This window comes from Equus caballus, chromosome X (assembly GCF_041296265.1).
Source record: "Equus caballus isolate H_3958 breed thoroughbred chromosome X, TB-T2T, whole genome shotgun sequence".
Classification (NCBI taxonomy): domain Eukaryota; kingdom Metazoa; phylum Chordata; class Mammalia; order Perissodactyla; family Equidae; genus Equus; species Equus caballus.
In genome coordinates, this window is record NC_091715.1 from 136,115,482 (window position 1) to 136,259,660 (window position 144,179).

A 144,179-nucleotide genomic window follows, 5' to 3' on the forward strand; every position below is an offset into this window, starting at 1 on the left:
GACATGGAAACACATCATTGCAATGGAGACGAGAGTGGAGTCAAGCAGAGCAACTAGGAGACTCTTCTAATTGTTCAGGCAAGAAACAATGAGGGTCAGATGTTTAAGAGGAAAAATCTATAGCACTTGTGAGATGAGAGAAAGGATGAGCGTAGGATGTCACCTGATTTTTGGATGAAAGAGAGTGATAACAGTGACAAAGGGAAGAAAAGGGCCATTGAGGAATATTTTAGTAGCAGAACTATAAGGCTTGGCAACCAATACGGTTTTGAAGAACAAGCAGAAATAAAATGATGACTGAGCTTTTTAAGCCTGGGTGATTGCAAGCATGGTAATACTATTAACCAAAGTAAAGATTCTAAGAGAAGGAAAGAGGAAAAGAATTTAAAAAAATAGATATTCACTTTTATTTTTCACAACCTTCTCCTTAAACTTAAAATCTGTTTTTTTTTTTTTTTATGCAGTGCACAGGAAGTACAGGTTTTTTTTTTTTTTTTTTTTGAGGAAGACTGGCCCTGAGCTAACATCCATGCCCATCTTCCTCTACTTTATATGTGGGACACCTACCACAGCATGGCTTGCCAAGCGGTGCCATGTTCACACCCGGGATCTGAACGGGTGAACCCTGGGCCGCCAAAACGGAATGTGCACATTTAACCGCTGTACCACCGGGCCAGCCCCAGAAGTACAGTTTTAAGTCTTGTTCAACATAGAAAATATTGAAGTTTCAACTTGAGAACAGCAATTTTCTAAATAAGCAGTTTCATCAATAGTGTGATAAGGATAGACGGCACTGTAAATAACAAACACTGAACCAGAGGTAGCAGCCTCAGCCCACCCCACATTTGTATGGCTTCATCACCAGTTACATCTTAGTCTGCCATACCCAAAGACTGGTAAATATTTTTAAAGGCACAGGTTTGACGTAGGGAGAAATATACTTAAAGATAACCAAAATTAAAGTATATAATTGTACCCATAAGAAAAGGTTAGAAATTTTTGTGAGCTTTGGGCAGAGGGAACACTCACTGAAGTTCTGAAAAATGAATTCCTGGGCTAGATAGGATTATAAGTGATAAAATAGCCTTCCAGAGCCAGAATAAAAATTTCAAATATTATTTTAAAAGAGGTAGAAACCAATATGGATCTCTGATGGTTAAGTTGGCTTGAAGTTTCTGCAAACCTCACTTTGAGCCAAACTTCTACCCTCTGAACCTTTCTGCTGGCTATGATTTATGTCCATGAATGGTGTTCATGTACACATGCCCAATTTTCTATGGCTACTTGGAAAAATTTGGCCTCAGAATATGGTCTACGTAGTGGCTGCCCAGAACTTAATTAAAATTCCCAACTGACTAAGCTGACTTCAAATGGTGCCATAACTAAACTTACTAAGGCTCTTCTGCAGAAAAATATGACATTAATCCTGAGTCCAGCCACTATCAATCTTATTTGAACACTCTAAGCACCATAACTCATATTGAAGCTGTCTCTACACTTGCAAGTGTTTTCCAAATAAAATTTATGTTTAGGCAAATGAGCAATTCATTTGGAACAGTCTTAACAGATCAAATATATTTGTATTGGTAGAAAGTGATTTTCCAAAGAGTCACTGAGGCAAAACAAAGTAAGTAAACCTGACTTGGTTCAAACACCTAGCCAAAGTTTTCAAAAAGTAGTTTCCATTTACCTAATCACCTGTGGAATTTCACCTTGTGACTAGTGACATTGCTGGGGAGAAACTATAGTATGCAACAGTTTAACAGCATAATAGGGAAGTAGTATGTCTTAGAGGGAAAAAAATGGATTTTGGAAACAGATAGACCTAGACTCAAATATTAGTTCTGCCACTTATTTACTGTATAATTTTTGGCATGTAAGGTAACCTCTTTTTGCCTCGGTTTCCTATGTTTTCAAAAGAGATTATACCACTGAGGCCCTATCAGTGTTGCAAGAATCAAATGAGATAATTTACAGAAAGTAACTAGTACAGTGCCTGACAAGGTACAGAGTAGACAGATTTTAAGTAATTTTTTCCTTTATTTGCTGTTAAGAAACAGCTATGCAGATGTTGAAAAATGCCTATTTCTCAATAGGCATTTGCCTGCACAATACAATACAGTTCTAGGTCACAGCCTTAGGGAACGCCAGGAGGCTTTCATTTGTCATCCTTTCTTTTCTTCTGTTCATATTCAAGTTAACTTATCCTTCTATCCTCAAATCTACTTTATTGTAGCCCCTTTTATCTTCCAAGATAGAACTTTATTTTTGCTCCAGAAAGTCTTCCCCACATCATGAGAAACCACTTATTGACCCAGTTCATCTCATTGCTATATTAATCTGGCCTACCTCCCCCACAGATGCTCAACTTTTTGAAGGTGGAGGCAGCCTCTACCTGAATTGTCCTCCTAGTGTGCTAAGTTAATATCAGCTGATGATGCCAGTTGGTATGAACCTGGTGTATTAGGTTTATAGTAGAGGGGACAGTAGTATGGGCTCATGAAGAAAGTACCGGATTGCTAGTTGCATGCCACTTATTTGTTCTATGTCAACATATAAGTCACTTCATCTTAAAAATTTCCTTATCTAAAAAAGAGACAAAAGATATCCACCTGTGAGGATCAATTTAGAGATTATGCAGACTATACGTTCTACATAGTAGGTGAAGAGCTCAACTGTTCAGTGGGAAGACCTTCGGGGAGCATATTTTAAATGATATGTAGAAATGTATTGGTCTGCCATCTAACAACTGGCTATATTAAGATATTGGCAAATACTTAAATGATCAGGTGCTTTTCAAAAAAACACATTTTTCAGATGGCAAATGTCAAATAAGCTAGGATCTTTTCATCTTTATAAGGCGGTTGTTGAGATGTTTCATTCAGCAGAATATGAAAAGTGTATCATCTTGGAATTATACATGAGCTACCAATCCCATTGTAGAACACATACGTTCTACTTTGTTGGTCCAATAATATCATTCTTTATTTCTCATTTGTTTGACTATATCACTAAATCAATACTGGAGATTTAAAAAAAAACAAACAAAGATACACCAAAATACAACCATATTGCAGTTTTTCATTGGCTTTTTATATTATGAAAAAGAACAATCAATTCCATTGAAAAACCCTATATTTTCCAAAAACAGGAATACATACAGAAATTCACACTTAAACTTATGAGCTGGTATAGCCTACCAGGATTTATCTGATTTGAGCATCAAATCTGCATGAGATAGACAAGGCGAGAATTATTCACTTATTTTTCAGACGAGGAAACAAATTTAGAAAACTTGAATGACTTCTTGAAGGTCATACATCTTGCAGAGCCCAGACAAGAACTCAAATCCCTTAACCGCTGCTGCTAATCTGTCAAACAAGTTCTTCTTTTAATAATTATAATTAATTAATTTCTTAGGAAAACTACAAATATGCCAATGAAATCATCAAATTACCAAAGAAACACCCCAATTAAAATGTAATAATCTCCAACATGGATATTTGCATGTTAAATGAAATTATCCTGGAAAATTATTTCATTCAACATCTATTAAATACCTAATTAAATACCTATCATGTTCCAGAAGCTGTTCTTAGCAAAAGTGTACAATTGCGAAAAGAGAAGTTCCCTGCCTTCATGGGGTTTCCATTACAGTGATGTGACAGGCAATACAGCAAGGAGCAAATTCATGCTAGAATATTAGGCATAGTCTTGCCCTTACTTTTCTGAAAACTAACATACGAAAATGCATTCAAAATTATACATTACCCTGAAATACTCTATTCACTTGAAAGCTCTGAAGACAAATAAAACAGGGTAAGGAGCAGAGAAAGACAGGAGCTGATAATCAGACAAGGCTTTTCTGAGAAGTGATATTTGATCAGGAAGCGGTACAAAATTTGAGAAAAAGTATGGAAGAGCATTCCACATGGAGAAAGCTGCAAATTCAAAGACCCTGGAGGGAGAGGGTACTTGACTTGTCCAAGGGACAGAATGGAAGCCAGTATGGCTGCAGCAGAGTAAACAATGAGAAGCATAGGTCAGAGAAATTGACATAAGTTTGACCATGTAAGTTTAGATTTTATTCTAATTATAATGGGAAGATAGTACAGGGATGGCAAATCTGACTTCTATTTTACAAAAGCCACTCTTATCAAGCAGAGAAACCAATATTAAAAGAGTAGAAGAAAGGAGACCAGTCACAAGGCCATTGCAGTAGTCCAGGAGGGAGATAACAATGGTTTGGACCAGGGTGGTAGAGGCGGGAATAGCTATGTAGGAAGTGGACCTCGCTGAGATAGAGTCAATGCAGTTTGCTGATGGATTGTATACAGGGGTGAGAGAGAGACAGGAGTCAGGAATGATTCCAAGGTTTGTGGCCTGGGCAATTGGATGAATGCTGCCATCCCACCAACTGCTGAGATAGGGAACATCCTGAGTGTCTCTTCCTCCTGTGCAGAAATTGTGTTTTATTCATTTTCATATTCCCAGTGATTAGTGCAGTGCCTGAAAACAAGTAGCACCTGATAAATGTAAGTTGAAGAAGTGATCTGCTAGATTTCATATAACAAAAATCATCTATAACATTTAAAATGCTTTCTGTGATTCTTTGTACTTTAACTGATCTGAAGCACAGATCCAGTTTTCACTACAACCTGGAAAGAATGTGGGTTTTCTTTTCTGTGGGAATAAAAACTCTAGATGTCTGATAAGTCTTGGGAATGTTCTAGGAGGCCAAACAGGGCTCTCTCTTCATTCACGCATATCTATGCGATGCATCACACTACTGTAGTGACATACCTACCTAGGACCTAGGAAGTTGTGGATAATGATACATTACTCCAAGTGATGGTCTGGGGCTGCCAGAATGAGATGCTTATAATATGGGATTAGTCAAGGAGTGTAAGCTTATTGAGGACAAAGCCTGTGAGTGACTTACTTATGTCCATACACAGAAAAGTACCTTGCACATATTAGGCACTAGCTGAATGTCTGTGGAATCGAATGGTAGAAATAATGCTATATAATTTTCATACATCTAGTTTATATAGAAAAATAAATGTGTATAAAGGGGGTGAAATTACTATGATAAATTGGACACCGTAAAGAAGTCTTACCTACAAAGAAATTTAAGAGTAAATTATGGTGTCTTCTAGTGCCATCTACTGCTTAATTCTTGAGATACAAAATGAGTCTAATTGCTATCTTTCACCATTTTAATGGTATGCATCCTTAAGCTTAAAATGCAAATAACGTTTCCAGTACAGCCATTATTTTGGCACCCACTCAAGGTAATAAAATCCCTAGACCACTAGGTAGAGGGCAGGGTCCTCAACCTCAGTACTATTGTCATTTTGGGTTGGGTGATTCTTTGTTGTGAGAAGCTGCCCTGTGCATTGCAGCATGTTTAGCAGCATCCTTGGTCTCTACCAACTAGATCCCAGTAGCAACCCCATCCCAGTTATGACATCCAAAAATGTCTCCAGATATTGCCAAATGTTACTTGGGGGGCAAAATCATCCTAACTGAGAACCACTAGTATAGGGAAAAGGAATTAATATTCATACATTCATTCATCCATTCTATAAATTATTTGAATCCCTGCCAAGCATTAAGCTAGCCTCTGAGAATACACTGGTGAAGTTCAAATTACAATAAGTTCTATGAAAGAAAAGAAAAGACAGACGTGGATAGGGTGGTCAGGGATAGCTTCTCTGGAGAGGTGGCATTTAAACTGAGAACTGAAGAATGAGAAAGACCCAACCAGGGAAGACTGGTGGTGGGGGGGGTGAGTTTGAGTCAGAGAGTACAGCATGTGTGAAGGCCTTGCCATGAGCCAGGCAGTGTGCTAGTCCCAGCCCATGCATTGTTTCATTTAGGGAGGGTGTCATGTCCCGGCTGCCCACAGCATTCTCATTTGCACTTGTTGCCCTCTGTGGTTATTTGGATGATGAATTATATTGCCACCCTATATTTAAATATTACAACATTTGAAGAAGATTTGGTTCCCTTCTCTATGTTACATATAAAAAAAAACTGAGTCCCAACTTGGCTAACTAGTTTGTACATATTCACAAAGTTCATAAGTGACAGAATCAGGTTACAAAACGTGTGTCCTATCTGACTCCAAAGTCAATGCTTTTGACTACTCTGCTTTGATGTCTCCCATAAGAAGAAGAAGGACGAAATAAGATAGAAGTACTAAGTAGATATGAGGTAGTAATAAAAGTGATAAGGCAAAATAGAATAAATATTTGAAGAAATGATGTGCTATGCAAAGAGATCAAAGTTGGAATTGGGTTCATTTGAGCCTGACGGCATGAGTGTTCCATCAGGACCTGCGCTCAAGTGTTCACAGAAGATCAGAAGCAACTTCCTCACCAAAGTGGTTCCAGACGGCTTATTCACAAGGCACCTGGTTGATGGTGGCAGCAGAGTACAATGAAAGGAGCCCTGAAGAGAAGTCAGTGATGAAGGTTCAATTTCCGGCTAAGATACCTCTTAGACATGGGACCAAAAGTGAGTTCCAACCATTGAGATTATTTCCTCATCTGCACAGTAGAGATAAGGGCACAAATTCTACCTAAATCAAGGTTTGTCAAGAGGCTCAAAGAAGGTAATGCCTGTAAGTGTGCTGTGTAAACTAGGAAGTATAATTTACCATCCTGTTAAAAGCAGCCTTTTTGAGCTGTTAGCATTTCTGCTGCTGTACTCAGTCAACTTCTATATCCTTTCCATACCTTGAATTCTTCAGAAGAGCTGAAGAAATGCGAGTTCCCTTAGGGACAAATATTGATGTGACATTTTTGAATGCCTTGGTTGAATGGTCTGATCAAAGACACTAGTCTGGATCACCAGCAGCTTGATGGACCTGTATGTCATTACATCACTGTTTCCCATTCCACTGTGGCCCTCACAGGCTCATCCATAACAGAACCTACTGTATGGCTCTCACAGTTGTTTATAGTTGGGGAAAAGACTAAACAAAAGAAAGAGAAAAATAGAAATCACTCTATTCTAGAGAGAAATTTCCAAATATTGAGTTGGCATTGCGATGGCACTTTTTCATATCCATTTGTGCTGGTCTGCTTGTACAATCAACACTTATTGTCCGGGATTTCAAGCAGTTTAAAAAATATTTCTAGAAATACAGTGCCCCTTTGACCTTTAATCAACCTTTCAACGTCACTTGCTAAAACAGGAAAATGATGGAAAATGCCTATCATTTTACTTAGTTTTTTTCACAATGAGTCATAGATTGGCTTTTTATTTCTGCCTTATTTCCCCAAACCCCCCCTGTACACAGTTGTATATCTTAGTTGCAGGTCCTTCTAGGTGTGGGATTGGCTTTATTTTTTTTAAAGAGCAGAATGGAAATAAAATTTCTGAACTTATTTGGAAGGTGGTTTTAAGTGACTATCTCAAATAACTTCCATGCTGTCATTTTTGAAACTAGTATTTTTTAACAACTTTATTAAGATATAATTTGCATACCATAAAATTAACTCTTTTAAAGTGTACAGTTCAGTTGTTTTTAATATTCACAAAATTATGCAACCATCACCAGTATCTAATGTTATAACTTTTTAATCACCCCAAAAAGAAATGTCACACCAATTATCAGTCACTGTCCATTCCCGAGACCCTCTCCTCCCTCCACCACAGGCAACCACTAATCCACTTTCTCTCTGTATAGATTTGCCTCTTTGGGACATTTCATATAAATAGAATCATATAATATGTGACCTTTGTGTCTGGCTTCTTTCACTTAGCACAACGTTTTCAAGGTTCATCAACATTGTAGCATATATCGGTACTCCATTTCTTTTTATTGTCATAATATTCCACTGTGGACATACCATCTTTGCTTATCCACTCATCAGTTCATGGAAATTTGGGTTGTTTCTACTTCCTGGCTCTTATGAATAACGCTTGTATGAACCTTCATGTACAGGTTTCTGTGTGGCCATCTGATTCCATTTCTCTTAGCTATATACCTAGGAGTGGAATTGCTGGTTTTTCGTTTTTTACCCCAAAGTTTTAACAATGGCAATTTGAAACAATTATTGTAGAGATGGATTATTATGATAAAGTAATTGGAATTCTTCTTATAAAACTACTGCAGGCAGACAAGAATTGGTATTAGAAATATTTAATTTAAAGGTTAAGAAGATTGAAAGATTATTTCTCAGATTTAATAGCTTGCAATTAAGCTATTATCAACTTTAACAATTCAAAAAGCTATTTTCTTATTGTAACTGGTCATTATAAAAGTTAAATTTTTTCTGCCTATTTTAGCACTGCTATTCCTATTTATGAATTTCATTACTGTCAAATTATAAATTATACTAAGAAGGATTACGATGTCAGATCATAACTCTTAGACCATTTATATGTTTAATTTACAGGGTTTAAAATAGCTGTATTGTTATATTTGTGAATCATTAAATGAGCTAATACTGTGACAGAAAATATAAATACAGATGAACATAAAATGCGCACACAATTTCATTCATACACTAGGAATAAGGCATACAGTTTTGCTACAAAAAAAATCACAACATTCTTTGCTGGCTTTAGTTTGAAAATGCAAGCACTAGTTTTAAAAGGATTTTCTTAAGTGTAACATTAGGTACATTTAATTGAGGTAATTCATGCTCTAAAATCACTGCACTCTCGGCCTTGCCTGGGGTAGTAGGAAAAATGAGGAGAAGCTGAAATTTTAGGACTAAAAGCAGAGTGCTGTGGGGAGGGGGGTGGGTCACTCCTCCACTCCAGCCCATTTCAATCAGCAATCTCCTCAAAATGTTCCCAGTGTGTTCTTAGGAGGTAATTAGGCCTCCAGCTACATTATCTAAAATATAGACTCTCTCTAGTCAATTGTAGGCATGGGGAATTTCAGAACAGACCTTGTGATGAGACAGACATCTGAGAACGTTTTAGTGTTATAATTAGCTTATAGATTTAGCTACATTCCATTAACATATCTAAAAGGCCCTGTTGCTATAGATGAAATATCCTTGCCCCTCTCTAAGGCCAGTACCTGCACTTGTGCCCCAGATCTCCTCCCTTCCTACCTACTAAAAGACAGCACTCCAGCAATTCCCCCTCTTACTCGTGCAGTTTTCCCTTTCTACCCGACTATCCCCATCAACACAGAAATGAGCATACTATCATTTCTCTGGCTACAAAACAAACAACACAAACTTCTTTTGACCCTAATTCCCCTGCCAGCTATCTCATTTCTCTGCTTCCAATTGCAGCAAAATTCTTGGAAACAGTTCTCTACACATCCTCCCTTGAATTCATCTCCTGATTTTCCCTCTTAAATCCACTATTAATCAGGCTTTCAGCCCCACCTCAAATTGATCCACCCCAACCAAAATTGATCTTGTCCTGCTGAAAAGTGACCTTCACGTTATAAATCCCCTGGTAAATTTTCAATCCTCATCTTTGTTGACCTATAGACAGCACTGAATATAACAGACACCGCTTCCTTTTTCTTATCACACTTCTTCACTTAGCTTCCAGGAAGGAGACACTCTGGGTTTTTATCCCGACTGGTTGCACCTTCAAAGCTTTCTTTGCTGGCTGCTGTCTTCTCCTTGTGCTTTTAACACCGTTGTGCTCCAGGGCTCAGTGCTTAGATCTGGTCTCTTTTCTATCTATACTCTCCCCTTTGCTTTAGGTACCATGTGCATGTTGATAACTCCTAAATTTCTATTGCCAGCCCTCACTTCTGTTCTTAACTCCATACTAGTATATTTTACTTCCTATTCAACATCTCCAACTGGTTGTCTAATTTACATCCCAAAATAAGCACGTTCACAACTTAACAGCCACACTTCACTCTCCAAAGGGTCCTATCTAGGAAGGTAAATTATATGGTCACATTATCATTAGCTCAGGTATATTCCTTAAGGTTCATTTACAGCAGGATCTGGCAAAATGCTGCCTCTGGTTTTCCTTTTACCTCACTGATCCCATCATGTAGTCAGCCAGATGTCATCTGATGCACATCTGATTCAAATGGAAAAACTACAAAGTCCATTTTCATATTTTTAAAATGATTTCTCACGTGCTTTCTTAATGTGAAAAGATGGAGCATATGAGCAAGAGGTCTCAGAAGAAAAGACCAATCCAAGTAACTATGTGCCACACATCTTTGGACAACTTCAGCAAGTATGGAAAATAAAAAGCATGCTCCTCATGAGAAAGGAACATCCCTGGTCCAGTACTCTAGTACATGACGTCTAGAAGGGGACTGGACAAAGCATTCATTTTTAATACAGATTTCTTAAAGCAGATATAACAATGATTATTTCTTTTATCAGATAAGAAGAGCTCCAAAGGAAAACTTATTAACAAAATATGTGACAAATGACAATGTTGGACAACTTTGAAATAATCTATAGTGATATAATTTTAAATAATAAGCATATTAGCTTGGCTATTAAATAAGGAGACTTGTTTTTGCACAACAGAATAAGGAATGAAGTTACTGAGACACAAGGTGGCATAATGAAAGGAACACATCATAAGAGTCAGACAGATCTAGGTTTAAATTTCAGTTCTGCCACTTACTACCTGGGTGGACTCTGAGCCTCTGTTTCCTCATCTATAATGAAACAACAGCACCTATCAAATAGGGTTGCTGAGAAGAATAAACGAGATTATATTTATGAAGAGTCTAGCACATAGAAAGTATTCAATGAATACCTATTTATATTGATTTTCAAAAATACAAAGTATTGTACAGATGTATATCTACATAGTTAAACCAAAGTTTAAAAAGTCTTACCAATTGTTTTTAATATAGCAACTCACACTATCTTCAATAGGCCCCTAGGTGTTCTGGTGGGATAGAAGACAATGACAATAGAATAATTAAGCTCATTGTAATTTTTAGTTTCATTTCACAACAGGACAACCACCCAGTAAAAGAGTAACTTGGAACAATGATGTGTTGACTAGATAGTATCCTTTAGGATGCTAAGGAACTAGGTATGCTTTCTCTTTTTCTCTCCAATAAATTCACTGAATCAGTTTTTTGGATAGTTGTGATCACGGCCTATGTTTATTATATGAAACAGCCAGGTTTGGAAATATTTCATTGAATTGCCACAAATGTACTGATTTTGGGGCTGAAGTTAATAGATTTTCTAAAATCATGTTGATTCCATCAGCATCAAAGTACGCTTGGACTAAAGTATTGTATTGATTGTAGGCTTATATTCATAATATATCTATCATGAAATTTACCCAAAGAGTAAAAGAAGATTATAATACAAATGTTGATGATTTTGGCATAAATATTAGTACTAAAGTGTTCTCTATTACTTCCAACACTGGAGTACCTGTTACATACCAAGTCATGACGTTAAGAACTATGAAGTAGTCTCTTTTCTTAACAGCAAAGACTCTCATTCCTTTTTTCATCTGGTGTAGGGTTACACCTCATCGTGGTTTTGATAAGATTTAGCAAGTACCTGGCACATATAGGAGTTCAATAAATGGTAGCTATACTATTAAAATAATAATTTGTTTACATAGCTTATGATTACCATTTGATGACAAAATAAAACAGATACCTCCACAACATGTGCATACACACACACAAACACACTTGTGTATATCTTCTAGCCCAATGATTAATCCTGGATGCACATCGGAATCATCCAGATGGATTTCAAAGAATATATGGTTAAAAGATGCCCCAATTCTTCCTTCCTCCCCCCCGCCTTCCCCCTGCCCCCGACAATTCTAACTACCAAGCAGTTCTACTGTGGCCATGGTTGAGAAGCACTCATTTGATGGTGGGCTCATTTTTTCTAGATGGGAAAGTGAGGCCTAGGAAATGACTGATTTGGCAAAGGTCTCTACTCACTTTAGAACCTTACAACTCTAGCAACTTCCTCTTGGCAATGAGAGCATAAGATGATTCCGAGGCTAAAGTGAGGAGCCTTATTCATGTCGTTGGGAGAGAACTACTATGTTGAATTGCTTTTGATCCATCCCCTTTAAAGATTAGTAGACTCCCTATGAGTTTGGTTTCTCCAATTTGTAGACTGTCTGAAGCCTTGGGAGGTTCCAAGAGCAAGTACCACTTTTTGAAGCACCAATGGTGTGTAGAGCCCAACAAATTTTCTTGCTACTTTCAGTACTGCTGGGCTGTGAGAATAACAGAATAACAGAACATGTTCTTCCTGTCATCAGTGCTATACTCAACCCTTTAATTGCTTATAGTCTAGGGGTGTAGCAGGGGAAAGAACTATCAATTGAAAGCACACAAGCAACACTGTCAATGAGAGGGTAGCCAACATGAATAATATGTAATGTCAGAATCACTGGCACTGGCCTACAGTGCTAGGCTGCCAGTGCCCAAACAGCAATGGCTATACCCTGTGCACTTACTGTAGGCCAGCATACTCACATTTATTTTGCCACATCACCCTTGCCTAGAAGGACACATTCAAGGTTTAAAATGTTGATTTATGAATTTAAAACAGGAAGAGCAAAAGGATTTGGAAAAATAAATCACCTTATTTCACCTTTATAGTCCAGCCATATCAATGAGTCTTCTATTTATCTGCATGTTATCTGTACATGTATATTCAAGGTGCATACAGAATAAATTTTACAGTTATCATCACTGTATATGCAATTCAGGGTTTTGCTTTCCTTTCATTATAAGTATCTTCTAAGTCAGGGATTTGTAAATTCTTCTGTAAAGCTCCGTATAGTAAATATTTTAGGCTTTATGGCCATACAGTTTCTCACAGCTCCTCACCTCTGCTATTGTAGCACAAAATCAGCCACAGAAGATACATAAAGGAATGGCATCAGTGTGTTCCAATAAAAATTTATTTACAAAAATTGGCAGTGGGATGGATTTGGTCCAAAGTGACAATAGTTTGCTGTCTCTGTAGTAAAATGGGCTCCATATTCACCATTTTTAATGGCCACACAATCTTCTATGTAGTGGAGACTAATTTACTTGAGTATTACTCTATCACTGAGCATTTACTTTTTTTTCTTCCTGTGGATGGGTGTTAAAATAATGTGCCATTATAAACAGCATTTTAGTGAGAGAGAATTTTTCTCAGTTTGGATTAGTTTTCTTAACGTAAATTTAAATGTGAAGAAACATAGTGACTAGGCCAAAAGGTGCACTATTTATACTCTGCCAATTTCCTCTAAATGGGTCAATTTTAACACTATTGATAATATATACCTATTTCTACACAGCCTCACCAACATCATATTTTAGTTCTACTAGTTTAACTGAAGCAAGCAATTGAGAGAACTATTCCAAAACCCACCTTTTATAGGTGAATCATCTATGGCTGCAGGACACTGAGTGGCTTGCATTAAGTCAAACATCCAAATAATGAGAGAGCTGAGATTTGGACTATGGCCTTTGAGCACCATTCTCCACTTCAACATGCTTCCTCATAGGAGCCACTGCCATCAATGAACTATCATAAGAAGACATTTCAGACCGTTTTTCCTTCTTTGTCTTAAAACTGTGTCATATTAGTCATTTGTTTTGCTGTGGCTCATTTAGAAATATGACACACCCTAAGATGTAGAGAAAGACTGTGGGGACATGAAGTGGTCAAATATTTTAGTAAGGCCAGTTTTATTCCCAATATCCATAAGTAAGGTAAGACTTTACCACTGCAATATGCACGTGATAGGCTGCATTCCCAGAATGTAAAGGCAGGTACTGGAATATAATAAACCATAAAATTTAAGAGCCATTGTTAAGGATAGTGAAGTGGAAATGTTACATTTTATTATCTTACTCAATGGATGTAAATAAAGTAGTACTTGAGAAAGGAGCTCAACTCTTGATATGGGAATAATATTCCAAGTGAGTTACTTTTACAATATCCAGCCTTTACTTCTGCTGGTATTTGCCGATACTATCGTCGACATCACTCCCTCCACTTTGCATGTTATGCCTTGCAAAAACAAGTCACCCCATACCTTTCATATGTCATCTGAGCCCAAGAACAATAGATACAACTATTCTGGTATAGAGACAACAGGGAGGGCTAAGAAAGTAGCTGGCTTTTTGTAGATCGGAAGGGCACCACTACTTTGATCTGGAAGATAATGTGTGTGGGGGTGGGCGGGAGGAGAAGCATTCACTTAGTGAAAGTAAAACATCCAGATGGAAGGAGACTTAGCAACAGGAACTTGGCAACAGGGCAGTCCAAGAAGAGGTAAGCAGAGTTTTCTTGGAGCTATGTGGAACACAATTTTGAAAAACAAAAACAAAAATCAACTAGAAAGACAGATACTAACAGAGAGGCCCCTTAAAGCTGTAGGAACAGGGCATGAGGGTCAGGGCTAGGGCTGAAATGCAGAGACAGGTCTCAAGCCCTATGTGTCTGTTTCTAAGTATGTGTATGGGGTGTGTGTGCAAGGATTTAGTGACCAAAATATTTCTTAGGAGACATTCTCTGGGTTCAAATTCCAGCTCTAACATTTACTAGTTGCATAACCTTGGGCAAGTTCCATAACCCCTCTGTGCCTGTTTCCTCATCTGTAAAATGGAAAATAAAAGTATTTATCTCATAGAGCTTTAAGTGAGGATCAAATTAGTGTATACACACACACACATACTCACTTGACATACAGTGCTATATAAGGATTTGCTGTTATATATGAGTTCCTCAATATCTGAGCAAGGACAGACTAAGACAGAATCTGTAAATAGAGGTCAGCTGGATCCAGGGTTCCTTCCTCTATCAATCCAGCCTGCCTCCCTCCCGGTTCCCTGCCCAAGGTTTACATGATGAATGCCTACAAGTGACTGGCTTTTGTTTGTGTGTTACTTTATGCTATCTTCTTTCATGGTATGTCCCGTCTTCTCGAACAGACTGCACTCTTGAGAAGGTGTCTTTGGTACCTCTTGATGGAAATTGCTTTCGACTTATAGGAAGTGGAAAGGGCTCAATCTTCTTCATTAACTAAGAGCTCAGTGAACAGAATGTTTATAATGGAAAATCAACAAAGATATTGACACAGTTGTCCTGCTTCTGTGGGTTTTCCTGAAGCCAATGGTAGGGTAAATTTACATCTCAGAAATTGGCCCAGAGTGTATGGGGAAGTGACTAAACAGTGAGGTCAAGCAGCCTTAAAATACAAACAGGCCACGGGTGAGTCACAGTGAAAATAATCTATGCCAAACTGAATCCAGTGTAATTCTCATGAAGAATTTACCTGAATGCTGAAAACAACAATTCTGTTCCTTTAGGACTTTCTCTCTGGTTTCTCTGAGGCACGTTACAAACCACAAACAGAGGAAGCTCAGGAGTACTTACTGGTGGGGTCTGAAGGCATCATGGAGCCACATGCAAACTTTTTAGTCTGTTGTGTTTGTTGACTATTTTGTTACGAGATGTTAATAGAAGGATAAAACAGTAAAAACAATTTTATGTGGCCCTTATTTGACACATTAATTTTATATATTTGTATGTGTGTGTGATAAATCACCATTGTTTCGCTATGTGAAGAAGCAAAAGCATGTAAGTATGCAGATATAATTTATATGAGAAAACATAACCTATGTTTCATTAATTAAATCCACTGATCTCTTCTAGCTACTGGACTTTAGACTTTCAATGTAATACTATTGTAAACCCACCAGTAATATATAACTTTGTTTTTAAAGGACATAAAATCTAAGAATTTATTAGTCAATGAGCTATTTTATTGAGCAGTTACTAAGTCCAGCATAGTATCTTTTTTCTCAACACAGAAATAACTGCCAATAGCTTCAAAATATTGTCTCAGGCCTTGTTTCATGGAACACTGCAGCATTTATTCGTTCCTGCCTCTCAAACAAAATTTAGCGAAACTGTATTCCTAATGTGAAACTCTGGAAAATCATTTAGTTCTAAATACCACTAAATTCACATCAGGCAGATGGATGAACACTTGTAGCCTGTAAATTTTGTTTAAATTTCATGTCCCCAAGAAGCTGTCATCAAGACAGGGTGCCTAATGTTTTAGAAAAACCAAAGTCAAACAAAGCCTCATTTTTACTGAAATTGGTGCAAATACATAGTCATATTATACTTGAGACATCTCTATATTAATATTCCTTAGGCTTGTATGATTCTACCATCTAAATTCTGCATCTTCAAAGAAAATTTTGCACTCTTCCTTAACCTGTCTCATTTTCCCTCTGCTTGAGATGTCTCAGCACATGCCCCCCAAATCCTTCTCACTTATTTTTCTAGGTTCATTCCAATCGCCAAGTCCTATGAACATTTACTCAGATGCCAAGGGAGAATAAACACCCAAACACCTACCCCAATATACAGGGAGCATTCTAAGAGCAAGAGACATCTTGTTCATCTGTTTTATCTGACTCAGAGTCTAGCAGTTACTTAGAAAACGAGATGATGTTTATTAAAACCAAGGCACTTGCTATAAGCTGAATTGTGTCTTCTCCCCAAATCCGTATGTTGAAGTCCTAACCCCTACTATCTCAGAACATGACTGGATTTGGAGACAGGATCTTTATGGAAGTAATTAAGTTAAAATGAGGTCATTAGGGTGAGTGCTAACCGAATATGCCTAGTGTCCTTATAAGAAGAGAAGATTAGAACACAGACAACTTCAGAAGGGAGATCACATGAAGACAGAGAGAGAGGATGATCATCTACAAGCCAAGGAGAAAGGCTTGGCACATATCCTTCCCTCATGGCTCTCAGAAAAAAACAACTCTGCAGACAGCTTGATTGCAGACTTCTAGCTTCCAGACCTGTGAGAGAATACATTTCTGTTGTTTAAGCCATCCAGTTGGTGGTACTTTATTATGGCAGTCCTAACAAACTCATACAGCACTTCCTGTGGATGGTGGTGTTTCCTGTTCCCTCAAGTTCAGTGGGCTTCCTCCAAACTTTGGCCTAATCTTCTAACATAAGCCTTACCTTGCCCTTCCTCCCATCAAAACTCCCCAGTTGCTGTTTGCATGGACTTTAGAAATCCCACGTTAATTTTGCCCTCTGGTATTTATCCACTCCCACTCCCCCACCAATATTATTGTCTATTTGGCCCCTGACTCACCGCTTCTCACAACTTCCTGTTCTTGAAATACCCAGTTTTAAGGCCCTAAGAAATCAGACCCATTCCCACCCTTGGGAAGGAGAAAGGTAACTACTATTTATGGAGCACAACTCCTACTGCCAGGCATTCTGTCAGGACTACCTTGCTCCCCTCATCTACTTGTTCTCTAAAGCCAGTGTGATACCCTCAGCCATTCTGGATCATCTTGTAACCTCCACATGTTCAGCTCTCTCCTTTTGCCATTACTGCTTCATTGGAATGTGGGTTTCTGTGGGTCAACACAGTGCTTTAATTCAGGTATTTGAATATAAAATGTTCAGCAAAGCTTTGATAATTGAGCTAAAAGAAATTGATCTCATTCAGAGATTGATTTGTATAATTCAATACTTTACATTAATATGCACAATTAAGATTGGAAAACTGAGTTTACCATAAGTAGGATGTTTCTGTCCTTGGTTTATGTACATGTTCTATGCCATGCACTGACCCAAGGTGCCAAATACTCACTTCTCTGGTCTTAGGCTCCAACCTATGATCAACTTTCCTTTCTATATTCTAAGTCTATGGAAAAAAGGAAGCTCTGAGCTACTTCACGAAATCAGATATTTCACCTAACCAAAATTAATACATTCTTTATGGTTTCCTTTAAATTCTATTATAACTGTTCCTATTGTCAGTATCCCTCCCTTTAATATGCTTTCTCTATTCTAAGTATATTAAATATACTCCTACCCTTAAGAATGACAGTAAAAATATAGTACCATAATTGTGATAAAGAAATATTTCTTTTCTATAACTCACAAAGGCCATAGGATTCATTGATAAATTGTCATTACAACCACATTTTCATGGAAGTTGTGTTGAGTTTAAGAAGTTCAAGAAACATCTTTTCCTCCTTAAATCAACAGATGTTTTTAAATATGTCACTGAGAAGTTAATGTGTGAACAATTTGTGGTAAGAAAAAATTTTCTGGCCCCTGTTAAGCAACATACAATGAGAAGACAAAATCTCACACAGCAGGGGCCAGCCCAGTGGCACAGTGGTTAAGTTTGCACGTTCCACTTTGGCAGCCTAGGGTTCGTCAGTTCGGGTCCCGGGTGTGGACATGGCACCGCTTGTCCAGCCATGCTATGGCAGCATCCCACATATAAAGTAGAGGAAAATTGGTACAGATGTTAGCTCAGGGCCAGTCTTCCCCAGCAAAATGAGGAGGATTGGCAGCAGATGTTAGCTCAAGTCTAATCTTCCTCACAAAAAAAAAAAAAAAAAACTCACATAGCAACTTGGACCTGGAAGGAGTGTAATTTTTCCGTAAATTCAGAGATGCAGACATCAGTGGGTTATGAAGACTTTTTGAAGTAATACACAGACATGTGACTAAAAGTGGTAAATTCTAATGTAGTATGTAGATGAGTAGAACAGAATGTTTATACAAATTTGCGGCCACAATATTTGCTCACAAGTTGTAATTGTTATTAAAGTGTTGAGACTGTGGGATGGTAATACAACCTCCTCCTTATTGCCAAAGTTAAGTGTTTAAATATTTCATAAGTGCTAATTCCAAACCAAGTCACTATACATAAACTTCAGGTGTTAAAAAATGTGTTGAAGTTCATAAACCCACAAGATGTAGAAGCATTAATATTAAACGTTGAATAAACTTACAAATTTTCATCATTAAACTACGTTTTGAATCTTTCCTTTTTCATACACACTTATGCTACAAACTAAGCATGAAATATCGAAATAGAAACTGCATAAATGGTTGTAGCGAACAGGAGAGTTTTTCCAAAGAATGACTGTTTAGTCCACTTCATCAGTACTAGACCCAGGCTCCTCTGAGCTGGGGGAGCCGTAGTGCCCAGATCCTGCATCGCACTCAGAATGAAGACTCTTTCAAACTCTCTCTGCTTATCTCTTTCTTTTCAAACTCACGCTCATCTCTTCCAGCAATTTGGGTACACTCGAGGCAGCTTAACACTTCCTGGCACTTTTCAAGAACCTTCCTTCTCTACTGATCTTGAGTTTCAGAGTATTATTTTCAATGGTTCGCATGCCATTGAGGGTGTAGGATTCTATAGTATTTCTGGCTGCTACCCTCTCTCTGTTAACTTCATCTTCTAATCTATATTTGTCTGCAACTTCTCCGATCACATCAATATCATCTTTACTGAGACGGCCTTTGTCATTAGTAATGTTGATTTTGTTCTTCCTGCCAGTACTTTTGTCTGCAGCAGTTACATTGAAAATGATATTGGTGTCTATGTCCAAGGTTGCCTACATTTTAGGACTGTCACAGTAAGCTAGAGGATCCCAGAAACCATGAACTTGCCAAGCAGTTTATTTTTTTTAGTTAAAGCCCTTTCTCTCTCATTCACTTTCACTAAGACAGGAGTCTGCTTGTCAAAGTAAGTTGTGAACATCTGGGTTTGCTTTGTAGGAATGGTGATGTTTCTCTTGATAAAGGATGTCATATCCTCCCTGCTGTTTCATTGCCCAGAGAGAAAGGGGTAACATCGAGGAATAGGAGATCTTGCACATTCTCTGATTTGTCACCCACGAGAATAGCTGCTTGTGCAACTGCACCATATGCCACTGCCTCATCAGAGTTGATGGGCCTGTTGAGCTCCTTTCCATTCAAGAAAACTTTCAGCAATTTCTGGAACTTTGGAATACAAGTAGAACCACACACTACCACAATTTCATTAATCTGGCTCTTGCCAAGTTTGGCATCCTTCAGAGATTGCCCTACACGCTTCAGGGTACTAGGAAAGAGATAAGCATTGAGCTACTCAAAGTGGGATCAGGAAACCGAAGAGTAGAAATCTACACCCTTCTAGAATGAATCAGTTTCAATCCTGACATGAGCAAAGAAACTCAAGACATTTTGACTTATCACAGGTAGTCTGGATGTGGCACACTGCCTGCTTGTTGGAGGCTATATCCTTCTTGTGTTTACCTTTGAAGTCTTCAATCAGGCGATTCACCATACAGTTACCAAAATTTTCCCCATCCAGATGGGTGTTACCAACTGTGGATTTCACTTCCGAGTTGTCATCCTGGAAGTTTAGGATAGATACATCAAAGGGGCCACTACCCAAGCCAAAAAGGAGCACGTTTCTATTTTTTAAACCTTCATTTTTTTTTATCCAGGTCATAGACTATGGCTGCTGCAGTCAGCTCATTAATGAATCTCAGGACATTAAGATCAGTGACAGACCCTGAATCCTTGGTGGCCTAACACTGTGAACCATTTAAGTAAGCTGGAACAGTTATTACTGCATTTTCTATTTTGTCCCCCTAAATAGGTTTTAGCAAATTCTTTCATCTTGCTTAGAACCATGGAAGAAATCTCCTTTGGGGAAAAATATTATTTCCTTTATATTCTACAATTACTCGTGGCCTTCCCCTTTTAGAAAGCACTTGGAAAGCCCAGTGCTTCATTCTGATTGAACTGTGGCATCATCAAACTTGCAACCAATCAGCCTCTTGGCATCAAAGATGGTATTGGCGAAGTTCATTTCCTCTAGGTTTTTAGCAACTGCATCAATGAGATGTTTGGTTTGTGAAAGGTAGATAACTTGGGCTGGTACAGCTGCCTTGGTAATTAGCAATAAACTCTACTTTTCCATGCTGGAAGGACCTCAAACACTAATAAATAGTACCCAGTTAAATACCAATTGGCAGACAACTTGATTAAAGAAAGAAAGGGGAAAAAATGAGACAGAAACTAGTTTAAAATAAATCAGTGTCAACAATAGCCTCTTGCAATTAATCTCTACATGGCACCTAAATCTTCTATTTTCTCCACCACCTTCTTTTCACTCTATTCAGTCCTTATGTGGTTTAAACTCAATTATAAACAGATTCGGTTTTACAATTCATTCAGACGGTAGTGTGTCCCGTTTGTTTTCTATTGTTTGCTGACCTCAATTGCACTTGGTAATAAATGCCTGACTACAAGACAACCGCTAGAATTTTGAGAATGGCATCAAACCATCATGGCAACCAACAACACTTCAAAAGCTTTAGGGTCAATTTTTACTTCTCTCATGCCCACATCTAATTTTTTTCCAGATCCAGTCAATTTTTCCTCTTTGCATATGTCCTTTCCCACTTCAATCACTCTAGTTCAAAGTTTTATTACTTCATATCCAGATTATCACAGTAACGTTATCACTAGTATTTCTCCTTTCTGTGATTTTATGACTTATTCATCACCATCATTCACTTATCTATCCATCCATCCATCCATTCATTTAATAAACTTCAATTGTGTTTCTATCATTTGCTAAATACTGTTAGATGTTGAAAGTAAAGAGATGAATTAAACACCGCTGCTATCCTCTAGGAACACCATCATGCTAACCTTTTTAAATTATGCCTTTTATTACACTAACCCTTGCTCAAAAACTTGTTCCCCACTACCTACCAAATAAAATAAATAAAATAAAACAGATCCAATTTACCCTTCCAGCCGGTATGGCTTATGGAATCAGACAGACACAGATTCAAGTCTTAACTCTGTTATTTGTAGCTGTGTTAGTTTATTAATGATTAGGCATGCTTAACCTCTCTGGTCTTCTGTTTTCTTACCTTTAAAGTATACCTACCATTTTAGTGCATCATAGGTGCTCATTAAAAGTTCTATTGTCAGCCAGCCCGGTGGCGCAGCGGTTAAGTGCGCATGTTCCGCTTCTGTGGCCTGGGGTTAGCCAGTTTGGATCCCGGGTGCGGACATGGCACCACTTGTCAAGCCATGCTGTGGGCGGCATCACACATATAAAGTAGAGGAAGATGGCCATGGATGTTAGCTCAGGGCTAGTCTTCGTCAGCAAAAAGGGGAGGATTGGCAGCAGATGTTAGCTCAGGGTTAATCTTCCTCAAAAAAAAAGAGTTCTTCTGTCTTTCCTTGTCTTTAAATAATTGACATCCCCAAACATAGATTCATATAGCATAAGAATATAATGGATTCTAGATATCATCAAATAAACCTCCCTAGTTTGACAGCTGTGGAAACTGAGGCGCAATTTTGGAAGAGAGTGGCCCTCAGTGACAAAGGGATTTAGAAGATTTGGTAGCTTGTCCTCCTGGCTTCCCATCAAAGCAGTACATGGAAGCATCCAGGAAATGCTTATGGGGAAAATTCGAGGGCAGGAAGGCAAGGGCCATTCTCAAGCAGAAGTGTGTTTAAACTTAATGATTCAGATTTCAAATATGTAGCAATGGTCTCTGTTTACAGGGGAGGGCTGTTTTTATTCTTCTCCAAATGTCAATGTAGAAGTTATTGATGAATCTGAAAAATTAAAAGCACAACAAGTACTTAGCTGTATGACATTAAGGTAACTTATATAGTAGCATATCTAGCAGAGGTAAAGATGGAACTGAAGATAGTGGGCAGAATGAGAGAGGAGGGAGTCATCAAACTATAGAAGGTTAATCCCAGGCTGGTCTTCAGAAAACAGTGGGTCTAAGCCATTCAGATGACAGATAAGAAAACCAGTGAGATCAATGGATGGCCTAAGATTATACAGATATTTATAGATAAAGCTGGGACACCTGACTTTTTAAAACCTTGCAATTATTCCATTTGACTACACTGGCTGATAAAACATAAATGTTTTCATCATGTAGCAGTTGTTGAATACTTCCTATGTGCAGATGTCTGGGCAGAGCACCACAATAAAGATAAATTGACAAGTTAAACCTGAGCCGAAGGCAGGTAGAGAGAAGGGGGAAGAAGAGCTGTTCAGTCGTCCCATGTGTGCATGCAGCTCCAGTGGCACAGGCAGGATATATAAATGTCTGTAGTCACAGCCAGCCTAAGCAGGGTGATTCCAAAAGTGGTTATTACACTTTCATTTAAAATTAAAATTTAATAAGTTATATTCAACACGAGTTGAAAACATTCATAAATTTAATGAATCATCTAATTAAATATTATATATGCAACAGTATAGAGCAGACTGAGAGAAAAACATTGAGTTCTTTTTATGCTTAAATGCAATTAGTAAGTAATGTTTTAAAAACAAAACCCTCTTGAATTTCATAAAGGTTTTTTTCTAAAGCAGAAAATGTTTATTCCATAAAACATCCCTTGTTTTCAGGAATTACATGTTTACTTTTGCTTTCTGCTAAGTAGTCAGCTGAACTACAATTTAAACCAGCCACTGTGTTGTCAGTCTAGATTTAGCCAAGCCCCATTGCATCCAGAATGGTTATACGGCAATATTGTCAAGTATTTTGTTGTGTTATGATGCCAAAATAATTCCATGTTAGCAGGTTCTATCACATTTTCTTAACCATGATATGACACCTGGATTCATTTGTAATCTTTTCTTAATATGCTTTCTTTAGCCTATATTGTGAGTAAAGTTGCCCTTTACTCTCTTTGGGCAGCTATTAACAAAATATCTTTTAAGTTACTATGTCAGCTAGCTTTAAGTCCAATATTCAATGTAAAGTGGAAACCTCAATTTGAAATCTGACAAATAATTTGCTAGACACGTCCTTGGAGCGAAAGTTTGGAAGTGTTTAAGCCATAGCGGCCTGGGTTTGAGATATCCCACGCCTTCTCCTAGAGAGCCTTCTACTTACTTTGGAACTCTGGTAATCTGTAAAACGCTAACCACCATCTTTCCAAACAGCACGCTAACAGTGGTATTAATCTTCTATTTCATAGCCCCAACCACCTGAGAGAGTTACTTTAGTCCAGATGAAAGATTTTCAGACTTCCAACGGGCAGAAATGGTGGGTTAAAGTCTTGCACTGTAATCGATGTTTTATTATTTCAGCTGGGTGATGTGTACACAGGTAATCACTATATTATTCCTTTCACAAGTTTGGTATTTCTTAACTAACAGATCCATCTCTTTGAGGTTCATGGATATAGTCAGTTATTTAAAAAATAACAATTACTATAAGCATTGCATTTGGTAATGTAGGAAATCCATGCAACAAAAACAGACTATTTGTAGGCCTTTATCCAGGATCTGTCACTACCCTCCACCACATTCTGAAGAGTGAATTTTATATTGCTCTATTGCTCAGGATTTTGCTAATAAATAAGGTTGGATCCCTCTCTCCCTATGCTAGTCTGGGGCTACCACCCTATTCCATTCATTTCCTTACATTACTTAGCAGATAGCAGCTGGTCAAAGGTAAACTTTACTTTCCTTCCAATTTGACTATTCTTTGGTCCTTTATACATTCCTCTGGCAGCTGTATTATCCCTAATATAAAAAATGATGATTTAGCCTTAGGGATAAAAAATCAGGTTAAAGATGATAAATTGCTTTGTAAGATGAGAATAATGGTGTGAAATATATTACAGAAAATTATTGCACCCATTCTGAGTCTGAGGAAGAAAATTAGTTGACTTTTCTTTCTCTTTTCCAGAGCAAAATGTGCCTCTGGAAAAGCTAAGGAACGAAACAGAGGGAGATAATTCATCCAGCTCTCTCTAACCAGAAAATGGGAAAGAAACCATAGGAGAAAATCTGACTTATGAGAACTGTCAACAGAATGTCAAGAAGTTCCAAGAAACCTGCAGGTGTTGCTCTTAGTCAAATATATGTCAACATTTTATATCTAATTATATGTGATGAATTAAAATGTATTTATGCATATAGATGGTACATTTGATTACAACTCAAAAGTGGAATATACCCCATTGCTTCACATTAATGCCTATTCAGAAATGAGAATTCTGAAGCATTATTCTCTAGCAGATGCACAGTTGTTAGGACAGGGGATTATCTAAAGCGATTACCCTAACCAGGCTCACACATGCATATCTATTCGACTTTCAGAGACCTTGAAGATCCAGAGGACTAAGGCACGTGTCAATTAATAAAAGTAAAATGTGATAAAATATTTCAAAGTACTTTGTAAATGTTAATTGCTATAGAAATGCAATATATTATTAATCATAATTAAGGTTACAGTAAATCAACTTGTGAAACATCAAGCATACATTTCTATACAAATATGTATACATGCACATTCATACATATATATGGACACATATATATGCAATTATTCTTAGACACAAAATAAACTGCTAATATTTGAAAAGAGTACTCATTTAACAATACGTACACCCTAAAAACGCAGCATTGCCTGTAAGGGCAGAGAAGAAGACTGTGGGATCAGGGAGGGCTTATCAAAGGCTTAAACTGTAGAGTAATATTCTACCTCTTCAGCCAGGTGATGGGTACACAGGTCATCACTGTATTATTTCCTTCACCAGTTTGGTATTCTTAACTAATTGATAATATTATTCTAAAGATAAAGAATGCTCTATTCTAAATGTTTGTGAGTATTTGTGAAAGGGAAACAAAAAATAAAAAGGAAAATATCTAACTGCTGTTCAGCTACAGAACAAAATGCAAACTCAAGTTTTCACACAAGCACACCCACATACACATGCATACACACATTAACACACGATGTAATGAGATCAGAAAACTTGGAAATCTGTTTTTGGCTCCACCACATCTGAGAGGATTAACCTTATACAAGTCATTTAACTTTGCTGAGGCCCAGTTGAGTTGCCTAAAGATGAAACTTTTAATACCTAGACAGGGCCATTGTGAAAATTATTAGTATAATACAGAAAAAAGCCTGGTATGGAGTGAAAAACCACTATATCAGAATAAGGTGTTGACTAAGCAGGAAGGGTAGTATGTGTTGAAGTGATGAAGAAGGACCTTTTTGCCTATCCAGTCATTGCATTGAACACTTACCTGGAGCCTGAAATCAAATCAGAAGTTGCCTATGTACATAGAAAAGGAAAAAGATATTTCATATTTGACATAAGCTTATCTTTGGAGATGGTGCTTTCTTAGAGTGTCAGTGGGAAGGTGGATGCATCAATTGCAAATGGTGCTTGGGAATGAGGTATGAGCATATAGTCTCCCTAAATCAGAGGCTGATGTCAGACTGGAGGAAGTCAGGAGTCAATCTATAGATCGTCTATTTTACTGGCCTTAATCATATTCTGGAAATATATTTTCAAATATTTTATACATATTTCTAATCTTTAAGGTCTGCAAACATTTCATATTGCACATTTTAGAGATGCAGAGGCAAGTTCAGAGAAAACAAGTATGTCAAGGTGATAAGCAAGATCCACAGCCACCCTGGTCCAGGCCACCAACATTTCTGGCTCAGGATAGTGTGACAGCCTTCCCGCTGCTCTCCCTGCTTCTGCCTTTGCCCTTATTGTGTTTTCTACACAGTGGCCAGACAGGTCCTTCAAAGGCAGTATTGCACAGAGTGTGCTCCTGATGGGGTTTGGGACAGGCCACCCCAAATATGCCACTTTGGCACATTGATTATTTTGAATTAAAGTTACTTAAGAAACAAGCAGTGCAAGAAGGATGCTCTGACCCTCCTTTGTGCTCCTGAAAGCAGGAAATAAATCTCCCATGTGAAAGGTGCCCTCCGTGTACCAAGAGAAAGAGAGAGGGATTTCAGGGCTGAGAAGGCTGTATGAACAAACTTGTTACTTCGCCAATTTACTACCCCACACCCAAACTTCTTTGTCTTGTCAATTCTTCACAAATTTACTGTTTGTCTAAGAGGTATGAAAGCTGCCTGTTTCGGTCACTTCTTTGAATCTCCTATTTCTATGAGCTCCGATATACATGAAACTAATTTTACTTTTCTCTTGTTAATCTGTTTCATGTCAATTTAATTATTAGGCCAGCCAAAGAACTTAGAAGGAGAAGAAAGGAAAAGCTGTCCTCCCCTGCATGCCTCACCCAGAGTCACCTGACAAACCTTATTAGATAATGCAGATTCTCAGGCACCACCCCAGAGCTTTCAGAGGTCTGGGGCAGGACTAAAGAATCCACAATTGGGCAACACTCAGGTAATCCCCACACTACTGACATTTGAAAACCACTGAAATACAAGGTATATTACAATGTGATTCCTCTGTTCAAAATCCCTCCAACTAGCTCCCTCTATTACTCTTTAAAGGACAAAGGAGGCACCATGACCCACAAGGCTCTTCATGACGCAGGGGATCTCATCTTCTACCATACCACACTCTTTCTTGCTTACTACCCTCAGCCAGTATGGACTCTTTGCTTTTCTTAAGCTGTTCTTGCCACAGGGACTTTGCACTTACTGTTCCTTCTGCCTGAAATGCTCAAATGCTCCTATTTCACACAGCTCATCCCCTTACTTGCTTCAGGTCCCAACTCAGAGATTACTTCATCTCAGAGATGCCTTCCTTGACTATCCCATAGTGACTAAAACACTCTTATCTGGCTTTATTTTTACTCATATAATTTATCATTACCTGACATATACTTGTCTGTTTCACCTCACTTCAACTGAGGCTCTATGACAGAAGGAACACAGCCTGTTTGTTACCCACAATGCCTAGAACAGTGTTTAGCATCTAGTGGGTCACTAGTAAGTACTTATAATAGTAATTTAAAAATCGGAGGTTTCACTTGAAATATTTTGATTTTTAAATCAAAGCAGACCTTCAGTCTCCCCAGGGAAAAAAAAAAGGAGACCCAGTTCCCTGAGCCTGCCTTTCTACACAGGGATAATTGGATGGAACAGCAGACCAGTAGCGCCTTGAGTGGAGCACGTGTTCTGCAGCTCACCATAAGCCCCCACACTCCCTACAAGAGGATTACAGCAGGGCTGCTTTACTCTTTCAGGGCAGTTGCCTGATCCTTGTAAACCCTCCCCTGCAGTCTCCTTCCTTTCTTCTAGCAAGCTCCCTCCTCCTGTTCTCTCTCTCTACACTCTCACTCTCATTTCTTCCCTCCCTCCAACATTCTCCATTTCTCCTGTACTCTCCCTGTTTCCTTCTTGCAATTTCTCTCCTCCTGTGCACTTGCTCTATTCTGCAATCCTCCTTCCTACTAGTATTCTCTCTCTAATCCAACATTTCTCAACCTAGGTGTTTTTGCCTCCCACACTTCAGGGAAAAGTTCAATGTCTAGAGACATTTTCAGTTGTCACGACTACGCAGAGTAGTGCTACTGAAATCTGTTCCACCAAAGCTAAGGATGCTACTAAACATGCAACAATAACCTACAATACATTAGGACAGTCCCCCACAACAAAGAATAATCTGGAGCAAAATGTCAGTAGTGCTACCTTTGAGAAACCCTCTTCTAGAGATTACCACCCCATACCAAAATTTTCTGACTCCATACATTTCTAACAATCTTCAGCAGAAAAAGGAAACAACTTTCTTTCCTTCTCGATGGACTCACTGACAACCAATAACATATAGAAGCAAAGTTTTTAGTTTTAGTATAAGTATCACAAAACATTTCAAATGAATAATCCTTGGTTTCAACACCGAGGTTACAGATCTCAGTTATGTTTCATAATATTCAGACATTTATTTATTTATTTATTTTTTAAAGATCAGTACCTGAGCTAACATCTGTTGTCAAACCTACTTTTGTTCCCTTCTTCCTCTCCGCAAAGCCCCCAAGTACATAGTTGTATATTCTAGTTGTGGTCCTTCTGCTTGTGCTATGCGGGACACCGCCTCAGCATGGCCTGATGAGCGGTGCTGCGTCCGCACCCAGGATCCAAAGCAGTGAAACCCTGGGCCACCAAAGCAGAGCATGTGAATTTAACCACTCAGCCACTGGATATTTAAATTTTTCTATTAGATTTTCATAAACATTGAAGAACCCTCATAGTGGAAAGAATGGAAGGAAATATAACAAAATGTTAACCATGGTTAACTCTGAACTACAGTACATATTGTAGGGGAGGAAAATAATTTTCCCTCTACCCTTCTAGGTTCTTGGTTGAGAACTTCCTGTAATAAAAGATTAACAGGAAGAAAACAAACAAGTTTCATAACATGTATTCCTCCTGTATACAAGGGAGAGACCCAGGAAAATTGAGTAACTCACTGAAATGGCCCAAGCCACCACCTTAAATACCAGCTCCACCTAAAAACAAAGGAAGATGTTGGGGTGGGGGAAGTCAGTTATGGGAGGTGACCAGGAGAAGCACAGTAAACAAGGGTAAGGTTGATATGCAGATTTAAGTCACTGTGTTCTGCATGGATAAGAGTTTCTAGAGACCTAGAGTCACCCTCTTCTTCCTGGTACAGAGAGAGAGACATCTTTACAAATGGAGATTTCCCTATAAATGTAAATGGCCCTTAAAAAAGGGTAACTTCTACTAGGTTCTCAGAGCTTTTCTTATGTCTACTGTTTCTTAAAAAATAATCAGCTCAAAATAATCTTTATGCCAAAGAGGCATACTTTGGGGTGGCCGATTCTGCTCCCCTTCAATATGATTTTTATCATTTTTGCTTATGTAGGGAAGGAAGACAAATCTTCTACCCTCCGGGTCCTTTCGGCTGGGCTATGAATTAAATTGACATGAGACATAATAACAGAAGAAAAATCAAATAAAGCTTTATAAGATGTATACATGGGAGAAACTCAGGAAAACTGAGCCACTTGCCAAAATGGTGGAGGCTGTTACCTTAAATACCAACTTCAGCTAAAGACAAGGGAGGACGTTGGGAGTGGGGGCAGTCAGTTATGGGAGACAACCAGAAAAGACAGTAGACAAGAGTAAGGTTATTATGAGATTTAATTCCTTGCCTTCCCCATTGATAGGAGTTTCTAGAGATATGGTCATGAGCCTCTTCCTGATACAGAGAGGGAGACACCTTTACAGATGGAGATTTCCCTTACAAGTGGAAAGGTCTCTTACAAAGGGTACCTTCTACTCATTTTCAGAGCTTCTCTCGTGTCTGCAATTTCTTAAAAGTAACCAGCCTGAAATAATCTTCATGCCAAAGAGATACATTTTGGGATGGCCAATCCTGATCTCCCACACTTGCTTCATACATTTCTGTTTTCCAAATTTTCTACCATGAATATACATTACTACTAAAATCATAAAAATTAAATATCACTTAAAATATCGACAAAAAATGCTACTACTAGCAAAATCCTCTAAAATCAGAAATCACATATTATTAGTATGAAAAAGACATCTTAAAATTAGTCACATAAAACGTACAAAATAAGAAAGACTTTTGATATGCCAACATTGGCTTTATTTTGAGCCAACCAGTGCTTTGTTTTTTTTAGCTAAAAAGAAGCCTAAAAATATTAACTGAAAAGTTCATTTCTAAAACTCTGAAAGCTGTGAAAAATTTGAGCATGCTGTCATCATAGATTCCCAAGGCTCTCTCAATTTGCAAGCAATATCAAAAAGAGCATCTTAAAATCTGTCTTCGTAAAACTTAAAAAAAATAAACACTTACTTTTGATATGTCAACTTTAGCTTTTATCCTGAACCAGTCAATGTTGTCAAAATCCTAAAGTTAGAGCAAGAATTGCTGAAATGGAGCACTATGGTAGGTTTTGATATACTTAGGAGTTGTTAAAATTATGCAATCTGTGAGAAATTTGGGCATGTTAACTTCACAGTTTTCCAAGGTTAGCCCAATTTGCAATTTCATTACCAAGTATTCTCACAACTAGACATGAACTCACTAAAGAAATACATTAGGGAAATCTCTAATTACAGATCACGAATAAACAAACAAACTTTAAGGTCAACAAGCCTATGTCTTCTACTGAAGGTGTTACAAAGTGGCATTCTCTCTCATCTACATTCTCTCTCATCTTCTTGATTTTGATCTCTTTTAGAACCTCAGAAAGGTTTCAACATTTATGAGGAAGCTGAGGTTTACAAGATAGTAAGAAATTCTCATCATTTCATACAAAATAAATGTCAAGTTGGATAAGGACCCATCTTGTTGGTTTACACCGTTTATCGTAATCAATTTAATATCACTTCCAGCAGTGTGGCACAGCACTGCATAAACAATATGATAATTGGAATTCCTCTGCTCCTTGAATTAGTAAGCAAGTTACAGTGCATATCAATCATGCATAATGAGTCTGAAGCATGGCTTGATTACACTTTATTTGCATAAGAATTTTCTATAATTTTTTTAAACTGATCATTTTTAATTCAGAATAGATTTAAATGCCACACAACTGCTGCTCCTCTCCTGAAATGCTAAGCAATGTTCTTACATAATACAAAAATGCTAATCAATTTTTTTAATTCACATCCCAGCTTGTTAATGAGTTTTCACCTTTCTACATGCTGTCAAATCTCATTACACTGTCACCTTTCTAGGGTTCACAATTGGAGGACACATTTATATGGTTCAATTCTAATTGCCACATTATTTCTTTACATTGACAAGGGGAACATCTTTTAAATAATCCTTGGAGTGTCCAATTCGAAGGATAATTTTCTCTCTTTGCATTCTACAGTCTGTAAAACTGCTACTGTTAATTTATAGAAATGCTGATTCAAATGTTCTCTGATAACTCAAAAGTCTAAAGAGTAAAAATGAATCAAACAGAAATCAAAAAGCAACCAAATGTAGATCTAAAAGTTAAACTACAATAAGATAAAATGTAGAAATAAAAATAGCTTATTAAATATAATAATTTAGAAACATAATCTATTTGGGCATTACAACATTTAAATAAATATTTATTAGATAATCATAGAATAGCCCTTTTCTTGGATTTCATACATTTATTTTTTACAGTAGTCAAAGATCTTTGAAAGATGTCCATATGAAACACGTTGCAATCGTTAATAGAACATTTCCAGGAGTAGACCTTAACAAACAAGACAAGGGACGAGATAAGTGACTCCTTTTTAAAACACACCAGGTACTGACAATGACTTTTTAAAAAACGCTTAATATGAAAAAAAAACAAACAAAGAATGGGTTATTTGGAAGAAGCAAGCACTTGTGGGAAAAAAATGAATTTAACTTGCTAAGTAAACTCTTAGATTCAAGTCTCAGCAAAGCCAAATACCAGCCCACTGGCTAGAAGTTATGGTTCCTGATAGATCTCATTACTACACATTGAATTTTCTATTCTTTGCAAGGAAAAAATACATATACTCCATCAGGGTAATTTTTTCTTCTCTAAAGAAACTGAAATTTCCACAGAGAAAAATCTGCATGGTAAAAGGATTTACTGAATTATCCTGAGGCATTTTTTCCATCTGTAAATTTCTAGTTTAGATGGTACCGTGAATACACATTTTTTTAGGGAAAAAAATTCTCTTTTGTTCTCTTGTTCAAGTGCACGTCTAATTTCTGAAACCTACTGATTCACTTTCATTCATTCATCATATAAAGCTTCTAAAAACAGAACATGTAATATTCTTTGAAAAGTGGCTTATACAAAATTTTAATAAGCTGTTTCACATTTCAAAAATCACAAGATTACTGACATTTCCTGGAAGATTTATCCTTAGGACAAGATGCAAGATCACCTGTTTGATTTAGTAGAGCAAAGACAAACCAGCTCTGTTCCCTTCCCTTAAAGCAGTATTGCTTGTCATTAAAATAGAATCTAAATAAATGACCATTGAGGCATTCGTTTGATAGTGGGGTTATAGATGATCAACAACAAACCTGTTGAAAATCTGTAAAACAAACAAAAAAGGAATTTTTAAAAAGCAATGACAAGCAAAGACTTGACCAAAAGGTAAAATAGTGCAAAACAGAGACAGCAGTCAGCTAATTCTGAGTTTCCAGAGCCCGCATGCGCCGAAGGGAAGGGCCCTCCATGAGCTACAGGAGACCCGGGCTGTCCAAAGTAACCCTGTCTGCGTCACAACAGTGCTTCCCACTTCAGTACAGCAAGTGATGACGCCAGATGGGCGTTACGAAGTAGAAGCCTCTTTTTCTCCAGATTAGCTAAAATACAGCAAACAAAATCCAACCTCAAGGGAAAGGTAAAGAAATGATAATGGACTCAAAGCTCAAACCGTGTGACTCTAGAGGTTAGCCAAGTTATAGCAAATTCAAACTTCAGAAGGAAATAGTTACACACTCCCCTCACTCACAAAGCTAAAATCACCAGACTCCGGGGAGGTGGCAAATTTCACCAGGCCCTGCCTCGCTTCGCCTCGCCCACTCCCTTCAGAGTGTTCTGGAGCCTCTGCAGCGCCCTGCCTTCTGACCTGACTCCAGAAACCGTGACATCTGGCCCAGCAGCCACCCCAACCCGGGCAGCCACAAGGTGGGCGCGCAGGAGCCACCAGGAGACACTCCTGCTGCGCCCATGCTAGGATCTGCGCCTGCGCCTCCGCTCTTTCCCAAATCCATGGCAATCTGGCACGCCACCTCCCTTCGTTCTCCCATGTGGCCCCTTCGCTCACTTTTTGGCAAACTCCAAAAAATGTTCTCCTTTATCTATTTTCTAATTCTCGTTTTTCATCTGTCTTTTCTTTTAAGTTGCTCATTCTTTTATTTTTGTCCCATTTCTCTTTCATTCTAGTTTCTCATTCTTGCTCCCATTTTATTATCTGGCACTCTTATTTTCTCATTAGAAAAGCCTCTTATCTTCTACTAATTTCCTCACTTTTTCCCCATCAATGTTCTTGTACTTTATTTTACGGTATTGTCACGTTTAATCTCATATATTCAGCATATTCTGTTTCACATTTTATGATTCTAAATTTTCATTTTAGTGTTTCATTCCTTCCACCTTAAACTTTCATATTCTCTTATTTTCACATTCTCTTTTCCCCCTCTCATGTTTATATATTTCTATTTTCTGTCTCTGTGTTTTTCTTACTCTTACTTTCCACAGTATCACAGATTATACTTTATTCTTTTATTTTATTTTCTATTTTCTCATTCCTTGTATTATGCTCCTTTACTAACTTTCACTCTCTCCCTATTTTTACTCATATTCTGTCCCATATTATTTTCTCCCACATTTCTCTCACATACAATTTCACACTTTCTCCGCAGTATTTTTCCCTCTCATGTTTTACAGTAATTGTTAGGTCTAACAGAGTTATGTAAGAAAAGGTTTACTAGTGATCAGATGCCTGCTGGTCAATGAACTGACTGGTTAGCGGCCAGTGCAAGTGAATGGTGAAGCCAACGCTGTGCAAGCCCAGATGAAATGAGGGTGAAAACAAGCCTACCCAGAGATGATAACTGTGTTTTACAATGGAGTGTGGCCTAGCAAGAGCCCCCTATTAGATGTCAACAATCCTACCCCTCAGTTACAGAAATTTCTGGAAACACCAAGGGACTGAGGAAGTCTCAATTCGAAGTTCTCAACCAATCCCACTTTAGGCAAATTGTTTCCTCACAGGATCATCTCACTGAGGTCTCTCAGTGTCCTACAGACCCCAACTATGTCACAAAGAAGCCCAACCCTTTCCCTATATGTCCAGTTAAACTCATTTTCTATATGTCCAGTGAAAAAGTCCAGACAGATGGGAAAATAGAAATAAATGCACTGCTTGGGGATGGGAAATGTATCATTGCAAGTATCCTTAAACCATGGGAGTAACTGAAGAAAAAATGTAATGGTTATAAAAGAAAAGTTTAAGACAAAGCCCTTAGATATGTATATTCAAGTTACAAAAACCAGATGAGGGGAAAAGAATGAGCAAACAGATCCTGAAAAAAAACCAAACAATTTAAAGGATCATGTGAGAAGAATGTTTTAGAAGTGTCACAGTTTTAGGGATACTGAATAGAAAATATGGTCTAGACTCAATTCTATATTTGACCACAAGGAAGACTAAATATTCAAAGCAGAGTTTCAGTGAAGTCAGAGGATGGAGGCCTCAACAGAAAAATTCCAGTAGAGGAACAGAACCAGCATAGCTTCATCTTTATGCTTAATTGTATGAATCAGGCAAAGTGTAACTGTGAACAGTCTGCAGGCCCGTTGTCAAATAAAAACAAACGTGGACTTAGGTAAGGAGAAACTATTCGAAAGGACTATGACAATAAGGAGAACACTCCAAACTCAGGAGCTGCAAGAGTCTCAAAATCAAACAGAGCAAAGATTTTCTTATACAGGGAGGAAGAAGTAGGGCTACTAGGAACTTTGTGGGGGGAGGGACAAGAGTGGCGGGGGTGAGCAAGTTTGTAAAATCAGGGTGCTTCAACAGGAAATATTTCTGTTTATGGTTAACCAATTCTCAGTTCTCGGAATGAGCTGTTAATGAGGTGTATTCTGGACCTTGGTGCTTGCTTAAGCTTCCGGTGAGTCAAATCTCAGGGGCCTGTTGCGGGGACAGAAGCCTGACTAAAGTTCAGTCAAGCCAAGTCAGAGGGCAAATAATGGACAATCGTGAGCACTGGGTCACCACTAAGTTAACAGTACCACACCTGCTCTACCTGGAAGCCCCCAATGGCAAACCATTGGAGCAGAGGACGTTGAGCAGAGTACATAGGCTTACCGTGCTGTTTTCAATATTTATTTATATTTCATTACAAAATATTTTTGCAACCTACACTAGCTCAAAGCTGGGTCTTATTTGTTTTTCTGTTCCAGTTTACCTATGGAAATTGCGATTAAGCTACAAAATAAAATGCACAAATGGAAACAGCATCAGTGTTTAGGAAAGCCAAGTTCCTTACATTGCAGATGACAAAAAGGAGGCCTAGAACCATGAAGTGACCTGCCCACAGCTACACAACTACCTAGCAGCAGAAGCAGGACTGAACACTAATCTTTAACCTTTAAATACATGTGCGCACACACACACATTTGATTATACTTCTGTAAAACTATCATGGTCGCTGGGAAAGGATATCCTTTTGTTTAAGAAGAACATTTTGGCTTGGCTATGTAGTTATATTTAATTTAACCTTGATCATACATTTTATTTCAATTCTTTCTGAAAATGTAAAGTCAGTCTATCTGTCATTTCTATCTTGGAATATATATACCCACAAGAAAAAAAATGTGTCTCTTTTTTCCAGTATAGAAAGTTACGTTAGAGAAAATGGTCATAAGTCCAGGGAAATAGAAGGAGAATATTAGATCATGCTGAGGTCAGACTTATGTTTTTTATTTTAATTAGTCATAATATAATACAAAGAATAATTTGTTGTTACTGTCATCTTAACAAGATAGTTTTTAGTGATGAATACAATTCAATATAACCTAAGGTGACTGTGCTCAGAAGAATTTGTTTTGTTATTAATATTTAGCACACGATACCGTAGAATTCACGCTTTCTACATCTGCAGCATGAAGCGAACAGAAAGCAGTCACGGGCAAGATAAGATGAAATAGGTAGAAAATAAGCAAATCTGAAAGGAGACATTAACTGTGCTTAGAAATATTGTTTGCTATGTCTATTGTAGTGAAAAACAAGAATTCAAGAAATTATAACATGTCTTTTCATAACATGAAATACGGGAAAAGGTATGATAAAAGTAATATGCCCTTGAAATCTTCCACTAGTATGGTCTCTTGCCTGTTTATCTTTTATTTGTTTTATATTTTCATATTCTTTGAATCTATTTATTTCTAGAGCTTCTAATGATATTACACTACATTATACATACCGTGATCTAGATGTCAAGATTGAATAAATATAAAATAGCTATTCCAAAGATATATGAATATGGCAAAAAGCAACCTCATCTCCTTAAAGCAAAGAACAATTGCCTAGAGATGAGATAATAACGTTTTGCTAACTACAGACAATAAATAATGAAATAGAAATCACAATGGAATAATAAAATGCACTATTTTAACCATCAAACATATATTATCCCCAATGTGTGCCATATGTTGCAGATTTAAAGCCATGCTTTTTATAACTACATTTTTAAAATAAGGAGATGTGTTTCAGAATGGCAAAAGAGATGGCATGCTATATTTCCACTCTAATGCCCCCTCCTACCAACACTACTATAACTTAAGGTTAAACCAGAAAGCTGTAGACATTTTCTTTGATTAAAGAGCTTTTGGAAAATAGATATATACATACATATGTATGTATACATACACACACACACACATATATACACACATGTAGTTTTAATTGAAAAAAGTGAACAGCGATTAATTTTATATATGCAAAATCAATTTAATATTTTTAAACAATTTCACCAGTTAAATAACTCAGAATAAGGTTAAAAATCTTTCTTTTTATATAGATACCACCACATATATATTGGAGGAGAAAGAACAAGTGAGCACCAGATAGTAGGAATATATAAGTCTTTTAGTACCAGAAGATTTGGATTTGAGTCCTGGCTTCTAAATGACTCTGAGCAGACAACTGAATCTCTCTGGGCCTTACATCATCCAAATGGAAAATTGAACTTGTATCTGCCATTATAATAAGAATTCAGTGAGATAACATGAAAAAAACGCTTCATAAACTGTAAAGATCAATACAAATGAAAAATCATTTAACTTCCGTAGCTACCCTCTCCACATGCCCCTCATTGGACTGATTGGATGGTAAGCCCTACAAAAAAGAATGTGGTGTTCTAGATGTGAAATGGTGATTCTATAATTTTTTTGTAGTTACAAATGTTCTCAGTTTCCTCAGCCCTCCATGTAGCCTACAACATGATGTACATGAAAGTTTTGGGATCCAGATCCCTGGGTTGGAATCCCAGGTACTCCACTTTTTGTTATGTGATTGTGATCATAGGCATGTCCCTTCAGCAAATTACTTATTACTTATTAATATGGTGATAAAAATGCTACCTACTTCCCAGACTTCTTTGATGATTACATTAGATAATGGTTGTTCATTTCTAGCCCCATACTTGGTACATAGTAGGCACTCAACTAAAGGTAGCGACGTCATCAATATTATCTATCACCCTCATTTGGCAAACAATGCTTCCTGCTCTAAATGGCAAGATTCAAATCCCCCATATTTTTGTACAAGATGTTTTGATAATGAATACTGCTAAGTACAAACTAAGATGAATCTGCTCAGAAGAATCTGTTTTCATATTAATATTTATCAGTGGACAGTGCAGAATTCACACTTTCTGCAACTGGTGGAGATTTCTCCACTTCAGATCTTTTCTTCTTGGACTTTCGCCTTTAATAAGGAATTTTTTCACACCTCAGTGATCAATATTGCAAATAGGTGTCAGACCAGTGAATTTATACATAAACGAAACACTATGTTTAAGGGCGAAGTCTCTAAGAAACTCCTTAATGAAATATATATTTGAATAACAATGTAGTAATATCCTCAACTGATGTTAACTTGTCCTTTACTAGATGATCCGGCACTCTAACCCTAGTGATAAAAGTCCTGGCCAAAAATTAATCAAATACCTATGAACTGGGCTCAGCCATAAAGCACATCCAATTTGCAGTGGTGAAATTTGAGTTTTCAGAGCCACTGTTCTCTAAGCACCTGCTTGCTTTTCCAAACCAGACTAGAGAAGAAGGAAGAACGTGTCACATTCACTCTTTTAGGGAGCAGTGATTTAGGAGTCACTTGACTTGTGGACCGTATTTATTCTCTCCTCCAACTCCACTTACTGCTAGCAATGGCTTTACTCCACAAGTCATCTCAGATAATTTCTAGAGATTTTTATATCTATTCCACAAACTTAATCATTGTGAGGGGAAAACAAACTGTGAATAGATATCGATGAGTAATGAGTACCATGAAAATAAAATGAAAAGAAGAAAAGGCAGACAGTGGGATGGGACTGTTTTAAATGGGGCAGTCAGGAAAGGCCACACTGATTCAGTAACATGTGACCAAAGACCTGAAAGAGGTGAGGGTGTGATCTCTGCAGTTACCTGGAGGAAGTGAATTCCAGGAGCAGAAGACGGCACGGGCAAATGTACTGCAACAAAAGTGTGCTTGATGTGCTTGAGGGACAGAAAGGAGAGCAGTACAATGGCAACAGTGCAGACCAGGTGGTGAAGAAAGTGGCTAATAGGCCTTGTTTTTACATTAACAATGTAAACAGGTTTTTACACTAATAATGTATGTACAAGACTTTCATGGAAAAAATAGTGAAACATTCTTGAATATACACGAAAGTCCTGAATCAATGAAAGGGATACCATGTTTTCTACATAAGGAGACTCACTATCAGAAAGACAGAACAATAACACGTTTTCCCAAATTGATATGTAGTTTCAATGTAATGTCAATCAAATCTCTATAGGCTTTTAGAGGAACTTGGTAAGTCGATTCTAAATTTTATCTAGAGAAACAATGATACAAAGATAGTCAAGTCACTAAGATACTCCCGTAGAAGAATAAGATGGGTAGATTCAAACTATAAAAGACTAAGGTTTTTCATAAAAATTTAGTAATTAAAACAGTGTAGTATAATAATTGTTCTTGCCCCACCGTAATCTTTCTGACTTTGTCTCCTCTTTGTTCATTTCATTCCCAGCTCTATTGGCCTCCTTGCATTGTTATCCCCATCAGACTTTTGTACTTGCTGCTCCGTCTGCCTGGTGTATTCTATCCTCAGATGTCTGTGTGACTCACCCCGTCATCTCCTTTAAGTCTCTGCTAAGATCAGTGAGGGCTTCCCTTTCTATCTTATTTAAATAGCAAACCTCAACCCAATTGGCGCTCCCCATCCTCCATCTCTGCTTCATTTTTCTTCATAGCACTTGTGAACATTTGATATTTTATATATTTTTAATTATTTTCTTACAACTTTATTGATGCTTTCCTCCACTAACTATAAGACCTACAAGGGCAGGTATTTTCCTCTTTTGTTCGCTGATAGATTTTAATAAACCAGAAAAGCGCTCGGCATATAGCTGATCTTCAATATTTGTTGATGGAATAAATGATCCTGGTGCAACGATAATATGTACCTGAAACACAAAAGAAAGGACCAGACATGGGCCCAAAAATATATAAAAATCTGATTGATGAAAAAGGTGAGATTGCAGATAAATGGGAAATAGCTAAAATAAATATAATAAATTTTGCTGAAACAACTGGTTATCCATATGGAAAAAATGCAAATAGATCTATACGTCAAACCACACATAAAAAACCACTTAAGATATATCAATGCCCAAATATGAAATGCAAAACTCTAAATATCTTTGAGTTTAATACATTATATTTTTATAACTTGGGTAGGGAAATTTTTCTAAAACCAGACAAATAACAGTATTCATAAGGAAAAGTTTGATCGATTAAATTATGTTAAAATTAAGAATTTATGTTTTCCAAAAAGGAAAGATCATAAAACAGCTGAAAAGAACAATCACAAGTTGGGATAATATATTTGCCACACATGTAACCAGCAAGAAGTTAGTTTCCAGAAGATTTTTTAAAAGTCCTAAAAATTAATAAAAATTACAACTCAATTAAAAATGAGAAAAAATGTGAATGCACACTTTATGTAAGCGAGCACTTGAATTTCTTGTGACATATTCAATTATACTCAACATAATTAGGAATTATGCACATGCAAATATAAAACCACACCAAGACACTATTTTATATTCACTATATTGAGAAAAAGTTAAGTCTGGAAGTTCCAATTTCCAGTGAGAATTGTGAATCAACTCTCATACACTGCTGGTGCAAGAAGAAATTGGTGTAAGCATGTTGAAAATAAACCTGGCATTAGCTTTAAAATTACATTGGCTGATATCCAATAATCCAGTAATACTGCTCGTAGAGTATAGCCTAGAGAAAGTTTTGTACATGTAAAATAAGAGATATGTTCGTGGGAGCATTGAATATTTTTCCCTACCTTCCTCCCCCTACAACAATAACAACAACAAAAAACTAGAAGCAACTCAAGCATCGATCAACAGCAGAATACATAAATAAATTGTGGTAAATTTCAGAATGAAATACCATACAGCAGAGAAAATGAATAAGCTGCAGATTCACACATTGACATGGATGAATCTTAGAAACATGATGTTGAATGAAAAAACCAAGTCAGAAGAATATACACAAATTGATACCATTTTATTAAGTTTTAAAACAGGAAAAAATTAACCATACATTGTTTATGGACATATATAACAACTGGTTAAAATTTAGCATGCAGGAGAATACAAAAATTTTTTTTGAATAACAAGTACGTCTGGTTGGGAGTTACTTTGGGGTAAAATTGTGATGAAAGACGAAGATACATTAAACACTGTTGGTAATTTCTTGTTCTTAAATTGGGTGGTGGATTCATAGAGGTTGATTTTGTCATCATGTTTCATGATTTATATAAGCATAACAAATTCTTTTGTGTGTCTTGGATGTTTCCTAGTGATGCATTTGTTTGATAAAATGCGTCAAAACAAGGATTTCTGTTCAGCAAATGACATACAAAATTAAAAAATAGGTATGAGTTTGGGAGATGAAATTTTCAATGTCAAAATCTGATAAAGGATTAATATCTAGACTATACAAGATGCTCAAATTAACTGTAAAAGCAAGATCAGAGATACTGATAGGAAAAATGGACAAAAATGTGAACAACCAATTCACAGAAATGGAAAACTTGAATATATAACACTAGTAATCAAGAAACGCAGCCTAAACAATGAACTAACACTTGACCTTCATACTACTGTCCAAAATGTGAAAATCGGATACCAAATGTGGATGGGTACCATGTACCCTAACCTACATCAAAGTGTAGTCTAGTACAGCCATTCTGGAGATCAATCTGGCAATATTTAGTGAAATTAAATATATATATATATATATTTATACGTACATATTATATGATTTATACATACATACTGTATGATTACATATATATGATTTATATATATGATATATATATAATATATATATATATTTATATATACATACTGTATGATTTAGCAAAGACCACTCCTGGAATATTAGTCTAAAGAAACTCATGTTGCAGAACCATAAAAGAGTATGGACAAGGATGTTCACCACAGAGTTATTTGTCATACTGGAAGTTGGTGGCAACCAAGGTGTCCATCACCAAGAGAATGGATAAAGAAAATGTGGAAATGTACTATGGAATACCCTGCAGCAGTAGAAGCAATTAACTAGATTTCTTTACAGCCACCTGGGTAGATCTTTGAAACATAGCACTGAGTGAAAACATCCGAAACCATGATACCTATAGCACAATATCATTTATATAAATTTTCAAAAATACTGCATTATTGACAAAGACACAGGGTCTTGAAAAGTTAAAACAATGAAATCTTGCATGTTCCTTCTCTTTCTCAACAATACTTATTCTTGTCAGTTCTGGTTTCAGAAACATATCTCTTTTTGCTTTGAGCCCAAGGGTAACCTACCTATGAAATTCACTTCTTCACAAGAAATGGATTGATCCCTGACATTGGCTTAGTCAATAAAGGACAATATGTAAATCAGTCTATAGTTGGCGCCTGGCAAAGGAAGAAAGGAGGGAAAAGGTTGATGTAGGTTTATGTTTGAAAGTCACTGTTCTCAGAAGAGTAAAGGCACAGACAATTTCTGGTATTTTCCGTAAATAGATTTTTGTACCAATTTTGTTCAAAGAAAAAGGAATAAAGCATCTTTGAAGCTGCAAAGAAACAGTAAATATGTTATGGAGCAGGACAATACCAATAGCGCATTACGTTTACAGCACAGTACTTTCTCACATAACCATCCCAATGACCCTATGAGATGGCTGGGGCAGGAATGCAGATCTATGTGGCTCCTGTTGGATTTAGTAAGGCTTAAAAGACAATAAGATGCTCTATTTGAAAGTGATCTGATAACTTCACTAATTGGCCAAAATATTAATAACAGTTGTATTGTAAATTCAAAGTTCTATTGTACTTTAACAGTTTTACAAGTCTTCCAACTGCATTGATTGTAAGGCCCCTTAAAAAATGCTCTCTTAGGCAGCTATTATCAATTCCAGTTTACAGAATCAAAAACTGTATCCCAGAAAAGCTGTCATTTAGTTAGTAAATTACAGAAGAGGTACCAAAAACATTTATCTTTTGACCAGACAAGGGAGAAATTCTGGCAAGTACTGAATCAGATAGCAGGCATTTGTTTATTTGCAAACATTTTCAAGACAAAGGAAGTAGCCGAAACTGAACATATGAGTTACACTGAGCACAGAATCCCTCTAACTCTAAATTCTAAACTTACTGCAATATATCAGGGAATTTTAAAGTGACTGACTTAAGTACTTAGAAACTCAGTAAAGTTACCAACTAGGAGAAGTAATGAGCAGGAAATGATCTGCTGTTTCAATCTTACCATCACATATTCGGAGTAGGTTCTGAAATATTAAATTAAGAATGATGATATTCTTCAAGAAGATATGCAAAACAGAAAAAATTGAATGTTCTATTTTGTATGGTAAAATTTTCACTTGGCTCATGTTTTATTAATGAAAATTCGCTCACTATGGCACTCATATATTTCTAAAAATATTCTAGAAAGACTTGACAAAGGAATGCTGCGCATACTCAGTAAGTGACTATTTACCACAGATGAAAAGATAACACTTACATTTTCCTTAGTAATGCTAGGATAATCAGCTATTGAAAGGGGTTATAAATTTTTCAGAACCATTTCAACATGTAATTCAAATGTCCTCGTTTAAAAATTTTTCCTCACAAGTAAACGCAGATGACTTTTGGAAATATTTAAAGTTCTAAATTTACAAGTAAATTCATTTTTAACAATTTTTTTTCAGGTTTTGTTACATGCAAGTCTAGGCAGATACACACTTTCTCAGAGGCTGCCACAACAAAAGATGTTTCTTTTAAACTGGAACACAATTCCAGGTTGTGTTATAACCAATACATAAACTAAGGAATTCAATGAGAATCACCATGCAATAGAACGTTATTTTTATTTATTTATTTTTTCATTTTAGTTGGCAGAAACAGGCCTGCCTTATGACTTCACAATATTGCTATGATAGTCATTTATAAGATCATTTCCTGTATCACTACATGAAGGCTGTTTAATTTTTGTGCAAGACTGACTTGCTTCTTGAAAAATATCCTAGATTCATTTGGTTTTTTTAACTTGCAATCTCAAGTGTTTTGTCATATGAGTTATTTGGTTATAGTATGAATTAGAAGGAAGACCGCCTAGCATTCGTAACTAGGCAATTGCATTCAATGATATTTTCCGACTTTAGTTTATAGCAGTGTCTTTAACATGGATAAATCCAGATATTAAAAAAGAAGTGATTGCATCACATTCACTTGATTTACTTGGGCACGGGGTGAGGACTCCACATAGACCCTAAAATATCACTATGAACTGCCTTCTCAATTTCCCTCATGATAAAGCTCTCAAGAATAAGGGGCCAGGTAGCCCAGTTGTCATTTGTTGACATTCTAATCCTTGAGAGGCTTGGATTTCATTCAAGCTGTACGTGTAACTATGTCGTGCTGAATGATTATTACATAATTTTAAATACACTTCTCCCAAGATATTCCTCTTTGGAAGAGATGCCTGAATTTTACATAAAATATTCATGATTATAGTGCATGTCCAAAAGAAGGTAAGGTCTACGTGACAACAAGGGAGCAGAGAAAAATCCAATTATCTAGAGAACAGGTAACTCCAGGGGTACATAATTCAAAGAGGTGTCATTCACATAGATTATGATGTAAATGATTCTCCCTGTGTTTGTGCAAGCAAATAAAATATATCTGCAGAAATACAAATGAACTGATTGATAACAAAATAGTAGCTTACATCTGTAACTCAATTTTTTCCAGGTCTTAACAGATTATCAGGACTAGCTGGATTGCATTAAGAACTCCAGTTCAAATTTCTTATCCGCTTACCCTATCCATTCACTTCAGAAGGACCTCAGCCTCTGGTTCAGATCCCTATATTTTCAAGTATTTCTGGAAAGTCCCAATGTGGATCTCAAATTTTCTCATGAACAAGTCCAAGCAGCTATGTACACCACCACCATTTGCTCTTAACTATTGCCATGTTCACTGAGCATTGCTGCCTCTGACAGGCCTTGCTACTCTACCCTGCTGGAGACGGCAGTCTTCCACCAAAGCTCTCAGTCTTGTGCCAGGAACTAGTCTCTCACAGACATCCCCACCATCTCCTACCGGGCTCTGCCACTGGTGCACTGGATCCAGTAAATGATCAAAACTGTTTACAGTGAATGGGAGAAAATTTTCAGCTTCTCATTGTATTACATTCTGTTAGAGAAGACACAAATCTGAAGAGTAAATTAGCCCTCTACAGTCCTGTCTCTATTTAGGACCCTGACATCAACCCAAAGGGAACTGGACCAGGGAAACACTGAATAACAGCTTCCAAACTGTCCTTAAAACCACTCCTCTCCTCCAACAACTAAGGCTAAGCCACTGGATCAAGCATGTTATACCCATTTCTTTTTCTCATTTCCATATGTTTTTGCTCAGGAGGCCCCTCGGTTAACCACACACAGAGTTTTCTAACAGGTCATTGCCACAGTTCATCATACAAGTCTAGATAACTATTCAGACCATTGATGGCCACTGCTTCAGACTACACAGGCTGGGAGTCCAAGCACAAGTGTATGCTATACTTTAGAGGTTACAAAAGGTTTCTACACACATTCTGTCATATAATCATCACGACAATCCTGTGAAGCAAGCTAGGTATTGCCATGAAGGAAATCAAAATTCAGAGAGGAAACATTATTTGCTCAAGGTCACTTAACAGCTTGATAACATTAGGCAACTAGAATCTTTCCTCTACAAGAGCCGTTATTTTGTTGATTCTGCCTTGTTAGGGAGTATGTTTCATTTCATTTGGAAAACTTCCTGCTGAATTAGGGCACCAAAGTAAGAGACACTAAAAGAAGGCAATGTTTAGACACTATCAACCCACCCACTGTATCATCTAGAGGGACAAGTCATAAGAGCAGTAATGATCACATCACCTTATGCAATAGACCATGCCTAAGACAGGTAAACTTGGACCAACCAGGTTAACAGGCTAACCTTATAGAGGGTGGTTTCAGTAGGTTGGTGTGGAAAGAAACTAGTTTGCAAAGATTTGAGGAGAAAAGAGGGACAGAAGCTGAGAAAATAGGACTAGGTTATTTTGAGAAGCTTGAGCTATTTATTTCAAGAAACTTAGACTATTTAAAGAATAAAGGACGGAGATGAGGATGCATATGGGACAAGAAATCTTTCCTACCTAAGAAAGGAAATGTTTGACCATGCTTGATGACAAAGAAGTAGCTAGTGGAGAAAAATCAAAAGTACATAAGAGAAAGAAGACATTCTTAATGTAGTAAGGGCCCAAAGAAGGCAGTGCAGAAAGGACAAAATGCACATTGTTATGGGGTTAGCCTGGGATTAAAGATACCATAGAATAGAAAAAAAGTAGAAATGAAAAGGCAAAGGGAAATTTCAACTTTAATAGTTGATGGAGTTTTCGATAGTCTACAGAATGTGTTTTTAATTTAATAAGTTAATGAATATTCATAAGTAAAAATGCGAAATGGGCTTTTCCCCCCCATATTGACAATGATTATGGAAAAGTAAAAATAGCCAAAAGAGTGGATTTGGAGTCCAATTCCAAATTTTGATGCATGTCTTGACCCCTACAATATGATGCTATCTACCTAAAAGACTATATTGAGATCCAAATGAGATAACGAATATTTATACTTTGTAAATTACAATAGTGAATATTAGTTATGTTTATTAACCACATTTTTTTCTGAAGCTTTTTAAAACTTTATAAATGCCTGTAAGCAGGAGGAAGTCATATAAAGATAAAGAAAGAAAGAAAGAATAAAGATAGAAATTGAGACAGAATGAGACAGAGAGAAAGAGGGTGGGAGACAGAGAGAATTAGACAGGAGAACCAACTTTAATGTCAAGCAGACAGAATTTCAGCTGCCATAAATTATCAGAAAAATGGACACTTCCTCTCTGAATTGACGTACAAAATACTATACAGGATTCCACCCAAAATTCAATGATGTCACAATGGAACACATTTGATCAAACTCTTAACACCCAAGATACATTCAAGTTTCTTCAATTAGTTGAGAATATGGTGCCAACATCACCAAAGTGTGACTCTTAAACAAGATATTTCATATCTGTTTCTGGTCGACTGTATTGTTGTTCACCATTAAATCTACCTCAGTGACTAGCACAGAGTAGGCACTAATAGAGTACTTGTTTAGAGAAGGAATTAGTTGTCTGTAGCAGCCTTACCACTACTCAAAGCAAAGCAGAGTTTGGGGAAGATTACAGAGTCAACAAAAGGAAGAGGAGCCATAAGTATTTATAATCAGAGTCTATTTTGCATTGCATTCATTATCCTGTGTATTTGTCAGTGTTCCTAGGCTGAGACAAAGACAGACCCAGTCCGTGACTGATTCCTCATACTTCCCTCCTCCCTCCCTCCCTACCCCATTCTGGTCCCTAGCACTGTGCTTAGGCCATAGTAAGTCCACTATAAAAGCATGTCATGTTGAATTAAGGGGAACTTTTCTTTTATTGGGTTCAAATATTTTATTTGCTAATGTTTTGATTACTGTTTAAAACACATAATGAACACAACAAAGCAGGCCAGTCTACTGCTGGCACATTTCTGTGTCTCGTAGAATAATCTAGGCTAACACAACAGGAGCAACAGCAATAATATCATCCCACATTCGTTGATGGTCAAATACTGTATAAACATTATCACTGATCCTCGCAATTCAATGAGATAGTTATCATTAGCCCTATATTATAGATGAAAAAATGAGAAGCAGAGAGGTTAAGTGCCTTCCCCATGGCCACACTGCTATGAATGGCAGAGCTGTGCTCAAACCTAGGTGTATCTGGTTCTGAGGTCCATTCTCTTCCCACTCTGCCGTGTTTTCTACCCAAAATAGTTGAAGCTAGAAGAATTGATGGGAGCATCAGAATTACATTTTTATTCAAATTAGTTGACAGGCCTAACTTTTTATGCTCACTTTAAAAGACTCAACACACAACTGTCTGTGGTGAGACATTGACTTGTGTGCCCACCCACTGGTGTGGTAGCACAGGCACCTAGGGCAACACAATCGAAAGAGAACATATTGCAAGACTCAAGTTCAAAACTCCTCAGAGCCTTTTCCCCCATCCCTGTTAGTGATATCTCAAATGGAAAGGGAGGCATTAATCATATTCTTCAATTCATGACACATTGTAATTATTAGTCTTTGTAAAGCCCCTCTCAAATTTGCATACAATTGTTTATTCGGTTTTATCCCCAATTTGCTCTCCTCTTCTCCTCCCACCACAGATATTGTAATGGCTTTAACATGTATTCCTTTATTCACATGTCCTGTAAGTTGTGTATCTTTTTGTGTACGTGTATTTTTTAATTTATGTAAACAGTATTGGGTTGTAGATGTCATCATCTTTCTAACTATTGTTATGCAGCATTTTGCTATATGTGGACTTAGTCCATTCTGTCTAACTGCCACTCCCACCATATTTACCTAACTACTCCTACCCACTAGTAATGGACAATGTTGCATCCAAATATCTCCCACAGCAAAAAAAATAAAATAAAAACTGCAACAAGTGCCTTCATATATGTCAATGCATGGACCAATGTATAATTCCCATTGGGATACTCAAAAAAACTATCAAATCCATGAGTATGTGTGTCTCTATTGTACTTTGACTAATGCCTCCAGTTTGCTTTCCAGAATGACTGCACCAGTCCAGACACCCACCAGCAGGACATGAGGGTTCCCTTCTCTTCACATTTCCACAAACATTTGGTATTATCAAGCTCTATAAATTTCATCAGTCTAATAGATGAAAAATATCTCATTGTTTTTTAAATTTTCATTTCTCTGATTCCTTTAGCCTTTTGGATTTCCACTTCTGTAGAATGGTAGTTCATATCCTTTGCTAATCTTTCAATCAAGGTTACTGTTTTATATTCTTATTGATTTAGAATACTTCCTTGAATAATCTGTATATTCATCTTTGTTTTAGACATTGCAAGTATCCTCTCTCATTCTGTCTCCTTTCTGTTAATATCATCCATGTTATCTTTTGTGAAAGAGAAATCCTTAATTTTAGCATGATTAAGTTCATCACATTTTTGCCTTGTATTTGGTGCTTTTGGAGTTTCGTTTAAAACTCTGTCTTGGTCAGTTTGGGCTGCTATAAGCAAATACCATAGATCAGGTGGCTTATAAACAACAGAAACTTATGTCTCACGGTTCTGGAGGCTGGAAGTAAGATCAGGGTGCCAGCATGTCAGGTTCTGGTGAGGGCCCTCTTCTGGGTTGCAGGCTGCTGACTTCTCTTTGTAACCTCACATGGTGGGAAGAGAGTGAAAGCTGTCTGGGGTCTCTTTTATAAGGGCACAGTTCCATTCATGAGGGCTCTAGTCTTATGGTCTAATCATTGCCCAAATGCCACACCTCCAAACACCATCATTTTGGGGATTAGGCTTCAACATGTGAGTTTTGAATGGACGCAAACATTCAGTCCATAACAAAGTCCTTCTCCAAACCTAGATAATAAAAATAATATATAAATTCTTCAATTAACTTTATGGTATTACCTTTCACATTTAGCTCATTAGTTTGCCTGGAGTCCCATATTGTATATGGTGATGGATATGAAATCAGCTCCATTTTTCTCCATATAATGAGCTCATTTGCCTAATATAATTTACTAAATCCTCCTCTACCCATGATTAATGGTCCTCCCCTTCATTTGTATATTGAGCTCCTGTATAAATGGTATTTAGTTTCCACTGAATTCCATTTAAAAATGTGACAACAGTTTTATTGTAAATATTTACAGTATATTAAGAATTAAACACTTTACAACTGTGTAAACTCACAAAGATAAATTTAAAGTATCAACTTAAAATACATGAATGGATGTATCATATTTCAAAATTCTTAGTGGACATGAGAGAAAACAGTCTGTCAACCATGGTTGAAATGCATTTCCCCTCCCTTCTGTGGATTTTCCAGGGTGCATTTTATAGCAGTGAGCCAGAAGCTTTTGCCAGTTCCTCATCTTGTCAGGTTTCTTGCATTTTATAAGTATATTTTCACTCTCCTGACAAGTAAGTTCCTAAGGAACTGAGCATTACGTTGTTAATAATATGCCCAGGTAGGCCTTACCAACAAACTAATGAAATAAAAGGATATTAAGAGAAAAAAATAGAAAGAGCCTCATATCACACGCTTGTGCACACTTAGTGCCTAGAAGAAAGAAGGTTGCTGTGTACATCTATTGTGGTCTAATTCACATGTCAAGTTCACAGGGGAACTATACACAAGCACTCTACTGCCTTTGTTTACATCTCTCTATCACAGTGTCTACAAAGCAAACACTTTTTAAAGTGTCCATGAAGGAGAATGTCATGTGGTGATATTCATGATTTCATGTACCTTTAGGCTACACTTGCACAAGCCACCATCAATCACTTCGTTCATCTACCATGGCTTCAGTTGTCAATGTAATAAGTGTTTGAAGGATATGTCCTAAGTAAAAATGCAGTTTCAACTCAAGATTTTCCTATAAATCTAGAGGAGGCATGACAAAGTTTTCATTTTGCATTCTATTTTGAACACTGCCCATAGTTTATACAGATGCTAGTAGAAGTGTGCTCCTGTTAGCCAGCTCACTTCTATAGTGAAATTGCAGTGTCTGATCTGAGAAGCATTTAGTTCAGCTCCTTGTTAGTATAGTAGCCAATATACCATCCATAAACCAAGAGTCAGGAATTGAATTTCCCTATTAGAGGGTGTTTCTTATTTCCACAACAACGTAACTCCTTGAGTCATGTACACTATTATATAACCAGTGCCTCAAATCGTGAAAAAATAGTATTAAATGAGTATTTTTCATTCAGTTTAACTAATGGGAAATCTTCCATAAACACCAGGAATAGTCTACACGCCCACTTCCATAGGCGTGGGGTTTGCACCATGAAGTCTCAACCAAGACAAATTCAGGCTGGAAGACAGCAGATTCTGGAATGATAGTCTGATCTGATTCCAGCCCCTTTACCCAGATCTTTGTGCACCCCAATATACTAGATAGAAATGGAATAAGAATACACTTCGAAAAATCTAATGTTTTTGACTCAAATGTTTTATATACCCCCCAAAATGTTATTGAAAAAACTGTTCTGCTTTGTCTTACTCCTTTCTCCCTTTGCAATACCCATATTTTGCTCAAAAAATGAAATAATTTTAATTTTTAGAAGAAATATTTATATGTGAAAGAAGAAATGAAAAAATTACTGAAGAATATTTGTAAAGTGATTTAAAAGCACGGGGGTAATAAAAGCTCAGAGAAATCTTGTCCATTTAATTCACTGTATATAGTAATTAGCCCAATACCACACGAGAACACTTATTATTTTTTAACAGAAAAGAAGATTGCATCACATAGATGACTAATAACAAATACGTATTTACATCCATATATTTTTTTTCATTAAATAAAGGCACATGCCACACATGTCTAAGGTGAGGAAGAATGGATTGTAAGAACAGTATTATCTTTGTGGTCTCAATATCTCTATCTGTGAAAGTGAAGGATTGCAAAGTATACCTTCCAAGGGTCCTTACATCTCTGGTTCTCAATCCTATTGCTGACATTTATGCTGTATATAAAAATATAAATTTCTGGTTATGCTTAAAGTTCCAAAAAAGCAGACCACAATCTTTGTCTGATTCAAATAAAAAATACTTGAAGATTAAACATTAGCTCCTCTGACATTTCCCAACATTATTAAAGTTAGGTTATAAGCTCTGTAAGAAAAATCATGGAGCACTGATGATTAATAAGCTGGAGTGGAAAGCTCTGTGAAAGCATGTACTGTGTGAACTATTATTAGATTTTAAAGGCACTGGGGAAATCCATCTGAGAATTTGGACAGATGCCCTTGAATTCGTGTGCTTATTATTAATTTTTATTCCTAAGTAGCTAGGTACAGTGCTGTATAGCAGAGGTCATTGAAAAAGCCCATCATCATGTGCCACAGTCTTTAGAGACTAAAAACGCTCCTCCTTACCTAGTACCATTGGATGCATATGAATCCAGAAAACAAAAAATAGAGATGGATAATGCATTTCTTATAAAGAATTAATCTTTTAAGCAAAACAAATGTCTTACACACTACTATACCAAAAGTAGAAATTATTTTACTTCCTTACAGTCAGTCCTCTTCATTCTGAAGAATTACCAAACTTCTCAAAAACATACCAATCCCTTAGCTCTCACTACCTGCTGAAGCACACTCCGGATTTCACAAACAAAGCAGTCACAGTTTGGACTGTTTGGGTATCTCAGTAAAGTTAATATAGCACCCAAAACACATGACCAGACATAGCACATCAAGAGTTACTCATGAGTGAAAGTATACATTGAATACATTGATCCTGATAAACCATGCAGAGATGCCATCATGCCTGACATAAGAGTTAGTCACTCATTGTGAAGGTCCAGGGGTGAGGCAGACAGAAGGAGTATGAGCCTTGGTGTGTCAATGCTATAAGCCAAGAAAGGCCAGGGCTAGTGTGAGGTGAGTGAAGCATTCACCTCAAATGCAAAATTAAGGGGGATGCCACAAAACTCGGTCAGCAAGGTAAACAATGCTTTAATACAACATTTTAAAAATCAAAATTGATCAAAATCTAGTTAAAAAAATAACCAAACTTTTAAATACAGGCATAATTCCACCCTGTGCCATATTAAATTTGTCACTTCAGATGAATGCCTCACTCACCTCACCTGGGTTCCAGCCCTGAAATGATGCCTGAAAAGTGAGTTTCAAAGTGAGTAGAAATTTGAAGCACTTGAGCAAGACCGTCCTCCTCATCTGACACTCACCTATGTAGATATGGTGCCTGCAATAATATACTCACTGAAAATCCCTCTTGATAAAATGGGTCTACATACTCCATGAGAGCTAGTTCAATCCTAATCTCATTCAAGTCACAACAGAGTCAGTTTGCAATAATGTTTTTTTAAAAATAACTCCTGTAGAGATTCTGAGAAACGAATGACTCCTAAAGAACAATATTTTTATCAGTCAAGTGAAGATGAATTGGAAATACTCTATATGTGTTTGAAATCTTTGTGTTTCAGAGAATAACTGTGAGAATGAGGAGCAGTGATGAGGAAGGAAGGATGAGCCATTCCAGCATGCTTGATCCTAGGTGTGGTGGCTTCTACATGGCCAATCAGAAGAAAGAAATGTCAAATAACCATCAAAGGCACAAGGCTTAATGCACCTGGACACTGGCATCACTCATGGATTTGATTATACTTTCACAAAAGATATCGGTTGTGGTATCCTTGCATGTCTAGAAAGAGTCCATGCTTTCAGATTCCATACCATTGTTCCTTATTGTCAGTGTGATGAGCAAACAAAAAGAGTAACAACTGCATGAGCCGAACTCCAGTATTTACCTAATGCTTACTTTTTAGGGGTCATAATGGAATGAACAAAATGTTATGGGTGTACTAAGGGTGGGTGATACGTTCTCCTATGGTGGGAAAAAGAAAGCCAGGAAAAACACAAGTCACATAATCAATGAAATAGGCCTTAAAAGGGGTACAGGCCTTCTCTAGATGAAAGAAAAGGATTCCAGACAGAGGCAACCACATAAAAAATGGAGTTTAGAATGATGAATAAGATATGATCCTCTTTCTCAATGAGCTTAGCTGAGGGACCATGATATACAATACAAAGTAGAAAATTCAAGGAACTATAAGACAGACATAGACAAAATACCATGAAGAGGGTGGGGGAAGGAGAGAAGACATCCAGCTTGAATTTTGCAAGGTGGATTAGGGAAAGCATCATAGAGGAGCCAACACCTGAGCTGGGCCCTAAAAGATGATAGAAGGCGAATGTGCACAGATGACAAAGACATTATGGACAAGCATGGTTGGAAGCACACAATATTAGAAGCAAAGTGTAGTTTAGTTTGGATGTAATATATGGTATACGAAAAGGAATAATGAGAGAGAATGTGAAAACCTTGGCTTGGAACCACAGAGCTGAGGACAGAAAAATCTAGATTTGTATTTTTAGGCAGTGGTTTAATGGGGATGTGAGTCAATGGTGATTTTGTGACAAGGGCATGATCAGTCTTGCTTTGATAGATAAATCAGATCACACTGTGTAAAATGGAATTAAGGGAAGAAAGGCCAAAGACAGAAAGATAAGTAAAGAGACTTTAAAAAGTCCTACTAGGGAACTTCACCTTAATTCAGGACATGGTTCTTTAAAACAAATAGAATCTGTCTTCAGGCAACTGAATTGCAAGAACTGCTAGTGTAAATAACTTACCCAAAAGAAATCCGGGCCCTTGAATCTGCCCTCAACTCACTGCCTTAAGTTAGCACCATTGTTCTGACCCTTAGTTTATACAATTGATTGATGTGTACTTTTATCATTTCCTTTATCAATTCTACCAGTTATTCAGTAAGCTTTGTAAAATGCATAGCACTAGTTACATATGGAATTCAAATGGTTTCCTCCTCTGCGTGGATCCCTCCAGCTATGGGGCCATCTGACTCAAATGTCAGCATTGCTTTTGAAGGTTCTCCATTGGCTTACAGGTTCAAATCCAAGCTTCTTGGCTAGAAATACAAAGGCTCTGTGATGGGGCCTTTTGGTGGACTCTCTCGCCTCTATTTTCAACAGTCTCTGCCCCTCAATTTACGTCCCGGCAACATCGAGGCAGGCATAGTTCTGTCCTCACAACAAGCTTTTTCTCACCTGGCCCATTGTTCTTGTTGTTGTCTTTGCCTGATAGCTCACATTGCACAACACCCAATTCTCCCTTCACCAGACTAACTGTGGCTCCTCTTAGAGCACTTCCTCAGGAAAGTCTTACCTTACAGAAGACTTAAGATTCATGTAGCAATATGTGCCACTGGATGCAATGCTATCTATAGTATGATAGGAGGAGACTGGTCATAATGCCATGAGGAAAGCAAACAATGAGCTTGGTTCTTCCTTCAATTAGTAGGGAAAAGAAATTGAATAATAGCTCTGAATTTCTATCTGTCTTCCTGCTCTTTCAAGCCACTGAGTCAATCCTGCCCATGATCTGAAGTGCTGTCATAAGCAAAGGTTGCTTCATCTAACCTTCTACCCTAGGGGACAGTCTTAACCCTCTTATTAAGGCTTCAGCAAAGAATCCGAGCAAGTTTTTTTAGGAAGCAGGGTTGATTAAACCATTTCAGCCTCTGCATCTTACACTCCATCACTGTGACATAACATGGAGACTAAAAAACATTTTTCACCCAGTGCTAACCTTTTGGGCTCTCATTTATCTTTTCTCCCTTGGATCCCAATTCAGTGTCTAGTTCTATTCTTTAAATATAGGCCAGGAATCTATTTTAACTTAACATAAAAATTCGAATAGTAGAAAATTTGGCAAACACAATACTATGGAATAAATGTCTGTATGTTTTCCAAGTGTCTGAGTGTTGCATAAGTGTGCAAATATTTACACGGAATTACATTCACAGAAAGGCATTCTCAAAGCAATGCATTCTCTACTTTATTTTAAGTTTGTAATTTGAGGGTTTTTTTCTCCCCAAATCTCCCCAGTACACAGTTGTATATTCTAGTTGTGGGTCCTTCTAGTTGTGGCATGTGGGACGCTGCCTCAGCATGGCCTGACGAGTGGCGTCATGTCCATGCCCAGGATTCGAACGGCGAAACCCTGAGCCTCTGAAGTGGAGCGCACAACCTTAACCACTGGGTCACTGGCCGGCCCCTGTAATTTAGGTTTCATGACCACTTATAAATACTTGCAGTTTACCAGTCTATATACACTGGTTCTCAATTTTCACTCCCCCAGTGTTGTCAAAACATAGACTTAAGGAAAATTTAGAATGGCAAGAGACCCTTAGAAATCTAGCCCAAAATTTGCATTTTAAAGTTTTGCATAGATTAAAGATGTGACTTGCCCAAAGTCACACAGTTAATTAGTGACATAACAATGACAAAACACGTATATCTTTACTCTCAGTTTAGTAGCCTCTCCATTGTGCCCTACCCTCTACTGCCCCAATTAAGCACTATGCTAACGAAATGGGACTGAAACCACAAACCGTTTCCCTCAAAGGGCTGATACCCCCTATCCCAGAAAGCTGGCTGGCAAATCCTGTTGCTTTCACATACTAATCCTCCAAGCCCTATCTCCAATATCACCTCTCCTCCAGGAAGACTTCTTCAGACCTCACAGGGAGTCAGTCACTTTTAACAACATAATAATAATTTTCTCTCTTTATGCCTTACTCTACCTCTGTAGTCTTTGAAATCTTCATAGCCAAGGGCCATGTTTCACGCATGTCTCTATAACCAAGAATTGTATTCCTCTGGGTGTTGTAACAAATTACCACAAACCTGGTGGCTTAAAATAACAGAATTTTATTCTCTCACAGTTCTGAAGGCCAGAAGTCTGAACTCAGTTTCACTGGGCCAAAATCGAGGTGTTAGCTAGGCCCTACTCCCTGCAGAGGCTGTAGGATAGAATCCGTTCCTTGCTGCTTCTAGCTTCTTGTGGTAGCCAGCATCACTTGGCTTGTGTTCACGCCACTCCAATCTCTGCCTCCATGGTCACATTGTATTCTCCTCTTCTGTTTATGTCTAATCTCCCTTCACCTTCTGCTTTTCAAGGATAAGTGTGATTGCATGTGGAACACTATCTCAACATATTCACTTAATCACATCTACGAAACCTGTTTTTTTCCCCATATAAAGTGATACTCAGAGGTTCCAGAAATTAAGACATGGAAAATATCTTGGGGGAGGTCATTATTCAGCTTATTGCAACCCCACTTCATAGAACAGGATTTGGCTCATAGCAGAGTCTGTATTTGTATACTTCTTTGACTAATTAGCGCATATATAAATATATATATATATATATTTTTTTTTTTGGTGTGGAAGATTGGCCCTGAGCAAACAGCCATTGCCAATCTTCCTTTTTTTGCTGAGGAAGATTGTCCCTCAGCTAACATCTGTGCCCATCCTCCTCCATTTTTTTTGTTTTTGTATGTGGGATACCACCATAGCAGGGCTTGATGAGCAATGCATAAGTCCACACCCGGGATCCAAACCTGAGAACCCCAGGCCGCTGAAGCAGAGCTTGAGAACTTAACTACTACACCACTAGGCCAGCCCCTACTTAGCATATTTTTAAACCACAGTTTGCAGGGTCAAGCTACTCCTTTGGCCTTGCAAGTCTAGGGAAACCATTTGCACTCAAGATGAGAAGCAGTCACATTCAGCTCTCAAATACCTAGATGATGAATTGATTTCACAGCTCAAACAAAATTAACTTTGGTTAAATAACTGTGGAATAAGAAATGTTTATCTTCTGCAGGTTATAAAAGCATTGCTTGTATATTGTAGGATATCAAGGGGGAAAAAGAAGAGAAAATATAAAATAAAAAATAAAAATCACCTGTAATTTCTTCACCTATAGATAATCACTGTTAACATTATGTTTATTTCTAGTATATTATACACACACACACACACACATATACGCATATGTGCATGCTTAAATACTTTTTACACTTGCTATATGTGTTCTTAATATTCTAAATTATTATTGTACATACAGTAATATACATATATATCATATTTTATTAGATGGTTTAAATCATATTATGCGGAACATTTTTGTAGCCTATTTTTATTCAGTAGGCATTATATCATTAACATTTTCCCTTGTCATTAAAAAGTCTTTGTAAACATCATTTTAATAGCTGCATAACGGTCCATCATGTGGATGTACCATAATTTACTTTACCATTCCCTTGATGTTATGCAATTGGGCTGTTTGTAAAGACTTCTTGCAGCACTGAATTATAATACAATGAAAGGCACCTATCAAGGTCAACTCAGTATTGGTGAAAGTTGATGAATCTATTTTTAAAGACTAGGAAATGTATGCTTCCATCTAGCCACATTTAACAGAGAATATTGAAGTACTCACGTTTAGACTATGTATTAAGGTGGCTTTGTCACCCTATCCCATAGCTCAGTTACCTATGGTCCAGTGATCTGCAGCACAGGTTTGTCAAGAGCCCGAGAATATGGGATGAGGAAAGATGTGTGGCAAGTGGGGAAGAGTTTAATGAGGGACAACCTGCAATACTTCCCTGTGGGATAAAGCCCAATCCAGTTCCTCATGTGAGTCAGTCAAAGTGTGGGACACCGAGGGTGCAAGGAAAGTCAATGTGGAAGTCGCCACTGAGTGGCTTAGTTACCACCAGTGAGCTGGGAAGATGCAGAAGTTTGGAGAGCTGGAGGGAGAGTAGAAAGAATGAGTGGGGTTAAGATTTTTATACCTGAAGGGCCAGAGTAACTCTGTCAGACAGGGAGATATGGTTTGTGCTTTCTTTTATCCATATTGATTTCCAATACCTTGTGCCTTTTCCCAAGTCTTACAGGGACTAAAGATCACTTTTCATAATTCAGTATGTAAGAGCCTACTATATGCTAGGCTTCTTGCAAGTGATTGTATATACATCATCTCTATTCATCCTCACATCAACCCTATGGCATAGTATTATTATCCCCATGATAAATAAAGATAACTGATGCTCAGCAAGGTTAAGCACATACTCAAGATCGTACAAGATGTGCTGGTTCCGGAAGTTGTGTTCTTAAGTTCTATCCTCTACTTTCATTCCCGACCTAGATCACATGTCTCAAGATATTCAGGTTCTGTGACTCTGGGTGGTACCTAAACCTAGCGCTTCATAAATGTGTGTCTTGGGGTACACAGAAAGACCAGGAGCTGAATGTGCATATGATCTCCCTACTGGAAAAACAACTCAAAGCCTACGGCTCACTCCTGGTGAGTTAGTTTTCTCATGGACACTCAGGGTCATTTGCTTTCAATCTCCTCAGTGCTTACTTAGGATCTTTAAATACATACAACAGTCACAATGAGTGTTATTGCTAGCAGAATTCAGTAATTATTCGAAAAGAAAATAAAATTTAAGAGACATAAAATTGGAGATAAAGGTGTCTTTAAATAATATAACTCAATACTTGAAGGAAGGGGAATGATTTCTGAATTTCAGAGCATTAACAAACACACTTGCTCATACTAAGCCGGGAAAGATTTTTTGCTTTAAAGTTTAAATGATTTTTCTTTTCTTCACAACCATTGGCCACCCACTTTTAACATTATATTTAATACCAACTGCAATGACATCGATTGTTCATTTTATTGAACTATATATCACTGAGGAGGAGGAATCTGATTTAATTTCTTTTGTTCATGTGAACCAGTTTTGCCTAGACATCCTAAAACTTAACTAAATTTTTATATTTTCTCCGTACTTAACTTGTTTTCCCATAATTCTTTCCATATACATGTGATTTTAGCTCTGTTCTATATGATCCCCCATCATAGTTTAACAAAGACCTCTTATTTTTGCCTGGTTAAAATTGTAGACTCGTTAAAAACTAGGATCAAGTTGATGCTGCTTCTTCTGCCCTTCTTACCATTCATGTTCTCTGATTATATTACAGTGTTGGGATTGTAAAATATCAGATTTTTAAAAGTGCTTCCATGTTCATTGAATGCAAATTGTCTTTTATTACTAGGAACACCTTCTAACAGTACCACAAAATGGTTCACAAACATTCTTTTGAACATTTTCATTGACAGGAAACTCATTCAATCTTGAGGTGGTCAGTTCCATCTTTGGGTACTTACAATGGTTAGCAAAGCCCTTCTTTTCCTTATTTTAACCAAAGTTCATCTCCCCAAGGCTTCCTTTAACTAGTCCTAGTTTTATCAGATGAGGCCACAGAGAAAAGTCTAATTCCTCTTTCACAGGTTTGAAAATACTATAATTGTAGTATTATAACACTCTGGTACTGATACAGAGTCATTAATAATGATAGCTAATTCTTAGATTGTGCTTACTGTATGCCAAGAACTGTTCTAAATGTTTTACATATATTAACACATTGTAATACTCACAAAAACCCTATGTAGTAGATTCCTTTATTATCCTCATTTTACGCAGAGGAAATTGACACATAGAGAGAGTCAACAAATTGCAAAAGGTCATGCAATTAGTGATGGTGGAGACAAGATTCAAACTCAGGCTCTCTGGCTGAGGCCACTGGACTATATATATGGAACTTGATTTATATTATGTTACGTTATGTTATGTTGCATTACAATATGTATATTACATTGTGTTATATTATCATGCATTCTAAATGGATTAAGAAGTTATATGTAAAGTATCAAGTCATTAAAGAACTTAGGAAAACATAGGTAAATGTATATTTCTGATCTCCCTCCACCAGTATGGTTCTCAGAATGCAGGCTAGATCCTAAGGGGGAAGATTAGAATACTTATTTCTGGATAAACGACTTAAAGGTACAGTACGAATACATGGGCATCTGCCACACTGAAGTCCACCAGTCAACAGCAACTGCATTTGCTCAAAACGTCCAAATGCATTTTCACTGTCTCACTCTTAAATATGTAGACAGCCAAGGGACAACAGACATTTGAGAAAATTCTCCAAAGGAAACATAGAGACCTTAATAAATAAACAAGAAAAAACTAAGAAGAAACAGAAATAATTTAAGGAGCAAAATTTATCATTAATAATCATTAATCTCAGAAAAATAAGATGAAATATTAAATCCATAAAATAGGACAGGATAATATTAAAAAAGAAACATCCCCCAAATAAGAAAATGGTCTTAGAAAATAAAAATATGATTCCAAGAATTTTTTTAAATATCATTACAAACTGAGCAATAAGAATCAGTATATAGCGCAGAAAGTGAAACTTAAAGATCAGAAACATAGTAGACAAAAAAATAAGCAAATTAAAGAATTAATTTAAGATATCCAAATTATAATGAGTTGCAGAGAGAGAGAGGAAGGGAGGAGGATGGAAGGAAGAAAGGAAAGAAGCAAAGAAGGTAGGAAGGAAGGGAAAAGAGGGAGGAAGGGGAGGAAGAGAGAAAAGAAGGAAGAAAGAAGAGACAGAGAAGACATATTTTTAAATGATTCCTAGAATACAATAATGATTCCTAGAACTGAAGGAGAAGAGATTATAATTTGTAAGGTTCTGCCATTTCCCTATCACATTAAATGATATACGCACCATACAAAGGCATATCATGAAATTTCAGAACTCCAGGAATGAAGAGAAAGGTCTGAAAGTTTACAGAGAGTTTAGAACAATAGGTCACATTCAAAGAATCTGGAGTTATAGTCCATCAAACTTCAACGGCATTATTGGAAGCTAATTTGATAATGAAACAATGTCTTAGAAATGAGAGAAAATGATATTCAACTTAGAATTTTATGTCAAGAAAAAAGTATCAATCAACAGTGTGTGGAAAATATATTTTCAGATAAGCAGTGCCTACAAATTTATCTTCTTTGCACTTTTAAAAATAAAGCTATGGAAAATTTGCTACATCAAAATAAGAGAGGAAGCCAAGAAAGAGAAAAAGATGGGATCCAGCAAACAAAGGATCCAACACAGGACGTTTCCAGCATGATCACACTTTGTATGTCAATCAGTGTGATCTCCTTAAATATAAATCAGGTCACATTTCTCCCATGATTATCACACTGTGATGTCTTCCCATCACACTTACAAGATAAAAATTCTTTTTCTTTTGGCCTATTTCTCCAACTTCAGCTTGTAATACTCGCCTTCTGTCTGTCAATGCTGCAGGCACATTGACCTTTCATTAGCTCCTTGAGTATATCCAATGGCTTCCAGCACTAGGTTTTGCGATCTATTTTCTATTCCCTGGAATGCTTTTCCCTCTGATCGCCACATAGCTGGATCCTTTTTTTTAATACAACTTCAGTAGCAAATACCATGTCCTTCAACTTCCTGTCTGTTTATTTACAATTGTACTGCCATCACTCTTTATTGCCTTTACACTGCTACACTTTTCTTCACAATACTCTACATTATTTTATTTAATAATTCATTGTTTTTCTTTGCTTCTATAATGTAAGCTCCCTGAGGGTAGGAGCTCTGCCTGTTTTATTTCTTTGTAAACTTCCATCGCCCAATAAGTCCCTGGCACATGGAAGATGCTCCTTAAAATATCTGTGGCATGAAGCAAATTTACCAAGATGTTAATAATGTTGTTTTGAAGCACGAAGTTATGGATGACGTTTCAAAATACCTTTTAATACATTTTAGTATTTTCTAAAATTTCTGTAATCATTTAACACTTCCATAATTTAAAAAGTAACAATATTCTAATGTTCTAGACTAGAAAAAATTCAGTGGAAATTGTCCTCAGAAATAACGTCTATTGGGTTGTGACAGTTTATGCCCGCCTAAATGTTATGGAAGTTAAACATCCTTCTAAAATGACACTTCCATGAGGATTTGCGATGGTAATCTGGTCCCTTCCACTCTCTACTGGATTTCCAGTAACGTGATTTTAGGAATATAAAAACACAGCAGGAGAATCTGCATCTGAGTTGGAAACTGCTCTGTCCCCTCCCCAGCTTTCCACATTTCAGCGTTTGGCATCATCCTATTACTCAAGCCCTCAAATCCAGTCTTGGCCCCTCCCTCTCTCTCACTCCCCATCCTTTTGGCCCAGTGTTAAGCATATAGTTCCTGGCACAGGGTAAGGCCTCAGTAAAGGTTATGTCACAGAAGTGCTTAAGACATAGCTTTTGATTAATCTCCTTTTCTCCACTTTTTTCCAGGAAAAAAAGCAACTAATCAAATTTCCAAAACATAAATTATCAGCAAATGAATTGTATATGCACAAGTATGTGAAAGGTAATATGTAAAGCTAATTTAAACATTTTTAATTGAGATGTAATTGACATATAACATTGTGTAGGTTTAAGGTGTGCAATGCGTTGGTTTGATACATTTATATGTTGCAATACAATTACACAGTAATGTTAGCTAACACCACTATCAAGTCACATGATTTCATTTTTGTGGTGAGAACAATTAAGACCTCTTATCAACTTTGAGATTTATAATACAGTATTGTTAACTATAATTGCCAGGCTGTGCATTAGATCTCCAGAACTTATTTATCTAGTAGTTGCACGTTTATACCCTTAAACAACATCTCCCCAATTCCCCTACTCCCCAGCTCCTGGTAATTACAATTTTACTCTGTTTTCACAAGTTTGGCTCTTTTAGATTCCACATATAAGAGAGATCATACAGTATTTGTCTTTCTCTGTCTGACATGTCATTTAGCATAATGCCCTCAAGGTCCATCCACGTTGCCACAGATGGCAAGATTTTCTTCTTTCTCATGGCAGAATAATATTACAGTGTGTGTGTATGACATCTTCTTTATCCATTCATCCGTTGACAGACACTTAGGTTGTTCTCATATCTTGGCTGCATGTAATGCTGCAATGGACATGGCTGTGCAGATGTCTCTTTGAGATACTGAGGAAAAGTTATTTTAATATGTGCTTTACAATCCCTTACCCTCATCTCCATTAAAGCAGCATAGCTGCTCTATAAGTCAGTGCTACAACCTGATGGACCCCTTTCTTCCTGATGGCCAGGGACTCTTATGTATAAGTAACAGAAAGTGTCATAACCATGGACAGCACAAAGAGCAGCTCCTTTGCTCTTTTCCTATCAGACTGGTCCACTAAGAGACAGTGCACAAGAAACTAAGACTTTCTCATCTAAAACAACACCGGGATATAATATATTTTGATATCTAGATATATCAGATAGATATAGAGAAAGACAAAACAATGGAAATAAAGTGACTTTCCCCTCTGGCCATAGATAGAGAGAAGAGGGCAAACTCTGTGTTCAGTGAATCCAGTGAGGAGGCAGCCAAGGTAGGACCTGGCCCAGTTCAGAGCCTGATTTTCTGAAGCCTATCCTTAGTGGGAGAAGGCTGTAGAAACTTGCTGTCCAATAGAACTCTCTGCAATGAGAATAATGTTCTGTATCTATGCTACACAGTATGGTAGCCCCTAGTCACACATGGCTATTGACAGCTTGAAATGTGTCTTGCATGACTGAGGAACTGAATTTTTAATTTTATTTCAATCTAGTGTCAGGAATACAAAACAAAAGCAAAACTAAGAAAATAACCTCTCTACTCGCAAGGTGTGAGTAGGGAGGCTTCTCCTCATAAGTCTGAATGTACTCTGGGAATGATCTGGGTGACTGAGGAAGGCAGGCCCTTAAGAGAGGCAATGATGGCACTGAGGAAAGGTCCCCAGACAAGGAGTCCCTGCTCAGTCCTGCCAGTCCCAAAACTGCATGAGCTGAGCGATCTCTTTCTTCTTTGGACCCTGTTTCCTCTCATGCTAAATGAGTGGGGTTGAATTATTTTTTAATGGTGAATTCAGAAGAGATCAAACGCAATCACTATCATAAGAGAAGCATAGCAATCCATTCTTTGGGGAAGGGTGAAAAACCAATGCAGTAGAGAAAACAGTCTGGGAGTAGCTAGAAAAAAGACTGCAGCAGAAACACTCATGTGAAATCCAGCGATGTTGCAAACAATGGTCATTACAGTTATAGCAGCCACTCTTTGAAAGCTTATTGTGGGTTAAATTTTGTTCTAGGGGTTAGATATGCTTTGATCTGATTTAATCCTCACAACATCTCTAAGAGCTGAAGTATTATCATTGTCTCCATTTTACCGCAAAGAAAGCTGAGGCTCAGATACATCAGGTTACTTGCCCAAGGCCATATAGTCAAGAAGTGGGGAAACTGAGATTTGGTCACATGATTGTTTTTCTACTATGATATTGCTGTAACTAATAGCTGCTATTTACAATGCTTACAACAGACCAGGTAATACAGTAGTGTATTTCTATATATTACCTTATTTACAACAGCCCTGACAACAGTTTTCTAGAAACTAACCCAAGCACTCCCCAACTCCATGCTTTGAGTGCCCCTGACCTGTAGAATGGACTCTTGCTCAGATTGCTTTGGAGTGGGGAACACAGTCCTTAGAAGGGTCTACATCTTTTGGATTGGGGGCCTTTCTCTGCACTTTCCAAACTTTCCATTTTTCACTTTAACCTCACTCAATTCCACTTATTTGAATTCACCCTTCAGTCTCATCTTGACAAAAGCCTTGACTTGCAGTGATTCAGAGCACTTCACACTGCATAAAAAAGCAATTTTTAAAATGTCATAAAATATTCTCCTGGGGCAATGATTTTTAATATTAAACATCATCTGAGATTCTGCATAGCAGAGAAAAAGTGGACAGATGGTACAGCCATCACTTAACTGAAGCAAAATGACTATGTCTACAATTTATACGGCATTGCAAGCCCCAACTGAGAGAGAATGAGAGTACCACCTCCACATTAATTTGCTTCCTAATACCTGATATGAAACAGAAGACCAGGTAAAGCAATAGGACACATCAACCTGATTTTCCTCAAATTTCTCTGGGAGAGCACCCACTTAGTCCTGATTCCAAAGAAGAAACATCAAGGCAAAGCTAGAACTCTCAGCAAACTGTGGCAAAGGTGGTGAGATTTTTACAGCAGAAAGTGGCATCCTTCTTTCTGAAAGTCAAATTGAATAATAAATCTTAAGCTGTGGTGGCAAAGGGCAGACTGAGACTGAATATTCTGAATACTCTGTATGTAATGCTCATCCTTTTGATTTCACTTAATTTGGGGACAGGTAAATTTGAAATATTATGATAATTTATTCTCTCTCTCTCCTCCCCTCTCAATGTAGAATTAGAGTGCTACCCAGAGATAGGCCATATTTTCCTTACCCACCAACATCACTAACAAATGTCCCCTGGCTGGAAGCTCATTCTCAACCAGTGCTCCCAATCTATGAGTAAAGCACAAACAACTGACAAACTTCCCTAATAAAAAGTTGACATTAAATTTGCCATAGTCTTTACAACTATTCTTCGGCATGTTTCCATGTGTACACTGTACTGAGGAGTTTCACTTTTAAATTCACACTATTTTCACTCCACAGTGGTTTACATTTGTCAACTTCCTGCTTACATCCCAGATATTTATTGAGCATCTATCATGTGCAAAGTACAGCCTTAGTGGATTTGAGGGATATCAAGAGGAAAAGCCTCAGAGTCTTCTCTAAAAAGTATAGAGTCTATGAAAATGCTGAGATCCATCATTATGATTGTCTCTGAGAGGATAAACAGCCTCTTTTATGTCCAGCCACCACCACTGCACACATAGCCACCAATATTTCAAATTCTGTCTAGATTTGGATGGGAAGTGGAGGTGAGGACTTCCAACATAACTGCACATCAGAGAACTGTAGCAAAAGAACATGCCTAACTAGAGAAAAAATTGGATCATCTCCCACCTCTACCCCACTGTCGCCTAGAGACAAGATCTTCATATGAGCTCTAGTGATGCTGTGGGGTTTGTTCCAAAGGGAATATTTTTGTAACTTTAGTAATCAAAGATATTATAATTGTACTTTTTAGATTAATTTGAACCATAAAATAGTTACGGAAAATGACTTTCTGAGAATTTTCATAAAATCCTTTTTTGGGGAAACACCCTTCATAATTATCATTCTAATGAATGGAGGGAAACACATACAAGTAATTCTATGTCACATGGTCTGTGTTCACACATACCTGAAAAGTTTGGGTGAGTTAGGGTATTCATTCAGCAAAACTAGCTGAACAAAAAGCAAAGTGCTGGGAACAGTATTATGAGTAAATGTGTATTGCACAGGGAAAAGTGGAGAAATAATGATAAATTAAACACAAGGTAAGCTTAGATTTTGGTATTACAACCTACCCACCACTGAGAAATATCTTCATTGTGAAATTATATTATGATTTCTGAAAATATACCAGCTAAACCAACACACCACACATTTCTCACCAATACCATTCTCCCAGAAGTTCTTTCCCTTGGAAACTGTAATATTTGGAATTTCTGAGTACAATTTAGAGCTGTGTTACTTCTTTTGGTCAAATGCACAAGTCTATAAGATCAAAGAGCAGAGGATTAATATTCTAAATATAGAGAGAGATTATCAAAATCAATAAAGACCCAAGTAGATAAGCAAGGGAAATTAAACAATTTCACAAAAACAAACAAATACCAAACAAATATATCATGACCCAAAGAATCAGCAAGATACATTAAAACAAAGATGAGATACAAGTTATGATCTATTGATTTAAATGCTAATCCCCAGTACTGGTAAGAGCTTTGAGAAGGGTAAGGGGCAGAGAAGCCAGTACTCTTTTACATTACTTTTGGAAAGCAATTTGGAAATAAATATGAAGAATCACAAAGCTCTTCATTGCTTTTGATCCGGTAATTCTATTTCTGGAAATCTATCCTAAGGAATTAAAAAAATATGCACATAAAGATCATGTAAAACATCTCAGAATTATAAAATCCTAAATGTTGGATCTCATCAAGATGGTAGTGTAATCAGTCTCTTAACTCATCTCCTCCCACAAACACAACCAGGTTACAACTATTTTTGGAAAAATTACCCTGGATTGAAAACTGAAAACTGGATAAAAAGAACCCCCACAACAAGGGAGAGTCCTGACTAAAGCAGAAGAGGCAGAAATTCCTGCTGGAGAGAAAAAAAGCCACTTTCAGGAGCAGCAGAATTTCTTAGCTGGACAGGCAGGAGCCACGCTAAGGTATGCAGCCCTCCCTGGAGGAGTGAGGTCTGGAGCAGGTGCTGATACTGCTATAAGCATCCTTCAGACTCAGCACAACTGAGACGAGGGTCTTACTATCTGGCTTCGCTTGCTATTAACTGTAGTGTGGATACCCGCAGAAAAGCTATCAGCCAAAAGCTGAAAAGACCCAGGTCTTAAAGGGCCCACGCACAAACTCACCTGTCTCAGCAACCTAAAATCTCCAGAGAGAAGGCTGACAGTCCTTTGGTGAAAAGATACTCACCTGGCAGGGTCTGGGGGCATCTCAGTGAGAGGAGGGATCTCTCTGAAGACTGAGACATTGGTGGGGGCCATTGTTCTGACCTGGTCCAAGCATGCTGACACAGAGCCCGGCGGATGCCATTGATGTTCTTCCCTTGGCCTGTTAGCCCAGTGGTCTGCCACACCCACTACAGCACAGATTTACTCCAGTTCAGCCAGGGCAGGCAGCCTGCCCTAGGGACTGGCCCCACCCAACAGCAAGCCTGCTACTTGCTGCAGCAAGACTACTGTCCAAGAGTTCCCTTAGACCATTCTTATTCTGCCTAATTCTTTTTCCTTTTCTTTTGCTTGTAGCAAGACTACTACAGCAAGTCAGGCTACTTGTCAGCCTGCATTGACTGGGTGCCTTGATTCTCTACAGGCAGGTGAGTGTGTCCACCTCTGTAGGGCAGGGCCTATGTGAGGATGAGGTGAACTGTGGGGGGCTTTGGTGGAGAGGTGGGGGCTTCTGTAGTGGGGGCTCAGGGTATGCTCCAGGGAGTAGGGAAGTGTGCCTGGACCAGGACTGTGTTGACAGTGTATGTGGTACTGTACGGGGTGAGGTTTATCACTGGCAGAAGACCTGTGCCTCACAAATAGCCATAAAAAGGATAATCCCCACCTTCCAAAGCCTGAAATAATTGAGTGCTCCTGTGCCTAGGGCAAGCCCCACTCAGCTGCACCCCTAAGAGAACTGACAACAGCCTTGTAGGCCTGAGGCCTATAGCAACTGTAAGCCCCTGAGCCTAGCAACCAGCTACACTGGGTACCTACCCAATTAACAGGAAAACTGCCACAGAAGTGTGCTGTTAGACCTTGTAGCCAATGTTGCTGAGGCTCCCCAAACCAGATTCACAAACAGCTGGCCAGGGAAGGAAAGACTAGACTCCCTGGGAACCTGAAGTAAGAGCAACCCTGCCACAGTAGAAGAAGGCAAGTAGCCCACAAAGGGGTCACTGCTGGATCATTTGGACTGGTGATGAGAGGGAAGCACACTGCTGGGCCTCAAAAGGCATCCCTTACATAAAGACACTTCTGCAAGATCAGGAGACACAGCTGACTCACCTAATACATAGATATAAGCACAGACAAAGAGTCATAATGAGGAGACAAAGGAATACATTCCAAGCAAGGGAAAAGGACAAAACCCCAGAAAAATGACTAAATGAAACAGAAATAAGTGAGCTACATGACAAAGAGTTCAAATAAAATCTCATAAGGATGCTCACAGATATTGGGACAAGACTGGATGAGCACAGTGAGCTCATCAACAAAGAACTGGAAAATATAAAAAAGAACCAATCAGAAGTGAAGAATACAATACTGGGGAGGACAAATTCACAAGAGGGACTCAACAGCAGAGTGGAGGATACAGAAGAACATACCAGGAAGCTAGATGAAAGACTAGAGGAAATCACCCAAGCTGAACAGAAAAAAGAATTAGACAGAATGAGAATGGTCTAAGAAAACTCTTGGACAATATCAAGCACACTAACATTCGTATTATAGGTGTCCCAGAAGGAGAAGAGAGAGACAAAGGGGCAGAAAATTTATTTGAAGAAATAATAGATGAATATTTTCCTAACCTAAGGAAGGAAACAGACATCCAAGTACAGAAAGCACAGAGAGCTCCAAACAAGATAAGCACAATGAGGCCCACACCAAGAGATGTTATAATTAAAATGTCCAAAATAAAAGATAAAGAGAGAATCCTAAAAGCAGCAAGAGAAAGGCAACAAGTGACATACAAAGGAAAGCCCATAAGGCTATCCACCAACTTCTCAGCCAAAACCCTACAGGTGAGAAGAGAATGGCATGATGTATTTAAAGTGCTCAAAGGAAAAAACCTACAGCCAAGAATACTCTATCCATCAAGGTTGTCATTCAGAATGGAAGGAGAGATAAAGAGCTTCCCAGACAATCAAAAATTAAAGGAATTTATCACCAAGAAACCAGTGCTACAAGAAATACTGAAGGGACTTATTTAAGTAGGAAAGCAATGACCACAAATAGGGATAAAACAAAATTATTGAAAAAAGCCCCCCAAAAACCCAGGCAATAAAATCACTGTAAAGATAAAAGTATAGTAAAGGTAGCAGATCAACCAGCTGTGAAGATAAAATGAAGGTTAAAAGACAAAAGTACTAAAATTACCTATTTCAATGATAAGAGGGTAATGGATAGACACACACAAAACAAGAGACTAGATGTGATTTCAAAAACATAAAATGTGGGAGGAGGGGAGTGAGAAAGTAGAGCTTTTAGAAATAAGTCATGCTAAAGAGTCCATCAACTCAATACAGACTGTTATATACATAGAATATTAAATAGGATCCTCATGGTAATCACAAATAAGAAACATATAATAAGTAAGCAAATAAGTAAGACAAAAGAAATCAAACATATTATTAAAGAAAGCCATCAAACCACAAGGGAAGAGCAAAGCAAGAGAAAAAGAAAGGAACAGAGAAGAATTACTAAAACACCCAGAAAAAAAGTAACAAAATGGCAATAAATACATATTTATCAATAGCTACTTTAAATGTCAATGGACTAAATGCTCCAATCAAAAGGCATAGAGTGGCCAATTGGATAAATAAACAAGACAGATATATATGTTACATACAAGAGACACATTTCAAACCAAAAGACTCTCAGAAACTGAAAGTGAAAGGATGGAAAAAGATATTCCATGCAAATGGCAAAGAAAAGAAAGCAGGGGTAGCAATACTTATATCAGACAAAATAGGCTTTAAAACAAAAACTATAATAAGAGACAAAGAAGGGCACTACATAATGATAAGGGGGACAACTCAACAAGAAGATATAACACTTGTAAATATCTATGCACCCAACATAGGAGCACCTAAGTATATGAAGCAATTATTAACAGACATAGAAGGAGAAATACACAGTCACACAACAATAGTAGGAGACTTTAACACTCCACTTACACCAATGGATAGGTCATCCAAACAGAAGATCAATAAGGAAACACTGGCCCTAAACGACACATTTGACCAGATGGACGTAGTGGATAAACATAGGACATTTCATCCAAAAACAACAGAATACACATTCTTTTCAAGTTTGCATGGAACATTCTCCAGGATTGGTCACATATTAGGCCAAAAAACAAGTCTCAATAACTTTAAGAAGATCAAAATAATACCATGCATCTTTTCTGAACACAAAGGCATGAAACTAAACATCAACTCCAGGAAGAAAACCAGAAAAGCCACAAAAATGTGGAGATTAAACAAAATGCTGCTGAATAACGATTGGGTCAGTGAAGAAATCAAAGGAGAAATCAAAATATTCCTGGAGACAAATGAAAATGAAAATAAGACTTGCCAAAATCTATGGGATACAGCAAAAGCAGGTCTCAGAGGGAAGTTTATAGAAGTTCAGGCCTACCTCAACAAAGAAGAAAATTCCCAAATAAACAATCTAGCAGTGCATCTAAAGGGACTGGAAAATGTAGAACAAACAATGCCCCAAATCAGCAGAAGGAAGGAAGTAATAAAAATCAGAGCAGAAATAAATGAAATAGAGACTAAAAAACAAAAGAAAAAATTAATGAAACCAAGAGCTGGTTCTTTGAAAAGATAAACAAAATTGACAAAACCTTAGCTCGAGTGCCCAAGAAAAAAACAGTGAAGGTTCAAATAAATCAGAAACGAAAGAGGAGAAATTACAACAAACACCTCAGAAATACAAAAGTTAATAAGAGAATATATGAAAAGCTATACAGCAACAAATTGGATAATCTATAAGAAAATGGATAAATTCTTAGAAACATACAACCTTCCAAAACAGGACGAAGAGGAAATAGAGATTTTGAATAGACCAATCACCAGTAAAGAGATAGAAACAACAATGATAAACCTCCCAAAAAATAAAAGTCCAGGACCAGATGGCTTCCCTGGTGAATTCTACCAAACATTCAAAGAAGACTTAATACCTATCCTTCTCAAACTCTTCGAAAAAATTGAACAGGAGGGGAGACTTCCTAACTCCTTCCACGAAGCCAACATTATCCTGATACCATAACCAGACAAGGACAACACAAAAAAGGAAAATTATAGGTCAATATCACTGATGAACATCGAGGCAAAAATCCTCAACAAAATACTAGCAAACGGAATACAACAATACATTAAAAAGATCATACATCATGATCAAGTGGGTTTCATTCCGGGGATGCAGGGATGGTTCAACATCCACAAATCTATCAACATGATACACCACATTAACAAAATGAACAATAAAAACCACATGATCATCTCAATAGATGCAGAGAAAGCATTTGACAAGATACAGTATCCATTTATGATAAAAACTCTAAATAAAATGGGTATAGAAGGAAAATACCTCAACACAATAAAGGCCATACATGACAAACTCAGAGCAAGTATCATTCTCAATGGAGAAAAACTGAAAGCTATCCCTCTAAGAACAGGAACCAGACAGGGATGCCCACTGTCACCACTCTTATTTAACATAGTGTTGGAAGTCCTAGCCAGAGCAATCAGGCAAGAAAAAGAATTAAAAGGGACCCATATTGGAAATGAAGAAGTGAAACTGTCCCTCTTTGCAGACACCATGATTTCATATATAGAAAATTCTAAAAGTTCCACTAAAAAACTTTTAGAAATAATAAATGAATACAGTCAAGTTGCAGGATACAAAATCAGCATACAAAAATCAGTTGCGTTTCTATACACCAACAACAAAATAGCAGAAAGAGAAATTAAGAATACAATCCCATTTACAATTGCAACAAAAAGAATAAAATACCTAGGAATAAACTTAACCAAAGAGGTGAAAGATCTGTACACCGAAAACTGTAAAACATTGCTGAAATAAATTGAAGAAGACACGAACAAATGGAAAGATAGTACATGCTCTTGGATTAGAAGAATTAACCTGGTCAAAATGTCCATACTTCCTAAAGCAGTCTATAGATTCAATGCAATCCCCATCAAAGTTCCAACTACATTTTTCACAGAAATAGAACGAAGAATCCTAAAATTTATATGGAACAAGAAAAGACTCCAAATAAGCAAAGGATTCCTGAGAAAAAAGAACAAAGTTAGAAGTATCACACTCCCTGATTTCAAGATATACTACAAAACCATAGTAACCAAAACAGCATTGTACTGGCACAAAAACAGACACACAGATCAATGGAACAGAATCGAGAGTCCAGAAATAAACCCACATAGCTATGGACAGCTAATATTCGACAAGGGAGCCAAGAGCATACAATGGAGACAGGAGAGTCTCTTCAATAAATGGTGTTGGGAAAACTGGACAGCCACATGCAAAAGCATGAAAGTAGACCATTACCTTATGCCATGCACAAAAATGAACTCAAAATGGATTAAAGACTTCAATGTAAGACCTTAAACCATGAAACTTCTAGAAGAAAACATAGGCAGTACGCTCTTTGACATCAGTCTTAGCAGGATATTTTCAAGTATCATGTCTGACTAGGCAAAGGAAACAGAAGAAAAAATGAACAAATGGGACTATATCAAACTAAAAAGCTTCTGCACAGCAAAGGAAACTATTAAGAAAACAAAAAGACAACCTCACAACTCGGAGAAGATATTTGCAAACCATATATCAGATAAGGGGTTAGTATCCAAAATATACAAAGAACTCATACAGCTCAACAACAACAAAAAAACAACAACCCAATTAAAAAAATGGGCAAAAGATCTGAACAGAGATTTCTCCAAAGAAGATATGCGGATGGCCAACAGGCATACGAAAAGATGCTCAACATCATTAGCTATCAGGAAAATGCAAATCAAAACTACAATGAGGTATCACCTCAATCCAGTCAGAATGGCTATAATTAACAAGACAGGAAACAACAAGTGTTGGAGAGGATGTGGAGAGAAGGGAACCGTCGTGCACTGCTGGTGGGAGTGCAAACTGGTGCAGCCACTATGGAAAGCAGTATGGAGTATCCTCAAAAAATTAAGGATAGATCTACCATATGATCCAGCTATTCCACTGCTGGGTGTTTATCCAAAGAACTTGAAAACACAAATGCATAAAGGTACATGCACCCCTATGCTCATTGCAGCACTATTCACAATAGCCAAGACTTGGAAGCAACCTAGGTGCTCATCAAGGGACGAATGGATAAAGAAGATGTGGTATATATACACAATGGAATACTACTCAGCCATAATAAATGATGAAATCCAGCCATTTGTGGCAGCATGGATGGACCTTGAGGGTGTGATGCTGAGTGAAAGAAGTCAGAGGGAGAAAGTCAAATACCATATGATCTCACTCATAAGTAGAAAATAAAAACAACAACAAACAAAGACATAGCAACAGAGATTGGATTGGTGGTTACCATAGAGGAAAGGGGGAGGGGGGAGGGCAAAAGCGGTGATTAGGCTCACATGTGAGGTGATGGACTATAATTAGTTTTTGGGTGGTGAACATGATGTAATCTACACAGAATTCAAAATATATTACGATGTACATCTGAAAGCTATATAATGTTATAATCCAATGTTACCGCAATAAAAATAAAAAGAAAAACCTAAATGTTTAACAGCAGAGAATGGCCAATCAAATACTATACAACCTTTGAAAGTAATGATTTTTAAAAGTATAGCAACATGAAGGAGTGCTTGTGATACAACACTACTAAGAATTTCCATGTGGGGCCAGCCCAGTGGCACAACGGTTAAGTGCACACGTTCTGCTTCGGCAGCCCGGGGTTCGCCATTTTGAATCCTGGGTCCGGACATGGCACCGCTTGTCAAGCCATGCTGTCACAGGCATCCCACATATAAAGTAGAGGAAGATGGGCACGGATGTTAGCTCAGGGACAGTCTTCCTCATCGACAAGAGGAGAATTGGCAGCAGATGTTAGCTCAGGGCAGATCTTCCTCAAAAAAAAAAAAAAGAATTTCCATGTGGCTGGTAAGGTAAAGAGAAAAGTAAGGTTAGGATGTGTGTGTGTGTGTGTGTGTGTGTGTGTGCATTTCAGGACAGGAGAAAAGCTAGTGAAGAATCTTAGGACCAATTAAAAAGGGTCTTGACTGCAATGGGATGCAAAAGGAAGACAGTGCACTGCTATATTTGAAGGTAATGTGAAAATTTAATACATCTTCAAAAAATATTAATTTTATAGAAAGATTATAAGAAAAATGCTTATATACAATTGACATATAAAGTAGAGAGCAGAATTCACATGCATTGCAAAGATGAAATCATGAAACTTCAAAGGAAATTCATGCTTATATAAACAGGCCTTTTCAGCCCCTGCACTCATGGAAGCACGTGTTCATACTCTTCCGCTGGAAGAAATACTTCAGTTACACCAATTAAGAGGTGCAATAGTAAGGACAGTAGGAAACAAGTGACAATTTTTAAGAAATAAGATAACATACTTAGATTTGTGCTAAAAAGATACCGGAGGCAGTGAGACTAGAGAGGAGAAGTCATAGCACATGCTGGCATGCCAATGAAGAGATTGTTGGCACTGTTCATTTAGAGAATGGGGACTTCAGCTCAGAGGGAGTGATAGTAGTCAGGAAGGAGAGAGGGGGAATTTGGGAGAAATGTCATAGACAGAATATTGATTTTTAATAAGCAATTGGATGTGGGGAGATAGATGAGAAGAAACAGCCAAACATACCTTCGGTAGTGTCATTTTTCTGCTTGAAAGCACTCAACTGCTTTTTCCAGCTTGTAGTAATAAGTTTAAAATGCTGAGCCTGGCATTCAAGACCTGCAAAGATATAGCCTTGATGGGGTTCAAGGCAGACTGCCCCCAATATGTTATTTTGGCATATTGATTATTTTGAATTAAAGATACTTAAGAAACAGTCAGTGCAAGGGCACTCTGACCCTCCTTTGCTCCCCTAAATGCAGAGCATAAATCTCCCATGTGAAAAGTATCCTCCATATACTAGGAGAAAGAAAGACATCCTTATCACCAGAGAAAAGAAATCCAAGACCGAGAAGTCTGTATGAACAAACCTTGTTGTTTCTTTATTAATTTACTACCCCAGGCCCAAACCCCGTTGTGTTGTCAGTTCTTCGCAAATTTATTGTTTCTTTGTCTATAAGATACAAAAGCTGCCTGCTTTGGTCACTTCTTTGAGTCTCATCTTCCTACGAGCTCCCATACATACAAAACTAAGTTTGTTTTTTCTCCTGTTTATCTGTTTTATGTCTATTTAATTACAGTCATGCATCACTTAATAATGGGGGTACGTTCTGAGAAACGTGTCTTTAGGTGATTTTGTCACTGTGCAAACATCAGCGTGTACTTACACAAACCTAGGTGGTATAGCCTATTACACATCTAGGCTACATTGTACTGATTTTATGGGACAACTGTCACATATTCAGTCTGTCATTGACTGAAATGTCATTATGCTGCTCATAACTGTATTAGACCAGCCAAAGAACCTAGAAGGGAGAAAAGGAAAAATTTTTCCTCCCCTAAAGCCTCAATCTACCTGTCTTCTCTTGTTTCTGACTTGCAATGTTATTAGCCATATGTCCTTGCCATTCTGCAAATATTCCCTGCCATGGTTCATGCCATTTCATATACTTGGAATTCCTCTCATGTGACTGCTTTGCCCAGCTTCAAAATCTACTTTACATAAATCCTAGCCTAGTCCTCTGTGAAGACTCCCTAATCATCTCTGAGCAGTGAGCTCTCATTTCTTTGAAAGCCCATAGCACTTTGTCTGCATCTCTTTTGTGTCACATATCTTATCTTCTTCTCAACAGGGAAACCAGTTATCCTACTAACCCATAAGTCAGATCATGCCACTCCATTGCTCAAAACTCTGCCATGGCTCCCATCTCACACAGATAAATGCCAAAGTCCCTAAAAATCCCTATTTCAGTGTTTCTCAATCAATCTTAGCTACTCATTAGATTCATGTCAGAAACTATTTTTAAAAAATCCACGCCTAGACCTCACTCCAAACCAAGTGAATCGAATCCTTAGGTGCGCTATGTTTTAGATCTCCCGAGGTGATTCCAAAGTGAAGTCAGGGCTGAGTGAGAATCATAGAGCTAGTCTGAGATAAAGCTGCCAGAAGAGTTGATTAATTGCTTCCTGTTCACTTTGTGGATTAGAGGCCCATTCTGGACCAAGGGAGAAATGAGAAATACGTTTCTGAACCTTTAACATATCTCTCCAGTACTTGCCTCAAGCTCTAACTTTTCCAGACAAGTAGATGGACCCACAAGAGATTGCTTCGGATACAGTCCCCTTCAGAAGCTGTCAGTTTCTGTGATTTAGAAACATAATGAACATAACTTTTCAGACAAACGAAATTTTCTAAACAAATATTTGATTCAAGTTATGAAACTGCAGTCGACACAGAGCCAAATTTATGAAGGTTAGCAAGTATACTGTAGAACAGAAGCACAATTCTCTCAGCACGGTGCTGTGCTGGCCTGAGGGAGGGGCAACACAGTCAGTGTGTAGCCACTCCTCCTAACCTTCTAGTGCAGTCTGTCTTGGTCTCTGTGGTACAGAGGGTGCTTCAGCCTCACTCCCATGTTCTAGGATTCTCTCAGTGTTGTCTTGTCCACGAAGAGTGGTTATTTGTTTTTCTTGTGAGGGAGAGTGAAGTCAGGAATGACCCATCTCACCACCTTGGTGATGTCACTCCAGAATCAGAATCTAAGAAGCATTTGACAAAATGAGGCAGCGGAATGAATCTGATGATATGCAGTATAATTGGGCAAACAGAAGCCAGATACATAAGAACTGGGTACAGGAGGTTTGGCAGAGAAGCAGCATGTAGAAGAGATATTTAGGGAGCTGACTATCAATCAGTCTAGAGTATAGCAGTTTTCAAACTTAAGCATACATCAGAATCACCAAGAGGGCTTGTTAAAACAGTTTGTTGGGCTCCACCTCTAGAGTGTCTGATTTAATAGGTCTGGAGTCTAGTCTGAGAATTTGTATTTGTAACAAGTTCTCAGGTGAAGCTGATGCTGATGCTGCTGGTCCAGGGACGACTATTTGAGAACCACTAGTGTAATATGAGTGCTAAAAAAATAGTTACTGAAAATTTAGGTGCTAGAAGCAAAATTTCTGCCTATTTCAGGTAAGATGTATTCTCCATTAGTTCTAAGAGACGTCTATGGAGTGAGTGCCATGCCCAGGAGTATGACCAGAGAAGACAATCACTGATAGTGAAGCAACTTGCAACTGTGTCATATGAGGAATTTGTGTAGGAACAGGAGCATGCAGTTGGAGAAGGTAAGATTTAGGTAGAACACAATGACATTGTTCTCTTTAAATCTCTAAATGGCTATTACTTGGACAAGAGAGATTTGTTCTGGGTAGTGTCAAGGAGTAGAGCTAGAATCCTTGGCCATCCATCTATAGAGACAGACTTCAGTCTGAAGTAAGGCAGATATTTATAACAGATGGAACTGTCCTATGTTATATTGAGCTGCTTCCCAAAGTGTTGAGCTCCTATCATTTGAGATATTCAAGCACAAACCAGAAGGTACTCAAGCACCACATATGGAATTGCAAATAAATGGCCCCTGAGGCACCTTGAAGACCAAGAAATCCTAGGAGCATATGAACATATTTGCTTTTAGTTATATAGTCTGGCCAATATAAAACTACTGTATTTTGGAAAGTAAGGACAAACTAAAGGATGGCATCCAAACGTGGTATCTCTAAATCATGGTTGAAAATATGAGACTAGCTTTATTTAAGAAAAGGCTATCATCAATACGGTTTGAAACTGAAGGGAGGAAATGGATTTAATAAGAAGTATCAAGGCAAAACCAAGACAGACTGTAGGGTTAGAAGGAAAGGTAAAGGTACAAGTGAATATGACAGAGTACATGTAGAAGTTGGACCAAATGCAGGCAAGAAAGCAAGAGAGGTAAAAATTTACTCTTTCCATGTAAATTTACCACCCACAGCAAATGTTTTCACTCCATTCTGACATCTAATATTAACTGCAGTTATGTATAAGCCCAAATTTGATGTGAACGATCTGGGAATTGATTAGAGTTAAGAGAACTCATGAAGATTGTAGGTCAGATAAATGTCAATGTCATCAGTGCTGAAGTAGTAAATCAGTCTGAAGGAGAAAAGAGGAAAAAAATAAGGAGAATGAGATAGAAAGTTATCATTGCACTTGACTAATCTGGGAACCCAGCTCTGAGAGGATTACAACGATCTGGGGCTATATGGTCCATAATGATGTCTTGGGCAGAATGGAGATGTGTGATTCTGTAGCCTTTCCAGTTCAAACGTAAGCTCTTTGCCTTCTTCCCAATCTTGGTCTTTTAGCCCTCTGTGTCTTCTTATTCTCCCCTTATTACCTATGCTGAAAAAAAAATTGTAATATCAGGTACTTATACTCCATTTTGAATGAGAGAATGTGAATATATTATGATACATACAGATGTATTTCTCTTAGAAACTTTATACCATTATTTTAACAGACTTTAAGGCATCAGGGGCAAATGTGTGAACAATTTGGGGCAGACAGAGGTCTTTTCTCAGGGTCATTAAAATAACAGCCTACTCCACTTGCCTAATCAAACTAAGGGCAACAAGGACCACATCAAAAGCATGGGGGAAATCTTATTGGAGTCAGCTCCAACATAAATGACTTGAATTTGAAAAAATAACACAAATATTGTGTGCTAGGTCTTCTGGAATAAAATTTTAGAACACATGTAGATGCCATTTTCCAGTGGCAAGCAATGTTATTCCAATTATCAAATTAAATGTTTAGAGTCAGTTGGCTAACTAGTTCACTTGTTGTTGAGAAGGTCACTGCAGTGTATCAATATAATGTGTTCTATTCCTATGTATAGCAATAAGAACTACAAACTGTTAGAGCTGGAAGGACCATTAGAAAACAGCCAGCCCAAGTCTTTATTCTCTATATGTTGAAAATAAAGACCTCATGGTGGAAAAGGAATTGCCAAATTCATAGGGTGGGTAAGTAGAAGAGCTGGAATATGAACATTACATTGTACTAACTTGGTCACATTTCGCATTCTCAAATGGCACCCATACCCTTGACCAGAGGGTGACCAACCATCCTGGTCTGCCCAAAACTTGCTCAGTCTTAACATTGAAGATCCCATGTCTTGGAAAAAGCCTCAGTCTCAGGGAAACTGGAATGGTTGGCCACCCTACCTGACCAGCTATTCCAAAAATACATGCCAACAGACCAGAGAAGATTGGCTCAGACTGTACAGACGCATCTCACAAAATTTACTACTGATGCCAACTTTTACTGGGTCAGGAGCTTATAACATAATCATCCTAGTCTTCCTCTTCCTGGTTGTCCTGTTCTTCTTCCTCCACTTCTTCTTCCTGCCTAAATATATTTATATTTAGGCATATATTTAACAACTTAAAGTTCTTTTTAAAAGAATGAGAGTTCACAGCATGTGCCAGGCATTGTAGTGAACATTGAGAATTCAGCAGTGAACAAAACAGAAAATCCCTGACCTCATGGAACTTACATTCTGGTTGAAGAGACAGGCAAAAAACTCAAATAACTTACTGAAACAGATAAGATGTCAGCACATGATAAGTGATATGGAGAAGAATGAAGCAGAAGAGTTGAGAAGGGAACGGTGTTTGTGGGAATGCTGCTATTTTAGATAAGGTCACTAGGGAAGGTCTCTCCAATGAGATGTGGCTTTATAATTTACAACATCCTCTCCTATATTATTTCAATTGTACAAGTATTTTCAAAGAGTACTATTATCAGATTAAACCTCAGGTTATATCCCCATTTAGTTCGCTAGAGTCCTTGAATACAGCGGCCAAATATTTTAACTCCTCCACTGAGTTCCCATAACAGCTATTCTAGTAGTGACATTTGACCTGTGGGGCCATTCAATAAAGAATAGCTGGGAGCTTTCTAAGATCCCAAAGGGCCATGGTGGTTGCAATGCAAACATTACCAAGGCCTTTTAGAAACATAATTTTCATTGTTTATGCTTCCGGATATTATGGAATAATGAAAATCAAGCTCTACTGAATGACAGTACCTAACAAAGTATCTGGGAACACAGTATACAGTCAATAAATATTTGTAGAATGAATGAATGGATTTATAGAAATTCAAAATCAAAGCCTTTGATCTTTACTCAAATAGTCACTTTCTCAGTGAGGCCTGCTGTGATTTCCATATTTAAACTGCAACCCCTCTCCTACACTATCTTCCTTCTCAGCAACATTTTTCTCCATAGAATTTATCATTATTTTAACTCCTTCATGCAGTACTTATTTACTTTCTTGTCTTTCTCCTCTCATTACAATGTAAGACATATGAGGGCATAAATCGTTATCTATTTTATTCACTGGCCTATCAGCAAGCCCCAAGAATGATGCCTAGAAAACAGGTGCTCAGAAAATATTTGATCTGCAAAAGAATCCATGACTTTCTCTCAAATTCATCCCCTCTTCTCTAAATCAACTGCTAGCACTTTTACCATTTCTTGTATGGACTATTACGGTGGCCTCCTCATTGGTCCCTCTCCCACTTCTCCAAAGGAGTTTCTACATGGCGGTCAAAATAATCCTTCTGAAATGAAGTATTTACTATGCTATTTTGTGACTTAAAATCCTTAGGGTAATTTCAAACTCCGCCTAATCTATAAGACCCAGCTTGAGATAGCTTCCACCGCTCTCTTCATCCATATTTCCTCTCCTTTTCTTATTCAAATTTTAAACTCCATTTCTCATGACCTAAGCCAGCCCCCTTGAGCATAATGTGTACAGGACTGTCCCAAAGTAAATAGCAATTCACTTCGTCCATTTTCTCAGGCCATCCATAAACATGGAAGCGTCCTTTTGTACACTCCACATCTAATCCATCAACAAATCATGTTGCCTCTGCCTTCAATATATACCCAAATCTAAACACATCTCAATGCCTCCACCACAACCACTCTAGACAATGTCACCATCATTATCTCATCTGTTTCCACGCTTGCCCTTCTAGAATCTGTTATCCACAGAACAACCAAGGTAACCCTTCACAATACCACTTAGACATGCTCTTCCCTTGCTCTTAATTCTCTAATGGCAACCATCTCACTTTGAATCAAACCCAAAGTCCTTACCATGGTCTCCATGGCCTGATCGCTGTCTAGGTCTCCAACATCATTGCCTGCGACCCTTTCCCTTCCTAACTCAGCTTCACTCACATTAGCATTCATAATTTCTTAGGTCTTAGTGCTATTCCTGCCTCAGGAATTTGAACTTGCTGGCTGTTTCCTCTACATTCCTTGCTTTCTTACTTCATTCAAGTCTCTACTCAAATGTCACCACATCAGAAACCACATTTTGAACACAGCCTCCCCATTCTCTATCTTCCTGTCTAGCTTTATTTTTCTTCATAGTACTTACTATCATATGACTTGTAAGTTTAATCACTTATTTGTTTATTGTCCAGATCTCTCACTAAAATGTAAGCTCTATCAAGGAAGAGACTTTATTTTGTTCACTGTTCTATCTCCAAGTACCTGGAATAGTGCCTGAAACACAGACAGCAATCAAGACATATTTATTCAGCGAATGAATGCTTTCCTTTCTTTGCATTTGTTATGCTCTCAGACTGAAATATCTTTCTTCACCTGTTGTGAAGTAGGAAAAAGGCCTAACTCAATTGCTTTATTTTTTTTTTCGCAAGGTACCTCAGTATCTCCTTCTCCATCCCACCCCAGCTGAGGAAAAATTAATTGATCTTTTGTCTCACTTGCCTTGATGTTTCATCCATATCTTTACAGCACTCAATCCATTTCATTGTATCATTTTCTTTCTCACTTTGAACCGCTTGCTCTCATTACAGTCTGGTAGCCCCTTTAGGTAGAGAATATGCAGATTTTTTAAATAGTCTCATTTCTTCTGCAGGACTGGCTACATAATTTACAAGGCCCCGTGTAAAATGAAAATGTGAAAATGTGGAGCACCTTCACAAATTCAAGGTGGCAACAGAAGAAGTTAAACCAAGCATGGGTTCCTTCTATGCATGGGGCTGGAAGTGACTACACAGGTGGCACACCCATAAAGCTAGCCCTGCTCCTCCGGAACCAGAGAAGCTCACTCCTTCAACTTCCCATTCACAAGCCAGTGCTTCTTTGAAACCTTCCCTGCCCCCATCCCAAACACTATGGACAAGAGTAGCTGAGTCTTCCTCAATATTTTCGCAACCCTCAATGCTTACCTTTATGAACACTTATCATACTACATTGTACTTTTCTGTTTGTCATTCCTAGCCTAATGTGAGTTCTACCAGACAGCAACTTTGACTGACTCACCACAGAGCCTGACACATGGGTACTTAATAAATGCCTGCTGGGGCTGGCCCGGTGGCACAGAAGTTAAGTTCACACGTTCTGCTACGGTGGCCTACGGTTCACAGGTTCTGATCCTGGGTGTGGACATGGCACTGCCTGGCAAGCCACGCTGTGGCAGGCATCCCACATATAAAGTAGAGGAAGATGGGCAGTGACGTTAGCTCAGGACCAATCTTCCTCAGAAAAACAAGGAGGATTGGCAGCAGATGTTAGCTCAGGGCTAGTCTTCCTCAAAATAAATAAATAAATAAATGCTTGTTCATCAAATGAGTGTCTACTGAAAAACCTAGCCCTCCAATGTAATCCATACAAAAGATGTTTTACAGATTTATATGCAAACAACTCAAAATAGCTCCTCTAATATTGCTGAACCCAGGATGCTTAATATAAAGGCCTAAAATTTTAAAAGACTTATTTTTTTGCTCTCTTCATCCCAGCATTGTGAAGATGATAATACGAAGCCTTTGAACTTTGTGGATTCCAGATGAACTTGGTCTGTGCCATATGTATGTACTTTGATGAATTTTAAAATGGCACCAGCTAAAACATTGAGATGCAACATTTGGGGTGGGAATGTAAAAGTAATTTTGAAAGAAAACAAGTCAAGTCTACTCCCCACTGATATTTAATGCTGTTTTGAGTCCCTCGGGAGCCGCTAACACATTAACTTCTATCTTTCGTTTTCCCTTTAGTATATGTTCTCATCCTTGTTTTCTATGAATCACAAGAGAGAATTTTCTAGTTTCCTATAGTTTTATTGTCTGGTAAAATAACTGCTCTGAACATAATGGCATTATTTTCTTAAAGGTAAACAGTTGTTAAAATTCAGAATCTAATTGGATAATTAAAATTTCAAGAAAGCATGACAGCAATTTCCTTTGTATAATCTGTCCTTAAATGATGCTCCCCAAACTTATTTTTACTGTTCATGTCGTTTAGTTCTAGGCAGAGCCACCATTATAAGTTGTTAGTTTATGCAGAAATGTGGTGAAAGGCCTATTCACCAGAGAACATTATTAATTCATAATGCAGCCTCACTGAGTAGCACTAAGTGCATTCTCACATTTAAACACCTCACAGGAGCCTTGCTAAAACATGGGATATAAGGAGAACCTTCTGCTGCTTCCGCTAACTGAACCTGAACCCCTTGCATAGGTCTAAGAATTTTTCTACGCTGATTTTCTTATTTTGAAGCTCCAGGATTTAACTAGCTATTACAGTAGCTAGATTAAGAATTCAGAAATTAGCTAAAAGTTCACCGTGGTTCGTGAAAACACTGAATAATGGACTCTTAAGGTTGGACTAGCCCACGTGATTCCAATTTTCCACCAAGAGAAGGGTCGTCTTCTGTAGCATCCATGTAGATTGAAAAGAACTGGCTTAATCTGCAAAAAGGGTTATCTGTTAAAAATCTATACTAAACATCATTATTAATTATGTAACATCTGAAGCATTCTTCTTAAAATCTGGAAAGAGACAAAGAGGTTCACTCTCATCCTTATTATTCTACTTTGTTCTGTAAGATCTAGCCAGAAAGTGAGACAAGGGTAAAAATAAGCAAAGGTGTAAGAATTGGAGAGGAAGAAACCAAAGTGTCATTATTTGCAGACAATTTGGCTTACTGTCTACAAAGAAAGACAAAAATTACCTCAGATTATGAGACATATGAAAAGTTAATATGGAGACTGTATATAAAACTAATATATAATATTAACAACAAGAGGAAGTATATTCATTTACATAGCATTTATTCTGAGGCAGGTGCTATCATAAGCACTTTAGCTATATTAACAAACTTCAATAATCACAACAACCCAACAATGTATTATTCCTATTTTACACTCTAGGAAACTGAGTCACAGAGAATTTTAGTAATTTAAGCATATTTATTTAATAGTTGTGTCAGAGCCAGGATTCAAACCTAGATAGGCTACCTCTACCGACCAAGCTCGCAGTCACTATGCTATGTTCAATTATACTGCTATATACTTGAAGTAGAATTAGAAAATATATTTTTAAAGGATGTGTTCTATAATATTAACAAAATAAGAACTTCCTCAGAATAAATCTATCAAAAGATGGCCAAGACTTGTATAGGGAACATTGTAAAATGGTATTGAAATACATTACTAAGAAGAGCTAAATAATTAGGGTCATGTACAGTGTTCATGTAAAAGATTCAATATCATAAAGATATTCTCCCCAAATTGATCTATAGGTTCTGTTAAATACCAATTAAAATCCTAACAAGTCTTTGCAAGAAAATTGGCAATCTGATTCTGAAATTTATATCAAAGAACAAAGAACAAAGAATATTCAAGACCTTACTAAAGAAACAAAATAAAGTGAGTTTATACACACTTTACTGTTAAGCTATAGCTGTTAGGGCAGTGTGATATTGGCAGAGAGAGAGGGAGAAATGGAGAGAGACTGACACATGGAACAAAAAGTAAAAGCTCAGAAGGAGATCCAGCTCCCACCTCACCTCAAGGCTTTTACATGTACTTTTCCCTCTACCTGGAGGGTTCTCTTCACTTTGGTATCCTTGTGGCTTATTCTCTCAACATCTTCAGGTCTTTACTCACATGTCATTTTCTCAGTGAGGTCTTCCCTGACTGCCCTATATAAAATTCACCTTTCCCCATTATCTCTCCTTTCCCTTCTCTGCTTCATTTTGTCCACAGCACTTATCACAACCTGCTATTCCATGATCTCTACTAATTCATTTTGTTTATTTGCTTTCATCCTCAAAAATAATGTGAGCTTCATAAGGGCAAGTATCTATATCTCTCTTATTCACCATTGTATCTTCAGTTCTTAGAAAGAGCTTTGCACAGAGCAGGAAATATTTATTGAGGTAATGGGTGAATGATTGAATAAATTTCCTTACTAGTTTATCGAGTTTCCAGTCTGTCTCAAACCACACTCCCAGTCCTACTCTCAGAAATGATACTAAACTTTCTTCAAAGCAGTTGTGCCTAGATACCTTATTAGGATATTGCTTTGTGCTTTGTTATTTTTGCTGAAGTGCTTTTGGAAGAGTCCAGTGTAAGGGCAGAAAACTTTCCCTTTCTTCCTTTCTAGGTCCTTTGGCTGGTCTAATAATCAAATTGACGTAAGACAAATTAACAGGAGAAAACAAATTTAATTATGCATGTACAGGAGCTCCACAAAGACATGAAGACTCAAAGGCAGTCAGGCAATTGAGGCTTATACACCATCCTGAGCTGAGCAGAAGAAGGTAAGGGTCTGGGGCTTCAAAGGGGAGGAAGACAATTCACAGGAAGATGAGAAGAGCAAATGTTTGGTGAACAAATCTTTGTCTTGCCATGCAGATAAGTCTTTCTGATACAAAAAGTTCTTCTGGTAATAGGTCTCTTCTAGGCACAGGTCACCTAACTTCTTTTAGGCAGTTAAGGGAGAGGTAAAAAGTTTTTGTTGAGTCTGCTAGGTCTTAATTGCTTTCATCTCAAAATTATCCACATGCCAAAATGGCACATTTTGAGGTGGCGTAGTCTGTTCCCCTCAGGGAAAAATATACACTTTCCTCTCCCAACCCAAGAAAGCAGTCAAACTCTTTGTGTTTTCTGTATTTGCTTTGAAAGGGAGCAAAATTTGCTACCGCAAAATATGCCTCTTTGCCATAAAGATTATTTGGGGCTGATTATTTTGAGAAACTGCAGATGCAGGAGAAGCTCTGAGAACCAAATAGAAGCTACTCTTTGTAAGAGACGTTTATTTATAAGGGAAATCTCCATTTGTAAGGGTGTCTCCCTCTCTGTACCAAGAAGAGAAGGATGGCCCTAAATCTCTAGAAACTCTTATCCATGGAGAAGGCAACAACCTAAATCTGCATCACAACCTTACCCTTGTTTATTGTGCTCTTCCTGATAACCACCCATAACTGGGTGCCCTTACTCCCAACATCTTCTTTTGTTTTTAGCTGGAGATGGTATTTAAGGTGGTGGCTTGGGTCATTTTGGGAAGTTACTCAGTTTTCCTGGGTATCTCCCATGTATACAAAAAGCATCCAGGTTATTAAACTTCTATTTGTTTTTCTCATGTTAATCTGTCTTTTTATTGCTGGAGGGGGTGCCTCAGCCAACAACCTAGAAGAATAGAGGGGAAATGAGTTTTCCTCCTCTATAGCTTCTTTGTCAAAGGAGGTGACAATCATTTTACCGTGTCTACCAGATTAAAAATCCAAAGTTATAGAATACCTGGAAGACACTCAGATATACAGGCTTTCGTTTTGGAGTTTGCATCCATTGAGAAACACTGATGTTGAGGAGACCAAAGCCCTTTGACCTGGGAGAAAGGGGGTAGGATTTTCAGAAAGGAGACAAGCACATCATTCTTTCCATTTCGTCTCGTATAGCACACTACACAGTACGTTGTAGAGGTTATAATATAAGGTACAGTCCATACACATGGAAATCTAAAATAAACTACATGTGAAATTATTTCTTTCTGGAAATTTTAGAATTGATTTTTCAAATAGATTTTTAACTATGTGGGTCTATGGTTTCCTATTAAAATTACTTAAGTATTAATTAATAAAATATAATTTGATACTATAAGCATCATGAAAAACAAAGGTAAAAAAATCACCCTGAATTCACCCTGAAACAGTAACTTAAATAAAAACAGACAAAGAATCTATGCAAGTTAGAAAAAAGAGCAAGAACTCAAGACAACATGAGCAATATCAAATTCTTGCTATCCTGGCAAAGGGGAGGGTACGCTCAAAGCCAAATTAAACTTGATTTTAGTTGAAACTAAATTTTGTGCCATTTCTTGCAACAAGCGTTTTAGAGTGCATTTATACTTGCTTCATGAACCTGACACTTTACTCCTCTGCTCAAAACACTCTAATCATTCCCCAGTGCCCTCAAGATAAAGCCCCAACTTGTTAGTGCATCAAACATTCTCTTTCATGATCAGGTGACTGTAAGTCTTCGCTCTTACAATGCCCCTCATATTCAGTTTCCAGTAATACTTGCAATTTCCTACACAAGCCATCTTCTCTCTCACCTCTTGCCTTTGTTCATGTTGCTCTAATGCCTGGGATAGACCACCCACTCGCTTGTTCTTCACAAGAAGAGTTTACTCATCCTTCAAGTTTCTGCTCCAGAGAGCCTTTTCTTAACATCCTTATTCTATAGGCTTCTTTCTATTTCTACTTTTTAATTTTGTTTTTATTTTTGAAACATTTTTATTAAAAATTAAGATACAAACACACACGTTAGCCTGGGCCTACACAGGGTCAAGAGCATCAAATATTGCTGTCTTGCACCTCCACATCTTGTCCCACTAGAAGGTCTTCAGGGACAATAACACACATGGAGCTGTCATCTCCTATGATAACAATGCTCTCTTCTGGAATACCTCCTGAAGGATCCACCTGAGGCTCTTGAGGAGGCACCACACCTTTCAGAAACATGTCCATGGTGGTTTTCTTGGCTTGTTTCTTTTTTTAATCATAGATTTGCTTATAAGTGGAGAATGCACCAGGAACATTCCTCTCTATTAATGAAAACTTTCGGCTTTGAGGTTCATGTTTTCAAACTTTTTAATGAGCTTGTTGAAGTCTGCAAAAGATTCTGCTGAACCCTGCACTGTGAATTTTCTTGGGAGTCCTTCATTTTCTTTTCCTGCAGTTCCTTTTCTCTTGCTTCTTCTTCAGCTATGTGTTCCTGTTCCAATTCCAGCAACTCCTCACTAGTCAGTTCCTCAGGAAGCACCTCTGGGAGCTCCTCAATGTCACCCTCATGCACACCCAGGTTAAAGCTGTTTGCGGTCTCAGCCACAGCCCTGTTGATGTTTGCAACCTCCTCAATCTTAGCAAATCCTTTGAAGTCATGGACAAACCTCTTGAGTGTCTTCTTCCAGATACCATTTATAAACTCCTTGGTGACATCACTCCAAGCCCAAGCAAGGTTGCTGATGTACTCATAGATATTCTAATCCTTCCATAATTGCATCAGTGTCTTCCTTCCTCAGTTGCAGCAACAGCCTGGGGAAAGATCTTCCTCAGGTAGCAGGCCTTAAAACCTGCTATAAGTCTTTGATCCAATAATGGTTTTGGAAACAGAAACACCACTTTGATATTGGAATGAAGATCACCACTAAAAGGAAGATGTCTGGGAGCATTATCAACAGTAAGTAAAATCTTGAAAGTATATTAGTCTCCAAACAGTAGTTCTCCATTTTGATGGCAAAGCAATTCTGGAAGGCATCTTAGAAGAGAAGCTGAGTCATCCATGACTTCTTATTGCTCCTTTAGTACACTGGCAGCATGTGATTATTGATTTGCTCGAAGGCCCTAGGATTTGCACTGTACCAGATCACTATGGGTTTCAATTTGTAGCCTGCAACATTGTCCCCAAGCAAGATGGTCATCCTGTCCTTAAAAGCCTTGAAACTTAGGATTGACTTGGCCTTCTTATGGATGAAAGTCTCTTCAGGAATCCATTTCCAGAATAGGAAGTTTTCATCTGCATTGAATATTTGCTTTGGCAAGTAATCTTCCTCCAGAAGCAGTTTATCTAGAATTTCCAAAAATTCTTCAGCTGCCTTCACATCAGCACTCACAGACTCACCACTCGCTTTCACATTATGTAATGAATAATGAGTCTTGAGTCATTTAAACCATCCAGATCTAGCAGTAAATTCAACACTGTAGTTGGATCCAGCCTGTCCTTTCAACATCACAAACAAATTTTTTGCTTTGGTCATGGTGTTGAGAGGGACATGCTTCTGTGTGTGGTCTTCAATCTAGGTCATTTGAAGTTTTTCCATATCTGATATTAGCCCTTCTCAAATTTTTCTAAGTCTCGTTGCCTTCAATGAAGCAGACCCTCTAACAGTTTCCGTCACTTTGTTCTTGTTCTTCAAGATTGTAGCTATGGTGGAATGGGACATGCCTGACTGGTGAGTAATAACCATTACTGACTTTCCACCTTTGTAGATCTTAATTGCTTTTAATTTCACTTCCAGATTAATCACTTTATGTGGCCTCTTACTGGCAACATTAGCAGTGGATTTTGTACACTTATGAGCCAAGATGATCAAAGTGATACAAGATTAAATCAAGCACAAAAGAAGTGATGAAATCAAGAGATGTGGTAAACATGAGATGTATGAGTTGTTGCCAGCATAACACTGCATACAGTTTTACAATAAACTTGGTTTTTTAATAAGTAGAAAGCATATACTCTAAAATAATGATAGAAGTATAATATAGTAAATACATAAACCAGTAACAATTGTTTATTTTCATTATCAAGTATTATGTACTGTACATACTTTGTGTGTATATTTTTATATGACTGGCAGTGCAGTAAATTTGTTTGCACCAGCATCACCACAAACATGTGAGTAATCCATTGCACTACAACATTAAGACAGCTATAACATCACTAGGCAATAGGGATTTTTCAGCTCCATTATAATCTTATGGGATCATCATCATATGTGTGGTCCGCCATTGAAAGAAACATTGTTATATGGTGCATGACTGTAATGTAGATGGTCAGAGACACGTGGAAAGAAAAGCAGCCTAAGGGCAAGTTTGCTAAGTGAGCCCAAATGTTTAGTACCCTCCCCTTGTCCTGCTTTCTAGTGACCACTTTATGCTTTTCTTTTACCCTCAGAATGGTACTGGGCATCTTTAGTAACTGAAATAAAGTTGTCCACTACTGAAACACAAATGAATTCATTACTATTAATATTTGTGCCAATGTTCAAAGAATTCAGTTGGCCTGCTTTGGAATTTCAGACTGCTTCAGGAATCACTGAAAAATAAAACATGGAAAGGTCTGTGTGGATAACAGTAGTCGTGTTTGATGAATCTGGCTATATTTTGGGTTTTCTCTGTGGGGCTTTGGGGAAACTTCTCTAGGCAAAATGTATCACAAATTATGCATATTCTGCTTCAGAAATTCATGATCAGAACTATGAATACTGCAATGTTGAGAATTTCAACTCTCCAAGCAATATTTCATCTCCACTCACAAATATATGCAGAAAACAAGCTGATATTAAGTTTTTCTTTTTTTTTATCTTATCACATTGAAGCACTACTTTATTAGTATTTTTTTAGGGAAGGAAGAGTTTTAATTTTCATTTATTTTTTTCACCAACATCAGCCATGAAAATAAATTACAAGGGAAATATAGTTGTATTTGTTGTTAATCATTTTTCCTTTTTCACCTTTCTTTCCCGTTGGCCTGGAAATGAAAGATAAAGTAATAATGGAGAAAGCAGAAACATGTCTGTCCATCTAGAGCACTGGGATTTTTATAGAACAAAGATCATCTTCATCAAAAATGTAAAGTTCAATGTCTTACTTGAAACATTTGTCTCAAACTTAAAATTTTATAATATTAATTTTTGTATCCCTCAAAATTAACTATAACTTGGTTATTAATTTCTATGGAAACAGAAAAATGTGTGCAAAAGACAACCCATAAAATGATGTATTGAGTGACAAAACTGTTACTTTTAATGTTAAAACTTTATTAGTCTTTGCCTTTCCAAAATACTAGCCCAACTGTGCTAGATGATGGAGGTTGAAGGGGAGCATAATATGTTACCCTAAATATGCTTCTTTGGCATAATGATTATTTTGAGCTGATTATTATTTTTTTTTTGAGGAAGATTAGCCCTTAGCTAACTATTGCCAGTCCTCTTTTTGCTGAGGAAGACTGGCCCTGAGCTAACAACCGTGCCCATCTTCCTCTACGTTATATGTGGGACGCCTACCACAGCATGGCTTTTGCCAAGTGGTGCCATGTCCGCACCCAGGATCTGAACTGGCAAACCCCAGGCCGCCGAGAAGCAGAATGTGCGAACTTAACCACTGCACCACTGGGCTGGACCCAGAGTTGATTATTTTTAAGAAACACCAGACACAGGTGGAGCTCTGAAAACCAGTAGAAGTTGCCCTTTTCTAAGGGACATTTATGTTTGTAATGAAAATCTCCATTTGTGAGGGTGTCTCCCTCTCTGTACCAGGAAGAGGAGGATGACTCTAAATCTCTAGAAACTCTTATCAATGGAGAAGGCCCCTAACTTAAATCTGCATAACAATCTTACCCTTGTTTACTCTGCTTTTCCTGAAAACATCCAATAGCTCATTGTTCCCTCCCTCCAACATCTTTCTTTTGTCATTAGCTGGAGATGATATTTGAGGTGGTGGCTTGGAGGCTTGGACTAATTTGGGGAGGTACTTGGTTTTCCTGGGTCTCTCCCATGTATACAGGAGGTATATATGGTATTAGACTTGTTTTTCTCCTGTTAACTTTTTTTTTATTGCAAGGTGTGTCACAGCCAAGAATCTAGAAGGATAGAGGGAAAATTATTTTTCCTCCTTTACACAGCCTGTTTTTCAAGTGTAAAATGGGAATAATGACTGTGCCAACTTAAATGGTTCTTATTCAGATTAAATGAGATAAGTAAGCATTTATCTTAATGCCTCAGCTTACAATAAATGGTTAGTAAATGGTAATTGGATGAATAAATGAATTCATGTGTGAGGACTAGATACAATGGAGAGGACTAATAGGGTACCTTTAAGGAGTGACAATCTAGTTTTGGAATCAGAAAGGCATATATTGCAAACAAAAGCCAGTCATATTACATATTTCTTACCAAGTATTATAGATAATAAAAACTGCAGAATGACTGAGGACTAACCAAAATAGATGGTACAACATGATAATCTAGGCAGACAGGTGAGCTCATAAATATTAGCAGAATGAGATGAGGATGAAGCACTATGGACACATAAAAAAATTCTTCTAAACTAGGGATTTATTGGACAAAGTCAAGGATTTCTCAGAGTTAGAATGTCTGAAGGACTAACTAGATGCAAATGTGTCCTGTAGGAAGCACAATATTGATATTCTACTTTTGAACTTAATTCTTTGGTTTTAAGTCAAGTCAGAGGAGTTTTTGATATAGTTGGAACTTTTCCCCTGAAATTAAAACATTTCTCTCACTTTAGATACAAGAACTGAGATCCTAAGAAGAGAAGTAACTTGCCCAAATCCTGAAATCCAGAAAGTGGCAGATCTAGAACCCAACTCTCTGGCCTCCAAGAATGAGTGGGGAATCCTTTCTCTTATACCCCAGCATCCCAAGACAACCTCTGGACTTTTCCGTCTTCCCTACCAGATTAGGAATTTCTTAAATGGAGAAGCTTGTCTTATTCATCTCCATGTCCCCAGTGTGGGCCTGGCACAGAATGGATACGTAAGAAATGTTTAATGAACACAATTAATTTTTGATAAATGAAAAAGGGTGAACAAATGAACAGATAAACACTTGGGTCTCCCAACATCTTTGATAAGCTGCATCTCAATTAGTGAAAGTCAAACACATAAAAATGATCTGTGTACTCCTCCCTTACTCTTTCCTTTTCTCTCCTTCGTCCTGTCTCTCTTTCTCTATCATACACGCAAGCACACACACACACACACACACACACACACACACATAGACTTTTAATTATAAAGAATTTGAAGAAAAAGAAGACTGATTGTACAGAAATTGTCAAATTGAAAACTGAAACCTGAATGAGATTGAAGAGAATTTAAAAGGGACATCAAAATTGGAGAATAGCAGATTCTATTCCTGGCTATAACAGAACAGAGATCAGGTTCTGTGACAGTAAATTTGTATTTTCATAAGACATATTTCATAGACAGGCACTAAAATTTACTCCTAAAAGCCATCCATAAATCAATCACTTTAGTAGTAGTAAAATAAGTGCATGCCCATCCAGGAAACAGGGCATTTCACTTTCATGGTAATTGTAGGTACTAGATGCAGTTAGCAAAACATCTCTCTCTTCAGGTTCCAACTGCACGTTGGAGGTGCTTTGGGTGATGAATAGACCTTCCATGCAATAAACAAGAAACAAGCCTGATGAACTTTCTGCACTGTCTAGCAGACCAGGGAGAATTGTTCGAGCCCTTGCCAGTTTGGGAACAGGTCCATATCGTTTGGAATATGACTAAAATGGCTGTGAGATATTCAGGAATTGAGATTCAGGTGTCAGTTTCCTGCAGTTAGAAATGAGTAAAACAGATGAATGTTAACCAAAAAAACCCAAATGAAACAAAAATAAAAACATAAACTTGATTCACTTTCATAAGCCAAAGGGGCACACATGATGAAAGCCACGTTTATGACATTCTAACCCCTGGTTTTAACTTGGAATTCCTTTACTTTCCTTATCCAGTGCTCTCCACCCAACCTTTCAATAAAGTGCTATGTGCTATGCAACGTAGTTGCTTTTTTTCCTTCAGAATTACGCTGATTCTTTTAAACTTTATAGTTCCAGAATGTCATGATGTTGGGGTATTACCAAACAAGTAGTGGGTTTCACAGCAAAGCCCACACTTTTAACCAGGCAGCCACTCCTGGAATAATGATTCCCCATAATTCACCACAGATATTCAAGAATTAGTAACATTATGCCACATTTGCTTTATCCAGATGTGCATATATACGAATGCATGTTTGTGTATATGTGTATGTTTTTTCTTGAGCAATTTGGAACGAAGTCCCAGAAACCATAACTCTTCATCCCTAAAACTTGAGCATGTCTCTTCTAAAATTAAAAACATTTCCCTACATTACACAAAAGTATCACCAGCCCAAGAAAACTAACATTTCTAAATACCTTCTAATATATAATCTTTTTTAAAATTTTACCACTGTACCCTAAATATCTTTCATATATTTTTCTTTTTGCATTTAGTTATCATGTATCTTTAGTCTCATTTAATATACAATATTATCTTTTTCAAAACATTGATATTTAAAGAAATCAGTCTAATTATTTTCTACACTGTCCCACATTTGAATTTATCTGATTGTTTCCCCTTGGTATCATATAAATTGTTTCTCTGCTCTAAACTGGAAGATGAGTCTTTTTATTCCATTCTATTCAGGTAAAGAATTTTGGCAAGAATAAACTCATACTTCATACTGCTTTTCATATGTCTTTTCTCTCTTTTCCTCTGTCAAAGCTTGTCTGGATTATTGCTGTAGCCCTAGGTAGTTTAGTCTAACTAGGAGCCAGATATTGGGGGCAGAGAGCGCACTATCTAACACTATCTTTCTCTCTCTTTTTCCTCTGATCTTAGTAGATGTGCTTCAGATCGAACTTTGCTTGCATTGCAGTGCTAACCTCCTATAAATATCCAGCCTATTTTCTTAAAACTGTCAAAATTGACTGTAGTGGAACCACTGTAAAATGGGGTTGGAGCTGCCTTTCCAGAAAAACTGCCTTGCTCTCTTGAACCTTGAACTGGGCCAAACATTTGGACACAGCCAAAATGACAATTGTTTTACAAGTAATTGTTTGGCAAGTCAGCAGGAGAATGGACATCCTGATCACAAAGACTGAGGATTGTGGACTTTCTGAAGATAGAATCAATAGCCAATCAATTTATAAGCAAGAGTAGCTTAGCTTGCTAACACCAATAGTAATTTTTTTCTTTCCTCTTTCAACTGTTGTAATTATCCCCTTCCTTTTCTCATGAAAACTCCTTGCTTTTACTCTGTAATCGAGACACTACTTGGATTTCTACTTGAATCCATGCTCCTGGAATTGCAATTCTTTGATCCCAAATAAACTCCTTGTCTCTTAAATTGCTTTCTGTTTTTGTAGGTAGACGAAACTCTTAGTGAAGTCATATCTTCTTGCCACTCTGCTTTCAAATAAGTCACCTTCAGCCTAAATTTCTCTCTCTCTCACATAGGAACCACAACAGGAAGATAATACATGACAATATCTTGAATTTTTCCTAATCTTTTCTCTAATAATATAGCCTTAGTTGGATATGACTTGCATATATTTGGTTTTAGTTTTTGTTTTTGTTTGCACTTTATGTTCAACATATTAGTGTCACTTTGTTTTAGGTCTATCTCTTGTACAGAGCATATACTTGATTCTTTTAGAAAAATCATTGCATTTCTCTTTACATCTTGTTTTCTAGGATGTTCCTTCAGAGAGAGCTCAATGCATTTTTAGGTTCCACATGACAGATGACTTGTGCTTGCAAGAAACAGAGAGAATGACAGATGGATAGGTCAACAAGTGTCCAAAATGAAATTTTAAACCATTTATCTTTATTGTCATATCAAATTTATTTCATCTCATTTTGCTCATTTATTCTATTTTACTTTCATTGTTATTTTGTTCCCTCATGTGGTCTGTTCCCTGACAAGTCCTTGGTCTGCTGTTTGTTTTCATCTTCTTCAGTGGTTTAGAAACTATTGTGCCCATTATATACTATGTATATATATATATATATATATATATATATATATATATATATATATATATATGATATGTATGTCATATATCTACACAGAAACTGATATATATATGCCAGTTTTTGTATAGACTGCATCGTGTTCACCACCAATAATCTAGTTTTTATCTGTCACCATACATATGTACCCCTTTCACCCTCCACCAAACCCCTTCCCCTCCAGTAACCACTAATCTGTTCTCTTTTTCCATGTGTTTCTCTGTCTTCCACATATGAGTCGAAATCATGTGGAGTTTGTCTTTCTCTGTCTGGCTTATTTCACTTAGCATAATACCCTCAAGGTTTATCCATGTAGTTGCAAATGGCACAATTTTGTCTTTTTTGTGGCTGAGTAGTAAGTATTCCATTGTATATATATATATATATATATCACATCTTTATCAATTCATCCATTGATGGGCACTTGAGTTGCTTCCACATCTTGGCTGTTGTGAATAATGCTGTAATGAACATAGGGATATATAAATCTCTTTGAATTGTTGATTTCATATTCTTTGATTAAATACTCAGTAGTGGGATAGCTGGGTCATGTGGTATTTCAATTTTTAATTATTTGAGGCATCTCCATACTGTTTTCCATAAAGACTGCAGGAGTTTGTATTCCCACCAATAGTATATGAGGGTTCCCTTCTCCCATGATCCTCTCCATCATTTGTTATTTCTTGTCTTTTTAATAATAGCCATTCTGACAGGCATAAGGTGATGTCTCATTGTAGTTTTGATTTGCATTTCTCTAATAACTAGTGATGTTCAACATCTTTTCATGTACCTGTTGGTCATCCATACATCTTCATTCGAGAAATGTCTATTCATATCCTCTGCCCACTTTTTGATCGAGTTGTTCATTTTTTTTTGTTGACTTGTATGAGTTCTTCATATATTTTGGAAATCAATAGCTTGTCAGATATATGATTTGCAAATATTTTCTCCCAGTTGGTGTGCTGTCTTTTAGTTTTGTTCATGGTTTCCTTTGCCTTGCAGAAGCTTTTTAGTCTGATGTATTCCCATTTATTTTTTCTTTTGTTTCCCTTGCCTGAATAGACATGGTATTTGAAAAGATACTGCTAAGACCAATGTCAAAGAGTGTACTGCCTATATTTTCCTCTAGGAGTTTTATGCTTTCAGGTCTTACATTCAAGTCTTTAATCCATTATGAGTTACTTTTTGTGTCTGATATAAGATAATGGTCTACTTTCATTCTTTTGCACATGGCTGTCCAGTTTTCCCAGCACGCTTTGCTGAAGAAACTTTCCTGCTTCATTATATGTTCCTGGCACCTTTTCAAAGATTAACTGTCCATAGATGTGTGATTTTATTTCTGGGCTCTCAATTCTGTTCCACTGATCATCTTGTGTATCTGTTTTTTTCTGCCACTCCCATGCCGTTTTGATTACTATAGCTTTGTAGTATATTTTGAAGTCAGGGATTGTGATACCTCCAGTATTGTTCTTTTTTCTCAGGATTGCTTTGGCTATTTGGTGTCTTTTGTTGTTGTAAATTTTAGGATTCTTCGTTCTTTTTCCATGAAGAATGTCATTGGGATTCTGATTGGGATTGCACTGAGTCTGTAGATTGCTTTAGGTAATATGGACATTTTAACTATGTGTATTCTTTCAATCCATGAGCGCGGGATATCTTTCAATTTCTTTGTGTCTTCTTTGATGTCTTACAATAATGTCTCACATTTTTCAGTGTATAGGTCTTTCACCACCTTGGTTAAATTTATTCTTAGATATTTTATTCTTTTTGTTGCAGTTGTAAATGGGATTGTATTCTTGAGCTCTCTTTGTGTTAATTCATTATTAGTGTCTAGAAATGTAACTGATTTTTACAAGTTGATTTTGTACCCTGCAAATTTGCTGTAGTTGTTGATTATTTCTAATAGTTTTGTTGTGTATTATTTAGGGTTTTCTATATGTAGAATCATGTCATGTCATTTGCAAACAGTGAGAGTTTTACTTCCTCCGTTTCTATTTGGACCCCTTTTGTTTCCCTTCTTGCTTAATTGCTCTGGCCAAAACTTCCAGTATTATGTTGAATAAGAGTGGCAAGAATGGGCATCTTTATCTTTTTCCTCTTCTCAGAGGAATGGCTTTCAGGTTTTCACCATTAAGTATGATGTTGGCTGTGAGTTTGTCGTATATGGCCTTTATTATGTTGACGTATTTTCCTTCTATACCCATTTATTGAGAGTTTTTATCATAAGTGGATGCTGGATTTTGTCAAATGCTTTGTCTGCATCTATTGAGAGGACCATGTGATTTTTATTCCTCATTTTGTTAGTGTGGTTTATAATGTTGATTGATTTGCAAATGTTGAACCATTCCTACATCCCTGGAATAAATCCCACTTGATCATGGTGCATAATCCTTTTAATGTATTGTTGTAATCTATTTGCTAATATTTCATTGAGGATTTTTGCATGTATATTCATCAATGATATTGACCTGTAATTTCAATTTTTTGTGCTGTCCTTGTCAGTTTTGGTATCAGAATACTGTTGGCTTTGTAGAATGAGTTCAGAAGTGTCCCATCTTCTTCAATATTTCAGAATAATTTGAGGAGGATAGGTATTATATCTTCTTTGAATGTTTTGGTAGAATTCTCCAGAGAAGTCATCTGGTCTTGAACTTTTGTTTTTTGGAAAGTTTTTGATTACTGTTTCAATCTCTTTACTTGTGGTTGGTCTATTAAGGTTCTCTTTTTCTTCTTGACTCAGTTTTCCAAGGTTGTATGATTCTAAGAACTTATCCATTTCTTCCTGGTTATTAAATTTGTTGACATATAGCTTTTCATAGTATTCTTTTATAATCCATTGTATTTCTGTGATGTCTGTTGTAATTTCTCCTCTTTAATTTCTAATTTTATTTATCTGAATCTTCTCTCTTCTTTTCTTAGTGAGTGTGGCTAAGGGTTGGTCAATTTTGTTTATCTTCTCAGAGAATCAACTCTTAGTTTCATTGATCCTTTCTATAATTTTTTTAGACTCTATTTCATTTATTTCTGCTCAGATTTTTATTATTTTCTTCCTTCTCCTGAGTTTGTGCTTTGCTTGTTCTTTTTTTTCTAGTTCTTTTAAGTTTAAGATTACTTTTTTGATATTTTTCCTGTTTCTTGGGATAGGCCTGTATTGCTATAAATTTCTCTCTTAGTGCTAGTTTTGCTGCATTCCATGAGAGTTGGTGTGTTGTATTTTCATTTTCATTCATCTCCAGGTATCTTTTGATTTATCATTTGATTTGTTCATTGATCCAATGGTTGTTCGGTAGCATGTTGTTTAGTCTCCACAAATTTGTGACTTTCCTTGCTTTTCTCTAGTAGTTGATTTCTAGTTTCATAGGATTGTGGTTGGAAAAGATGCTTGGTATGATTTAAATCTTCTTAAATTTATTCAGACTGGACTTGTTTCCCAACATATGGTCTATCTTTGAGAATGTTCCATGTACGCTTGATAAGAATGTGTATTCTGCTATATTTGGATAAAATGTCCTATATTTATCTATTAAGTCTATCTGGTCTGGTCACTCTTTCCTTGTTGACTTTCCATCTGGGTGATCTATTCATTGATGTAAGTGGGATGTTAAGGTCCCCTACTATTATTGTGTTGCTGTCAATTTTTCCCTTTAGCTCTGTTAATAGTTGCTTTATATACTTTGGTGCTCCTATGTTAGGTGCATATATGTTAATGTGTTACATCTTCTTGGTAGAATGTCCCTTTTATCATTATATAATATCCAACTTTGTCTCTCATTAACTTTTTTATCTTGAAGTCTTCTTTGTTGGATATAAGTATGACTACACTTACTTTCTTTTGCTTGCCATTTGCTTGGAGTATCTTATTCCATCCCTTCACACTGAATCTATGTTGGTCTTTAGAGCTGACATGTTTCCTGGCACCAGCATATTGTTGGGTCTTGTTTTTTAATCCTTCCAGCCACTCTGCATCTTTTGACTGGTGCATTCAATCAATTTACATTTAGAGTGATTAGTTATATATGAGGTATTAATATTGCCATTTTATTTATTGTTTTCAGGTTGTTCTATATTTCCATTATTTCTTTTCCCTTGGTTTTCTCAGTTTTCTCTTTATTTATGATTTGTGACTCTGGTCTGATTTTTTGTATTGTGGTTACCATGAGGTTTGTATAAATGCTCTCATAGATCAGATAGTCCATTTTCTCATAGCCTCTTATCTCTGTTAGCCTAAGCAGGTTCCATCCCTTCCTCTCCCCCTTCTGTTTTTGCTGTCACAAATTATTATTTTTTGTGTTGTGAGTTTTGACTAAATTTTTGATACTTTCTTTTCCTTTATACTTTATGTTATAATTATTTGGTAATCTATTCTATTGGAGAGCTTCAATTTTCTGATTTTGCCTGTCTATTTATCCCCTTGCTCAAGGCTTTGTAAAACTTTGCCTTTTTGTTTCAGGTAGGAGTGATCCCTTGAGCATTTCTTGTAAGGCACATCTAGTAGCAATGAACCCCCTCAGCTTTTGTCCATTTGGGAAAGCTTTTATTTCTCTGTCATATCTCAAGGATAATTTGCTGAATAGAGTATTCTTGCTTGATAGTTTTTGTCTTTCAGTATTTTGAATATATCATTCTATTCTCTCCTAGCCTGAAATGTTTCTGTGGAGAAATCCACTGAAAGACTGACCAGGGTTCCTTGGTAGGTTATTTTCTCTCTTGCTGCCCTTAATGTTTTTTCTTTGTCATTGACTTTTGACAGTTTTAATATTACATGCCTTGGAGAAGGTCTTGTTGCGTTGATGTAATTAGGAGTTCTATTGGCTTCATGTACTTGTAAGTCCAGTTCTTTCCTCAGGTTTTGGAAGTTCTCCGCTATTATTTCTTTGAACAAGCTCTCTGCTCCTTACTCCCACTCTTTTCCCTTGGGGATACCTATAATCCTTATATTACTTTTCCTAATTGAGTTGCATATTTCTTGAAGAATTTCTTCATCTTTTTAAAATCTTAGTTCTCTCTCCTCCTCCAGCTGAAGCATTTCTAGGTTTCTATCTTCAAGTTCACTAATTTGCTCCTCCATAATGTCTCCTCTACTTTTAGTGCTTTTTACAATATTTATCTTATTAATTGTGTTCTTCACATCCAGAATTTCTATTTAGTTTCTTTTTTAGGGATTCAATCTCTTTGGTGACATATTCTTCTGTTCATTAGTTTTATTCCTGAGCTCATTGAAATATCTTTCTGAGTTTTCTTGTAACTTGTTGAGTTTCTTTATGACAGCTATTTTGAATTTTCTGTCAGATTGTAGTCTTCTGTGACCTCAGGCTTGGTTTATGGACAGTTGTACTTTTCCTTCTTCTCTGCAGTTTTACTGCAGTTCTGCACGGTGCTTGATGAACTGATCCTCTGCTGGCACATTTGTGGTAGTAATCACCTTTTCTTATTTGGGTCCAGCATTGATTACTTTGGTTCTGGTCACCTGGATCTTGTGTTGGTCCTGTCTCACCACAGGACCCAATGCTGATGTCCCGTACACCACCTACACTGCTATTCCAGGATTTTCTTAGGGTGCTGGTTGCACCACTGCCAGGGCTTCTGGGTTCATTGGTGTGACTGTCATTGGTAGGGTCCTGGGAACTTGGATACGGCCCCCACTGCTGGTGAAGCTGGTATTAGGGTTGCTGCCACTAGGGGCTTGGTCACCAGTTCCACCATGGTTCTTGTTGCTTCTGGTCATAGATTCCACCTACCACCATTGGAGGGGTAGGGAATTTTTTTTCTGTTTCCACCCCATCTGCTCATAGTTGTGCCAGTCAGCTGCTCTACATTCACTAGGACTGGCCACAGCCACTCAGTGGGGTGCCTTTGTGTGGGCCGGCCTGCTAAGCTCAGTGGATGTGTCACACTCTTATGGCCAGGGCCACCACTCAGGTTGGGTGCCTTTGTGCAAGCTGAGCCACCACCACTTGGTGGGGAGCATTCGTGCAGGTGGGGCTGATACAGCACAGTGGGCACTCCCATGGGCTGGCCCACCTTCACTCCTCAAGCATTCACCCATGGGCCCTGCTGCCCATGTTTGTACTCACAGCTGTGCTGGCCACTGTGTGAGGATCCACAATTTGGATCTCTGCCACTGGAGAGGAGGAGGGGGCCACTCCCCTAGTTCCACTGCTTCCTGGGGGTCCAATCCACCCATGTTCAGACGTATAGCTGCATGGATCTCTCATGCATCTTGTTGTGTTGTGTAGGGAATCTGTTGGTTAATGGGTGTCCATTTAGTTGTAACTTAAAGGGGTGAGACAAAGGGAGCAACTCACTCTGCCATGATGCTGACATCCCTCTGAAATATTTTATATCTTATGTGCAATGATACGCAATTATACATGTTTCAAAACTCATTAAACTGCATCCTTGATGTAAAAATTGAAATAAGAGTATATTAACTTAAAAATAAGAAATTATGTAAGATTATAACCATAGTTGGTCTGAGATATATTCTACCAGCAGCAAAAAATGGGCCAACAAATCTTCAATTGTGGGAAGAAATGAACAAGTGGACTACATTATATGGGCTGAATCTGTGATAGAGCAGCAGACAAATGTTTCTGTTTATACTGCTGCCTCAATCTGTAATTCTAAGTCATGCTCCCAAATTCCCCTAACAAATTGCACACACTCAAATCAGTACGTGATCAGTGTCCAGCAATAATTGTCCCTACTCCAGATCTCTGGCCTGGCACACAGTACACATTCATCAAAGGATCCAGAATTCCTCACTTGCCAATTAACTTGTAAAGAACTTCTAAAGAATCATGAGATTTGTTGTGTATGCTTTGAGATACTAGACAATAGTTTTAGGTAAATGACGAATTTGAACTCAGGAGGAGTTGTAGATATGTGTTTAAAACCCAATTAATAAACTGCAGTAGGAGAAAATAGAACTACTGAAATAGCTATATATTTCAATGTTTTTCAACTTTGTTTGGTTTGTTTCCCTCTTTTACTAAATCCTATTTTGACTCCACATGCTGGGCACTTTTTGTGTAAAATGGAATCTATAAAAAGTACTTGCTGAATGTTCCAAGAGTCTTATCATTGCATTTTCTTTTACAGTGCAGCAACAGCACAAATTGGAGGCTGCTTACTATAGAATGAAAAGATTATTTTCATGAAATTAGTTAGAGAGGTACTAAACTTTCACCTTTGCTACAGTATGGGATAGAGTCCTAGAGCTATGGAAAAATTTTTATTTTGTTTCCTTAGAAAGTAATGGGAGAGGTCACAGTTGAAAATGTCCCCAGGCCACACTGCAAAAAAGTGTTTAATTCTAACTGCTAGAAAGAGACACCTACGCTTCCTAATCAGCACTTTTGCTCCCACTGGGGTTTGCTACTTTTGTTCAGTAAGCAGGTGAGTTCCTAAATGGGTCTGATTCATATGAGAGCCCCATTTCATTCTGATTTACCTGGTTAGGAATTTCACTGCCAGAGGCAAGCTTCAAGATCTAGAGGCAAACCTAGGCAAGTCTTTCTGTACACAAGAGGATAAGATTTCCTTATGAATGGGAAACACAAGAAACATACACACAACATTAGCCGCCACCACCAACATACCAGTGACCCCCCTGAATTTCTAAAACAGTCACTCCACATTGTAGGCTCAAAAAGTCAGAATCTCACACTTTTCTATGCTGTCTGGGTAATAGTGGATGGCTTTATCTCAGGTATTTTATCATTTTCTGTGTTAGAAAACAGTGGCAAGGAACAATATAAGTATACAAGACATATTAATATTGCATGGATTTTCACAATACAAAAGGAATCTCTGCTTTAAAATTGGATCCATTCTTGACTTCTTTTGAAATAGTTAATTTCTGGAAGGTGACATCAGCAGCATGGCAGAGTGAACTATTCCCTTCATCTCTCCCCCTTTTGGGCTACAACTAAATGGAGACTCACTGACCAATGAAGGAAGCCCACACAGAAAAACAGGATGCCTGACAGACATGCACAGCTATACATCTGGGGGTGGATGGTCTGGTCCCCCAGGAAGTGGTTGAGATAGGTGAGCTCATCCTGCTCTCCCCTGGCAATGCCATGCATGCACACAAACGCTTTCCAACCTGCTGCAAGCTCCCAGAAAGTGGGAACACACAGAGGGGCGACCATAAGAGGAGGAGGCAGTAACCCTTATCCCACATTCATGGTCACTGTCCTGTGGAGAAAGAGCACCCACTATGCCTCTGTGCCATAAAAGAGCAGACACAGCCCCGGTCTCAGCAGGGAAGCTCTGCCCACCAGCTCAGTGGCCCTCAGACTGTGGATCCAAAACAGGTACCTCGGCAGATTTCCGCACTTGGACAAATAGTTCCCAGGCGTGTGTCAATGATCACAGCAGCACTCCCAAGTAGGAAATGTGTCCCAAGTGGCTGGGGGAACAGACGTGGCAGTTTTGATCTCACACATGCTTACTCTCCTGGCGGGGATGGGGAGCCCACCGTGCCCCAGAGCTGTTAAGGAGCAGCCATAGCTCAGGTCTCAGTGAGGAAGCCCCACCCATCAAACTCAGTGGCCTTGTGGACTGCAGATGGTAAACAGTGACCTCAGCAGATTTCTGGCTGGGACAAATACTTCCCAGGCATGCACAAATGCTCCCAGCACCTCTCCTAAAGAGGGAATGAGTTCAAGGCAGCTGTGGGAATAGGCATGGTGGCTTTGAACTGACTGGTAATCACTTTCTGGCAGGGAGGGGGAGCTCACAGAACCCTGAGGCACCAAAGCGTGGCCTTTGCCTAGAGTGGAAGCTCCGCCCACCAAGGACAGTCCACACAAATGTCTGAAGGCATCCTAGGCTGGGGCAAGCACCCATAATACAGCTTCCAGCAGATGGGGTGGGACCAGAAACACTGTTCCTGCTCTGCATTAGCAGTAACAGGAGGAATCTGCTCCCTAAGAATACCAAAAGTGTCCTGATAAAAGAATAGTTCATCAAACACCATGAGAAACTGCAGCAACAATTCAAACCAGAAGTAAAATGACAATTTTCCAGAAACTAACACTGAAGACACAGAAATATAGAACCTAAATGACAGAGAATTCAAAATAGCCATCATATAGAAACTCAACAACTTACAAGAAAACACGGAAAGACAGTTCAAGGAGCCCAGCAATAAAATGACTCTCTTCATCAAAGAGACTGAAACCATAAAAAAAATCAAGCAGAAATTCTGGATATGAAGAACAGAATTAATGAAATAACTAATAATCTAGAATCATTAAGAAATAGAATTGATCTTACAGAGGGAAGAATTAGTCTTCTTTAGGATAAAATTGTAGAAATTCTACAGGTGGAGGAGAAGACAGAACTAATATTTTCAAAAAATGAAGGAATTCTTTGAGAAATATCTGACTCAATTAGGAAAAGAAACATAAGGATTATAGGTGTCCCAGAGGGAGAAGAGAGTGAGAAAGGAGCAGAGAGCTTGTTCAAATAAATAATTGCTGAGAACTTGCCAAACATGTGGATGGTTTCAGATTTACAGATAAACGAAGTTAATCAAATGCCCAACTTTATAAATATGAAAAGACCCTCTCCAAGGCATGTAATAGTAAAAAATGGCAAAAGTTTGAGATAAGGAAAGAATATTAGGAGCAGCAAGGGAGAAGAAAATAACCTTCAAAGAAAACCCTATTAGACTTTAGTGGATTTCTCAGCAGAAACCCTACAGGCTAGGAGAGAATGGAATGATATAGTCAAAATACTGAAAGACAAAAACATTCAGCCAGACATAATTTATCCAGTGAAACTTTCTTTCACATACGACAGATAAATAAAATCTTTCCTAGATAAACAAAAGCTAAGGGAGTTCATTGCCACTAGACCTCCCCTACAAGAAGTAATTAAAGATAGCCTCACAGCAACAAAAAGGCAAAGGTCTACAAAGCTCTGAGCAAGAAGATAAATAGACAGATATGATCAGAGACCTGTGGTTCTCTACTCGGAGAGGGAGGTAAAGGCTCTATTACAACTTAAAAGAGAAAGGGAAAGAAAGCATCAAAAGTGATGATAAACACCTCAACTTAGCCACAAACTCACAACATTAAAAACAGAACAATATGTAACAGCAATTACTCAGAAGGGGAGAGGAAATGGAAGGAACCTACTTAGGTTAAAGGAGATAAGAGGCTATAAGAAAATTGACTATTTCATCTCCAATATCTTTCATACAATCCTCACAGTAACCACTAAACAAAAAATAAGAGCAGAGCCACAATTCACAAAAAGAGAGAGAAATGAGAAATCTGTTTCAGAAAACCAACAAAATGAACCGTCAGTCACAAATACAAAGGAAGAGAAACAGTGGAAACATAGAACAACCAGAAAACCAGAGATGAAATGGCAGCATTAAGCCCTCATATAACAATAATCTCTCTAAATGTAAATGGACTGAACTCTCCAATCAAAAGATACAGAGTAGCCAGATGGATTAAAAAAAACAAGACACAACAATATACTGTCTCCAGGAAATGCACCTCAGCCACAAAGGCAAACACGGGCTTAGAGTGAAGGGATGGAAGACAATATTCCAAGCTAATGGCCAACAAAAGAAAGCAGATGTTGCTATACTTCTATCAGACAAAGCACGCTTCAAATTAAAAAAGACAATAACAGACAAAGAGGGGCAATATTTAATGATAAAAGGGGCATTTCACCAAGAGAACATAACACATTAATATATACGCACCTAACACAGGGGCACCAAAATCCATAAAGCAATTATTAAAACCTAAAGGGAGAAATTAACAGCAACACAATAATAGTCGGGGACCTCAACACCCCACTTACTTCAATGGAGAGATGATCAGGCAAATAGTCAACAAAGAAATAGCAGATTTAAATGAAACACTTGACCAGGTGGACTTAATAGACATATATAGAGCATTTAATCCAAAAACAGCAGAATATACATTCTTCTCAAGTGCCCATGGAACATTCTCAAAGATAGAGCATATGTTGGATAACAAGGCAAGCCTCTATAAATTGAATAAGATTGAAATCATCCCAACCATCTGTTCTGACCACAATGCTATGAAGCTAGAAATCAATCATAAGAATAAAACTGGAAAAGTCAGGAATATATGGAGCTTAAACAACATGCTATTGAACAACCGTTGGATCATTAAAAAAATCAAAGAGGAAATTAAAAAATACCTGGAGACAAATGAAATTGAAAATACAACATATCAACTCTTAGAGGATGCACCAAAAGCAGTCATAAGAGGGAAATACATAGCAATACAGGCCCACCTCAACAAGCAAGAAAAATTTCAGAAAATGAATCTTAAAATGCATCTAACAGAGCTAGAAAAAGAAGCACAGACAAAGCCCAAAGTCAGCAGAAGGAGAGAAATGACAAAAATCAGAGCAGAAATAAAAGAAATAGAGACTAAAAAAAAGTAAAAAGCATCAATGAAAGTAAGAGCTGGATCCTTGAGAAGATAAATAAAATTGACAAACCCTTAGCCAGATTCAGCAAGAAAAAAAGAGAGAAGGTTCAAATAAATTAAATTAGGAATGAAAGAGGAGAAATTCCAACAGATACTACAGAAATGCAAAGGATTATAAGAGAATACTATGAAAAACTATATGCCCTCAAATTTTATAACCTAGAAGAAATGGATGAATTCCTAGACTCATACAACCTCCCAAAACTGAATCAAGAAGAAACAGAGAATCGGAACAGACCAATCACAAGTACAGAGATTAAAACTGTAATCAAAAACCTCCAAAAAAACAAAGTCCAGGACCAGAAGGCTTCTCTGGGGAATTCTGCCAAACATTCAACGAAGATTTAGTAACTATTCTTCTCAAACTATTCCAAAAAATTGTAGAAGATGGAATACTTCCTAACACATTCTATGAGGTCAACATTACCCTGATACCAAAACCAGACAAAGACAACACGAAGAAGGAAAACTACAGGCCAGTATCACTGATGAGCTTAGATGCAAAAATCCTCAACAAAATACTGGCCAGTTGAACACATCAATACATTAAAAGATTTGTACACCACGATCAATTGTGATTCATTCCAGGGACTCAGGGGTGGTTCAACATCCACAAACCAATTAATGTGATACACCACATGAAGAAAATGAGGAATAAAAATCACATGATCATCTCAATAGATGAAGAGAAAGCATTTGGAAAGATTCAACATCCATTTATGATAAAAACTCTCAATAAAATGGGTATAGAAGGAAAATACCTCAACATAATAAAGGCCATATATGACAAACCCACAGCTAGCATCGTACTAAATGATGAAAAACTGGAAGCGATGCCTCTCAGAACAGGAACAAGTGTGCCCACTCTCACCACTCCTATTTAATAGAGTACTGGAGGTATTGGCAAGAGCAATTAGGAAAGAAAAAGAAATAAAAGGAATCCAAATTGGAAAGGAAGAAGAGAAACTTTCACTATTTGCATATGATATGATCCTATATATAGAAAAACATAAAGAATCCCCCACAAAACTACTAGAAATAATCAACAACTACAGCAAAGTTGCAGGGTACAAAATCAAGTTAAAAAATCAATTGCATTCATATACACTAACATGTACTAGAAGAAAAAGAAATCAAGAATACAATCCCATTTACAACTCCAATAAAAAGAATAAAATACCTAGGGATAAACTTAACGAAAGAGATGAAAGACCCATACAATGATAACTATGTGTCCTTACTGAAAGACATTGAGGAAGACATAAAGAAATGGAAAGATATTCCATCTTCATAGGTTGGAAGAATAAACACTGTCATAATGTTCATACTACCTAAAGCAATCTGCAGATTCAATGCAATCCCAACCAGAATCCCAATTACATTCTTCACAGAAATAGAACAAAGAATCCAAAAATTTATATGGAACAACAAAAGACCCCAAATAGTGAAAGCAATCCTGAGAAAAAAGAACAAAGCTGGAGGCATCACAATCCCTGACTTCAAAATCTACTACAAAGCTATAGTAATCAAAATGGCATGGTATTGGCACAAAAACAGACACACGGATCAATGGATCAGAATTGAAAACCCAGAAATAAAACCACACATCTATGGATAGTTAATCTTTGATAAAGGAGCCAAGAACATACAATGGAGAATAGAAAGTTTCTTCAATAAATGATGTTGGTAAAACTAGACAGCTACATGTAAAAGAATGAAAGTAGAACATTATCTCACACTCTACACAAAAATTAACTCCAAATGGATTAAAAGTTTGCATGTAAGAACTGAAACCATAAAAATCCTAGAAGAAAATATAGGCAGTACACTCTTTGCCATTGTTCTTAGCCACATCTTTTCAAATACCATGTCTACTCAGGTAATGGAAACAAAAGAAAAATTTAACAAATGGGACTACATCAGACTAAAAAGCTTCTACAAAGCAAAGGAAACCATCAACAAAATACGAAGACAACCCACCAACTGGGAGAAAAGATTTGCAAATCATTTATCAGACAATGGGTTGATATCCAAATTATATAAATAACTCACACAACTCAACAGAAAAACAACAAACAACCCAATCAAAAAATTGGGAAGAGGATATTAACAGATATTTCTCAAAGGAAGATATACAGATGGCCAACAGGCACATGAAAAGATGCTCAACATCATTAATCATTAGGGAAATGCAAATCAAAACTACAATGAGATATCACCTTACACCTATCAGAATGGCTGCAATTACCAAGACCAAAAAAAACAAATGTTGGAGAGGATGTAGAGAAAAGGGAACGCTCATACACTGCTGGTGAGAATGCAAACTGGTGCAGCCACTATGGAAAACAGTATGGAGATGCCTCAAAAAAGTAAAAATAGAAATACCGTATGACCCACCTATCCCATTACTGGGTATCTACCCAAACAACTTGAAATCAACAATCCAAAGTAACATATGTACCCCTATGTTTGTCACAGCACTATTCACAATAGCCAAAATATGGAAAAAATCCAAGTGCCCATCGACTGATGATTGGATAAAGAAGATGTCATATATATATTTATATACAATGGAGTACTACTCAGCCATAAAAACAAGACAAAATCATCCCATTTGCAACAACGTGGATGGACCTGGAGGGTATTATGCTAAGCAAAATAAGCCAGACAGAGAAAGACAAACCCAGTCTGATTTCACTCATATTTGGAATATAAACAAATACATGGACAAGGAAAATGGTGCAGTGGTTATGAAGGGAAGGGGGGGGTGGAGAGTGGATACAGGGGGTAAAGGGGAGCACCTATGTGGTGAAAGACAAGAAATAATGTACAACTGAAATTTGACAATGATGTAAACTATTATGAATCTCAATTAAAACATTTTTTAAAGAAAGAAATAGTTAATTTCCCCAGCATGCTTAAAAATTAGCATTTGAACTTCAAAACCTAGATTTGCATGAGTTTTTCAGGAATACCTTGTGAAACACATTGTATTAGATTCCTATTGTTGTTGTAATAAATTATCACAAACTTAGTGGCTTAAAACACAAATTTATTCCTTGCAGTTCTGTAGATCAGAAGACTGAAATGGGTCTCGCTGGGCTAGAATCAACTTTTCAACAGAGCTGTATTCCTTCTGGAGAGACTAGGGAAGAATCTATTTTCTTGCTTTATTCAGCTTCTAGAAGCCATCTATGTCCCTTTTCTCATGTTCGCTTCTTCCATCTTCAAAGTCAGTAGTGTAGCATCTTCAAATCTCTCTCCTCTGACCTATGCTTGTATCCTTACATCTCCTTCTAAGAGCTTCTCGCCTTCCTTTTATGAGGACTTTCGTGTAAATTCAGCCTATCCAAGTAATCCAGGATAGTTTCCCCATATCAGGATCTTTAACTTAATCACATCTGCAAAGTCCCTTGTGCCATGTAAGGTAACATAGGTACAGGTTCCTTAGATTAAGACCTCTTTCTAAGGCCATTATTCTGCCTATCACACACAGTGGCATGTTATTTTCTATGTAGCTAGAAAAAATACCAATAAACTAATTCATAAAGTTCTCTGTCCTTGCTCATGGAGCTGCCGTGTAGGAACAATTGACACAACTTGTTTATGAGCTAAGTTTAGAATAAGGCCAATGTCAGAGGATAGAAGGCTGAAAACGTTGTTTCATTGAACTAAACTTGAATAACCTGCATCCAGTTAGAATTTGGTGACAGAAGCAATACGTATTCTAATTAATCATGTACTCATATTGTCAAGCTCATGTAAGGTATGCAGCTCCCATCCCATCTATGTGATATAGAACAATGACTAACATATAGATAATTCTCTTTTACATGTTTTGGTTGCCCAAATAAACCCCCCTACTGAAAGAATGGGCTGTATTATTTATTCTTTAATAGCAGGGAATCTAAATATATCTTTTAGCTATTTGGAGGTCACTTAGGCTTTAAGAGGCTGTTCTGTTATTATTGAGTCATAAAACTTAACAGCCCATGAATGCTGCCTGAGTTCAACACCAGAGGCTAAATAGGATAAAGCAATGCATTAATTACAGTCTGTTATCATTAGCAGTTGGTTAAGGGAAATGCGGTTATACGGAAACTTCAAACTTTGCTAGAAAATAAAACACTTGCGTAACAGTAAGAGAAAAACATTTTTAAAATAAAAAATTCCTATTCTACCACTCTACCAGCTTATCTCTGTTCATTGTTCCTTGCTCTTTTCCAGTTCCTATGTATATACATACCTTGTTTTGACATACCTGTAATGATAATATAGATACAAATTTGCATTCAGCTTTTTGCACTCTACCTAATATAGTTTTTTTTTAAAGATTTTATTTTATTTCCTTTTTTCTCCCCAAAGCCCCCAGTACATAGTTGTATATTCTTTGTTGTGGGTCCTTCTAGTTGTGGTATGTGGGACGCTGCCTCAGCGTGGTTTTGATGAGCAGTGCCATGTCCGCGCCCAGGATTCGAACCAATGAAACACTGGGTCGCCTGAAGCGGAGCGCACGAACTTAACCACTCAGCCACGGGGCCAGCCCCCTAATATAGTTATTTTTTCAAGTAACGATGTAATAGTCGTAATTTTCATTTTAATGGCTTCAGTATATTACACAATATGGATATAACACATGATCTTCTTGATTCTATGATTGTACATTTATGCTCTTTCCACTTATTGACCATTATAAGCACTGCTGTAATGAACATTTTTGTGTCCATTTTTCTTAGGGAATGGGGAAATTGTTTTCTTGGGATAATTTTTGAAAAGTGCAATAGTACTCATATGAAATTTTTAAGCAAACAATCAGAGGTTTTGCTTCACGTTTGTACATAAAGTCCCACTAGAGATAGGAAAGTACTTTTAAAAAATCCTCATAATATCGTTAAACTAACATTTATACCATGACTGAAATCAATTTCCTGAGGGCAGAGATAAGAGTGAAGAATTTGACAAATGCGCACAAAGGTTAACTTATACACAGATTATTGTTGATTATGTAGAAAAGTTTATATATATTGAATAATTGTGGAGGGATAAAATGAACAGTGAATTTAAAGAGACTATTGTGGGGCCAGCCCAGTGGCATAGTCATTAAGTTTGCTCACTCAGGGGCATTGGCCTGGAGTTTGCTGATTCAGATCCCAGCGAGGACCTACACACTACTCATCAAGCCATGCTGTGGCGGCACCCCACATACAAAATAGAAGAAGATTGGCACAGGCATTAGCTCAGGGCAAATCTTCCTCAAGCAAAAAGGAGAGGATTGGCAACAGACATTAGATCAGGGCCTATCTTCCACACAAAAACAAAAAAAGGGAGAGAGAGATACTATCGCTGCATGCCAATGGAGCAAATTATGAAATTATGTACACAACTCATATATATGGTTTATGTTAAATTGTATGTTAAATATTTAATTGAATAATCGTTGTTCCCCTTGTGAGCAGTAATTCTTAAATAATAGGGTATTGAAATTCTATTATGTTGTATAAGCTACAAAATTTGAGAGGTAATAGAGACATGTTAGAATTTTCAAAGTACGTATATTCTAGTGTCAGTAATAGAGAGTAAGGCAAGAAGCAGATTTGGTTGTATCAAATGATGGAATGAAGGCAATTTCTAATACATTCTTCATGCTGCTTGTCATTTTACTCTTCATTTAAATGTACAAGGAGGAAAAACATTTTGATAAACTGGTAGTAAAAAACAAAAGAAGTGAGCCATGTGTTAAAGGTTCCAAGAGGTGGGGGAAACACTGCAATAAGTTGAGATATTTTCCACCTTTAATTTCTTTTCATTATGTAGCTGTACATTATTTACTAAGGAATTCACAATCACATGTAATTTGACTTTTAAGAAGGAAAAATGACCAATATATACCAAGCATTAAAAGGTAGATGCGCCTGTTCAATAATGTGAGAGAGGTCAGAAATCACACTAATGAGAAAGATGGTTGGCTGCCCTTAAGGAGAATATCTTTTGGTGGAATTACTGTCCCTGACCACAATGAGTTGATCCACCAGAGAATTCCTGATGAAGCAACCTTTGCTTAATATAAGAAAATACTGATATGTCCAAAATTTAAAATGTACTGGCCGAAGATCCCATTACATTGCATTAAGAATAAAAGTGGCAAACTCAAATCTTTGTTATGAGCTACTGAGATGATAATAATGATTAATTTCCTGAAAGGAGAATCTTTAGGATATGTGGAGCCACCATTAATTTGTAATCAATAGAGAACTTGTATCAAGTGACATGGTCAGTCTCAGTGAACCATGCTAAGCTTTGATTGAGAAACTAATTTATTGTTAAAGCAACTTCACTTCTTATGACTTATCATTTTATTCATATTTTAAGCATATAACTTCATTCATTCATTCTCTCATTAATTCATTCACTCTCTCATTTATTCACTCAGAGTATTAAGTGCCAGATACTTTTGTAAAGGAGGAAAAAAATTTCCTCTACCCTTATAGGTTCTTTGGCTGCCTAATAATTAAATTGACATAAGACAGATTAACAGGAGAAAATCAAATTTAATCATATATGTACAGGGGCCCCATAAGAAGTGAGACCCAAAGACAGGCAAGCAATTGAGGCTTATGTGCTACTCAGAGCTAAGGAGAAGTGGGTAGGGGTCTGGAACTTCAAAAGGGAGGAAAACAATTCACAGGAAGATGAGAAGAGCAAATGTTTGGTAAACAAATGTTTCCCCTGCCACACAGAGACAAGGGACACAGAGAGGACTTTGATCCAACAGGCTTTGCTAAGTTTCCCCCAGTCTCCCATACCTTGCTCATATTCTTTGTAGTCAACCCTGGGGATAGCCCTCTTCCTGGAATACGCGCTCTATCTAATTTCTTCTAGGCAGTTAAGGGGGAGGTAAAAAGAAAAACTTCCTGAGTCTTCTGTTTTTTAAAAATAGCCAGCCTAAAATAATCCTCATGCAAAGGACATATTTTGGAGTGGCAAATTTTGCTCCCCTGCACTGTGGCTATACCAGTGAGCAGGACAGAGACGAAATCCATGGTGTATAGAACTTACATTCTAATAGATATCTTTTTATGGCACATATTTTTTCCCAGTAAGAAACATCAAAAGGGCCCATTATTATTGGCAAAACAGGAAAAAACAACATAGTGGTATTGATGAGGATCAAGGCTGCCCCAGGGCGAGAAGCCCAAGGCATCCTGCCCTACATCCCAACCTATATCATCCTCCCAGAAGCATAGGACATCCTGACCTGATCTGATCTGATTCTTATCTAAAGTTATAGGACTGCTTGATAACGAGACCCCACCTGCACTGATACCATTTTAATGAGATTTTACATAATCTTTCCTTTGTCTTGTGAAGAAATAACTCACATACATAAGCCTTATAAATTTAGCCCGGCCCTCAACACATTGCAGCTCTTCACTGCCCATGGGTCCTGTCCCCATGCTATTCTCTGAATAAAGGAACACTACTACCAGACCCTGAGAGTCCAAGAAATCTTTCTTTTGACTCCTTGGCTTGCCGAGCCCACTTCAGTATAACTGTCAAGTGGAGTTGCAGGGACTTATTCTAGAACTACACAGAAGAGTGTAATGAGTAGCAATATTTTTTGATGAATACTGGATAATAAAGAGAGAATGTAGGCTCACAGAGGTTTGTTTTTAAGATGTCTGAAAGAGGTTTGATACACAGCTCGCCTTTCTGTTTGGGGTGGGCTCTACCTGAAGAAAAAGGGTTTGCACGCCTCCTTCTGCCACTAAGTCCTTTTCAATCTGTGGTCCCTCATAACCATAGTACTGGTGGCCACCAGAGAAAGGCATTAGCCAATAGGCAGTTTTACTCACATCTGTTTTATTGTCATATCCCTTAAATCCCCAAGCTACCCCCAGCTGTGTTTCTTAGAGTAAGAATGGACGGCAAAGCTACACTACCAACTGTATCTCGTATTGGGTTTCCTCTGAGAAAGAGAAATCTGTATAATTTTGGGATCTCAGAAATGTATAATTGACCTCCAACTAGCTGAGGCATTGACATCAGTGGGAAAACTCCCCTCAGAAACTGAAACCTTTAGCCAGCTGAAATGAGCGGCACGAAGTGACTAAGCCACCTTGGCAGAAAACAACGACTGCTTTGCGTATAGCCTACAAAGGAAGCCATCACTTTTCATATATTTTAAAAGCACTTTCTTACAGCCGATACAATCCAAATAGTTTAAATATCTTCACCTGCACATGCTGCAAAGTAAACGCAAAACTACCTACTAATGCATCATCTTTAAAGAAATACTGTGTAATAATTAAGCTCATTACATTTGAATATTTAATTTCTGTCAATATACAACTAAATAATTATTCAAAATATTGTAGTCAAGCCTACTAAGACTATTAAAAATCTGCCAAGCGATCACCCAAGAAACATTACAACGTTTCCAGTCAGGAGCATAATAGCCTTCAGCGGATTTTCCAATACCCCCTTGGACACCTTCCCAGTATGGTAGAAAATAACCACATAGTTCATCAATAGCCAAGTCAAATTCCATTTGCCTTTTGCTACTTGAAGTTGCAAACTCACCTGCCAACACAGTCCTTTCCTAACCTACATAGATAATTGTTGAAAATATTGTGTATTGGCAGAATTCCACTCATTTTTAAGATGAATCTTTGAATTTTAGCCATTAAACTTGTACGTTATTTATTGTTTGCTTGTTTTTGTTTTTCAAAAGAAAATGCAAATCTTAAATTACATCTTTTTGGAGGAGGAAGTGATGGCCGTTATTCTTGGCCTAAATGTCCAATGCAGGCTACTCTGGGAACCTTTTTCTAGATCTCTTTACCCAACGAATAAGGGCTAATATATTGGCTATGCTTCCTTTAAATTATATGTGGCCCATACCATACTTATTGGTCCCTGGAGATTTGAAACCAATTAGTACATAGCTTCTTTTCAGATATATTGATCATCTGAAAACAGACACCACAAATCTCCTGAAAGAGTCAAGTTTTTTGATTTAATATATCTTGTAAACTGTGGAAGAAATAAACAGTTTGGTTTACATATCTGTATGTTATTTAAAGTAGCATACACTTAGTTTCCTCTGCTGAAACTTCTTGATTCCTTTGTTACAATGAACCAGAGTTGTTTTATTCCTTCTTTAAAGTTCCAAAACACAACGTGAAAATGTTAGCTATTTATAGATCAACCAACCTCAGCCTCTCCATTTTTCACCATTACCTATTTCCTCAGAGTCTGCTCCTGCCCTTGGAAATTCTGCACACTTGCAAGTCCTTGATGTGGTAGAGGTTTTCATTTGGCCAGCCTTTAGGAGAGTACCGGTACTACCTTCTGCACTAAAATAAAATCTATGCAATGTCAGCGCAAATGCCTCCTCCAAAGCACTATCCCAACCTTAAAGGAACACCCACACTGACATTTTAGTGCACAATTTAAGAGGAAACTAAGAAAATTATGCAGTTTCTGTTCTACTATAAATGATAAATAATACAATTTAAAGATAAATATAGAAATAAAGATCACTCATGGAGTATTAACAAAATTTTTTTTCTTACTAAATCCAACAGGGAAAATACAGTTTGGGGGTCACGTCACCATTATTAGGACCTGGGGTCTACTTAGTCTGTAGTCAATATCTCTAATTGCCAGCAGAAGACTTCTACCTGAATATTTCTCCTCTCAATTCAGATCAAATGTGTCCAAATGTCTACTCTTCATCTTTCCATGGAATCTGTCCTCTTTTACCACCTTCCTATGTCAATCAGTGTCATCTTCAATCTTTCATTAGTCCTAGTACCAAACCTTAGAGCCCTTTCTGAATCTTTTTTCACTGTTATCCTCTGCAACCCTTTGGTCCCTTGGCAATCTTTCCAATGTATGCCTGTTATATCCATTCACTGCCACCACCCTAGTCTGAATCCTTGTCACCTTACACTTGGACAATTTAAAACAGGTGCTTCCTGGCATTAGAAACTCTCAAGTTCCTTTTGCTCCAATTCTTCTTAGACTTTGCTGCCAAAACAACTTGCCTAAAACATAAATATCACTAAAACGCCTTTCTATTCAAAACATCCAGTAGTTCTTCAATGACCTATTTGATGTAGCTCAAATACCATGGTATCTGAAATTAGTTCAGCCTCCTTAGACTGGTATTCAGGGTTCTGCACATTCTGGCCTGACCTTACCTACATACTTTCATCCCATTATCCCATTACAGAGACCCAGTCCTCCATTCAAGGTACCTCTTCACTGTCCACCAACACCATAGTCATCCCCAGCTACAAACTTTTCTTCATGCTTTATCTGGCTATGCCTCTTAGGGGCAGTGTTCCTTAAAGTGTCATCCAAAAGTCATCTATATCAGAACCATCTGAGATGCTTGTAAATCATGAAGATTCCTGAGCTCACAACTCAGACCTATTGCAGTTGGAGACTTAGAATCTGCATGTCTGCAAGCTTCCCAGCTGATTCTGGTATAGGCTAAACTGTGAGCTCCTTCATGTCAGGAATGTGTGGAACTCCACTCTTAGTCTCCTTTGTCTGTGGCATAGTGCCTGGCACACATTAGGAGGTGAATATTTTTTTTTAAAAAAGAGCAAAATTTATTTGGGTACAGAACATCTTATATAGGAGAATCTCTTCAAATTCCACATTGCAGCCATGAGGATGAAATTGTCTCTCCTTCCTTTGGTCTCCAATGGTGCCCTAGCTTTTGGCTAAGGTCAGGTATATCCCCTTTAGTCTAGTTTCCAACTGTCCCACTTGGAAAACTTCATAGCAAGCAACAGATGGACTCAAATGTAGGCAGGGTATCTGTCCAGCAAGCATGGAGGGTATAGTTCCTGCTACAAGCTGTGTTTCAAGTCATTATTAAGAAATAAGTTAGGAAGTGAGGGCCAGTTGCAGGCTCAGAACTAAATAAATATGTTCTGACTGACAACAAAATGAAGCCCGGAAGTTGTCAAATTCACAGCCAGAGATAATGGAAAACTTGATAGGCTGGTGAGGAAGTATGGCACATAGAGTTTCTGGTCAGAAAGAATAAACAACTGCCACTGAACAAAGCAAAATGTCTTCCTCCAACAGCTGCTCACTCAACAATGGAAATGCTCTGGTTAATCCCAAAATGTGGATGAAGCACCAGAGGGTGAAAATGAAAGAAAGGAAAGGAAAGAATATGTCTTTATAGAGATTCCCTTGAAAGAAAACATGGAAGGTTAAGATCACTTTTGAACAAGTTGCTAGTTTTTTAAAAAGTAATATATGCACATGATAAACATAAATCAAATCTTAGGTGATATGGTTGAAGTAATTCTCCCTGTCCATGCACTTTTCATTTTTTATGAAGGTTCAGATTCTTAAATAACTGGTTCTTACACATTTATTACATAGTTTGACCCTTTCTATGTGGGGAAGGAAAAACAATTTTCCATCTACTCTTAAGTTCTTGGCTGAGACCCCACTGTAATAAACGACAGATTAACAGGAGAAAAACAAACAGAAGTTTAATAACATGTATGCCTCCTGTATACATGGGAAGAGACCCAGGAAAACTGAGTAACTCCCCAAAATGGCCCAAGTCACCACCTTAAATATCATCTCCAGCTAAAGACAAAAGAAGATTTGGGGGCTTGGAGGGAGTCAGTTACGGGAGCGAGGTGACTAGGAAAAGCAGAGTAAACAGGGTGAGGCTGTTATGCATATTTAAGTGGTTGCCTTAGGATAAGAATTTCCAGAGATTGAATCATCCTCCACTTCCAGGCAGAGAGGGAGACACCTGTACAAATGGAGATTTCCCTTATACATGCAAATATCCCTTACAAAAGGGTAACTTCTACTCAGCTTTCAAAGTTTCTCCTGTGTCTACTATTTCTTAAAAATAATCAGCCTAAAACAATTCTTATGCCAAAAAGAGATATTTTGGGGTGACAAATTCTGCTTCCTTTCAACTCCTATTAATAACATATAACATATTTTGAGCTCTCTTTATGTACTGGACAAAATGTTAATCTAACCTAATTCTCACAGTAATCCCATTTTTTACAGAAAAAAATTGAGATTCAGACACTATCAACTTCCCAAACTTTTTCGCCACATGACAAACTTAGAAATTGATATTTGTAGAGCACATGGAGGTGACCACATAAGACTGCTCATGGCTAGAGGCCACAGGCTCAGAGCCTCCTGCTGCCCGAAGACTGAGAGGAGCAATATATTAGCCCCCCAGTAAGCCTCTTACAGAGCACCTAAGTGCTTTGGCAGTACCAGTTGAGCGGTTCTGCAACTTCGCCAAAGGATCATGGTTAGTAAATAGTGGGGCGTCGATCTGAACCCAGGTTTGTCTGACATCAAAACTCTTTACTATGTTATCACAACTTCCATCACCAAACCTTTAGTTGCAGACCTTGTGTTTAGCACTGGGGGACTATTTTAAATGCCATGAAACAATGGAATAAAGTCAAAACATGCAGTCAGCTCTCACTTTTTTAGTTCTTGAAAATGGAATGCTTTAAATAATCATTTATATCTCTTTGTGCCAGTAAGCCTTATAACACAGATTTCGTTTCTTGTTTACCCAACTAATGTACTTCAGGCAAGGAGAAATGCCAAAAAAATGGAATTCATACAAGCAAGTTCTAACAGCTTTATGAAAGATTTGGAAGTGAGAGTTATTGTCTTGAGTCTTTTAAAAATCGTTGGTAATACAACCTGGAAAAAAGCTATTTTTCTTTCCACATACCTTTCATGTTCATGACTATAAATTGTTAAATTATCTCATTTTTTAAGGCCAAAATTGCTCGAGTAAGTGCTTCCCTATTGGAAATATTTACTTTGCCTTCAGGTTGTAGCCACTAAGATGAGTTCTGAAATAACTAAAGGTGGAACAGTCATTCAGAATATTTGATTTCATTATTTTTCATTCAGAAAGAAAAACTTGGTACTAAAACAAATGTGCTCCCTAATGCTAATTGTCATTTATAGAATTTAACAAATTTTACAGTGTTATTAGAGAGCTAAAGAGCCATTATTTTGTCTCTATGTAATATATAATTCTGAGAATACTTAACATTTTTATTTTCAAACACTTTTTCAATTGTATCTAGTACCCTTCAACAAATAATTCCTCATTTCTCATTAGTGAAAAATCAAATAAAAATGCTCTCCAAGTGATTGACTGAAGAACACTGATCATCTTACAAGCTCATAAGCAAACAACACTGTAGAGGATCAGAATTTGCCACCCCACAATGTGTCTCTTTGGTTTGATTATTTTTAAGAACAAAAGACTCAGGAAGAAACTTTGACCTTCACCCTAACTGCCTGAAAAAATTTAAGATAGAGGCCTTTTCCAGGAAGGAGCTATCACCGTAGATAATTAAAGTATAATGTGAACTAGGTGTGGTAGACAGGGAGGAACCTAGCAAGGCCCATTTGATCAAAGTCCTCCCCATGTCCCATTATCTCTGCAAGGCAGGCCAAACATTTGTTTAACAAATATTTGCTTTTCCATCTCCATGTGAATTTCCTTCCTCCCCTTTGAAGTCCCAAACCACTACCCCCAACATCTTCCTCTGTCTTTAGCTGAAGATGGTATTTGAGGTGATGTCTTTGGCCACTTTGGAAAGTTATGCAGTTTACCTGGGTTTCTCCCACGCATACATGTTATTAAATTTGTTTGATTTTCTCCTGTTAATGCGTTTCACATAAATTTAATTCTTAGACCAGCCAGAAGGGCATAGAGGGTAGGGGAATAGTTCTTGCTCCACTACAACACAAACAAAGAAAACTTTAAAAGTACAGTTTCTTTCTTTTTTTTTCTTTGAGGAAGATCAGCCATGAGCTAACATCTGCTGTCAATCCTCCTCTTTTTGCTGAGGAAAACTGGCCCTGAGCTAACATTTGTGCCCATCTTCCTCTACTTTATCTGTGGGACGCCTACCATACCATGGCTTGCCAAGCAGTGCCATGTCTGCACCCGGGATCTGAACCAGTGAACCCTGGGCCACCAAAGCAGAATGTGTTAACTTAACCTTTGTGCCACCAGGCTGGCCCCAAAGTACAGTTTCTTTAATGCAGCAGCTAAAATTCTATATAGAGGAAAAATAAAAAATTCCTCAAGGTAAATGTAGTTAATAATTTTGTAATAACGTGAGTCAAATTGTATATTTCAAGTGGTTATAAGAAACATCTTAATTTACAAAAATCAAGTTAAATATAATACAATGTAAATTTATTAAAGTAATGTATAATGTGTATAATGCCACAACTATGATATTTACATATATTTCAACATATTGCACAAATTCCCATTTTTCTCCTCATGCAAAGTCCTTGTTAAAACACACTTAAAAACACACTTTTCCATGTTCCATTCCTCAAGATATTCATAAAGTATGCAATGTATTTCTAAGACGAAATCAAGTTTTATGTGGAACCTGCAGAAGAACAAAGTTCTATATCAACCTGTTATACCAAGTCTCTATCAGGGTTTCTCAGCATCAGCAGTATTAATATTTACAGCCAAATGATTCCTTATTGTGGAGGCTTTTCTCATTAGATGTTTAGTGTATTCTATGGTACTGTAGGGGAGGAAAAAATTTTTCTCTACCCTTCTAGGTTCTTCTGTCTTGTCTAAGAATAAAATTGACAAGATACATTAACAAGAGCAAAACAAAAGCTTAAAAACTTGTATACATGGGAGAGACCCAGGGAAACTGAGTAACTCACCAAGATGGCTGAAGCCACCACCTTAAATGCCATCTTCATCTAGACAAAAGAGGATGTTGGGGGTAGTGGTTTTGGACTTCAAAGGGGAGAAAAACAATTCACATGGAAATGGAAAAGCAAGGGCGTGGTAAACAAATATTTGCCCTGCCAGGCAGAGAGACTGGGACATGAAGAGTACCCTTATCTTTAGGCCCCACTCAGTCTCCCCCACCCTCACCTATCCCATATTCTTTGTAGTTATCTCTGGTGATAGCTCTGTTCCTGTCACAGGCTATTTATCTAAATTCTTCTAGGCAGTTAAGGGTGAGATGAAAGAAAAACTCCATTTGTTTCTTAAAAATAATCAACCTAAAATAATCAATTTCCCAATGAGGCAGATTTTTGGGTGGCAAACTCTGCTCCCCTTCAGTCTCTACCCAGCATTTACCCACTAGATGCCAGTAGCAACTTTCCCCAGGTCGTGAGAACCAAAAATGTCCCCAGGCATTGTTAAATGTCCCCTACAGGGCAAAATTGTCCTCAGGTTGAGAAGTCTATATTGATGTTCAAGATAAGAGCTGAGTATCATTCTATGTCTCTAACTAGTGGAGAAGGAAAATTAGCAGTTTCAAATTTTATACAGACTAACTTTAGACCACCAAAACTTAGGCTGGAAACTGAGGAAAGAGTGTAATGTAAATGGTAATTTTTTTTTCTGACTTCATCTAAGAAAAGTAAACAAAAACAGGATGTTTTCAGAACTAAGCAGATTTTTAAACGCAATTTTCTGTGAAGACTTTAAAATACAACTGATCGCAGTCCATAAAGTCATCTGCAGCTAGGCACATACATCACAGGGCTTGTGCCAGTGTGTGTGCTATGCAGTGGGTATCCAGAGGGCAAGGGGACAAGGAGAAAAGCCAGAAGTAGGAAATCAGATGGCAAATAAAATACAAGTCAGGACAGCAGTGGGGTAGAAATTCAGGAAAGCAAACAGAAATCAAGTGCAATAAATCGTTTGCAAATACAAAAAGAGTCATCACACAGGACATCCCCAGAAATAGAGAACGAAGCAAGGCAGGGGGCAAATTATATGCATGGCCCCAACAACAAGAGAGGGCACCCATACTGACACAGCCTGGGACTGCTCTCCTCGTGTCAACTTGCTTATTTTCCCACCCTGCGGAGAGAGTAGTCTCTAGTAAACCTGGCCTAGAATCCTGCATGTGGTGATCACTGACAACAGCTTTCTGGGTCAGTAGCATAAGATCAGACTCACTTCTTTGGCACAGGCATTTCCGTGACACTGTGTCTAGCAACAAATAGCAAGTTAATAGATTGTGTCTGCCCTGACACGACTGGTTTCCATCTCATTGTTGAACCGATGGCTGCTGTTTTCCCATAGAGACTGTAGGCATACATTTAGACTGGAAACGTGATTGATTGTGTTTGTATCTGCTTACTCATTTTCCAAGTGAATGTCAAAGAAACCCTAGAACACGTCTTTGATGTGCTAAAAGGTCCTGAGTACATTTAAACAGTGTGAGAAGACACACTTTTTCCATTTATGTATTTGTCATCTGTTTTATTGTCTTTATGGCATTTATTAACTTCTGAAATTCTTTTTCCCTTGTTTATTGGGTCTCCTACACAGAAATATGAGCTCTATGAATGCTGGGACCTTCTGTCTTGTTCACTGCTGTGTCCCTAGCACCTGGAACAGCACCTGGCATGTAATAGGCATTCAATAAATGTTTATTGAATGAAGAATGAAGAAATTAATAGACAATTAGCAATTGGAGGAAACATTCCTACTCAAGTAACAAGTCCTTTTGAAAATTTCAGTCTCAAATTATTGTACCTACCCAGAAACACCACGCTATCTGTAGATGTTGTCTGTCAACCTCCTCTGCGTTTTGGAGGTATTAGTGATGGTCTAAACAGAGGCTGAGGATTTCTCAGTGAACCACAGATGAGGAAATCACTCTGATCTCCTTGATCTTGACACCAGCCACTAAAAACTGCATACCAGACTGAGAAATCGAAGTACCATTAGTGGTTTGGGGTTAAAAGACAGACCATGGAGCAAAGCAAATAATGAGGAGTTATGTTTTTACCTGCCCTACATACAATTAAATCTTGACCTCCAGCTCTATCTAAATAGGAAATAGAAATGTCTGAATTTAGGTATTTCCATGGAGTCCTACTGATGCCAGATATGATGCATGGGATTAACATCTCTTACAGAAGAAATCATTGCACTAATTAGGTCTCAGGAGCCAATACCTGCAACAGTGAACAGAGAATAGTAGGTGGGATACCATATGTATGACTAGCTCAGCAGATGAATAAACACCAGCAGTTCAGCGTCTATCACCAGTCCAGCCTCTGCACAGTAAATACTCTAGATCAGAGTATCTGTGGTATGCCACCCAGTTAAAGCCTGGTAAAAGCAAAGTGAATGGGTTGTGTAAGGGAAAAATTGCATCAAAAATTTTGGTATTTTGAAGGAGGAATTCACAGCTGGGCAAGGCAAGCTGTGAAAATTCTGCTTCCTTGAAAGGAAAAGAACTAGCCCAACCTTTGGAATGGCTCCTCATGACAAAGGACCTCACAGGATGCAAAAGATTCAACATAGTTCTTTGAAAATTATGCTATTTGAGGGACACTCTACTCTAGTTTGCTCAGTTTTGCTTTTGAGCATGGGTTTTACTTTTAATGAATCCATACAATAGCTATTTTTCTTAATGGAGAAGCATTTTAGGGAAGTTCTTTGAATTGCCAGAATCACCATACAACTTTAGGCTATTTCTGAATACAAACCATATACTGTATTTAATTTTAAAATATAAGGAATAATGGGGGTATAAATTCAAGATCTCTTTAGGATTTAAAATGTATTAAGTAAAATTGGAATGGAAGACCATCAATAAAAAAATATGATCATTCTCATTCTTGGAAAAAGCAATGATTTTAACACACCTCCTAATACAGAGAGAACAATGTAAAAAGGAAGACTATTTCAAACAGGAAATCTGCATACAAATGTCGATGTCATTTATTTAGAGCTCCCTAGCTACTGTGTTTCCTGTAGAGGAATGATGCTCAAGTGGTCTGGGCTTCCTTTCTTGATCAACAAAAATCGATATGGCTACACATGAATAGGCTTTGAAACAAGCTTTACTATTCTCTACCTTAAGTGTTCAAGTGTTCTAAGACTCCAACACGGATTCTTCATTATTATCTTAGCAGTTTGGTACCTATCTGTGCATCCGCACATTATTGAAATCTCCAAAAAAGTGGCACGATGCCTTAGTCATAAATAGTAAGGTAAAATAAGTAAAATAATCCTTTTCCAAGGAAAAGGAACAACTTAGCTACTGCAATGCAGTCCTCAAGTGTATCGGAATAAGTCATGCTTAAATCATTGTTTCCTTCATTTGTAAGTAGTAATCTCTCATTTATACATCATAAGACCGAGCAGTGGCAAAAAGGGAACAGATTGGATTATAAAGCTGTGACTCAACAAAGGAACTCACAAACTACCAACTCAGCTATCTGTTCTCCATTTCTTTTTCACTCATGTTTAAATGTATTAAGGTCATCAGTTAATTCAAGGGCAGAGAAATGTTAGGTTATTACCACAAGTGGAAAATGCTCATGAATGTGGAAATCATTGTGTTTTGCTATTAGAGTGAGTTTTCTTTTTAATTTCAGAGGAAAGTGCACAAACTTAAGTGGTCTGAAATAAGCCAGATGTGGAAAAAAGTCTTTGGAGGAAGACATGATCACGGCATTGTTCCCAGCTGTCCTTTGGATATTTTTCCCTTGAATTCTCTTCTCACCTTTCCCAAATTCCTTAGTGAGAATGTAGTAAAGACTGCTAGCATTACTGAACCAGGCTTGTTTTGCCAGCTGCATGATATTTCAACCACTGAGACAACGAGTTTGCAGCAGAGAAAGTGTTAATTCACATGGGAGCCAAGCATGGAGACAGGAGAACAAATCTCACATCTGCCCCCCTGAAAATGAGGATTAGGGTTACTTATGGGATAGAGGGGCAGGGTGGTCTGAAGTGGGAATAGATGATAGGAGGTAAGCACAAGTGAGGTAACAGATGATCTGCGCAAGCATAGTCAAGCTTCATGACTCTTCATAGTATACATGTTCACAAAATGGTGGCCTTAGAACAATGTCAGGGTAGAGTTTTCAGCCCCCTGACATCGGAGGGTCACCTATCAGTCATCCATGCAGGCCCAGTTGATGAGTCAGTGGTCTTAACCAGCCTGAACTGGAGAAGGAGTCAACTCAGTTCCAGAAAAACTTAAGCACCATTACCATGGCTACCCAAGTATCAAAGATCTTATCGATAGGGTGAGTTTTTGTAATGCATTATCCAACTGCATTTGCTAACAGACAAATAAGTGAGTATAACTAAAGCCAGTTGGCCTCCAGTTTCACTAGTTGCTAACCCAATATCCATTTTGTTTTCTTCCTTAGTAACAGAACCCCAAACTTGTTTGGTGAGTCAATGTACTTCCCTAAATGACTGCATTTCTGAACCTCCCTTGCAGCCGGAACAAGTGAGAAGACTAACTTTTGGCAAGTGTAATGTCAATGAAAGTTTGCATTGGACATTTGGGAAGGCTCCTTAAAAGTAACTGACTCCATTGCCTAAGCTCCCTTCTCCTTCTAATGCATGGAACACAGATGCAATGGCTAGAGCTTCTGCAGCTGTCTTATACCATGTTAGGAATGTGAGACAGAAAAGGGGGAAAAAAAAATCTCAATTCCTGGTGACTTGAGAATTGTACTACCAGCCCTGAATGTCCAGTCCTGTAATTTTCCTGGTTGAGAGAAAAATAAATTTCTCTATTGTTTAAGCTATTGATAATTTGGATTTATTGTGTTAGGCAGCTGAATCAAATTCTAAATGATATAAAATACAAATTAAAATTCCCCAAAGGTAAAGCAATGAAGGAGATAGGGAAAATCACAAGTAAGGGTATTAAAGAAGTGAAGGGTAGCAGAATTTGCCACCTCAAAATATGCCTCTTTGGCCTAAGGATTATTTTAGGTTGATTATTTTTAAGAAACAGCAGACACAGGAGAAGCTTTGAAAACCGAGTAGAAGTTACCGTTCTGTAAGAGACATTTACACTTATAAGAGAAATCTCCGTGTGGAAAAGTGTCTCCTTCTCTGAGCCAGAAAGAAGAGGATAACTCTAAATCTCTAGAAACTCTTATCCATGGAGAAATCTCACAACTTAAATCTGCATAACGACCTTACGCTTTTTTACTCTGCTTTACCTGATAGCCTCCCATTGCTGGCTTCCCCCTTTCCCCAAAATCTTTTACATTTGTCTGGAGATGGTAGTTAAGGTAGTGGTTTAGGCTGTTTTGGGGAGTTACTCAGTTTTGCTGGGTCTCTCCCATGTATACAGAAGGTGTACATGTTATTAAACTTCAGTTTGTTTCTCTCCTGTTAATCTGTCATTTATCATAGGAGAGTATCAGCGAAGAACTTAGAAGGGTAGGTGAAAAATTATATTTCCTCCCTCACAAAAGCAAATAAAATACACATAATTAAGACCCTTATCTCTGAGAGCTGGCAGATATCTACAATGACAAGTGTTGATGCAAAATAACCAATAACCATTCTATAGATAAGAGAGAGAGGTGAGTTTTACTTGAGCCAGAGTGAGGATTACAACCCAAGAAGGCCTTTTCCAGAAAGGAAGAAAGTGTTGTGGAGAAGCATGGTTTTCGGTATAGTCTTATATCTTTTTAGAGCAAAGAACGTACATTAAACACACCCAGAATACATATTCATCAAAGCTTCAAAGAGGTATCCAGTTGCGAATTAGCAGGTCAACATGACCCTGATGTTGGGAAAGGGACTAATGTGGGTGTTACAGATAGGAGGTAGGAGGGGAAGTATGCATTCTTATCTTAAGAAAGTGCATTCTTTAACGGTTAAAAGCAGATGTGCAATGTACGTTTGATAGGCCATAAGTCAAGCTTCTTTAGTTTAAACTGCATCAGTTTTAAACTTGGTTACCTCATATACTTCAGTATGTGAAAATCTCTTGTCACAAGTTTCTATCATTAAATGACTAGAGAGGAAAAAACCCCATATATATGTGTTTGTTTTTGAACAAATGTATGCCATATCTTCAATTCAAAATAGTAAAAGATGACACCGCATTTTATTTATAGTAATACTGCATACTACTTCATTATCAAATAGGAATATTAAGAGGGAACTAAATTTAATGGGCCTTCTACTACAGGTTAGGAGCTGTAGCAGATTCAACAGTGTTCTTCAAAAATGCATGTTCACCCAGAACCTTTCCTTACTTGGAGGTAAGGCCTTTGCAGATGCAATTATTTGAAGATCTCAAAATGAAATTAGCCCAGATTTGGGGTGGGCTCTAAATCCAATGACTGGTTTCTGTAAAGGAGGAGAGATTTGGATACAGAAAGACACACAGATTCAGATTAGAGAGAGACACAGAGAGAAGGTCATGTGAAGACACAGGTGGGGATTGGAGTTATGCTGCTAGAAACAAAGGAATGCCAAGGATTGTCAGCAACCCCAGAAGCTAGGAGATGGGCATGATATAGTTTCCTCCTCAGAGCCTCCAGAAGGAACAAACCCTGCTGACACCTTGGTTCCAGACTTTTGGCCTCCTGAACAATGACAGAATAAATTTCTGTTATTTTAAGCCACCACATTTGTGGTCATTCGTTACAGCAGCCCTTGGACACTAATATAGGAACCTAATATCCATTTTCTCATTTAATCTTCACAACAGCACTGTCAGACAGAAATAATTATATGTATTTTATAGATAAAGATGATGAATCAGAAATAAAAAGTAAGTTATTTCATTCCTGTGACATCGATGCAGTGCCTACTCTGCTAGATTCTGCTTATATACTGGGAAGCACAAAGATAAATAACTGTGCAAGGATGTACAAAGTATAAATGACCAAGCCAGAATTTGAACCCAGGTCTGCCTGACTCCAAAGGCATGATGCCCTCATCACATTGGTGTGCAATGATCCTACAGTTCTCTACAATCATGTGGTTCTAATGGGATCCCAACGCTGTCTACAACGTCTTTGTATGTAGAAATTACACTTCACGGATGGTCCCACCTGAGTCTCAGTCCTTTTTTCTCACTAAAATCAAGCAGGGCAAGAGGCCACATGCTTTACTTTCTGCAAACAAAATGCTAAGGTGAAATTTCTTCAGATAAGGGGCTGAAATAAGGGCCTCTCTTCCTTTGAAAGTAAAGGTGTTGTTCTTGCAGATGCTTCCCTACTCCACTGCAAACAGGGATTTGTACCATTTGCTCATCACATCTGAGTCAAGGGCAGTGTGTCTGAAGATGATCGTTTGATTTTATTGAAAACAAAATATGGTTTTTTGGTGCCCAATTCTGAAATCATATGATGCCAAGCTTGACTTAAGGGACTTCAGGTGCAAGTATCAGCAGTACCTCACTTTGATCTATGTCCCCAATAGGATAAGGATGGTCTTGCTCCAGGCACAAAGAGGCAAAGTGTAGAGTGGACTGTGGTGGGTTTGAGGTCAAACAGAACTAGAGTCAAGACCTGACTGTGCTACAATGACAAAGTTGTAGAATCATAGCATGAGAGGGTTAGAAAGTCAGTCATTTTCACTTCTCTAGTTTACAGATGATGAAACTTAAACCAAGAATGGGGAAGGGACTTGGCCAAGGGTATACAGAAAGACTAGAAAGCAGAGTCAAAAATAGAAAGCAAGGTTCATTCCTTTATGGCTGATGGTCTTTCTACAAATCATATTCTTTCTTTGAGCCTCAAAATCCTTGTTTGTAAATTAAGGCTAAAAATACCAGCTTGTCATACCTAATAGTGTTATTACAATCATCAAATGAGAGAATCTTTGTGAAAGACCTTGGGCCAAACATTTCTTCTTTCTGGGCCTCAAGTTGAACTACTTTCAAATGAGGAGGTTGCACTAAACGATACCTGTTATATTTGTTGTTTCTATGTGTTTTGTAAAGTGGAAAGTGGTACATAAACATATTCTATCTCCATGTTTCCATTGTTCCTAAACTGAACAGTTTGTCTCTATTTTTTCTCTTTTGGTGAGGAAGATTGGCCCTGAGCTAATATCTGTAGCCAATCTTTCTCTTTTGCTTGAAGAAGATCATCCTTGAGCTAACATCCATGCCAATCTTCCTCTGCTTTGTATGTGGGATGCTGCCACAGCATGGCTTGATGAGCAATGTGTAGGTCAGCAGCCAAGATCCAAACCCACCAAACTGGAGGGTGTGAACTTAAGCACTACACCACCAGGCCAGCCCCCAGTTTATCTCTTCTTCATTCAGTTTTTTTTAGCAACAGTAAACAAAGTTTTTGAGATCAGATGGAAACAAAACTGACATCTCTATCCAAGGGCATTGCTGTAATATACATTGCATTAAAGAATATATTTAAATGAACACACACACAAAAGTTCTGCTAAATGATCAAAAACAAAGGCTTTCTAACAATCAAGCAATAGTGCTCCTTTCAGTCACGGTTTTGTGCCATTTTCGTACACTTCTAATTTTGGTTGAAAAAATGTTTGGTTGGTTCAATTTTAAATGCCACTATTTCTCAGGAAATTCTATTACAAAAGTGATTTATTTGCTCTCTAAATGATAATTGATTATACAGTCTATTTGTGAGCATTAGAACATACAATAGAAATGAAGATTCACATAACTGCAATTGTTACCTACGCAGGTGCAAGGTTTTGTTGGTGTGGGGAGGTATGGACAGAGAAAGATAGGAGGACATTTTCCAATTGGCATGTGTTGTATTCATTTTCCACATTAAAAAGGGGGTGAGGCGGGAGTATTTTTGAGGGTTATGTTCAGAGGAAACTCAGGATTGTAACTAAGACCCCTGATGAGGACTTTTAACAGTTTTTAGAAAGGCAACACATTTAGAGGCATGTATACAATATTCTATTGGCCATATCCCAAAAGGCAGAATCCTGGTATATATAATATTAACCATTCATCCATCAACCCATCCATTCCTTCAATTGTCCAGCCATTCAACTAGCCATCTTAAGTGCCTACCAGGTATCATTCTAGGCTTTGGGCCTAAAGCAGTCAACAAACAAACAAAAATTCCTACCTTCATGGAATTTGCTTTTTTGGTGGAGGAGGAGTTAGACAATAAACAAACAAATAAGGAAAGTATATAACATGTTCATTGGTGAAAGGCTTTGGAAAATAACCAAGTAAGGAAAGGAGATAAGGTAGATTGGTAGTAGGGGTAAGGGTTGCAATTTCTGCAGAGACCTGCAGATGAGGGAGTTATCTAGGAAGATATGGAAAGGAAGAGTGCCTGGGCAGATGGATTAGCAATTGTGAAGACCCTGAGGCAGGGGTATGCATGGGGTATTCAAGGATGCTGGATGACTGGACTGAGGTAGATGAAGAGCAGTAGGAGATGAGACCAGAGAGGTAAGGGAGTGGAGGAGATTTCTTGGGAGCATATAGGCACCCTAATAAATGTTGCCTTTTACCTTCTCAGAATGAGATGAGAAGCAAAGCTTTTGAGTAGAGAAGAATATGATTTGATATATGCTTCACAGGATCAATGTGACTGCTCTGCTGAGAACGAACAGAAGAGAAGCAAGGATGGAACAACAGAGATCCGTTAGCAGGCTGAAGAGGTCATCCAAGTGAGAAGCGATGGTGACTCACATCAGGGTGGTAGGGTCACAGCAGTGATAGTTATGAGAAGTGGTCAGATTATGGCTGTATTTTTAAGATTGAACAAATAAAAATGGCATTATTTCAGGCACAGCATGGAAAACACCAACACTGCAAGCATCTCTCATGCTCAGGCTAAAGGAATTGCAAACTTTAGAGTTCCTACTTATATTCTCCAGGGAGTGGGACTAGCAAACCTGATTGCCTGGCTTCTATCCAAAGGAGCCCACTCACTCTTAACTCTTACACAAGGAATTTTGGGAAAAAATCTATTCTACAAATATCCTAATGTACCTACAAGTTTCTAAGAGGAGTTATACCCCTGGTATTTTTCTTTTCCTTTTATACTATTAGTTAGTTGGGGTTTCTTTTTTCACTCTTTTGTGAAGGATATCATCATCTAGTATAGAATTCTCAGTTGGCAAATTTTTTAGCTCTTTAAAGATGATGTTCAACTGTTTTATGGTGTCAGTTGTTGCTGAAAAGAGCTCAGCAAATTTGTACCTTTGTTTCTCTTTATTTAATGTTTGAGTTTACAGTAACTAAAGATTTCTCTGCCTTTGGTATTTAGTAGTTTGACTAGATAAAACTAGGGGTGCATTCACATGTGTGCACCCGTGTGTTAATTTATCCTGACTGAGGTTCACTGAGATTTTCTAATCTTTAAATTAAATGTTTTTTTCTTTTTTCCTAGTTTTCTTTGTTTTGAGGAAGATTAGCCCTGAACTAACATCTGCCACCAATCCTCATCTTTTTGCTGAGGAAGACTGGCCATGAGCTAACATCTGTGCCCATCTTCCTCTACTTTATATGTGGGAGGCATGCCACAGCATGCCTTGACAAGCAGTGCCATGTCCGCACCTGGGATCCGAACCAGCGAACCCCAGGCCACTGAATCAGAAAGTGCACACTGAACCACTGCGCCCTCAGGCCAGCCCCTTTAAATCTATTAGTTTGATCAAATTTGGGAAAATTTCATACGTTAATTCTTCAAATATTGTGCAATCCACTCTTACTCCTCTCCTTCTAGGACTCTAACTAAATATATGTTAGATTTTAATGTTGTGGCACAAGACTAAAGCTTTATTCATTTTCCTTCAATCTTGTATTGTCTTGGTACTTCAGATTAGATAGTTATTATTGATGCACATTCAAATTCACTGGCTCTTTCTTCTGCCTTCTCCAACCTGCTGTCGAACACATCCAGGGGATTTTGCAATTCAGTATTGTACTATTCAGTTTCAGTTTTTCCATTTGATCCTTTTTATCGATTTCCATCTTTTTTGTAGAAAGTCTATTTCAAGCATTTTCCTTCAATTCTTTTGATGTATTTTTCCTTTAAAACTTTAAGGTTATTTAAAATAAGTACTTTAAAGACTTTGCTAAATCTGACATCTGGGTCATTTGGGTTTGGTTTCTATTGATTGTTTTTCTTCATGAACATGGACTGCATTTTCCTGTTTCTTTCCACATCTAAGATTCTTTTAAAGAAACTTTGACGTGTAAAATTAGGTGACTTTTGACAAATATAGCATCTATGTAACCACCATCAAAACCAAGATATAGAACATTTTTACCATCATAAAATGTACCTCTACACTTCTTCCCAGTTAATCCTTATTCACTCCCCTGTCCTCAGGTAACTTTCTCCAGAGTATATTTCACTTTCTTAGAATTTTACCTTAATAAAACTATACAATATGTTCTCTTTTATGTCTGACTTCTTTTGTTCAACATAATATTTTTTATATTCATACATATTGCTGTGTATATGCGTAGTCCCTCCTTTTTTGTTACTGAGTAATGTTCTACTGTATGGATATACCACATTTTGTTTATCTATTCACCTATTGATGGAAATTTAAGTTATTTCCAGTTTTTGGTTATTATGACAAAAGCATGCTATAAACATTCTTGTACAAGTCTTTGTGTACCCCAGCATTTTCATTCCTCTCGTGTAAATACATAGAGGTAAGATGGTTGTCATTTTGTAAGTGTATATTTAATTTTATAAGAAACTACCAAAATGCTCACCAAAGATGTTGAATGATTTTACATTCTCACCTGCAATGTATGAGAGTTCTGGATGTGCCATATCCTTGATAGCTCTTGGTATTGTCTTCTTTTTCATATTAGCCATTTTAGTGTCATGGAAGTGATAAGGTTGTTTTTCTGGTCTGGCTTGACTGGAACTCTAATGTCCCCCAGCACTACTGAACCTTTATTCTACTTTTAACCACACAGAAGCTACTCTTTGGCAAATCTTGGATAGTGTCATCCTGCATACATAAAACCAAAACTCCAGCAACGGACTCACGGGGACCCCCGAACAGACTTCTAGAGCCACCTCCTGCTCAGGTTTCTCCTCTCTGTTGTCTACTCACGTGGATTCCAGCTGCTTCAGCTACTATGAACTCCGATCTCTGCCTCATCAGCTCCATGTGACTGTCTTGGCCTTCAGCATGCTGCACTGGGGTCTGCAGCATATTCCACAGGCAGAGGACTACTGAGTCATGGGGATCAAGTCATGAATTTTTGTCTTCCTCAGAGATTGCAGTTTTTGTTGCTTGTTGTCAAATGCCTAAAAAGAGTTGCCTCTTATAACTTGTCCACTTTTGTTATTGTTATGGTGAAAGAGCCATTTTCATACTTCTTACTCCATCATGCCATAAGTAGCTCTGTAAGCTTTTCATTTCTCTCTTTGTCCTTGATGTTAAAAAATTTCATGATACCATGAGCTTCTTGTCATTCTTCATTGGGCTGGACTCTTTCAATCTGGAAAATCAGACTCTTCAAATCTATGAATTTATTTACTTGAGAAATTCCCTTGCTCTTTTCTTTTTTCTTTCTTTCTTTCTAGAATTCCCATTATTCAGATGTTAGACATGCTGAAACAATCTTCTAGTTTTTTCTTTAAACTTTTTCTAACTCTTGTTTTAATTTCTGGGAGATTTCCTCAGTTTTATATTCCAAATTATGTATTGATTTTTAAAATATTTATGCTCTTATATATTTAATTTCTATGATTTATTTATTATTTTTTAACTATTCCCTTTTTAGAGAAAACTTTTACTTTTCTATGGGTGCTGCATCTTATCTTATCTCTGAATATATTAGTGGTATTTTTACATTAAATGCATGTTTCTAGTGTAACAATTTTTTAAATGATTTTTTTCCACAATATGCTGCTATTCTGTCAGTGAATGCTCTAAGGTTCACTATATACATTTTAACTTATCAGAATCAATTTCAAATTTATGCTAACTTAATTCTAGTGAAAAATGTTATACCTGAATAGCTTCATTCTCTAAATAATTAAATAGCTCAATTTTCTCCCCCCTTTTTGTACTGTTAATGATAGCTATTACTCGATCTACATGTGCTACAGACATCAGAATACATTCTTTTAATTATTACTTTACATAATTTTATGTAATATGAAGAAGTTGAGAGAAGAAAATAAAAAGTTTATATTTATGGAGAGTATTATATCAACCTTATTTACCATTTCTGATTCTCTTCCTTTATTCCTGTGGACTTGAATTCTCATCTGGTCTCAATTCATTAGTCAAATACAACTTTGCATCTACTGCCTCCTTTGTGCAGTTGTTGCCAAATGTATTACTTTTGTTTATGGTATAGGCCCAACAATATGCTTATATACATATCGTTTTATACAACTTTCTAAAATCACCTAACAGAAGGACAGGAAACATGTGTTTATATTATCTTTTATAATTATACAATTATATTCACCAGTGCTTTTGGATATTTTATGTGGATTCAAATTTCTGTCTGGTGTCACTTGCTTTCAAACTGGAGAACTTCCTTCCTTTAGAATTTTTTGTAAGCCAGATCTGCTAGCAAGAAATTCTCTCAGTTTTTGTTTATTTGGACATGTTATTTCCCCCTTCATTTTTGAAAGATCATTTTTCTGGAAATATGATACTTGGTTGAAAGTATCTTTTGGCCTCTGTCTGCTGTGCCATGGGTCCTATGGAGCAGCAGCAAGTCACCCAGCTCTTTTTTGTTCTGAGAGGCCCTCAGGCATCTAGAATATGCCAGGTCCCATCAACACTCTGAGACGGGAGAGACAGAAACCAGTCCCTTGGATAGCCCACAGAGAAGCTGGAATGTTGGATGCATCTCCACTCTTCTCTTTCTTTCTGAAGGAGTGGCTGTCAAGCTGAATCGGCACTGTCAGTCGCACCACAGGTCCTCTGGAGCAGCAGCACACTGCTCAGCTCTCTTTTTCTTCTCAGTGGCCTCCAGGCATCTAGAGTATGCCATGTTCCATCAGCACTCTGAGACATGCGAGACAGAGGCCAGTCCATCAGGCAGCCCCTCTGAAAGTTCAGAACATTGGACTATGGTCCAATCTTCTCTTTTCCTCCAACAGGAGCATCTGAAAGCTGGGAGTTTCCTCCCAATTGTGTGGCACTGTGCCAGAAGAAGGGACTATGGAGAGAGGGTGCCGGGAATTTTCCTACTGGCTTTGATGTGACTGGTTTTGTACTCATCTCAGGTGCAAGTGCCTCACAAATGGTTTCTAGATTTCTCACAAAAGGAATTGATCCATGTGTTGTTGTTAAATTGGTGTCTCCGTGGGGAGGCAGAAGGTCTAGGGTTTCCTATTCTGCCATCTTGCTGTCATCCTACTAGAATCTCCCTGGCTTCTGTGTTGAAAATATCCGAGGGAAGGAAGAAGCAGTTAGGTCAGTTAAGAGACTATATAATAATTTAAGTGTGAGCTGATGGTGATTTGGACCAACATGGCAGCACTGGAGGGTGAGAAATGGTGGGACTCTACAATTGTGAAGAAGATATGGTAATGATGACTCGAGGATTTTGTCCAGAGCAACTGAATGGATGGAAATGTTTTTATTTGAAATGAGGGGAGATTTCAAATGGAACAGATTGTGTGAGTGGGGAGGGGAAAGGCGATCAAGAGCTTAGTCTGGAGATGTTAATTTAGAGTTGCCTATAGTGTAACCAATTGGAGACATCAAGCAGGCAGGTAGATGTAAGTCAGGAGTTCTGGGTAGAGAGACTGCTTGGGGGTTTACTTAAAAGAAAAAAACTCCACGAGAATGGAAGCATTATGATGATAAGTATTTTTACCTGTTTGTTTAATTCTGTTTTGTTCACTTCCTAGAATAATCCTTGGCTCATATAAGAACTATAAATATTCATTTAATAGAATTTACATAGTTTCTATAAGGTAGTATAGATTTAAAAAACATGCACTCAAATTACCATGCTAAATCATAAGTTCATAGTGACAAATCTCTATCCTTCAATTGTTTATTTGACTTTCTAAGAGTAAACTACATATTTGAGCCACATATGGTGAAAAGGGTGTAATGATATTGTTTTAGGTTCAACTTGTTATGAGGTTATAACGCCCGGTGAATAATTTTATCACTGTTTGAAACTTGGCTCTGAAAAACCTCCAGAAATGGCACTCCAAATATGTTTAAAGAAATGACAGCAGCCTTAGTATAGTTACAAGGCATCAAAGCTTACCAGTTTTAAAAGGTTCATGAAACATACGAGTGTTAGTAAGATACTTTTGAATGAGACTCTGCTCATTTAGAAACTGTTCATTACACTACTTATAATTATTTTAAATACTCAGAGCAGAAGAAATAGCATAAACATATCTCTCTAGAGAAAGGGAGAGGAAAAGAGAGAGAGAGAGAAAGAGAGCAAGAGAGAGAGGGAGAACGAGAGAGATAGAAAGTGAGAAAGAGAGAAAGAAAGAAGGGAGAGAGAGAAAAAGAGAGCAAGAGAGTAAGGGAGAGAGAGCAAGAGAGAGAGATTGGTATATATGTGCTTGTATGCGTGTAATTAGTGAATCAATTAATTAGTTATCTCAATCATTAGCTAATTGGTTAGTATTAATGTAATTAGTTAAATCAGTTAGTTAACAATTGAAGTTATTGAACCAATCCAGGGATGATCCCTTATATTGAATACACTAAGATCAGAAGCCCACATTCCAGTGCCCACTACAATCCTTCAACCTTTCTCATATCAGGTCTGGAATAGAGGGTGTTTTAACCAGCATAACAAATTCTAGACATGAATTTTTATCGATGAAATAAATAACACTCCAGATACATGAATTGCCTGGAAATATTGCACAGGCCTTGCCGCCTTTGCATAAATAGGGTAAAAGAAAAAAGTAGGCCCAGTAGTTAATGTTCTTTGCAGTGGTTCCCTCGGCCGAAGACTCCTTCCTATTTTCATGGGATTCCGTTGCCTGATACCACTAGAAGTGTGGTTCAATTCTACATTAGATTTTGCCACATCTAGTTTCACTGAACCTCTCATGTAAGATGCTTGTGGAGTGTCCAAAGGGACAGACAGCTGGGGCTTCATCCAGCTTACAGAACAGGTTGAATGAGTGTTTGGGGACTTGACCACTAAAAAGTGTATATGTAGTAAAATGTAGATTAAGTTTTGCCTGCATTGCAACATATCACTCTGTAGTAAGGCTGTGGGGGAGGAGACCTATGACCCTCACCTGGCAAAAGAACATACGAGTTGTGCAAAACCAATTTGTTTTAGGTCTATTTGCAACTCTATGTGTTCCTTACTTTTTATGGCACTTATACCCCATTTTGTGTTACAAGTTTTCAAAAATTTAATTGCCTTATCTGCACGAGACTGTGAGCCCCTTGGGGGCAGGGTGTGGTTTATTTGTTCATGTTTATGCTCCCTAGACTTAGCCCCACGCCTTGAACACAGTAAGCACTCAGGGAATAATGCTTGAGCAAAGTGAACTTGGGAGAATATTACCTAAGCTAAACTGATTTTGACCCTACAGCTTGAATCTAAGAAAAGTCAACGCATAACCATGATTGAAAGCTGTCTGTATAATCTGTTGAAGAAAAATAGGCACTTTTTTCTTTAAAAGGTCTTTCCTTTTTATTTTTAAGATCTTCATCACATTAACAAAAAACAAAAACTCACTTTTAAATATCACCACTTTGCATCTAAATAATTAAAGAAGAATCTTAAGGAAGAAGTAAATTAAAATTGGTATTATATATATTTTAAAGTCGTATGAGAAAATTTATTCCAAAGAGGCACGTAGTTCAAAATTTTTAACAGTTTTAAAACCAATCTTCTTCTACATTTTCCATTAGCTTCACCAGACCCAGTGTTACTTCTTTCTGAATGTTTAGAAAATGAACAAGTCATTTCTTAAACCCCATCCAGCATCTCATAGATTCTATCACATCATCCTAGATATACATTTGTTTTGGATACAAATTTATTTTCTAGAAATGAAAACAAAAAGATAAATTTTCCACTACAAATTAAAAATAGTCCTTCTAAACAGTGGACCTAAAAGGATATAAGTATAACAGAGAGCTGGGGCATTCTTTTCTTGGTAACAGAAACCTCAAATTAAGAATACTAGATGAATGCAGATCTATGGGAGGCTTTTTTTATTTGCTTTTGCAAATGCAGTTTAGACTAAAATTTTTACTTATATTGCTCCTTAGGAAAGCAAACAAACAATACCACACAGCACCTTGGATAATTTTCTGTTTGAAATTTAAAATCAATATCTCCAAATTTTACATAGTATATGGCTTATTTTAAGCAATATTTTCATTCCTTCCAAAGAAAACGTCTATAGGTAATGTGTTTCTGCATTTTTATTTAATAATGCACACACAACAAAAAAAATTTCACTGGTTTAGCAAAGCCATAAAATGAATCTTATCCATAGGACTTATTAAGTATATTCTTGCCAACCCAGTGATAGAGAGTCACTTAGACATGAAAAACAGGGTCTAGAGCCAGTCTAAACCTTCTATACTACCCAAATGTGCCATGAGTTGACTGTAAAAAATGTCATGTGTGTAATCCTATGTAATCTTTGTAGGATGCTAAGAAGAGAACAGCTCCAAAATATAAAATGACTTTTAAGTGGAAAGTTTAGCAATATTTTTATATAGGTTAAGCAAAGCAGAGATCAAAAGACATAATAGAGCTAATAAAGAGAGTCCATAGTTATCCATAAAAGAATGAACTCAATTAAAGAAATGGAAATAGGATAAATTAGACTAGAAAAATTTCATTTTACTTTTCATGCATTCATCAATTCATTCAAAAATTAATGTTCATCTTCTCACAACCATTAGGATGATTACTCTCAAAAAAAAAAAAAAAAAAGAAAAGGAGAAGGGTTGGTGAGGATGTGGAGAAATTAGGACCCTTGTGCACTGTTGGCAGGGAGGTAAAATGGTGTGGCCACTATGGAAAACAGTATTGTGACTCCTGAAAAAATAGAAAATATAATTACCAAATAATCCAGCAATTCACTTCTGCATATATACCAAAAAGAATTAAAAGCAGGACTTTGAAAAGCTATTTGTACACACGTGTTCATAGCAGTATTATATTCACAGTAGCTAAAGGATGGAAGTATCCCAAGTGTCCGTCAAAGGATGAATGGATAAACAAAATGTGGTATATATATACAAAGGATATTATTCCAGCCTTAAAAAGGAACGTATCTAAAATAGCCAAGAAAGCAGAAAGTAGAGTAATAGTTTCCAGGGGTTTGGGGTGGGGGAAAGAGAAATGGAGTGTTGCTATTGTTTCAGTTATGGAAGATGAGTAAGTTCTAGAGATCTACTTACAAAGGTATGCCTAAAGTTAACAATACTGTATTGTAAACTTAAAAATTTGTTAAGGGGTGGGGGAAGCCCCATGGCTGAGTGGTTAAAGTTCTGTGCTCTCCACTTCAGTGGCCTGGGGTTTGTTGGTTCAGACTCCACTCATTGGCCATGCTGTGGAGGTACCCCACAGTCAAAGTACAGGAAGATTGGCACAGATGTTAACTCAGGGTGAATCTTCCTCACTCACACACACACACACAAATTTGTTAAGAGGATAGGTCTTATGTCAAATATTTTTTAAAAGGAAGGAAATTCTGACACATGCTGCAACATGGATGAAGCTTGAGGACATTATGCTAAGTGAAATAAGCCAATCATAAAAAGAAATACTGTATGATTCCACTTATATGAGGCACCTAGAGTGGTCACATTCATAGAGACAAAAACTAGAATGGTGGCTGTCAAGGGCTGAGGGAAGAGCAAATGGGGAGTTGTTTAATGGGTGTAGAATTTCAGTTCTGCAAGATGAAAAGAGTTCTGGTGATCTACTGCACAATAATGTAAACACACTTAACACTACTGAATTGTATACTTAAAATTAGTTAAGATGGTAAATTTTATGTTATGTGTATTTTTCCACAATAAAAAATTTAAAATAATTTTTAAAAATTATTCCTGAGTGCCCACTATGTGCTGAAAAACACATTAGATATTGAGGGTATTAAAATAAAAAGGTGATTCCTTTCCTCAAGAGGATTAGAGAGTAGACAGGCAAAGAAACAATAATATGCGTGTATGTGTGTAGAAAGTTCACAGGGTGAAAGAACACCTAAATCTATATGGAGTAGTTATTGTGCAAATAAATCTGAAGAATAACTGAGAAATATCATAATATTTGAGAATTTTTTCAGTACTAGCTGTGTGACCACAGGGAAATTTCTTAAACCCTCTGAGTCTCAATTTTCTCATCAGCAAACAGGGGAATGACCTATGTCAGAGAGTAACTGTAAGAATTAAATGAAATAATATATGTAAAGTTCCTAGCACAGTTTCTGGAACGCAACAGTATCATACAGCAAATTGTATCTATTACTATTAGGCTTTTTGTGTCATTATTGTTACTATTATTGTTTTATTCTAGCATCAACTTTTCCTCTTGCTTTGTTAAATTTTGCTGCTTTCAACTTTGCGTTTACTCTGGTATCTACTCCTCCTTTCTTCCTCTGCTCGCTCTAACCAGCCTCTCCTCATTTCTCACCTGGGGAACCACAATAGAATCCTCATTATTCTTCTTGTTATCTTCCAACTCACCCTTTAAATTGTAGCTAGAGTTGTACTGGTTTTGAGTTTCCTGAAGAGCAGTTCATATCACGCGACTCTCTTCTTTAAGAATTTTTAAAGCTTTCTTTGCTCACAAAATAACAGCCAAATCCCTTGGCTTGCTGTTCTGAGCTCTTCTAAATTGATCCTCACATATCTTTGTAATTTTTTGTCACTATAGCATGTGATGCTCTCCTTTATCCAACTACCCTCTATTTCCCAAATATGTGATACATTTTCGCCATTTTGTGCTTTTATACACAGCATTTCCTTTGGTTGAAACGCCAATTCTTTATCTTTTCAAATTATGTTCTTCCTTCTTATCTCAGTTCAAATATCACCTCCTGAGTTCATTGCCGAGTAGCAATTTATATATCAGTGTTAAGTTTATTCCCCTTGATATTAACTTCCTCTTTACCCAAAGAATATAATCTAAACTCCTGAACTTGGCCTTCTGAACCACCCATGATCTGATTGCTTCTAAGTCCATCTCTAACTGTTCTCTTACAAATATCACTGGCTCCAACAAGCTGCTAAGTCTCTTCAATTCTCTTCATATATAAAGCCATTTTAGTATTCAAGGCCTACCATGAGCCCTCAGTGAGACATCTCCCAAAATCTCGCTCCCAGAGATCAGTCCTGATGTGAAATTCTGTAACACTCTCTTTTGGTACCCCTCACTACTTCTTGGACTCTGCACTCTGTGTATTAGCATTTGACTTGTGTTAACCTTTCTATTAAATTGCTCCTCAAGAGCAGAAAAAGTCTTAAGTTTCTTTTATTCCCAGCATCTTGCATTGTCCCACAGATAACAGATGTTCATTCAAATGGTTGTTTTCAGAGAAGGAAGAGCTGGAAGGGATTTTAGGGTACATCTGACCTTGCCTCCTCATTTTAAAGAGATGGAAGGAAATTGGAGCACCTAACAGGGTAAGCTGTTATCTACAAAAGTCCAGCCAATTAGTGGCGGAATGCAAAAAGGAACTTTGGGTTAAAATCCCTTGGTTAATATATCTCTATTCAGGGCTATTTCACACGCTACTTTAAATTTTATGAGATACATTTTGAAATATTTATTGAAAGTATTTTTTCAAAATATTTCCTTGGTTTGCGTGGAAGCCAACTTAGTCTTGGACCAAAATTATATACAACTTGATAACATTTATAGAGAAGTACCAAAAATCTCTACCATTATTTAAGTAAAAAAGCAATTTTGAAAATAAAAAAGCGTGCACTTTTTACAAAAAGAGATAAAGGGCTAGTGGTTATGGTTGCACAACATCATGAATCTAAATAATTCTATTGAATTGTACACTTTAAAATTGCAAGTTTTATACGTTTTTACCATAATTTAAAAAACTGGGGCTGGCCCCGTGGCCAAGTGGTTAAGTTCGCGCGCTCTGCTGCAGGTGGCCCAGTGTTTTGTTGGTTCGAATCCTGGGCGCGGACATAGCACTGCTCATCAAACCACGCTGAGGCAGTGTCCCACATGCCACAACTAGAAGGACTCACAACGAAGATTATACAACTATGTACCTGGGGGCTTTGGGGAGAAAAAGGAAAAGAATAAAATCTAAATTGCTATTAAAAAAAAACACTAATGATTCAATATAACAAAACCCATTGAATTGTACACTTGAAGTGGGTGAATTGTATGGCATGTGAAGCATATAGTAATAAGGCTGTTGTTTTTTAAAAAGAAATAGAT

At 37.5% G+C, this 144,179-nt stretch overlaps 1 pseudogene; it reads right to left on the reverse strand.

The window, feature by feature from the left end:
- Window positions 1-18,971: 18,971 nt before the first annotated feature.
- LOC100057223 (heat shock-related 70 kDa protein 2-like) lies at window positions 18,972-67,874 on the reverse strand (annotated as a pseudogene).
- Between the last annotated feature and the right edge of the window lie 76,305 nt (window positions 67,875-144,179).